The sequence below is a fragment of the Limanda limanda genome, chromosome 6, assembly GCF_963576545.1.
Source record: "Limanda limanda chromosome 6, fLimLim1.1, whole genome shotgun sequence".
NCBI classification, from domain to species: Eukaryota; Metazoa; Chordata; class Actinopteri; order Pleuronectiformes; family Pleuronectidae; genus Limanda; species Limanda limanda.
In genome coordinates, this window is record NC_083641.1 from 17,910,079 (window position 1) to 18,044,416 (window position 134,338).

The 134,338-nt window shown below is 43.4% G+C and overlaps 6 protein-coding genes across 7 annotated transcripts; 2 read left to right on the plus strand and 4 right to left on the minus strand.

Moving 5' to 3' along the window:
* Positions 1–4,284: 4,284 nt before the first annotated feature.
* strn4 (striatin, calmodulin binding protein 4) lies at positions 4,285–17,590 on the minus strand. The gene is made up of 18 exons (XM_061073246.1): positions 17,151–17,590; positions 10,384–10,487; positions 10,167–10,243; positions 9,977–10,055; positions 9,651–9,836; positions 8,839–9,016; positions 8,587–8,741; positions 7,960–8,063; positions 7,578–7,696; positions 7,297–7,472; positions 7,128–7,175; positions 6,906–7,027; positions 6,646–6,813; positions 6,413–6,553; positions 5,890–5,988; positions 5,691–5,777; positions 5,031–5,240; positions 4,285–4,907 (listed from the first exon to the last, which is right to left on the minus strand). The coding sequence occupies exons 1-17, from the start codon at positions 17,445–17,447 to the stop codon at positions 5,071–5,073; spliced, it is 2,310 nt and encodes a 769-aa protein (XP_060929229.1). The 5' UTR covers positions 17,448–17,590; the 3' UTR covers positions 4,285–4,907; positions 5,031–5,070.
* Positions 17,591–18,850: 1,260 nt separating this feature from the next.
* On the plus strand, positions 18,851–22,007 carry fkrp (fukutin related protein). Of its 2 annotated transcripts, XM_061073366.1 has the most exons (3): positions 18,851–18,918; positions 19,047–19,194; positions 19,846–22,007. In XM_061073366.1, the coding sequence occupies exon 3, from the start codon at positions 19,962–19,964 to the stop codon at positions 21,558–21,560; it is 1,599 nt and encodes a 532-aa protein (XP_060929349.1). In that variant the 5' UTR covers positions 18,851–18,918; positions 19,047–19,194; positions 19,846–19,961; the 3' UTR covers positions 21,561–22,007. The 2 variants fall into 2 exon arrangements, with proteins under 2 accessions (XP_060929349.1, XP_060929348.1); XM_061073365.1 differs by having other exon boundaries at positions 18,869–19,194.
* A 1,866-nt stretch (positions 22,008–23,873) lies between these two features.
* Positions 23,874–33,909, minus strand: slc1a5 (solute carrier family 1 member 5). The gene is made up of 8 exons (XM_061073614.1): positions 33,240–33,909; positions 28,290–28,332; positions 28,096–28,164; positions 27,841–28,007; positions 27,440–27,673; positions 27,020–27,214; positions 26,684–26,818; positions 23,874–26,322 (listed from the first exon to the last, which is right to left on the minus strand). The coding sequence occupies exons 1-8, from the start codon at positions 33,761–33,763 to the stop codon at positions 26,091–26,093; spliced, it is 1,599 nt and encodes a 532-aa protein (XP_060929597.1). The 5' UTR covers positions 33,764–33,909; the 3' UTR covers positions 23,874–26,090.
* A 17,480-nt stretch (positions 33,910–51,389) lies between these two features.
* On the minus strand, positions 51,390–64,818 carry egln2 (egl-9 family hypoxia-inducible factor 2). Its single transcript, XM_061073224.1, has 6 exons — positions 64,487–64,818; positions 62,569–63,990; positions 54,106–54,225; positions 53,613–53,749; positions 52,050–52,117; positions 51,390–51,941 (listed from the first exon to the last, which is right to left on the minus strand). The coding sequence occupies exons 2-6, from the start codon at positions 63,796–63,798 to the stop codon at positions 51,889–51,891; spliced, it is 1,608 nt and encodes a 535-aa protein (XP_060929207.1). The 5' UTR covers positions 63,799–63,990; positions 64,487–64,818; the 3' UTR covers positions 51,390–51,888.
* Positions 64,819–72,007: 7,189 nt separating this feature from the next.
* Positions 72,008–75,055, plus strand: tmem160 (transmembrane protein 160). The gene is made up of 4 exons (XM_061073121.1): positions 72,008–72,360; positions 72,750–72,774; positions 74,023–74,115; positions 74,679–75,055. Exons 1-4 carry the CDS (start codon positions 72,130–72,132, stop codon positions 75,005–75,007), a joined length of 678 nt encoding a protein of 225 aa, XP_060929104.1. The 5' UTR covers positions 72,008–72,129; the 3' UTR covers positions 75,008–75,055.
* Positions 75,056–82,385: 7,330 nt separating this feature from the next.
* Positions 82,386–115,231, minus strand: npas1 (neuronal PAS domain protein 1). The gene is made up of 11 exons (XM_061073616.1): positions 115,137–115,231; positions 113,451–113,689; positions 100,632–100,699; positions 98,837–98,926; positions 88,931–89,105; positions 88,212–88,324; positions 86,759–86,955; positions 86,534–86,640; positions 85,165–85,312; positions 83,615–83,727; positions 82,386–83,467 (listed from the first exon to the last, which is right to left on the minus strand). The coding sequence occupies exons 1-11, from the start codon at positions 115,229–115,231 to the stop codon at positions 82,386–82,388; spliced, it is 2,427 nt and encodes an 808-aa protein (XP_060929599.1).
* Positions 115,232–134,338: the final 19,107 nt, after the last annotated feature.

Consider the following 134,338-nt stretch of genomic DNA (forward strand, 5'->3'; position numbering starts at 1 on the left):
CAAAACTTTTTGTTGTGCTCTTCCCCCGCCGGCTAAGTTACAAAATGGCCTCCTTAAACAGGAAATTGTGAGAAAGGAGGAGAGCGAGAGAACCTGCACTCCTTTTTTTTTTTTCTTCTTCTTTACGAGTCTTGCCCTGTTTCAGTTTCAGCCCCAGTTCAGTGTTTTCTGTGAAAAAGCCCAGAGAGAGAGAGGGGAGGGGGGAGAGAGAGCGCTGTGTGAGGGTACCTCCCTCTCCCCCTCCCTCCCGCCTTCTCATCGACACAGCCAAGGAGGAAGTGAGATGACTGACAGGGCCTGGAGCCAACAGGAGCTCAGATCCCGCCTCCCTGTGACTCCCTTCACTCCCAAACTTCCCCCTCCTCCCTTTCCTCCTTTTCCTCTCGCTCTCTCTTCCTTGCCATGGGGTTACTGGTCTTGTTTGCCTCCTCCCAGAGAAGAGGCCAGCTCAGATCCTCTTACTGTGCCGGAGGCGGGCAGCTCCATAGCAGCTCCACACTTAGTTTCACGTTGCAGATGATATCCCTCACCTCACCCTCCACTTCCAAACATGACAGAGAACCTGTGGAAGCCTTCAGTTGTCATAAAAACTCAAAAGGTGTTTAGTTTGTCCAGTCTGGGCTTCTGTAAAAAACATGGTGGCCTTTGTAGAGAGAACCAGCTTCTGGTGTAAATATAAAGTATTTAAATGTAAAGGGCTCAGTCAAGGGTAAAGAAAACAACAAGTTTTCCAAAACATATGAAACACACTTGCGAAAAAATCACTAGGAGTATTTTATAATCAAGTTCTGCCAATAGATCCCTTTCACCTAAATCTTACACTGAACCTTTAAAAGACACTTAGAATGTTGTCTGTCTCATCTCATCGGTCAAACTGTTCCACTGTTTCTTGATCTGGGAATAACCAGAAAAGGCTCGTCGACAGATTTGAGAAAACATAAGGAACAGTAAGGATTATGACTCCACCACTGATCTAATTTTCTAATATTGACACTTACCAACCACTAGAAGTTCCTCCTCTTCGGCTTATTCTCTTCCTGGCACTATTTTATTGTGATTCTCTGTGATGCAATCTTAAGATTTTCGATTCATTAAACCAAATTCACTTCAGGCAGCAGTAGTTATGTGAAAAGAGTTCTTACTTTCCACCACAAGAGGGAACTGTTTGGTATAGTTTCATACAGTGGAGATGTAGTGATGGGGCTACTGTTGTGATTTAAATAGATTTGATCTAATATTGCAAAAAAAAACATTGCCACAGGTAACATATGTGGTTTGATGACATAAAAATGCTCCATTAATGACGAAAAACATCAACATTAAGAGACAAGATGTACAACATTAAAACACACACACGTGGATCACAAAATTCTTTATGTATCGAAGCTAAAATATCAAATATTCTTTTGAGTAACTCAACCTGTCCTTTGAAGAAGACCATTGGATTTAGCTAAAAGCCCCTGAAAAATATAGCAAGTAGACTTGTAGACAATGTGACCATAGTTATGTCTTCTGGTTTTGAAGGGGTGAATGTGCAGTGTTGTGAATCTGAATTCCCCTGCCGGGACAATAAACTAACCAACTAACTAAGGAGTTGCATTATGGGAAGTCTAGGTATAGACTAAATGTGTTTTTAAGAAACTAAGACGGCTTTCAGGCTGTGGTCTTAACACATTTACTTTTTGTGAGAGGATAAACTCTTGAGTTGAACGCATCACCAGCCGAGGGGTAGGACGACCGTACTGGTGGGTTATGTAAGTTAGTTCCTAATGTTTTATTTGGATGGCTGACGCAGGCCCTAAAGACATGAGCCCAACAGGAGAAACACAAAGGTCTTTGTGTATTTCATTAGTCTAATGTGAGAAGTGAATCCTGCAAGCTTCTGGTTGTATATGCAGGCTTTTTGAACCCAGAGGAAAGAAAGACACAGAACTCATAAGTCACTGTACAAAAATCTTCATTTTTTTTGTTTTGTTTTTCTTCCTTAATGACATACAACAAGGGACCCGTAAACAAAAAGAGAAAATTCATTTGATACAAGCTAGAATGCAGTTCAAAAATATATAGTAAAACAAAATTAATAAAACCTTGTAGTTAGAGGAAATAGTTTGAATACAGCTTAATATGATGTACAAAATATCACACAGTGATAAATTGCTATTTAAAAAAATAAAAACACAAAGAAATGAGAGTCCTTTACCTTGGCCTCTGACTGGTAACAGATTTTTTTTTTGTACTTATTTTCTTGTTTTTTTTTCGAGTTTTTAATTGTTTTGCTTTTTTACAAGTTATACATTGCCATTATCAATCACAAGCAAGTTCTATGCCTAGCCAGGAAGAATGGTTCACTTATGATACTACAGTATTCTTACATCTTAATAATCATATTCATAACCAAAGAAAAGAAACGCAAGAAAGAAAGAAAACAAGGAAATGATGGACATTTACAGCACATGATGGCATCTTTAGTCATCACTCTCCACCTCTGCTTTGATTTCTTTTTCCTTTTTTTTTTCTGATGTGTCAAACTGATTTGTCTTGATTCTACGAGAGGGGACACAGCAGCTCATCAGCAACTCTCAGTATCAAAACACTGAGTCACAGCAGCTTCCACGCTTCTTGTCAAATCTCCAGATTAAATTAGAGATACCTCCACAACATTATCTCTGCACCCTGTCTGTGTCGATAGCAACAGCATCCACCATTAGATGTAGTGCCACATGGAGCCAAGCAGGAAATGAACGGGATGAGAGGACGTTACGATGCACAGCAGCTGAACAATAACGTAGCTGCACCTGCGTCTTCTCTTTGACAGAAAGTGGAAATAAACATCAACCACCCTGTTCTGAAACAGCAACCTCAACTCTACATGCTAGAGTCCCCCAGTGATCCCAAGGGTTTCCCCTCTAGGCTACATTGAATTGAACGCTTAGGATCTGACGTCAGACCCCCAGTGTGACCCTGTTATCTTGAGGAGGAGGAGGAGGAGGAGGAGGGTTTCCGCTTTGACGACCGCTTTAACACCAGATTTTATCAGTCCTCTTGAGGTAACAGATTAACACGACCAGTCAAAGTAATGTAAAGTCAGTTCAGGCCTTAAAGGGGAAACTGTTACACAAGTCAAACAAACATGTGTCCTTCAGTTGTCAGAACAATTGCAGGACAAAGAGACAGATAGATGTGAATGTTCTCCAAATTCTTTTTTTTTTCCTGTCTTTGAGTGGTTGAATTGAAAGAGGACTTTCATCTTTTCTTTTCCCTCCAGTCTTTCTATTTTTTTGGAGCCACTTCTCCCAGCGTGCCTCGTCAGAAAAAGAGCTACTTTACGCCTTCGGCTCTCTGGGCAACGTGCTACTGTGCAACTGATGCACGTCAAACTAGAGGAGGGAACCACAACACCGGACCAGTGGCCGAGCTTTCTTCCTTCTGAAAAAAGCCTGAATAAATACACGTCTACATGCCGACAAACTGGCACAAAACGTCACCATGAAATAAAATTAAAATTAAAAAAAAGACGAAATGAACAGCTCTCACCTGAGGAAACCGTTTCAGTTCACATGGTCCTCGCTGTGATATAAGAATCAGCAGCTCTGTACACTCCTCAGGCCTGAGCCCATCAATCCACATTAGTCCCGCCCCTCTAACCTTTACAGTGACCGTTGGTTCTGAAATGTGACGGCAGTTAGTGAAGTGATGAAAGAGTCTATAGCCCGATGAGTGAGAAACGCTGTCTCTCTTTTTCCACACACGCACAAAAACAGGTCCCTGATTCTGACTCGAGACTGACGAGGTCTTTCGTAGCACCGAGATTTAACTAGTGCACGCACGAGCACACACAAGCAAGCACACACACACACACACACACACACACACTCTTCTGTACAGTAAAAAGCTCTGAACGACACAATCTGCGTCTTTTGTCGCGAGCATACAAACCGCTCTCACACCCCTGCAGATTACAGACTTGAACTTTGCCCTCATGATGTTGAATCTGTAGAAATGGGCCATGATTGTGTAAATATGTACATTTAGTTTGTACATTAGAGTTACATTCTGTCCCTCACTCTCTCTCTCTCTCACACACACACACACACACACACAATTAGAGGCAGAATCATGGGGACACGTTTATACTCAGACATACAATGTGACTTGGTGTCTTGGCGATAAGGTTTAAATTAAAGCTATCTGTTCAACCCTGGTTAGTGACTGTCTAGTGCCTCCTCGGATCACACACACACCACTAAGTTAAACATTCTCCAACCCCAAATAAAAAACCACACACACAAACACACACACTTCTCCTGGAGTCTTTGGAATGTATTACATTGGATTCCCAGTGCAGACGTTAGTTGGATGTTTTCTGCCAACATTGGGAACAGTCACTTTTTTTAAACCAAGCCTGCGAACAGATTGTGTGTTAGACTAAACCAACATTTCAGCAAAAAAAAAAGAAGTTTGAAATGAAATGCAACGTTGCATTCGTGCGTTGTGTAGTGTTGTGCAATGCAGGTGTGTTCCTCTGTGATTCTCTATGAAATGTATCAGCAGTTCAAGCACACAGACCCACGCTCACACACTCACACACACAGTGCTTTGCAATAACCACTGGCAAACTGCAAAACAAAAGAAAGAAGAGCTTAATACTGTAGTGTAGAAAAGTGTCACTCCAGACGGGATTATTTGAAAACGGAGCAGTTAAAGTTATAAAAAAGAAGTGTGATTAGTATTACAAGAAGTCACTGAGGCATCAGAGGACAGTGAGGAATCGGGGGGAGGTGGCGTCCTGTGTCAGTGACCCAGCCGGTGGGGGGGCAGGACAAGTGTGCGTGCGTGCGTGTGTAAGCAGGTGAATTTTGTCCACTGTAGTCTTCAGTCTGGTTTGGCCCCGTTGTAGTTGTAGGACTCTGAAAGGCAGAAAAAAACATGTAAATCAAGTTAAACTGACAAACGGTCACAAAAACAAGATATTTAGTGAAACATTTATGAGTTAGTGATTTAGAGTAGAGAGATCCAACAAGAGAGAACACCTTTTTTTTTTGAATACCTCTGCCAATGACGGCAGTGCTGTCAGACAAAGATCTTGGCAAGTGCATCCGCGCCGGCGCTGGCGATGAACGGCTGGGAAGAGTGGAAGGCCACGTCGTGAATGGCCTCGTCGTGCTTCTTCCTGTGGGCGGTGATCTCCTGCACGCACGTCCTGTTGTCCAGCATCCACAGGCGCACCGAGCAGTCGTGGCCTGCAGGGGGCGGAGAGAGGGAGGAAGCAAAGACAGAAACAAAGTTATGGAGGGGCAAAGATCACTGCTGAGTACAATGGAAAGGAATCCTTTATATTGTTTTTCAAAATAGACCTTATGCACAGCTTATTGTACATTGTGTTAAACTGCAACTTTAGCGAAGACTGTGCAGAAAGCTTAAATAAAAGAGTTTAAGGGTTTATTTGTATTATTATGGATTAAATAACCTTGTACCAAAAGACAATTTATATTAAAACTATTTATGTTTTGAAACAGATATAATTTGTGAATTCCTGAAAAAGAATTCCCACAACAAAGTTTTGACACTAAAATGTCTCTGGGTAGTATAATATTATATGAAAACAGAATTTCTTTACTGCTGTTTACAACACAGTGGGAAAAACATATAATTGACAGTATTTTTCATAATGTTGTAAACTGTGTACTCACTGCCAGAGATGAGGTAAGTGCCTTTAGGGTCCGTAGTGAGACAGGTGACGGCATCCAGGTGAGCCACCATCGAGTGGACAACTTTACCTGTGCAAACACACAAAGTCATTATTTAGATGGATTCACATCCCAGAATAAAACAAGTCTACAAGGGAATGGAACAGACGACTAGTAGAAATCAAACAGCTCCTGCACAGACCTGACTTATTGTCTAGGAAGCGGATGGTTCGGTTCTCGTGTGCGGTGATGGAGACGGGCTCAGACGGGTGACTGACCACTCGGTTGATCAGTTTGCTGCCTGCAGAAGACAAAACAACCACACTTTAATCAAATTTCTGTTAATCGTATTCAGTCAATTCATTATTATTTTGCCATCAGAGCCCCCACATTTTAGAATTGGCTCCCCAATGACCTCAGACAGACAAGTTCTCAGCTTCTTTTAAATCTCTTCTTAAATCTTCTCTTTCTTATAAAACGCTTTAACAGATGATTGACATCGACACTTGTTTACATCAACTAATCTTAATCATTAATTTATATGATTTCATTTCAATGTTCAATATTATTTGCTCAGGCTCCATTGTTTTATTCCCGTAGTCTCTTCCCACTTTGAGACAATGTTAAGAAAAGCGCTATTTGAGTAAAGTTCATTATCATTTGCTTAACTTGTCTCATTCTGTTAAGTCGACTGATACAAACAAGTTATTGTGTTCAGAACCTACCATCCTTGGTCTGTGTCTCTAGAGAGGAGATGCTCTGCTCCGTGTTGAGGTCGTAGAGCATCGTCTCCCCACCGTCGAATGATGCCACCACCTGGTTGGGGTCAGTAACCACGAAGGCCACTGAGGTTGGTGTTCCGTGCTCTGGAAGAAAACAGCAGAAAATAAAATGTTTGTTTCATGGACACAATACGAAAGGTCAAACATGAATCCACACACTGAGCACAGATGTCTACCTCTTTCCTTGTTGAAGACAGACAGGCAGGGAGTCGAGTTCTGAGGGTCCCAGATGCGAATGGTGCCATCGGCCGAGCAGGAGGCAAGACGATGGAGAGCCGCTGAGTAGGTCAGACCCCACACGCTGTCTTCATGACCGGCTAACACACTGCTCTCGATGCCAGGATCTGGATGCACAAATAATAATAAAAAAAACATTATTAATAGGGATGTTATCGTTACTTGATGGTTGCAATATATTCAGTTTGCAATGACTGACCATAGTTATCATAAGGATCCACATTGAGGTCGGGCATCTTCCAACACCTGACGGTTCCATCCAGACCTCCGCTGTAGCAGGATTCCCCATCCTCACCCATGGTCAGTGACAAAACTGCTCCACTGCAAAAACGAGCAAGGCATCAGTCATTACATTGCATCTGTGTGTGTCGGTGATAGGTTCGAGCACAGGTGTGAGTCTGTGTTTGTGTCTGGGACTCACCTGTGCGCTCTGAATGTATAGATGGGTTCAACATCTAAAGCCGCGTTTCTGCGGAGGGACACAGAATCTTATTAAATGTGCTTCTCAGTTTTATTCACTTTTACATTTGTGCATCCTACTATTAAATTCCTCATTCTCCACTTTCCCTGTGGTTCTTTGGGGTTCTTACTTTTTAGAGTGCATGGCCTTGTTGAGGTTCCACAGTTTTAGTGTTCCGTCCTCGGAGGCAGTGAGCAGCACCGCCTGGCTGGGGTGAAAGGTCAAAGCGCGGATGGCGTCAAAGTGGCTGCGTAGTGTGAACCGAGGGTTCCATGTCTTCTTGAACTCCTCTCTGTTGTCCTGCATCTGAATCGTAAAAAAAAAAAAAAAAAACAATCATTAACAATTCTGATTGTGCATATGTAGTCTCGATTCAATGTGTGGCTTGACCAGAATAACTTGTATAATTACATCCATGGAGAGATCGTTGTCATTGGCAACAGTGAGATCAGCCAGTTCACCAAGGTTCATGTCTCCTCCCCCGACAGCATCCATGATGAAAACGTCAGAGGAAAAACCCAGGGCGCCACCTGGAGGTTGGAGGTGGAAAAGCATAAAACACCACAGCATCTTGACAAGGTGTCAGGACCCCGTAAATTCAAGAGTCTATCTAACTGCTGCTTTACTCCCATACTATGTACCAAAGGCAATATTTTTAAAGTTTCTCTTTAAGTAAAAGAGAAACTTTATGTGTAAGCTACTCTCATGCATTGTAGGACACAGGTGAGACTGAGGGAGAATACTTGGGTGATGGACTGTAATTTGCTATGTGACATATTTGGGGAAGTCTTACCTTCTCCAGGGCGAGCCTGTCCCGATACAGAGGGGGGCGGGGTGGGTTTAGGGGGGAAGTCCGACATCATGCCTTGTAACTTGTTCCTGCGGTTCTCTGAACCCGGCAAGAGGAGAGAGACACAAAACATCCAGTCATGCAGAGAGGCGGAGGAAGAGTGGAGAGGCCGACAGATGAGACACAGACGAATGTAGACGGAGGACAGAAGATAGACTTCATTCTTTAAATACATGACACACAAATAAAATTGTACAGCTTCTTTTCTTTCTAAAGGGTTGAAATCAATACAGGTTCAGGGCTACGGCGTAAATATGACTCAGAAAAATGAAATGCTGACGTGTAAAAATAGAAGGCAGCATGCGTGGCAACCTGTGAAATGACCCGACAGGAAATACATCTAGAGACAGAGATGACAGCTACACAGCCAAACAGGACAGAGAGACAGGTGGTTGGGAAAAGAAGCTGGTTTTATTGACAAGAAGAGATGCCAGGACACAATGAGAAGTAAAAGATAAAAAGGTGAGCAAAAGGGGGGGAGGGAGGGGAGGGCAGGGAAGACAAATACACCGGTGGCAGTGATTCTGGCAGTGCTGGTGCTGATGGTGTCGCTATGGCAACAGCATACCTAACTCCCGTCCGTCCCCCGAGATCCGGGCCTCGCCCGCCCCCTCCCCCTCCTCCCCCGAGCCCAGGAAGTCGAACTCTCCGAGGGCGTCTTCCGAGTCGTCTTCGTCCTCCTCGTCCTCCGGGTCCAGGTCTGTGGTCATGGGCTCTGTACTCATCTGGACACGGGAACAGAGCAGAGGGCGTGGTTTAGTGCACGATAAGACTTGAATGTGGTTTCAAGTTCCACTGAATCGTGTTTCTCCGTGGTCTTACCTTTACACGTGACTTTTTGTTTTTGCGCGGTCCATCGATGCAGTCAGTGGCCATGCCTTGGAAGTCGTCTTCCTCGTCGCTGTCGTCTTCGTCATCATCCTCGCAGCCATGCAGGAAGGGGATCTTATCCAGCACCGAGCCACCCAGATGTTCCTGAGAGGTTTCCTTGCCCGCATTCCTACAAAACAGGTCATGTTAGCTTGAATAAATAAAAAGATTATTTAAAACATTAGCTGAAGGTTGGATGATCTCAGGCTGCATACAAACTATTACATTTACATTTTACAAGTATTTTGGTTCTGCATCAGTGTCCCAGTGTAAACAGGAAGCAGATTATCTACTCTGCATATGGTTGCTTGGTTACAGAAAATACTTCGAACGAGAAATGGTGAAAAGTAAGACAAGGTATTTCTTTTTTTGGACCAACTACAAGGTGAAACAGTTACTGACAGTTGATTTCACTCCTGATAGTCAAGTAGTGACCAATCAGGAAGCCAATGCAGGCGACTGTCACTGTTCCCGCCCATCCAAACCAAACACAGCCCCGCAGTTTTCAAAATAAAACAGGGCCAGCAGTTTAAAAAAAAACAAAAAAACTGCAAAAGCACCGGTGATGCAGTATTGTGTGGGTTCTACCTCCTCAATTCAAGATGATAAGTTGAACATATTTAAAAATCATGTCTGTGAATAGATCATCCGAAATGCCGAAAGTCTATGGAATCATTATTTGCCCACAGAAAGCTGCATCTGCATTCATATTTTAATAATGACAATAAATCGGACATCGGAGCAGTAGCATCAGAGAGTCTAACCTCTTGATTTGTTCCTCGATCTGCCTGACCAGCAACGACTCCCCACTTGTCCGGGGCTCAGGCTCAGCGCAGGTTTCAATGGCCGGGGGTCCGTTAGCCTCTGGGCTGCTTCGCCCGAGCAGGGAGCGCACACGCTTAGACCGCATGTCCAGGATAGTGTCTGAATAACCCACCTCCTCAAGGTATCTACATTCACAGGAAAAAGAAGACCACATAAATAAACGTATTAATCGCTCTAGTCTAGATCAGAAAATGTAAAAGCCATGATTGAACACATAAGCATCATGGCACTGAGGTAAAAGGAGAGGGTGACGGAGAGGTCTTACTTGCGTAGTAGCTGACGTCCCTCCTTCCAGGACATCTGATTGCCTGGCTCAGCGTCTGACTCAGCCGGCCCATTGGGAACTAAAGAAAATAGATAAAGTAGTGATGCAACAGCAGGGCATGAGCAGAACAAGCAAAATATGGTATAACATTTCTAAATAGCAGCTTATAAAATTCTTTGGTAAAACATACGCTGGTCTGCTTCTGTCTCTGGTTTCTTCTCTCCTGGACTCTGGTCATTTCCTGTCTTCAGCTTCTGGTGCTTTGCCCTGCAAGCCCACAAAAGACCACAGGAGGGCGGCATTATAAGCAAATACTAGAAAGAAGTCTATCACTGAACAATTAAGATGGTTGAGTAGATAATAGATGTAAGGAGACACTAGGGAGAGTTTCCTGATATTTGACGTACCTTTCTTGTTTTAGGGCATACTCTAACATTTTGATCCGCCTCACCAGGTCTTGCTTCATGTTCTCCTGCCCTTTCCTCTCACCCTGTAGGAATGCCACCTGAGCCTGAAACACACAGACCATAGGATGATGAGGAAAACTTCAAAAAATAAAATAAAAATAAATAAAGCACACAACCAAACACATACACAAGTGGCAAATCAATTGAAATTGATGTTGTGACTTAGACACAAGCTCAATTAAAGGTAAAAAGTAAACACTAAAGCATGTGATATTATAAGAGATCACAAGGAAAGACTGTGAGCTTGAAGGAAAAACATTTTTTTGACGTGACCAAGCACAGCAACCGTGACTTCTGAGAACCCAGCAGAGTAAATAGAGGGTTGTGGAGCAGTGCTCTTATTTTTAACTTCTCCAAACCAAGGCATCTGCAGGAGAGGAAAAACAAGACAGGCACCGGCCAAATCCAAATGCCCTTTTTCTAAAGACATATCCTTCCTCTGTCTGCTTCCGCTCTCCCTTTCACATCCGTATCCTTCCTCACTGATAACTGGTACCTTGAGGAAATAGATGTTCACGGCCCACTCTAGTCATTTGTCGAACAATTAAAAGTAGTTTCTTTTTACCAGACGATGCCTAAAAAAACGGGAACTGTCGAGTAAAACTTTGATTCAAAAGCTCTTTCAGCCAACTCAAGACAGATCAATCATTTGTGTTAAACCCACCTACATAATAGACATGGATACAGAAATAGATACATGTAAAAATGCATAAATAAATAAAGGTAGACATACATAAATGAAGAAATACTGTATGTTCATGAATACATTCATCAATAAATGTAGAAATACAGAAATAGCCCTTCAATGCATTGTATTTATTATTTCATTTATTTATGTATTGAATTATTTATTTCTGCTTTTATTCCTTTATACACGTGTCATTTTTCCCCTTCATACATGCCCTCTGTTGGTTGGAGGACAATTCTGCCCCAGGAAAAGAATCCCAGTTTGAAAAGGGCTAAAAAATACCTGACTCAATTTCTTCTCCCAGGATTTGCATGCAGCTGATAGCGAGCACAACAGTTTTGTATTTGCACTATCTCTCTCCTCCCTCTGTGCCGAGGGCGGCGGGAGCACTAACGCTGCTTGTTTTACAGTCCATTTCTCCCGTGCACGCCCCCTGTCCGAGTCCACGAGGCTGCTCCCGCACACACACACAGTTCTGTTAAACTAGAACGGTCTAAAAACACTATCTCATGGGGCAAGCACTCGGTCTACTTGAAAGGGCAGTCAATCATCCAGGAAACGTGTATGTGTACACACACACATGCAGACTCATACACTCACACATTCTCATGTAATCAGCTAGTAGAGCAGGGGGAGCTCAGGATAATCTGCCGAGCAAACCTGACTACTGCTGCTGCTGCTGAGTAATCCTGATTAATGCAATGTGATTTTATATGCTAATCTGAGAATTTTGGAGATAATCGTCAACCCCAGCATGTCAACACCGCAGACATGATCTAAGAGGCTGTGGAATACATGTAACTTTACGTGGTTTATACTTGGCCTAACGTGAGAGGACCAGCTCAGTGCTTGTAAAAGGATCCAAGGCCATCACAATGGGTAAAAAAAAATGAACGGTGTCCGTAGTGCAACGACAGCACAGACTGAGAGGGAATGTTTTCATTCAACGAGCACGACACAAAATACAAATATATCTGCTCAGCCTTGTGTGAACTGCCATGGAATAATATACAGTATCGTTTGCTGTGGTTATGTGGTTCATGAAAGCAGCTGGCACAGGGTTCACTGCAGCAGCAGCAGCGAGTGAGCAAAGTATGTCCAGCTACACACAAGTAGTAACAGTGTAGTGTGTTGTATTTGAATATTTCACAGAAGCACAAAAGGCTTGTTCCCAGTTGACATAATACAACATAAATACTGTTGTGTGCGCTGTGTATAGTTAAAGTGCAGGAGGTTCAGTTATCTGAAGAGGGCATGTGAATTATACCCTGGGTACAATAAAAGATTAAAAAGTTCAAGCTCACATTAAATAAATTGAATTTGTTTCTTCTTTCAAGCTTGTCCTAACATGCAGATGTATGGCTGCTCAGTTGTTCACCTTGTAAACAGTTCTTATGGGTCTAATCCTTCCTGAGGTGAACGCAGATTCCGTTGCGTAGCTTCAAAACCAACAAACAAACTTAATTCGGAACTAAATCCTTTGAATCAGCAGTTCGTCATTTGCACCTCTAAATGGAATGTGTGGCTGTCACCCTTAACTGGCAGCCGGTGAGTTTGTACACCTACTCACATAGAGACGAGTTACGACCTGCACACACACACACACACACACACACACACACACACACACACACACACACACACACACACACACACACACACACACACACACACACACACACACACACACACACACACACACACACACACACACACACACACACACACACACACACACACACACACACACACACACACACACACACACACACACACACACACACACACACACACACACACACACACACACACACAACCATCCCGCCCTTGTGTTCCAGACAGTGTCATGTTGTGTGTTCCTAGAAGGACAGGTTCCCACTCGTGCCCTAAACCTAGAATCACTGACGCTGCTTTGTTGGCCAAGATAGAGACGAGGGTTGCATGTAAACACACACAAAATAAATATAATCACATGACAACGCACAGTGTAAGAGCAGCTTTTTACTGACACCTACAGGTAGCCAGGACAGGAGGGATGAATGTGTCAAAGGTTTACTGTTGTTTGTGATTCTTTATCTATTACATCCCACTCATTATATGGCTTTGACCTTGTTTTACTTGCCCTTCCTTTCTACTTTCTATTTCTCTTTCAGAGGTTCAGTGGGCAGGGAGAGCGGATGACTTTACAATAGCAAACGTTGGCCGTCTAAAGGACGAATACAGCTTCGGGTGTCAAGGTGGGTAAAACAGCAACTGTTCATCAGTCTAATGCCGGTAATTAAGTAGAAGTCACCTCAGCTTTCATTTGCCTTGTTATTCCGTCCTTTGCCTGGTTCACACTGGGACCTGCTTGTTTTCACTGTGTGTGTTTGATCCGGGCCAACAGAAACAGGACAAGAACGATTCACCGGTTATTAAAGGTGTTGCGAGGGAACCTGTCCTGCCATCCGATCTCTCCGTCCTGTGGGTGGGTTTCGCTCCATGTGACTTACTCCAGCTGATCTTTTCAGAGTTTGACACGGCCTGAGAAATGTAGCCTATCCTGTCAGTTGCTGCTGAACAGGGTCAAGGGCAGCTTTCCTCCTCCACTGGCCACCCTCCATCTTCTCATCCCTTCATCCCCATGAGAAAATCCCAGAGCCAACAAGTAGAGCAAGGAACTTTTCTGGGACAGCGAGCTTTGATGGAGTCTGTTAAAGTCGGTAGAGTTTGACTGTGTGTGTGTGTGTGTGTGTGTGTGTGTGTGTGTGTGTGTGTGTGTGTGTGTGTGTGTGTGTGTGTGTGAGAGAGAAAGTGTGTGTGTGTAGTATTTAACTTGAGAATGACCTCCTAAAAGGTTGGGCTTGCTGCCCATGTTTGGCCTGTAATTTGTTTTATAATCAGTGAGATGCAAAAAAGACTCCAAGTCATACAATTTGTTTCAAACCATGAGATTTCCTTAATTTCAGTGAATGCAACAAATCAGAGAAAATTATATATACAGAAATAAGAATTATAAATATGAATCTATAAACATAGAACAGGAGTGCTACAAGTCTTTAGGCGCTGGAGGCATGTAATAGTACATATGGATGTCATATCTGTGTCATGACAGCGCAGTTATTAATTAGAGATGTTTACCCAGGGGCCCCTGGGCAACATCACCAGGAAGTGATGTCATCTGGGTCACCGGTAAACTTTTGACTCACAACCACTGTCACGGTTAATACAATTAAATCCCTGGAAATGAGAAAACTGCAGGGAGTGGCAAGTAAAGGTCTGCACTCTCTTTGTAGAATAAGTGCAGGTTTGTACGATTGCCTATTAAATTATAATGAAGATCATTATAACAAGCTAATAACTACAGGCAGAGCTGTGCGGTGTCTGAAGGACGGAGGGACAGGGCCGCTGCCACCTGTCTCCTGTGCTGCCGTCCCACGGTCAGGCCGGGACGTCCCACCTGGCCCGGAGCTGGAGGGGCCTTAATTCCAATCCTGTCACTGGAGACACAGCACCACAGGTGGCCTATTACACCAAAAACACACTGGCAGACAGCACATGTGTTCCAGTCTCACAGACATTCACACTGCCACACACACTCATAAGTGGATAGTGTTGATGTCTGTTAAACTGCGACGATGGTTTTGCAGCTGCTGAAATGCTTCTGCGTTCAGCTTCCTTGTTTGTTGTAGAAAGGCCCTCGAAGCATAAAATGTGATGCAAAGGCCACACATGACCCGACTATACTGTGAACACATGCACAGTGTGTTGCTCACTGTACAGTGAATGACCAGGGGGTTTGCTAACTGGCATGTGGAGAGCCCTGCAAACAGCCTGGCAACAAAAGCCACGTGCTTTGTGGCCTGTGGGTGTTCAAAATGTAAGCTAGGTCAATTTGTCAGCCTGGAACTCCAGCGAGCTGCTCTTCCTCTCAGCACACAGGACGCGGCGCTAATTGTCCCCGTGAAACCAGAGCATGAGAAGCAAAGGCACACACACACGTGAAGAAAGTTTCAAAACAAGCACTAATGGCGTGTGGGATACGACGGTGGCCTGCTTCTGACTTCTATTCCCTCACTCTCATCCCGCATGCGCCTATAAAAGCAGAGAGCACAGCCGGTTTGTTATTGTTCATCCATATTTTATCAAGCTCCTATTTATAACTACATAGGTTTGAGTCGGGGCGAAGCGAGGAGCAGAGTGACAGCGGAGAGGCGCGATGGTATTCCCGTGTGTGTGGTTTCATCAGTCCCACAGATTCCAGAATATACTTCAAGCAAACCGAGGTTAGAGGATGAAAAAGAGCACGTACGAGTGAAGGTGTGAAAAGGTGAAGTGTTCCTCATCCAAAATGCAGAGTGAAAACATCCCTGTACGTGCGCTTACCGAACCTTTCTTTAAGCCTGGAACAATTTGATGAGTAAGCACAATCTTGCTCAGCCTCACACAGATGCACACATGCATGTAGGGCAGCTGCACAGTACCACCGCTGTTTCCTGCTGCCGGAATAACTGGAGCCATTAGAGGAGTCATGCCTGGCTCGTCGGCATTTTCTATAGCATTGACCCACACATTCACATGGGGGTGTTTTGGTGCTATTTCACAGATTAAAGCTGACGACCTTTACCAACACAAGCCCACATCTCCCCCCCGAAAGGATTAGCTGCAGATAGGATGGTTCTTAATCTCAGTCCAAAAAGTATGAATGATGGTGAGGAATCGCACAGCGTTACATAGATATCAGTCACGTTCAAACACCACAACGCTGATTCATCCGCCCGTGTGTTGATTTCCTTCCGATGCCCGCAGCTGTACCATCACACTCCTTTAGAGCAAGGAACTATCCATTATGATTACGCCTCAGAGACGTTCACCGGGAAGGATTTCGCTGTAAAATGGGATTTAGTCCAGAAAGTGCAAGCTGTCCGCCCGTGTTCAAAGGTCACCCTGAGCACCGTCTCTTACCAGGTCACTGTGTCTCTTTTTTTGTGACTACTCTTCAATCTATCCCTTCCTTTTACAGCAGCCAGTGCTTCCTCCTCAAGCAAGGCCACCACTTTGACAGCTCTCTATGGCTGCCACTGTCAGATGCCGAGATTGTTACAGGGACCTCAGAGCTGTTTATCTTCCAACCACAACATCCCGGCCACAGATCACTTGATGTGTGAATGTGTGTTGTTAAAAAAAACGTGATTTCTGTCTATTTACAAACCATGTTCCCATTCCAATGCCCTAATAAAGACTTTCTTGAATGGAGTCTGGTGCAGGGAAGTGTTTGGTGTATACCTGCACAGATACAGGGAAGGCACACCTACTGACTTATCACCTTTCCTTCTTATTGCTTATCAGCACTTGCTTCCTTCTGCTGTCTGACAATAACCTACGTTGCATCCTAGTTTTGTGGTTTAATCTTTGTTGTTGATATATAATTGATTATATGGAGATTATATGGAAATCCAGAGGCCAAATTGCATGGATCATGTTTCCTGAAAAAACGTGATTTCTGTCTATTTACAAACCATGTTTCCATTCAAATGCCTCAAATAAAGACTTTCTTGAATGGAGTCTGGTGTTGTGGTGTATACCTGCACAGATACAGTGAAGCCACACCTACTGACTTATCACCTTTCCTTCTTATTGCTTATCAGCACTTGCTTCCTTACACTGGCTGACAATTACCTACGTTGCATCTTAGATTTGTGGTTTAATCTTTGTTGGTGAAATATAATTGATTATAATGGAAATCCAGAGGCCAAATTGCATGGATCATGCTTCCTGGAAATAGTTTATTTTGTTCTGATTTAAGCTTCCTGCTGGATGTTTGGGTCGTGATCAGCCTGAGCTCTTTAGATGAACTGTCTGGTAACGATGGGTCCTGCACGGTGGGATCAGATGTTAGCCTGTTAGCATGTTGTCATCCAGGCTGTGGGGGGGCATGTGTACAGTCACAAAGCGACCCTGCAGCAGCCCCTGGGACCCCCACGGGCCTTCATTCACCGGTAATGCGGGAAAAACAGGCTGAATAATGGGACACATTTACCCTGAGTTCGTCCCTCTCCGCCTCCCAGCGGTATTTCTCGGCCTGGAAGCGTCCCCACTCGTACTGGATGAAGTGCAGGATCCCGGGAAGCGTCATGCCCGAGTCCCCGTCCTGCAGCTCCCGAGCCTGGGACGACCCGGACATGGCTGCTGCCGCCGCCGCCATCGCCCCCGCCCCCGGTGCTGAGCTCCCCGGGCCCGGTGCTGCTTTGGGCCCGTTCGGGTTGCGCCCCGCTCCGCCGCCGCTGCCGCCGCCGGAGTTCGGGTTTGCTCCTCCGCCGGATCTGTCCGCCTCCATTTTGACCGACCACCCTCTCTCCAGGATCAGGAGGCGGAAACGGGCCGAGTAGGAACGAGAATAATAAAAACACAACCACTAGCCCGCAGCCGTCTCGTCCCCCTGGTGCACTTCACGACCACGGAGCTCCTTTCTTCCTCCTCACACGCACGGAGCTAAATTACTATTCACTTAGAGAAACACTACACTTCCCTTACCCACACCTTCACAATAAATCGCCACACCACACTGCACGGTTGTCAAATCACGACCCGTTTAATAACAAATGTAGAGCGTTTTATATAAATTATAACATGGAAAAACTATTTTTTAAAACGAAGCAAATAAATACATATCGTTCAAAACAAGTGTTGAGATTTTGGGTGCGAGTCTTATTTTGTAAATCCCGGATTAGCTTCCTCCTCCCTGTGTTCGCTGTTGGGAATGTCCGGCGTCCCTGACAAATAAGGAGCCGTGTGTCCCAGTACACAACTATGTGCCGCCAGAGGAGCTTACTTCCTGCCATTTAGTGAGCAGTCATGTTTGAAGGACAGTGAAGGCTGCTGAAATTACTCCCAACTTCGTTTCCGGTTTGAGTTTATATCAATAACAAGTCCACAACACATTTTGTAAGGCATGGCTGTCCGCCTGAAATTGTTTGTATCAAATATATAATCAATCCGACTTAAAACTAATATATCAAATTCAAACTTAATTTGTGATATTAACATTATTACTTCATAAAGTAAAAAACTTTTTCAATCCAATCCAAGCACACACATTCCTCTGTTGATGGATTTATCTCGCAAAAACATCTTCATCATGATTTTCCAAAGCCGGAAACATTTGCATTTTGGTATGCAGAAGAAAAATTATTAACCCAAGCTAGAAAATCAATCTTTTCTTAGAATATTAATCTTTTATCTCTGTCTTTTTTAACCAGCTGGCAATGAAGGACTAGGTGCAAAAATCTAGGCATACACATATATTTGTATAATAAAACATTATGTAGTGTATAATTAATTAATCTACAGATGCCGATTGTAAATGTACAGCATTAGGTACCATTGCACTGTGCTCTGACGTGAAACCACAAGTGGAGATATTTATAAATGGTTAAAAATAAATGAAGCCAGGATTCATCTCATCTTTTTTCTGTATGTCGGCTACAATTGTAATTTTATTATTATGACAAATTTCTGCTCCTTTTTAAATATGGTTTTGAATTCAATTGTATTTATTCAATTTTATTTTATTTTTTTAACAGGAACAGGTGCTCTACTTGAGCCAAAGTTAGGATAGATTTAATCTGAGCAGGTGTTACACACTGAAAACAGAATGTGACAATATTTTATTTTATTTTGTAGTCAGTGGGGCTTTTATTCTGTAGGGGTAGAACCAGAAGTCTTCCTCTCGCTGCTCCTGTCTCTCTCACACATCATGGCCGGATCGCAGAGTCGGTTTCATGGCTGATCCAGTGTCAACTTACACTGTAATGAAATGTTGTTGAAGCGATCGAACTGTGGCTGTTTTACCTGTAAAATGCTGCAGAGTCGATTTCAACCACGACCTCAGATATGATCCAACAATGCAGGTTAACATCTGTGTGTGTTGCTGCAGCTCCAGCCTGGTTCTGCTCCTCTGCCACCACAGCTGACGGACATGGACCGACAGGAACCTTGCAGGTGAACGGACATCAGGTTATGAATCATGGTGAATGGAGGATTTGATCGTAATGCAAAGGATGAACAGAGACATTGATAATAAGGTGAGTTGTTGTCATTCTACCAGCTGTCTCCGTTCATTGGTGCAGCCAGTCATGTTTTATTTATAAAATGAACCCATGTATGGAGTTATTGTTGTTTTCACTTTTACATTTAACTGATTATGACAAGATATCAGAGTAGTTTTAAATGCCCTGTTTGCTTGCACAAACATGCATACTGTCGTGCAAGTACATACCTACATATATACATGCAAATATAAAAACATACTTCATTTGCACATACATGCATACTGTTGTGCAAGTACATACCTACATATATACATGCAAATATAAAAACATACTTCATTTGCACATACATGCATACTGTCGTGCAAGTACATACCTACATATATACATGCAAGTATAAAAACATACTTCATTTGCACATACATGCATACTGTCTTGCAAGTACATACCTACATATATACATGCAAATATAAAAACATACTTCATTTGCACATAGTTCAAGTACATATGTAAAAACATACATATACATACCTATACTTCACTTGCAAATACCTGTATACTGTCATGCAAATACATCATAAACCTACATATACTTTACTGGCATATACATCAATACTGTCATGCAAATACTTTCATATGCATGCACACAATCGCTACAAAATATTAATTGTCTTGTGTCGTTCCCAGGTTGTCGTCGACTCTCATCACTCCACTATGAGACTAATGGAGACTTAAGCTCGACGCTGGAGTTCTCTAATCAAATTTTGCTCCTGAGGGAAACTGGAAGGTAAACGCTGTTTGCCATGCGTATCAGTTTCTGCCAGGGCCTGTTATCTGGCGCCATCCTTCTCAACCTCCTCATCCTCTACTATGTGTCCCGGGCCCAGCAGCAAATGATGGAGAAGAGGAAGGAACTGGGTAGGGGTACCAGGAGGGCCGCCCTGCCGGCCTCTGGTCTTGGGGGGGGCCTAGGGTTACTTGCAGGAGCTGGAGGTGAGCCCGGAGTGGCCGGGGGAGAGGGACACAACCGTGCCTCACGTGTGACTGTTCTTCTGCGGGAGTTTGAAAACTTTGAAAATTACGTTGGGGATGTGGCCAATTCCTTCCTCCGCCAGAGACCTGAGCTTCCTTTCCTGGCTGTGGCGGACACGCCTCCGTACCCCCCCCTGGTGCTCTCAGAGGGGGCTCGGCTTCTCGTGCTCTCCCCCAGCCCAGACCAGCCTCCCCAGGCTCACAGGCCGGAGTTCCACGTCCAGACCGAGTTCGTCCTGCTGGTGCCTGACGGCGTGGAGCTGGAGCAGCCTCGGGCTATAGAGAGGCTGATCAGGGAGCTGGAGGGTGAGGGGGGGGGGCCCGTGAGGCTGGTGGCTGCACCGGTGCTGTCTCGATCTGCCGTGCAGTGTCTCCACCTGCGGGTGAACCTCAGAGAGTGGACAGCTACCTACTCCCCAGCGGCGTCTGGTAGCAGTGGGAGTGTGTGCACGGCTTTACAAGGAGATGCAGTCGTCCTCATCCGCACTGAGGATCTCTTCAACCTCTCCGTCCCTCTGGGGCGACCCCTCTTCTCCTCCCTCTTCGTTCAGACTGCCTTGAGGGGCTGGAAGGTCAAGCTGCTGGAGAGCCCCTGTTTCTCCGCAGGCCACCGGCCCCTCTTCAACTCCGCTCACAACCAGTGGAAGGCCGATACTCGACTGAAGGAGGCCACTGGGAAGCTCATGAGGAGCTTTGGTCTCAAGCGCCTCCTGCTGTCCGACGGGAAGGAGCAGTGGCACGGCTGCAGCAAAGAGACGCCTCGCTGCTTTGGCACCGTGCAGGAGGACACTCCCGACTACCTGTATCTGGATCGATGGACTCCTCCCTGCTGCCTGCGAGCGCTCAGGGAAACCACCAAGTATGTCATCAATATCCTGGAGAGCTCGGGGGTGCGCTACTGGCTGGAGGGGGGGACTCTGCTGGGCGCCATTCGCCATCAAGACATCATCCCGTGGGATTACGACGTGGACCTGGGCATTTACCTGGAGGACGTGCCCAACTGCGATCACTTAAAGAACCTGGACTCGGGCTCTCTCGTGGATGCTAACGGCTACGTGTGGGAGCGGGCGGTGGAGGGGGACTTCTACAGGGTCCAGTACAGCGAGGCCAACCACCTGCACGTCGACCTGTGGCCGTTCTATCCGCGCAACGGCGTCATGACAAAGGACACGTGGACAGAGCACAAACAAGACGTTGAGTTCCCAGAGCACTTCCTGCAGCCGCTGATCCCCATGACCTTTGCCGGCGTCACTGCCTACGGCCCCAACAACCACCGGGCCTTCCTGGAGCTGAAGTTCGGAGAGGGGGTGATCGAGAACCCCCAGTACCCCAACCCTTCCAAAAAGAGGCTGGACAGAAGCAAATTATGAGAGACTAAATATGTGGTACTGTATTTGTTTGTTACAACACTTGAAAAACAACATCATTTGTTTTTTTTTAAACAGCCTGAAAGATGATACCTGGAAACTCATGTGGTGCCTCAATGACTGACTGACAACTGTATCGACTGGAAACTGTATAATCACAAGTCTGGTCAGATTCTCTCGCTATTATCTAGAACCCGACCGATATGAACTTCTCACGGACATATCAGTATCATTGTTATGTTTGTCGAAAAGATACAATACAGACAATATGAGCATTTACATGGGCAATTGTTTATTTTGATTATTTCACTTTATATATTTTGGGTTATTTGTTTGTGTTTATTATTTATTTATAATAAAGTTCATGGTTAAACTGTATAATTTATTTTTATCGCAAGGGGTCAATAACGGCACAGAAATCATTGCCAATTTTTTGTTTTATATATATATATATATAAAATATAAAACATTATTGAACATCATTATTGGACATTTTATACTTCTACTACTAATGGTCGGGCTCTTCTATTATCAGTAAGTACATGTTAGGTCTATCGTTGGATTGTCTTTCATTCGTTGTGAGTGGCCAGTTTGTTGAGGGCATGAACATTTGAATACTGAACTTGAATACATCATTCTCAAGGGCATTGACATCAGTTCTATAAAGAGAAACCTACATAGTGCACTAAATCTGGACAGGTTGCACAGTTAGATATAAACACGACTGCTGTAAAGATTTTAATATATGACGTTATCTCCAGCAGGATTTAAGGTATTTAAGGAACTTCGCTCTGAAAGGTGTTTTATACGTTTCTTTACTGTGTTGCATTGTTTTGCACTGATTCATTCTATCTTCAGTTTGGCTCTGTTAATGAATGATTGTTATGTGTATGCGATGTCGGGACCGGACAACTATAGTGCGGTGAGTAAGTTAACCTGTGGTGAAATTTAAACACACCCATACATCCTGTTATCGTTGGCATATGGGGCGGATGACATGTTGCCCCATTCGACGACTGAATTTGTAAATCAGTGTTGAAACTTTGCTCAGTTATGTGTAACTACTGAGCATGTATAATGTATTGACTGAAGTGGAATTTTAATTCATGGAAATATTAAAATAAATAATTTAAAAAGAGATACAACCACCGGCTCCTGCAGGTTTCACACGATTCCTGTTGTGTTGTTACATGTGTGAGTTGAATCAAGTTGTCACTTCATTTCATGAACTGGTCAAATAAAGGCATCTGAACTGTCACATTTACTTTACTCGGATTTGTTTTGAAGACCATTGGAAAATATGAAAAGATTGCAACAGCTCCTGCAAATCTTTTTGACCACTAGGTGGCACACCATGCCTGAATGTTCTCCTTTGTAACTGCTAAGCTCTCTGCACCACATTGTTTTTCTCCCCACTGTCGACAGCATTGTGGGAGTTCCTCAACCACATGGCAGGAGCCCAGGTGCTGGAGGTTTTTATAACAGGACAAACAGGAATGTCAAGTTACAGCAACTCAGCTCTCTTCTCCGTCACAGACTGATCCCAGCAGTGTGGACTACTTCCCCTGTATCCCAGTCGAGCAAAATCACTGACATTAAGATATCCTTTCACTTGCAGATATCAGATTCCTCAGTGTATAATCAATGGTTAAACAGGATTGTTCATACTGTACATGGCCTGGTAACTTGATCTGTGTCTTTATGACTGAGAGGCCCCAGTATGTGTGGTTATTTTTGGAAGCAGGAACATAAAGGATCTCAGTCATTTTGAATATGTTTCCTCTCTTGCATTCTTCTGCAGAGTGACTTCAGGTATGCAGCCAGTGTAACTTGTGATTTTAATATACAATACTTTACTGTGATGAATTGCACTATAACTAAAAATACAACAAACTAAATTCACAAAGTAGCCAAAGCCCACATATTAGACCAGGAAAGACAATTGTTCCTGAGAATAGTCCAGATACTTCCGGATAGTTGATCATTGATGTGTGACACTAGGAACCTGTTCCTAAGGGCAACATTTTATATTAATGAGTAACATTAAAACACGATTGTAACCAAGAGACAAAACTAACAGCCACATTATCAAAACTAGATTATCACGTACTGGAGCTCACACCTCTGCTAAGGAAAATGGCAGAGGTCTTTTAATGTCATATATAATTCACCATTTCCTGATAAATTTACAAAATTGTAAAAAAAAAAGGCTCCACCTTGAAACATTAAGGAAAGCAATTCATTTTCTTCAGCTTGATCCACTCCTTTAACTGGATGTTCTCCAATTTCAGACAAAGGTGAAAACAAACCCTCATGTAGGTAAAAAAAGGCCTTTATTGTTTTAAAACCTACAGACAGTACATTCAGATTGTAACCTTATTTGAAACATAGCCCTACTGTAACAAAATCATTACCAACTACCACACACAGACACACACAACATGATAGAATCAGACGTCCATAGGGTCAAATATCTCAGAAAGGAATGATAACATCTTCACAACCCTGCACCAACACAGCTATGCTTTGGGGCAATGCTCCACATTTTAGCACTGATGACCAACAAGACTTTAGAAATAATAAGATCTTACTTAGGCTTGTGAGGAACTTACGGATGACCAATTTGGTTAATACCGCCAAACTCGTTCCTCATAAACTTAGCACCTAATATTTAGGACCATCATTCTAAACAGTTAAAGATGATTTGGATGGAAGAGATAAGCTTTTACTAGAGCAATTGTACAGTTTCTTCATTCACCAACACTTGACACTTTCTCCCACTGCCAAACTGCAAAAGTAAAATCCCCACATGGAAGCCACCGTGTGCACACACAGTCTAGACGTTCACCCACAAGTAGAAAATATGACAACAATGAACATAACAAATAAAAAATACCACTAACCAGTTAGACTTGAAGACTAGCAAACAATACAAATTTGAGTTACCATCATGTCAAAAAACTGCCCTCTTTGGAATTTGATGAGAAATAAATATGATTATCAAACAATTAAGAACCTTAAAGCCAAAACATCAACAGGTTGATATCAGGACATGATCACTCTTTCACCTCGAACAAAGTGACAGTCCACTTCAGCCGTTCTGACATCTTTGCATCGGAAGAGTTGTTGCTTTTACACCATGTCGTCACATCTCACTTTTTACTTGTACAAAATGTCATGAGGAGTTGATCGCACAGATTCCGTCAGTGACTCTGTGCGATATTTGGTTCCTTGGGGCGTAAAGATGTAGTTGAAGGACAGTCTCCAATCAAAAGAGTGATCCTGAGATCTAAAGTCACAGATGTTCTTCTGAGGTCAGGGTGCATGTGCGTGTCCATGTGCATTGACAAACTGGTCCTTCATTCATCTCTGGGATGTGACTGAGGTTATTATTTCATTTGGTGTGTGTCGCAGTATAAATATAATCTTAAAAACCGGTTTAGCAAGTGTAGTGCTTTTTTCTTGTACACAACAATTCGCCCGATATAAGCAAAGTCATGATAATAAAATAATAAAAAGCCTTGACCCAAATTCAAACTTTTTAAAAAATAAAATAAAAACATATTTGAGCTTGTCATAAATATCACAGCCATTTTCCTGCAGACTGTAAACTAATGTTCAGTTTGCTTTTGTCAAATCAGATACAAGAGAAATGGTTTAAATAGAGCATTAGTAAAAAATTTCAGGGAAATGGCTTCAATAGTTTATAATAAACTGCACAATGTTTGTTTATATTCTAAAGATACAGTATAATGATAGTTTAAATCATTTAAGCCTTACTGGATATTATCATACACACAGACAGACACACGCACACACTTACACACACAGACACACATGCACACATCGAAGGCTAAGGATTCCAGATAAGTAAATGAAGTGTCTTGCTAATGCAGACTAGGTCCAGCAAACTGTACAGTTGTCCTCATCAAATTTACAGTCAGAATTCTTGAGGATTTACACCAGGAAGTTGATATTAAAAAGGTGAATAGTCATAAATAGAGTAGTGATTAAAAGTAATTTCCTCAATGCAGTAAATAAGATGTGACAAAGCAGCAACAATTAGCCAATAAGTAACTGCATCAATCCAATTGTAACATTCCCTATAATTGTAACAGTAGATCGGACATTAGCTTCTACATCTTTGCAGGGCGTCACTGGTCACATGGTAACGGACTAATAGACTGAATAGAATTCTGACTTTAAAATTGACGAGGACCAACTGAATGCAACATCAGTGTGAGTGAATACAGCAGCCTGACAATGTGCATCAATGTCCCTCAAAGTGAAAACCCAAGTCATTGTTCAGAAAACCGCCTTTGATATTCCCCCTTCGGCACTTCTCAAAAACACGCCTCCACAGAGAAGTGTTGGGGACAGAGAGCTCTTGTTTGCATGTTCATCCTCTCTGTGTGCACTCCTTCCCTCGGGCAGGAAGTACCAAATATAATAAGATAAAAATTGAAAAAACTAAGGTTGCATCTTTCAGGAGTGTTACGTAAGTGAGGGGTTTCTTCGGTGACATCAGCTGGTTTACATGGCTGACTCTTTTTCAGTAGACAGCGGTCGCTTCTCATCATATCCCTCGTTTGGTTTTTCAATGAGCGGCGAGTGCTCGGGTGCGGCGGCCGACGGTTCGCATTCCATCCTGACCTCGCTCAGCTCGTTGCCTTCCTCTCTTTTGGCTGTACGGTCAACAAAGTTCTGCAGGAGACCGGCTCCGAAAGCATCACCTTCCACATTCAGCACCGTGCAGGTTCGGTCCCTGAGGAAGACAAAGCAGATGACAAACTATTTGAATATGATGATAAATATGATACAAAATGCATCACAAAGCAATTCAAACATTGTGTGTCGAAAGACTTCATCAAGGCATTTATGTTTTTAGTTAGCAAGATTACACAAACAGATTTCCATGAAACTCTGGAGAGGGGGTGGGGTATAACCCACGGAGGACCCCACTACATTTTGAAGTGGACACAGCCAGATAGAGGAATTCTCTCTCTGCTTTTAAACGTGGAAAGATACGCCACTTGCTCTCCAAGTGCCCTTCTACTTTGGAGTATGTTACAAATATATGTCCCGCTCTATACCCACATAAAATACAAAAAAGGTTTTGTACTCACACAAGCCAGTCAACAGCCAGGATGAGAGAGATGTCATGGGTTGGCAGGCCCACTGCTTCCAGGATGATAGCTAGGGTCAACACACCCCCGGCAGGTATACCTGCTGCTCCGACACTGGACGCTGTGGCTGTCACACTGAAGGAAGGGAAGACAGGAGGACATTGTAAGATGTTTGCACTGCATTTGCACAATCATTAAGCTGCAAATATATATATATATATATATACAGTATATCTTTATAAAGCATCTATATTTGTATACAATACAGCTGCAAAAGTGGTTGCAATATTTAGTCCTGTTGTGTGACTGTGGGTGTTTCAGTGGTTAAGGACTCACAGGATGGTGATGACTTGGATGAAGTTGAGGGAAACGTTGTTCAGCTGAGCAATGAAAACTGCGGCCACACACTGGAAGAGAGCGGCGCCGTCCATGTTGACCGTGGCTCCGATGGGCAGGATGAAGCGGCTGATGTGCTTGGAGACGCCATTATTTTCCTCTACACACTTCATCATCAGGGGAAGAGTAGCAGAGCTAAAACAAACAAGAAATAGGAAATGTGTAAGTGTGTGAAAGTGTTTTTTTTTAATTACTACAGGGAAAAGAAAGCACAAATACAACCAATCCATTTTTTACAACAGTGAACTTCTTTTCTTCATTGTTTATTTTGTTTATTTAGCTTATCTACACATATTGCTGTTATCAATCAGCCAGCCACCCATGGGTCTGCCTTGAGTAAACAGCTACGAGTTCAGTTACCTGGAGCTCGTTCCAAAGGCTGTGGCCAACGCGGTGAATATCCCCCACAGGAAGGTGTACGGGTTCTTCCTTGTAATGACGAAGTAGATGGCAGGCAGCACAAGTAAGCCATGGATGGAATGTCCCACAATGCAGCAGGCAATATATTTTCCTAGACTGGCAAACAGTGTGCCAACGTCCTCCATCTCGACGATCTTGCCAGCAACGAGGAACATGATACCAATAGGGGCATACCTTAAGAGAGGCAGGAGGATCGGGCAAGAGAGAGGGAGAGGGTAAGAAACAGTACAAACGCTGTCGATTGTAATTCTGGAGCACAGCATAAAGAAAGAGTTTCAAATGTATTTAACATGTATTTTTTCTAATCTCTCCTGATGCAGAAACATGCAGGTCTTCCTCACCACATGATCCAGGAGACGAGCACCATGGTGGCCTCGTTGAAGGAGTTGAAGAACTTGATGAGGATCTCCCCTTCCTCTCCCAGCTTCCTCAAAGCCACGCCAAACACAATGGCAAACACCACCAGACCAAGAATATTCATCCCGTCCTGGTCTGTTCCAAAGGGCACCTGAAGACAGACAGAACATGAGTAACACCGAACAATACAGGGCTTTATTTCCCAAAGTGCATCATATGTGAAAAACTGAGCCATTCACCTTCTCCACTGTGATGTTGGGGTTTCCATCGGTGCCATTCCTTGTAACCAGCTTGTAGCTGGTCGCATACTGGGTGGGAAAGAAAGGGATACAAAGTTAGTTTATTAAAACCAGTCATCTTATCTTAACATTCATTCTTTACAATTTCAAACTGTGATCATGTACAAACTACAGAATCCAGATCGGATACTCACTGATTGAAAGGCGGCAGACACCAGGTTGGAGGGAAAGATGTTTCTGTGGTGAGACAAAATAAAACAATACTTAAGTACACTTTCAATTCCTTTGCATATAGTAGTAAGAAGACATTACACACACCTTTTAAGTCCAAAAAGTTCATAATTGTTTCTGATAAACTCTTAGCTGTTAGCTTTTAAATAAAACAACTATTCATCACACTACTCCTACTATCACATACAGACAGAATCACAAGGTTGATCATGTGGAAATAGCTGAGAGAATTTAACCATTAATCCCCTTTGCCCCCATTTCTGATTGTCTGATTTTCTCTGCTAACGAGTACATGCATACACACACACACACACACACATATGTTGTGGGTACATAGGCCCAGCTGCACATTAAATCTCCTAAGAACTCATGAAACAAAAGTGTTCCTGATACTCAGCTGCCTGTAATGGATTTAGAGTAATAAGGAATTAACTTCACAAGCTCTTTGCAGCCATTCATTTGCTTTCATTGGAACTGTATTGCGTCCGGATTAAACACCATGTGACTGTGACAGGAGAGCATGCGACGGCGTGCCCCCGGATCACAGGCTGGATTCTGGTCATGTGAATTAGCGCCACAAGGAAAAAGAAGGAAAGGGAAGTCAGGCTTTCAAGCTAATGGTGAAGTCCATTTGGATATTCAAACGTGTTTTACGATGTGAATTACACGTTTGTGTCTTTCAATTGACTGGTGCAGTCTGACCGAGAAAATTAACTATTTCATGATTTCATTGATTTAATATAATCATGGGGATTATAATGATTTATGAACAGCTCCATACCTCCATACCAGACCTTCATCCATCACCGTGCATTTCCTTTCCCTCCGAATTCATCCATTAACACTTCCTTGTTATTTATTGCCACCACTTCAGTCCTGGCACAGGTTCAATCTAACAATACATCAATAGGTAGGTGTGTTTCCTTAATGACGGACTGCTGATTGTTTGAGGCCTGCTGCTCTGACGTCTGCCATGCTCTCTTGTTGCGTGTCCCGGAACTGGCAATAAATGAGGGAACGCCTATTGCATGTCTAGGTGGAATAATAAATGTTTGGTTTCCTGCCTGGCAACAAGATTCAACAGGATGGATGAAAATGTTTGTTCTATGTTGAGTTTAAATCCATTAGATGACAAAATACAGTCCACTAAGCTCCCTGCTGCCTCTAAAGGCTCCATTATACTACTACGAATCCGTTACGGACGGACCAACGGACAGATCGGACGGACACTTTTTCATTTTTACTTCTCCGTGTTGAAAACAATTCACCGCCAGAACAGTAGGTGGCGCAACGGAAGACAAGCTTGGAGAAGCCTACTCTGTTTATTTACTTTCTCCCCACTAACACACAGTGTAGGCTACGATGGCAACTAAATAAAATAAAGTGACACCCAGCAGGTCAAAATGCTGATGTAATCGTTTCTTAGCGCAGCGGTTCCCAGATCTTGTTTCCGAACTGTGTTGCTAATCCCACAGCTTGAAACTACACGAAGCTCGAAGCTAGACGGAGCTAGCTAGCTCCCCTCCCAGCTAATTTCAACCCCAGCTTCCACACACAGTCAGCAGGGACTCCCGACACTAGCTACTACCCAGTGTTTGCTTCTTGCTTCTAACCTGACGGTATTGTAGAAACAGTGTCATGATAGAAGTGGAATTAAAGTCGTGACGGCGGGTTTTTGCACTGTTACCACCGCAGTTAGCATGGTGGCTAGCCCGCTAGCGTAACCTGCTAGCGCCGTTTTGAAAGCTTGTTATAACCGTATGTGACCGTGCACACATGCCGTCAGTACTCTAACGAGCCACCGGTAGCTGGACAACTCCGCCGGCTTAACACACACGTCACATTAATCGTAGTTGTGTTTGTGTTTATTGTGAAGCAGGACGTTTAAGGTCCGGAAATGTGAAATCCGGAAATGACGTCGTAGGGAAATGATGTCGTTTGCGGACCAATTACAGCCAAGGGCTGTCCGTGGGGTCTCCGAAATAAAGACGGACAGTTAGACAAAAACGAAAAGCTCTCCGAGGCGCTCAGAGAGGGCGTTCCACGGCGGATAGGGCGGTCTTATCTGTCTGTATCCGAAAAAACGGACAAGTATAAAGGAGCCTTAAGACTTGGGATACGAGCAGGTAGTATGTAAACATTTGCCGAGAAGTATTTGTGTTATACAATTTGCATGGTGGCCGTAAGGGGGGACCTAAAGAATCAGACCCGCATGTAAGTTAGCTGGGTAATGTGATAGCTTTGTCTTTTTCCCACGCTAGATTTGTGTATTTCAGATCAATGGCACAGTAAAGACAACATTGAAAAGTGTCACAGTCATGCCCCCATGGAAACATTCCTGTTGAGTTGCAAGTTTTTGGCTGTTTTACATGTGGTCGAGGTGTGAGTATTGGTTAAAGTTGTATTTGCAGCAAGTTTCCTGTTTGTGTCGTTAAATTGATGAAGAGGTTTTCTCCACTTCTACGTGTTATGTCGGTTTGCAGATGATTTCTATAAGTGTACTGTGTTGAGTTCTCAGGGCCACATGTGCGATTGTATTTAAGGTCACTGCTTTCCTGGAACTCAGGGCAAACATGCATGGTCAATAATTCCACGGGTACCAAGCGCTGACCGATAGCAGTCGCCTGTATATGTCGTCTACTTGGTGTAAAGTGGGAAAACAAACAAGAAGCAGGAGATAAGAAGTGTCAACAAGGATGTGTGGGAGGAGCTCTGCTCAAAAGTCAAAACGTTCTTAAAGAGCGTGTGTATGACAAATAAAACATTAAACAGACTCTGAGTGTGTGTGTGTGTGAGAACAATGACTCAAGCAATTTTTACGCTTTGCTGAACAGCTCTTGGGACAAAGTCCCACTGTGTCTTTTTTGTTCAGAATTAACAGGACACCAACTGAGCGGGCTTGCTCTAATGAGTCGCGCGGGTTTCGCCTGCTGTCCTATTATGATAATGTGTGGTGTGCGACTGTGAGGCGGGGGGGGCACGTGTCCTGCACGAGATAAACATTACTGTCCTGAGCGTGCAGATATAGACATGTAATGGTTATCTAGCGTTCAGGGGCGTCGGTAAACAAAGAGTTTTTTTTAATGCAGGATAAGTCTGTTTATAAGTTAATGTCCACCTTTTGTCTGATTACACTTGTGTGTGTGTGTGTGTGTGTGTGTGTGTTTACTCTGGGCAGTTTTTTTTAAGAAGTGTTTCCAGGGATAGGTCACACTGCCTGAGGAAGAGGAGGGGGAGGAGGAGTAGGGGGTGAGAAATTCCATACTTTATGGTGCAAACTTCCAGTATTTAATGGAAAGCAGAAGCAAGGATTTTAAAATGAATTTTTAAAATAACCAGGCAGAATTGTGCAACGGACACTATGATTCACGATGGCATTGGACGACAGAATCTCGATATTGATCCTGAAGCCAAGTTTAAATCAATCTCAGTGCATGTAGTTGAAGTACTGCCTGTAAAACACATTTTGTTTGAATAAACAACTAAAATAATGTTATATCAGATATTGCACCTTATATCCAATTCTTCTTTTTAAGGCTGATCCAGATAACCTGAGCACGGACTAAACTCAAACCCTACTATTTAAAACAAGGCAGGAACTAAAGACAAACAAAGATTGCCCATCATTCAACCAGTTTTGTGAGATGTTCTTAACAAACCCGGGTGATGATGTGTCAGAGGATTTTGTCAAGTCACTATTTATGTCTCTGACTCAACTTTTCTGTGAACACTGTTGCCTCTTGCAATCTCTCAGAAGATCTCCTCATGAACGCCTCCTCTGTGACATGTTGACTTAAGTGATTTCCAAGAGCAATTAACAAGTTTAAGGCTGACGAGGCCAAACAATCTGATATCCTGACTCCCTACACTAGCAGCATATTAAAGGTTCAACATTATTGAACATTTATGAGGTATATATATTCTGAATAACAGATCTTCCTCAGATTTATGCAAATCTTCTTTCAGTGTTTGTCATTCCCTGCTCATAAAGAAGAGTTTAAAACCACAACATTCACTCAGGAGCAAACACTTTTTAAAATTTGAAATGATAATAATGGGACATTGATCTGAACATATGTATCTTAAAAACCATTTGGTCATTTCGTCCAGCTGTTTTTCAAACTAATAAAAACCCCTCTGAGAATCATAAAGTGCTCCCTCAGAGAACAAGAGCAGCCCTGTGCTCGTTTTGACACAACTCACACACACACTCACACACGTGCTATTGCCACATACCCCATGTGGTTGTGTTGTACAGACAGAATGTGCAGTACAACCACATTATTGACTGGTATTCCCTGGGTCTGTGAGGACCAGTACAAAACAGGATTCCTGGGAAATGCCTGTGACAAATGTCACTCTGACTCGGGAGCTGATGCAACTGTGTGCAGTCATTACAGCACACACACTACACACCGCACACACACACACACACACACAACTAAAAGGTGCATTAAAGCACACGTGGTTCACACTCAAGACTCTCAGACGTCTTCAAACTAAGTTTAGCGACTTTAATAGACTGATTCTATGAATTAAAAGTCATTGATGGACAATCCACACACTAGATGGTGTTGTACTGTACATAAATGTGTAGGATTCTATTACATGGTTTGACGTTTTCGCTTCTTTGGAATTACCGATCAGTATTTTATATCATGACAAAGGTAAAACTGCATAACCAATAACTTATTTTTGATATCTGTATTGTAATGTATGTTTTAAATGTTTGATATCTGTATGTATGTCTTCAATGTGGACCCCACTTAAAGTAGCTCTGTCTTAGGGTAGAGCTAATGGGGATCCTTCTAAATAAACAAATCCACAACTACACGTCGTCAGTGACTCGTCTCGTTGTGTTACCAGGTGAGAGAAGGACAATTGAGGACGTGTCCCTCGCTGTGGTGGCTCACCTGATGAGATCCAGGAAGGAGTCGATCACCTCCTTGGCCGCCGGCACGTCGTCACCCAGGCCCTGGAGCTTCGGCTTCTGCGTGGTCACCGACCCGGGGGAGATGATAAACGCCATGATCACCCCGATGGACGAGGCGATCAGGGTGGTGACGAGGAAGAAGAGCATGGCCCAGCCGCCCAGCTTGCCCAGGGCTTTGGGGTCCAGGCTGGCGGAGCCGGACACCAGGCTGCACACCACCAGCGGGATGATGATCATCTTCAGCAGCCGGATGAGCAGCTCGCCGGGGAAGCCAACGTAGATGACCTGGGTCCGGCTGAGCTCCGCGTTGCGCACACCGAGTCCGATGATGACCCCGATGATGACCCCGGCCACGGTGAGGATGACCAGCAGGTTGGCCATCACGATCCGCTTGACCCTCTGGGCCAGCGGCTCCGGGGGGCTCTTGCCCGGGCTGCTCAGGCCGTTGCTCAGCGGCTCTCCGTTCGATGTCTTCCCGTCCTCCATGTCGATCTTCTCAGCCATTACTCTCGGTCAAAAGTTTCCCTGAATCCACCCAGCAGCACAGACACCCGAGACAGTACACACAGACAGGCTGTCACTTCGGCTGGAGTCACTTTTAATTGACGGAAACAAGCAGAGCCTCCTCTTCCTCCGGGCTGGTAGACGATGCTGCTCCTATTTGGTAGTAGCCGGTCTTTTTCTTTCCCCCGGAGAGGAATCACCGGGCTCCTCCCTGTGACGCATGAGCTGGGGCGGGTCTTAGGTCTTACAGGCGGAGGAGATGACCGACCACATGTTCCTTTACATCATTAAAACACAAAACACCAGGTTTCCCTTTATTCAACCGCATTGAACAGGGCCGTGCTCAGGATTTTTTAGTAGTTTTTCCCTTGCTCTTGTTGTGGGTTAAGGGCAGAGGATGTCACACCATGTTAAAGCCCTATGAGGAAAATTGTGAATTGTGAATATGGGCTGTACAAATCAAATTGATTGATTGATTGATTACAGGAGTCAAGTTAAAAAAGAGCATAATTATTCATTACTACAGTTACTCTATTTAAATATTTATTTAACCAAGTACCCTTACACCCATGAGGAGGATAAATGCTAAATTACAGATCACTACAAAATTATTTATACACACAGAGAAGACGGTCTTGCATTGATTATTCCGACATTGATGCATTTATATGTTTTGTATATACAATAGTCAATGTATGGCGCGCAGGGTATGTGACGAACCATGTCTATGCATTTGAACACCTGCTAAAGAGGGCTTGTCAGGGAAAAGGTAGCCATGCAGAAAATGTGGTGGCTAGACATGATGCTAAAATATCATGGGTATGAATGCGGCCATCTTGGACATTTAGAGCCAAAGTTGCATTCAGGGGATGGAGGAAGCAAGGTCGGGTTGATGCACACGCTCGAGCAATCACAAGCCAGTCTCAGCTGTCAATCAGGATGTTTGGCCTTGTTTTTATATCATCAAATAAGTAATTAAAACCAAACTTTCTGTAAAAACAAACACTTCTTCATCAGTGTGAAAAGAACTACCTACAACAATAGGAACCATAATTACCATAATATTTCTGGATTATATACAAACGATTAACATTGAGGAGGCGGGATTTAGGATCTATACTGCAGCCAACCACCAGGGGGTGATTGAGACGCTTTGGCTTCACTTTTGGGCAGCACTTTCATGTCCTCCATCTTTATATACAGTCTGTGGGTTTGCCTATACAGCTGTGCAGACTGCCACTGGTCTTTGATGCAACCTCCCTCCTCTGCCTGCTTATTTGCTCTCCTCACAAGTACCAGCTCAACAAAGAATACTGTTATTGTTGTAGTTATAACATCAGTGGGGTGATGCGTGTGGAACAACAAGCAAAGCAATAACATTAATCTAACATCTGGGATACTTGGACGATTTTGCATGTGTCATTTCAACTGTGCCTGTGCTTGTAATTACAGTGGAGAGAGAACAGAATGGCGCCAGAGTAAAAGACACAGCATCCTCCTCTGTTCCTTCTGTTCATTCATTCCTAAATTTAAGTACGAGTCAAAGTTTGAGATGAAAACAATCAAAAAAATGGTACAACACAAGGACAGTAAAAACATAATACATCATACAGCAAGTAATACAAATAAAATACAATTATTAATGTAAATTAAATCAAAATAAATATTAAATAAAATATAGGATACATGATAAGATAAATCAAATCCGCTGCGATGAAACGTTGTGGACATGTCGGTGTCCTGGCAACCACCCTGCAGTCTTTGGCAAGGTTTGCATCAAACTGACACAAGAGACAGACTCTTATTGTCTGGGACACTGAGGCCTGCAGTCAGATAGCTTAAATTGTTTTGTTGTAGGGGTCCAAGAAAGCCTGGGGTTAGCTTACACTCAAACAACAATCCAGGCCCCTTTAACACAGGCTCCCACTGGCAGAAATTTGTGGGAAAAGCACCTTTAACACCAAAGAAAGCCCACAGGACTGGAAACCCAGGCTGGTAGAGCGCTGTCCTCTCAGTGCTCAGTTTGTTATCTCAAGCTTGTTCTTTGTTCCCTCGGACTGTGTGAATGATCGGAGGTATCGCTGTGATTCTGTGAAATAGTGCATTACTCTGTGAGAAAGGACAACGTCATTAAAGCACAGGTGTTTCTAGTGTAGGCCCTATTTATGAAAACAAGTGCTGCACACACACAACACACATGCTGTGGAGGTTCTTTTTTTGTGCTGTTTTTTTTAACACATCAAAATGGGACTGGTCCAGTGAGTCCACATTACCAAATATTTGGTTTAAGTTGCAGCAATGGTAGGCCGAATGTGTGTTTCCGCATTGGCCGTTGTTCTTTCAAAACAAATCAACAGTGCAGTTAATTCCAAATTAGGAAAAGCATTTCCCTACACTCAGTCAATCAATGTTAATCACTGTTCATTTAAAGGACAGTGGAATTAGGGCACAAGAAAAGACTTGCTCACACCCCTCAACCCTTTAACAAAGAGCTCTTCTGCTGCCTTGTGTTTGGCGCTGATTAGCTTATGACAGCATGCTAATATACTTAGCTAAGACAATGCACATGGGGAAAACACTGTACCTTCTCTGTTGTAAAGATCAGCATTTGGCATTTGCATTCAGCCCACACTACATACGGTAGAAATACGTGTTTTGAAAACAGGAATCATTTAAACTGATGTAAAAGGTCAAAGTGATTCAAACATGGGTTAAAATGTAGAAAGCTGCACTCGCCCCCCAGTTTCTTTCATTTTTTCAAATGGTGCTCTGGTTTGGTCACAAAAGCCACAGTGTTCACGCTTGGTATCCGGTGAAATGTGTGAGGCCGAGCTAGTGAGTTGTACCTGAGAAAAGGTAACCAGTCCAATAAGGGAAGGTGATAGGTCGGTCATGTGACCTCTCAAACTGGGGCGTGGACCCAAACAACAAAACATTGCTGTCTCGGGTATCGGGATAACAACAGGTGAGGTTCAAGGATAATAAAGAAATAAGGAAGGTAGAGACAGCGAGGAAACACAACTCCCCCGGTTTGTGCCAATTTGGTTACTGTAAAGGGAGGAACATTTGGAAACAATTCTACGAAAAGAGTCGTTTCCACAGAAGAATTAATACTATAAATTGTACATAAATTGCTTAAGTAGATGAAACTTGTCCCGAGTCATCATTTTAAAACAAATGACAGGAAATAAAGGAGGACTCTCTCCCCCACACGTTGGACCTGCCTGAAGTAAGTTTGCTAGAATGCTTATCTTAGCATTATGCTCAAACCATTACTGTGCTTCTATCATGGCTATATACTTAACTGTGCTTGTCATAATATGCTCCATTTGACAGTTTGAGTTTCTTGCCTTTTCCCACATCATTGGTAGATTCAACACTGTAGCTCTGAAGGCACAGGAAGGCCTCTAAACCCTGTCTGATCTTGTCGAGCCTAGTGTGACGAGGAAGGGCCTCACAAAATTATTTACAGATTTACACTGTGTAATCACACTCACATGGCCCTCCAGCTACCACCCTCCTGCGGCTGTCACTGCCAGCCTTTCATAAGCACGCAGGCTTCATGCTTAGACAGACCTCTAATCCCACTGTAAACAATTAAACTACCACAGGCGATACCGTCGTTGTTCTGTCAACATTTTGATGTTGTTCAACTTTGTTATTTTGCAGTAAAGAACTAAAGTATATAGTGATTTCTGGCACTGGAACTTGTATACTGGGATTATTACAATACATTAATCTCAATTATGTCAACTTTCAACACAATAATATAGACTATATAAAAAGTTATTGAACTTTGCATTAGATGTAGCCTGTAATACTTTGTGTTTCAATCTGAGGCTTCTCCCTGTGACCAGACGTTTAAGAATTACTTTATTGCAGTGTTTCTGAACGATGAGTTACACTGCCATTGTCATTAAAACTACAGACATTGAAGACACTAAACTTCACAAATAACCATAACTCCAGATTATTAACACATAGCATATAAAGCTCAAGATTAATACATTTCTACTGATATGTTGTTTTCAGTATTTGTTCATATTTTGAGTGGTTTAGATAATTACACTGGCATAGTTGAGATGTAGTTTAAATGTTTTCATGTTCTATATTAAAGTCAGTGGTTGTTGGGGGAAGTGGCATTTCCGAGTTATGTTTAAAGCTTCCTGTAGCTGTGCATCTTTTTTTCTTCATTGTCTCCACACTCGCACACAGATTCTTTCACACATTTCCCACATTCACGCAGGCACACCTGCATTTGAGTCAATTATCCACACACTGGGGACATCTGCATGAGGAATGCATTTAAGAAAAACTTGTTTAAACTGCACCATGTGTCGGAGAGCCGCTTTAAATGCTCCTCCTTTTTTCCGCCTTCCATGACAACACACTTTTCATTTAACCCTTTGATACACAAAAGTGACTCGGCTCAGTTTATATTTTCAGTATTTCAGGTATTACCCAATAATTACAAATCCTTATTTTAGTTTTTCCTTTGTCAATTTTTAAATAAAAAAATATTTTGCTATCACTACCCTTCTAATGCACAACATAAGTCAAAAATGACTCATTCATTTCCTGTGTTCTTTCATGCAGGTGCGAGTGTTTCTTTGCTCTATTTTTTATATAAATGTATTTGATCATTTAATAGTATTCATTAATATCTTGTTTTTGTGTAATACAAATCATTATTTCCCTTTTTTTCTGTCTTACTTTATGAATTAATGTATATTCTGTATTTCTATTGTATTTCGCACTTTAATACACATGGGTCAGAAATGACCCAAACAGTAGTATTCACTACGGAACACCTGCCATTCATTTCAAACAGCTGCTTTTGCACATCTGATGCATGTAAGTCTTTTTTTACAATCCATTACTAGTGAGAAAGAGAAATATGTGCAACACTGACTAGCTATCAAAGGGTTAAGTTCACGATGAGGGTTTTTCCCTTAGGTCGTGTTTTTTAAGGTTGTGGTTTGTTGTTGTTCATTTAATAAATGTAGGCAGCCAAAGCTGTACGTACGTAGACACAGAGGAGCCAGTCAAATCTACAGTATTGTGTGATTTTAAATTCTTGTTATTTTTTATTTGAATTATTATATCTAAGCAGAATCCTCCTGGTCTTTGAAGCTTTCTTTATTTGATAAAAATAAAAGGAAAGTGGAAATTACACCTCTTTTCCCCGGTCTGTCTTCACCGTCATCGGATCCCCTTGCGCACTCTCTGTCAGTAATAGTTAGAGCTACCTAGAGGTCATTCCGTGTCTGTTTAGTCCAGCCTGGTCAAAACACACGCTGCCACAGGCCTCAGTTTCCATTAACATCCCCTCTGTGCCACTTCCATGTCAGAAGAGGAGAATGCACAATACCATGTGAAATGCAGGCAAGTCATTACCACATTGTGTAAATGTGCTTGTGTCATTGTGTGTGTGCATTCTCGAATGAATGACCTGCATTCGGCTGAGGTCGATCAATAGTATGCAGAGAGGAGAGCAATCCATCGGCTCTTGTATTCCTCATCTGATCCACAGATCCACAGGCCTTCACTGATTTTTTGTTTTCAATCTGTCTTTTAATATCCAGCCAAATCAGGGATTGTGAATTTTTATATTTTTCAGATTTTAGGAAACGACCCAGCTCGGTTATTACTGTCACCTCTCAGATCCCAGGGGGAAATAAGTCCTGGAGAAACATGTATTGTGCTGAAACAAAGAGACAAAGAGCGAGAGCGGTTAAATCAATCCTTACAATTCATCCATCACATTTATCCATCCAGTCAGACCAGTTTTGGGCTTTAATGGTTGAATGTCCATGAACGTCTGAGGCTTGGCATTATTTTGATTCAGACACACATGGTCTTGTCAGCCAGTTACATTCCAGCATTTTGAAACTATTGGACATTTTGCCCAGACATGTCTTGTGATTCGTTTCAGAATTTTAATAAAATGTGTGTGTTGTTCTTTTGTTAGTGGTTTGAAGAGGTTCAAAACTACATTCACTTGACTTAACTGGACTTGTGTTCCTGCACTAAACGAGACATTACATATTACATCACATTTGATATAATTTAGCTGACTTACAATAAGTGCATTCACCCATGAGGGTAGAGAACTCAGCGGAGCACATGTGCAGTAAAACAGGACAGGAAGTAACCAAGTAGTGCATGACCGCATGTTGCGTGTAGATGGGTGGAGCCTCCCACCATGCTCTGAGTCAATGTCGTAGACATAGATGGTAGCACAGACATATATGTTACTCGGCATGTGCTTGAAGTAGTCCAGTTGTTTTTATCATGGTAGGTGTTGTAAAGATTGCATTTTGGCACCATGGGAGAAGTTATGTGCACTTCTGGTCCTCAACCTAATGTGTGCATAAGGAATATGATAGTATCGATGGGAATTATCTTATTGTAAATGGAAATGTGTTATGTAAAATAACTTGTGCTGTGTTAATTTAATGTTTCTTTGAAAGAACAACTTAATATCCCTTGTTGGAACAACTGTAAATTCAACAAAGCTTTGAATGGATGAATGGTAGATTGAAGAAGATAGATAGATAGATAGATAGATAGATAGATAGATAGATAGATAGATAGATAGATAGATAGATAGATAGATAGATAGATAGATAGATAGATAGATAGATAGATAGATAGATAGATAGATAGATAGATAGATAGATAGATAGATAGATAGATAGATAGATAGATAGATAGATAGATAGATAGATAGATAGATAGATAGATAGATAGATAGATAGATAGATAGATAGATAGATAGATAGATAGATAGATAGATAGATAGATAGATAGATAGATAGATAGATAGATAGATAGATAGATAGATAGATAGATAGATAGATAGATAGATAGATAGATAGATAGATAGATAGATAGATAGATAGATAGATAGATAGATAGATAGATAGATAGATAGATAGATAGATAGATAGATAGATAGATAGATAGATATTTTAGCCAAAGTATTTCTAACCATCTGCAAACCGTTCACAGGGGTCTAGATGCATGTAAGTGGCATGTGTTGGTTGGGGGTGGGGGGGTGGAGGGGTTGGGGTTGCAGGCAAACTAAAAACAGACTAGAAAATAGTTGCAGAACACTATCTTCCCTCAGGGCACCTACAGGGAACATTCAGAACTGGGTAGTAAAAACCGGCCTGAGCAAGTGAGAAGTCTGATTTGCTGACATCAACGCGCCCTCCTTAGCACGCCTCCCCCCCGCTTTCCCAGCTCCATAACCCAGAGTTATGTATTAGATGTCACACGATACTGTAAGACATGGAGGGGCACCGAACTCTCACCAGCCCGCCCTCTCCCTGTCTCTTGTTCTCGGCCTCCTACTCTGTGCATGTTCACTGACTCTCTTTGTGTGGTTATGGACTGGGGAAAAAAAACAAGAACTGAAGGGAAAGGACGCGATTGTTTTGTTCTTCAAGTCACTTTTTCTGACTTCTGGTTAAATCTGAAATGTTTAGAGAGTCAGAGAAAAGCTCCAGGCTCTTACAGTAAGATTAGTTGCTCTACGTTGTTCACTTCTCTGAGCCTGTCATCTGAAAACATGCACAGTCACAACCGGCAACACTGACTCAGCATTAAAATACTGGGATATCTCAAAGAAAGTAGGTGCCACTGATTCTCTGTGTTTTGTGTACACAGGCTGCAAAGCACAGGGTGTGTGCACTGTGCAGTTTGCCCATGAATTTTTAAAAGAGGCAACTGAAATGTTTCCTACATGTTGGGATAGAACGACTCTCTGGTTGGAGGAATGCAAGGGCTCAAGAATTCCAGGTTCAGTGAGTGCAATTTTGTCAAATACTGTGGGGGTCTTTTTTTTTCTACAGGCGTGTGTGTGCACTGTGTATAACCTTCCGTGACTGTTTGCATGTGCAGTGTGATTGTGTCGTGTGTACATTCACAGCCGTGTCTAAATAAGACCTGGCCGGTTGCAGCTGGGGCCAGTACAAGGCAGAGTTCACTCAGATGCAGGTGTAAAAGTTTACACAAGAAAGCCTGAAATGTGACCTTCCTGTTTACTGTTCCCCTGACAAAAGGTTACAGCGGCTGTGTTTTGCTGCGGCTGGCGTCCTTCACGCGGCCTTGACACAAGTATTGTTCCAGCTCTCCCCAAACCGGACACAATGAAAGAGAGTTAACGGATCTCGGGTTTGATCGCCCTCGCAGATGAGTCGGTGACCCTCCCCAATGAGGCTGATGTCTAACCTTCCTGAAACAACGGTTGGGCCAATGACAATCAATCATCTAAAATGGGCCAGGTTTCATTCGACGACAGAGCTGTGCCCTATCAAGGTGCTTTTGAAGAGTTTCCATGAACAGTATATTTCCACTGAAAGAACTGTACACTGCTTGCATGGCTGTGATTGGTTGTGGGTTGAGTCCCACTAACAACACCCCCCGTAAAACAAAAATGAGCTGCTATTGCAAGGCATGTAAGTACCAAAAGTTGACCCCTAGGCGTCACTTTTGCACGTAAGTACCCTTTGACCGTCAACTTTTTCTTTGTGCAGGAGAACGTTAATAAACTTCCAATGTTCTCTGCTGCGTTGAAAGTTGATGCAAAGAGCAAGCAGTCCATCCTCTGCCGACGCCTTATGGTTTTCACGCCTCAGTGGACTTTCTTTATAGCACAATCTGTCACAAACCTTAAACGTACAATAAGTAACTTCGCAGTCTCTCAATCAAAACAAAAACAAAAGAAGTAGTTTGAAGATGTGGTGAAGCAGTGTGAGGTCATGGGAGCTGTTTTCTTTACCGCTGTGGCTGAGGAGAATCATAAATCAAATCAAGATCAAATCATGTTCTCGGATGAAAAAATGTATTAAAGCTTCATTCAGAAAAATGTAATGAATAATCCTGACCCATTGTGAGTGATCAAAACAAACAGTGAAAGGAAAAAACTGCTGACTGGCTAAAAGGCTGTCAAGGTGTTTCCCTTCATCACACTTAAGTTTAAAATCAACAGGCTACACTCCACTCTCTCCACAACTAAACAATGGGGGAAAATAATAATAACAATTTGCAAGCTTCCATTGAACAGGGCAGGTAGGTGACCCTGAGATAAAAATGTCACTGCTGCCATGGTGATGATGATGTCACTGCCACCTCATGGGAAATCCACCGGTTGCCATAACAACTACGCATTCCTCGGTTGTGTCGATTGCCTTTCCTAGAAAATCTTTCCATTCTATTCTATTCTGCTGTGTTTCATTGCATGGGGTGATCCAGGTTTTACATAGGATCACCTCTTCTCCTCCTGCCCCTGGATCCAGAATAATTGGAATATTTTTTCATTCTGGTTTCTTCCCTCCATAATCTCTCTAGTTCATCCTCAGATACCTTTCTCATTAACATCACCGCCATCTTAGTCCTGCAGTATTGGAGATGGAAAGCACAGAGACCCACATAAGTGAGCGCTCACTCAGGTTACTATAATTTCCCCATGTCAGCGCTATTAAAGGATTCTGCTCTAAATGAAAAGGCAGTTGGAGGTCGTTTCGCTGACATGCTACACAAACACCAGTTAATGTTTTCCCAGCAATAAAATCAACGCAGGATCTAGCTCAGGCTTGTTTTTACTGGACTTTCACTGTTGCTGAGAGAACGCTGAGGATGTGTAATGAAATACAAATGTCTGGTTCTCTGCTCGGTCTTACTCCAGATTCACCCTATACAATACTCTGTCTCTCTCCCCCTACCTGCCTCTCCTCCCCCCATCTCCCGCTCTGTGCGTGAGTCCACATGGCGGCCTAATCTCCTTACTGTAGCAGGGTAATGCCCATTGTGCCAGAGCTGTAATTCGTGGTAGTAGATTAGATGAAGTTCAGCGCTGTCATGTCAGGCGGATAAACCCCTCCTGCTTCCACTGACACAGTTTTCTTATTGTCACCTAACAAACGTGACCCCACCTGATCTGGGAAGCTGGTGTGAAACTGCTACTCCCCCCCACTGTTCAAGTCTTCAGGTTGAATAGCCACAGTACAGGTACACTCACGGCGTCTATTATCTTTTTTTCTCTGACCCAGTTCCTCACTAATCCTCCTCTTTCGCCCGTCTGGTCCTGGTTTACACAAACAGAGGCCTGGCCTATGAGGAAGCAGGAGGGAACTTATCTCAGCTATGAATCTTTCACTCGGGTAATTAACCCTGCATGTAGACGGTTCATTCAAATAAAATGTCGGATGATTAAAGTCTCCTGGCCAGCAACCCAGGACATGATCTATAACCAAACAATTTTTACTAAAATCTGTAATAAGGAGATGCTGATTGTGATATATTGCACAGTTTGCTCAAAATCATTTTCCAATGAGCACCGACCAAAGGTGTGAAATTCCTGTTGCTGCTGTGGGGATCTCCAAAATCAGAAGAACACGTCATCTTGAAACCAAGAATATATATATATAACCCATATTCGCGAGAATTGATATCTATGAGTGGGTAGAGGGGGAGTGTTCAACTGAGCACACTTCCTCATTTCAATAGCATTACATCAGTTTTAAGTTTTCATTTCATCCTGTTTGGAGGAAATGTTCAAATCTGCCCACAGTGTCCACTATGTCTTTTAAGTTTGATCTTTATTAATCAGATGATAGGAGTTTAGAAGTTTTAACACACAGAGCTTCATTCAGTTAAAACCGTGGGACTGAGACTGTACACCTACTGATATTAGGTTGGCACTATACTGGATACTTTGAAAGCTCACTCCTACATCTCTCTTCTAATGTCTTTTTTATAAACGAGACCTAAAAGAATCTTGCTGAGGGGTCCTACAAAGCCAAATGCCAGCACAGGCCGGGCTCGTGGGGCCCGTCGGGGGACCAAGCAGAGGTCAGACAGAGGGGTCAGACGGTCTAAGCCTCCCCTTGTGTTGGAGATGCCCCTGGGATAGGTGCTCGTCCCACCCAATCCCGTGAGAACAGTCACACTGTGTGGCTCCCCTGGGACACACAGACACACTCAGATCCAAGTATAAAGTCTGCCCAGCCAGCCATCAGTAACTATGTCTGTCATGCCGGCACACACAGGCATGGCCTTTATATACACACAGTGCAGTAAATGTGAATGCAGGTAAAACATCTGCCTGGTCAGATCTCATATGGTTCACTAATATACTCCCATAAAGATACACACACACACACACACACACACACACACACACACACACACACACACACACACACACACACACACACACACACACACACACACACACACACAGGCAAATACAATCTTAGCACATGCAGCTGTGTGTGCTTCTTAAATACATAAGGAGACAGTGTATTGATTTGACTACAAATCTATAGCCCAGCAGGTCAGAAACCTTCTTTTTATTCTGAGACATGCTGGGCAGGAGATCCATCACCATGGCAACCACATGTGTGACCTTGGAATAGAGGACGTGTTAAAGTCACACATATACAGAATTTATTCTGAGCATGCAAACAGAATCCTGCTATTTAGGAAGAGCTAAATCAGAGTTGCAGGTTTATTTATTTATTTCTCAGCAGTGACTTGTTTGTCTCTCTACAGCAGGATGTGATTATGGTTTGGCTGTGGAAGGATGATGAGAGCAAACGAAGGGCATGGGGAACACAGTGTTCCTTTGGTGGAACATTCAGAAAGAAGACAAACAGAATTCCACCATAATTTGCCACTGATATCTTGAAATCTAAATACTTGGATCACAGTGCATGCCAATTGAAGAATATAACCAGACACGTGTCTTGAAAGGCCTTACATTTACAAGTGCCTTGTTTAGTTGGAAGAAAAACTAAGCTCATTTACTTGATTATACACAGCTGTACCATACCGTTGACTCTATTTAACGCAGTAAAATTACAAAAGTATTAAAAAATATATCATGAGTAGCCTACTCCAGCCCAGGAAAACCAGCCATTATACAGAATTCCCCATTACAAAATAATGCCACAGAAGTTGTTAGATTATAATTATTGAGTAAATCCCATTAATATGGCATTTTTTTAAAAATATGGGCCTAATTCGGACTGGTTTGTATTCTGCAGGGCTCCAAAAAGTCTAATCTTAGTTTAATTTATTTGTTGATTATATTTAATGTATTTAATCGCAATCAACAAAGTAATTATTATCCAATGTTAACAGTTAAGAGTTCAATATTGTCCTCTGAATTGTAGTGGAGTACGATTTATAAAATTATAAAGTAGCAGAAATTTAAATTATTGAGAGAAGTACTGATATAATGACATTGATTTGACTTCAGTGATTGTCAATAAATTGGACACATGTCTGCAAGAATTCAAACAATGGATGACTTCTAATTCCTTCCTTTGAAATGTAGAAACAGACTGAACTGCTTGTTCTTGGTCCAAAGCAGATTAGAAATAAACTCATTGAACGGAGACAATTCCACAATCTTACAAAGCCCCATTATTAGAAATCTGGGGGTTTCAGAGGGGCCCGACTACACACATCCAACAAAAAAATCTATATGTGGTCTTTGATTACACACGTTATTCACATGATTCCTTTCAACAGCACAGAGGTCATCCAGGAAAGAAATGAAATGGTTTACATGAACTTTCACTTATGTCCATATGTGAGACCCCAAGGGGGAATGGATGTAATGGAAGACAAGAAAACAGCCAGATGCAGAGGAAGAACAAAGTATAGGTTGATGAAGAGAAAGGTCAGCAATACTCATGTTATAATACATATTTGTAAGTGTGATCAGGTGAATGTCAGCAGCTCCAGACGGACACATGCCAGCCATGATACACCAAGATCATCAAGGCGAAGCTGAAGCCAGACATCAAATTTCCTGAGCGAGGGGCTGCTCTTGTGTGTGTGTGTGTGTGTGTGTGTGTGTGTGTGTGTGTGTGTGTGTGTGTGTGTGTGTGTATGTGTGTGTTTGTGTGTGTGTGTAAGATCACTCAGTACAAAGCAAACTACTCCAAGTCCAAACCTCTACCAAAGCCCAACAGTCCCCTTATGAAACCACATTTAAATTCACTCATCATGATCCATAAATTATCATTTCTGAAATCAAGGAAAATGTAGAAAGGCATCCTATCTTGCTTTCCTATGTTAAAGAAAGTGAAAAAAATCCACATCAAAATGTAGTTCCGCTTGCTTAATAACAGACAAACAGAGGTAACTAAGCACCAGAAACTCTGAGCCCTCTGGATGAACCGAATGTTGCAAAACAAACAGTGGGAGTGACATAATGAGACAGAACAGGAAAGGTGACTCAAATCCTCATTTACCTACAGGATGTTGTGGTACAGAAAATTCAACGAGAGTATATAAATAATGATTTTTTTTTTTTAAATGTGACTTCTGCCTTGATTTTGTGTTAAGCAACAGTTGAAGTTAAAAGAGTTAGAAAATGATTGGAAAGGAATGAAAAAGTGGTGCCTGGCGTCAAATAAGTACAGTTTTCCAGCCTGGAGATTATACATAGTTAAAATTATGAAAATGATGTGTTTTCGAGTGGTTTTCTTCAAATGAAAGTCATTGTCTATATGCCATCAAATTTCGCAGTTGTTGTTTTCGTGTGAGTCAAGCTTCATTTAAATTCCCAGGTCACTGGAGGAAGTGCAGCAGGAGAACAGATCTGTTGTCTCAGCGCACACAACATAAATTTGACATCCACTGCACATCATTGGCATTTTGGTCGCTGCTGTCTTTGCTTTGAGGTTGTGATATATTTGCTATTTCCTCAATAAAGACAAAAATGTGCACTCATCATCCAGATCGGTCACACATAAAAACACTCACACAGCTCACACAGACAGAAAAACAAAAGGATTCCACTTATTAATCTCACTTTCAGAGAAAACTGTCGTGCCTGTGTTTTGTTTGGTACACGTTCACCATGTGTTTCTGTACTGCAACATGTCTTCTTGTCTGAACGCAACATTGCATCAGGAATTCAAGGAGGAGTCGTACTTTAATTTGCATTACAGATTTGCATATCTTTTTTGTTTTGCACTGCAGATTTGCTTCACTGTGACGTGAGTGTGACAATAAAAGGCTGTAAAAATACTACACCGATATTGGGTGTGTTTCCATTATTGTTGTTGTGATGACGAGTCAACACAACAACCTCTTCACATGCTCTTAACATAATAGTAACACATCCAATAACGGTGTGTTTCCATTATGTTAAGAGCACATGTTGTTGTGTTGACTTGTCATCACACATGCTGGACGAGCTTTCAGGTGTGTTGGCTTGTGGGTGTTCCACGTCTCATTCATACCTGAGTCTGATGACGCAGTTACAATACAGGGACTTGTGTTCCTTATTAGGACAAACAGGTGAATATGTTGAATGTTCAGGGTCAGGAAAGTAGCAGTTATGGTAAAGGCTAAAGTCAGTTGACAAGAAATTAATGTAAAGTCAATGTGGTGTCCTCTGAAAGCATGGAAACACAACTTAGTGTTTGTGTGTGTGTGTGTGTGTGTGTGTGTTTGTGTGTTTGTGTGTGTGTGTGTGTGTGTGTGTGTGTGTGTGTGTGTGTGTGTGTGTGTGTGTGTGTCTGTCTGTCTGTCTGTCTGTCTGTCTATTTGAGAGAGAAATTATTCTTTCCATATTCCACGCTGACCTCTGGTGGTTAGACAGGACATTACAAGTGGAATTAGCCCTTGACTGATATGACAGAAACCAACCACAGGATGGAGGGAGAAGACAGGAGCAGACAGGTGTTTGCCATGTTACTGCCTGGACCTCTGCTGCCACAGGGACAAGAGTGGATCTAATATCTATCAAACACCAACCAGTCACAAACAGAACCTAATGGAGAGCTCCTGGAGTTCAATCAAACACATGCACCAGACACAAGGCTCTGATTCTCACTCTGCAGCAAAACCACAAGCAGAGGCTTCTCATCATAGTCTCCCTTGTTATTCATGGAGAGTCTGAATCACTGGAACAACACAAGCCACTTTCAGACGTTATGTACAGTTTCCAAATCGGTCAAGACAAGCACCAGGGTCAAATGCTTGGTGGGAGTCGTCTTTATGGACGTACTTTTTTGATTGGACAGCTTATTATTATCGTTTTTATAATTATTGTTTTTAATGAGTATTACTACATTAGTCTTATGTTAGGTCAAATTTGGCTGCTGTTTGAAAGGGGTGACTGAAATTTCAAGGAGCCACCAGAGTTTCTGCAGACTTTCTTCACCTAAGCCCCCTGTATAAAGTCTGCTGAAAGTCCGGAAGAGCCAATGTAAGCCGGTGGAAGGGAAGATGATGTTTCTTACACCCGACAAATGCAAAAATTACAAACTGCAAAGAAAATCCAGACCCAATTCTCAGATGATCCTCCGCAGGACATGTGACTGAAATTGGCTAAATAACTCTTATTCCTACGTAGTCACCGTAGGAAAAGGCCATATGCCATATATAAATAAACAGTCAGACTTGGTTCCTATGTGGCGTATAACTGAGGTTCATTGTTGCTCCCCCACAAAGAGGTGAACATTTTGTCTGAGTTTGTTTATTTGTATGTTCACAGGATTATACAAAAACTACTCAACCAATTATCATGAAATTATGTGGAGCCATGGGGCATGTCCCTTCAAAGAAGCCATTTAATGTTGGTGTGGATCAGTGGTTCCAGATATCTTCTTTTTTTCACTTTCTTTCAGTTTTTACATTTTTTTATTCCTTTCTCAGAGAATAAATAATGGATTCTTATGAGAAAAAAGCTGTCATATTTAGGGGGGCTGATATTTATAACTGCAATTTAAATGTGTTTTCATAAGGGGACTGATGTTCTCATGTCCGCTCAGATCTCCCCCCAGTAATGAGTCACACTCTGTGTACAAAAACATTCAGCTTTAATTAAATACTCCAAATCAAAAAAGAATATGCAAACAATTTCCATTTGTTCTCATTGTTTTAGTTCTATTGCATTTGAATGACCTTATTATCCACAGCATAAAAGGCGTTAATCAACATTTAAGTTATATATATTGTTTTCTATCATTCACACATTGCAAACAATAAAGTGCTTTTTTTGTTTTTAAAGATAACCTCCTCTTTAACCAATCAAACATACACTGAGTCAATACCTGCGACCCTCTTCAAGACAGTGGACTTCGTCACATACATGTGCAAGGTCACGTTTATACACAAATACTCAATCCCACACATGTGCAGGAAACTGTTTCAACCCTGCAGTAATCATACATGCTTAACTCTGTGCTTTAGAAGTGTAAGGTTGATTGAGGTTGTCATTCTGATAAGTACTGTTTAGTAGAATGTTGTCATGTTTGTTCCTTTTTTTAAAAATTACCTGTTGTTAACCATCCTTTCTGGGTTTTGACTGGTTATACACACAGTCTCCATCATGTTAAGAGCTGGAGAGAGCCAAGCTAAATCTCCGTACAGGCATGTTCACAGACACAAGCCTACAGACACTCATCAAACCCTGTTTTGACCCCTGTCGGTGGGCAGTTCACCTCTTGTCTCGAGTGTGAGACGTGTGTTTCAGGCAAACAGGAAGCGCTACACACCAAGGATGTAGAAAAGCTTTGGCTACATCCATATTACTACATTTTCTTCAATTTAAAACAAACCCGGTCTGCAAGAGCGTTTTGGCTCCGTATCGCTTTTCATGCTCGTCGATCATAACAAGTGCATCACATGACCAGTCGCGTATATTGAGCATGAATCTGTGCTGCAGATTGCACGATTAATAGCTCATCTCTTACATGTTAAGCATCACTATAAAATGCAGAATTTAGCTGTTAGCAAAGATAACAGGGGTCAGCTACGCTCGTAATTGATTATCCATATTGCGTTCTCCACATGAGGCTAATGCAGATTGTTTTAATCAGTGAAGGCAATGTCGTGACCAGAAATACCCAATCAGCAGGCGGCTGTGAGTGTCTACGCCATAATTACCAAACATCCCCATGCCCGCCTGTCCAGACAAAAACGCAGAACTGGAGTTTTCAAACTAAAACGGGGCCAGCAGAGTTTCCGGACGTTTTGTTTTAGCAGCTCGAAGTAAAAAATAGTATTGTGGATGTTTCCTTTGTGTAGATAAGGTTCAGTCTTAAAGTTGTTGCCACCACTGAATCTCTCATGCTTTATTCTCAGGGTTTCAGTGGCACATTTTGAGGCTGATGCAAAAGTTTTTTGTCTATTGTCAAACAGATGTTGTAATAAAGTCCTGAAACCAATCATGGAATATAATTGCTGTGCTATACAGAGTACAATCTAAGTGTAAAGTTATACTCATGCTGATTATAAAACTGTGAGTACGTCCCTGAAATGTTCGGGATTCGTGCTTGAGCTAGGACTGACATCATGGTGGCGCTCATGAGAATGATTTGATGCTTTGTGGGTGACTTCCTTCTCTCTGTCTTCACACTGACCACACACACACACACACACACACACACACACACACACACACACACACACACACACACACACACACACACACACACACACACACACACACACACACACACACACACACACACACACACACACACACACACACACACACACACACACACACACACACACACACACACACACACACACACACACACACACACACACACACAGTCCCAAATCATGAGACAAGGGGACCAAATCACAGTAAGGGAGAAACAAGTCTTTCACATACAACTTCATAGATTACGACTTCTTTCACCCCCTGTTCTCTGATGGATCATTTATGCATCTTGTGTTTGAATTGAAACTGACACTAGAGCAGAGTAAAACATAAAAAGTCACATAGCTGATAACAGAACAGGCAAAACCCCGACGAAATGCAATCAAGGAGTCCTTTTTTTCAGTTTCTTGTCTTCATGGATGATTCAGTGAGGCTGAGCCAGTTATGACGATGCGTCATTCACCTTTACCACGATCCAATCCAGTGCGTTGTGCTCTGTATCTGCCGTAACTTTGATCAGCAGCAGGCCAATCAAATGGCAGGAAAACATGGATCTGAGAGCTGAAGTTGTTCAGAGTGGCCTGGAGCTGCAGAGTCGACTGACAGTTTAGCAGCGTCTCCCTTTTACCATCACAACGTCCATCAGCGGTTTTGGAAGGCACATAACGTTTCAGAGTGCTCTCCACCAAACAGATGTCTATGTCCTGTTGTTTTGAGTGACAGGCACTTGAACACCTTTCTGTCCCGTTGCTATGGATACAAGCAATAAACAAAGAGCTTATCAGTCACATTCAATAAGAAGTTGTAGCAAGTATAAGAGTGAAATGGAAGTAAAACTATGACTGTGAAGAAGCTTACCTAATAAGTATTTCTCTTTTGCCTCTGCTCTCTCTTTGGCATCAAAGTACCAGACTGTGATGGCATAGCTGTAACACACAAGAGGAGGGATGGAAACAAGATTAAGAGTTAGCATCTTTTGTGGATTCATGATATAATTCTTGACTGGAAGTTTTTTTGTTTTGCTGTGTAAGATAATGTAAGGGTTTCAGTTTAGTTTCCCTTGCAGTTTTTAGACTAATTGCTCTGATCATTAAAGGAAATATATTGTGGTTTTTCAGATTTCCCATTTCCGCTTGTGTATTACAGGTTATTTATATGTAAAAGTTAAAAAACATTGTTCCAGAAAATCCTAAAAGCCTCGTCAGTAGCTTGGCTGATACTTCCTAATGATTGTGATGTATTGTGACATCACAATATCCCACATTGGCCTAATGCGAGCATAGTGGCTAGACCGACATTTATTACACATGCTGGAAGCGCTTGACCAATCATAACAGAGTGGGCCAGCAGGCCAATCAGTGCAGACTGGACTTTATCAGTAGGTCAGAGTCTTAAAGAGAGGGGAGCTAAAATCCAGTGTTTCAGACAGAGGCTGAAAAGAGGAGGTACATTCAAATTATGATCCTGAATATGAGCATAATATGTCTCCTTTAAAATTGAGATCCACAGATATTTCTGTAGAGAAATGGTTCTGCTGTTGAGCCGAATAAGGACCAGGCATTTTTCTAATGACTTGTCTGTTTGAGAAAATGTGTCCATCTTTGTTATTCTGCTAAACTAATGTTAAAATGATCTGTAAATTTAAATAAGAGTTATCAGGAAATAACATCTATCCCAAACAAACTGATCATTATATCCCCTCTATATATTCCAGGAGGGAAAGAAAATAAATGCAATCATAGTAATTACATTTTACATGTATATACAGTATATGGCTGTTGGATTTTTATAAATGTAGAAAATGTAAACCTAAATAGAGATTATGGACAAAATATCTAAAGCACATTATTTTTAAAGCAACATGTCAGACAACAGTTTAAAAAAAACATGTCTTGTCGTTGAGCGAACAGCAAACTGTCTGGGACAGTAAATCTCTCAGGCAGCAGACAGTTAATTCCTGCAGTCTCTCGTCTCTCCTGTGGGGCTGTGTTGTTTATTCCTGTCTCTGTGCCTCTTCAGCACGAGTCGTGCAATCGAACCTTCCTCCCCTCTCCCTCCCAACATCCCCCGCAGGAAACACATACTTCCTGCCTGCAGCCCCACCTCGCCCCCCAGCAGTCAGGACGGGAGGGGAGAGGAGATGCCGGAGCGAAAGGACATGCGTCCTCAACGGACTGCTAAGGTTTGTAATGTAACTGATGGTACGTTCCCAAGTACTTATAACAGTCTGTTAATGTGAAGAGCAGGTTTATCACAGAGAAATTATATACAAGTGGAGATCCTTGTTTCTCTACAATACGACAGTCAAAATCAATTCTAATTCTACCTCCTTTTAACCGGTTTAATTTAGAAGAATGCCAGAGTGTGTGCTTGTCTATCTGGTTGTGTTGCAGTGTCCTGATGTATAGACAGGTTACTAACCGAGTGGCGTAGGCCGGCTTGACTTCATGCGGGTTCCTGCGGTCGGACCAGAAGATGAGCAGTCGGTCAAACAGAGGTTCGATGTTGGCGACCACATTTTTACCTTCAGGGTAGATCTGCAACAACCCTCCTTGTTTCTACAAAGGCAAATACACACAAAACACACAACAGGGTCAGCAATACGGAATTGTTTTGTTCTTCCCCGGGGATGAGAATGTGTATTTTATTTTAATTTTTCTTGTGCCACTGAAGATTTTAATCGATTTGCTCATGTATAATTTAACCAAATGGCTTTAAGATTCTCTGAGCTATTAGTTGCACTGAAAAGAATATAAAGTGATATAATTTCAGATGCACATTTAAACCTATGATGTCCTCAGGTGTTTTAAGCCTGCAATGATCCACATTTATAAAAATATTAATAAATAATATAAATAATTATCATATGTATAAATATAAATGTAAATTAAACTGATATTGATAATAAACTTACCTTCACATCCCAGTTCTTGTTAAGATAGTAGATACATGTGATGCAGCGACCGTCACCGTTAGGATTGTCAACATGGCGGACATACCCTGCCCCGTTACCCGGGTAACATGCAACCATGGCCTAAAAACAGAAGAAATGGGAACATTAATTGTGCATTTGAGAAATTCTGACCATTCAAATACATTTCATAGAGCACAACAAAAGCTGTTTTGACCACAAGAATTAAGTTATTAATCATCTTTACCGGAGGACTCTGATGAGAAAGCAAAGTGCGAGCAATGAGCAGTAAAGAGCTACAGGTGACCAATCAGAAATTAGAACGATATGGCTAAATATTACACTAAGATTAAATAATGTCTCGTCAGTCAATATTGATAATTTTCCCTATGATGTCACATTATCATTCCTTTCTGAGCGAAGGTTGTGGTTTTAGCCTCTAAATCTTTATGAGCAGATAATGACAATCGTTCAAAACCTTTTACAAATCTGAGGGAGATCAATGATTTGTTATATCTCCTCACTGTGTTGACATAATGCATAAGCAATGTATTGATGAAAATATAGATTGCACAAATTATTTATATTGTTGTATTGCCCAACCCTAATTAGAATCTCAGTCAGCACAAGGAAGATACAAGATTTAATTTCTGTAACTGTCTGGTTTACATTTCTTCTTTCATCAAACCATCTCTTGCCATTTTGCTTCCCCACTACTCCACAGCAGACTCTTTCCCCAGGTAAACTTCTCGTCTACTCAGCATCACATTCCATAATGTGATTTGTGACACACACACACCAGAGGAAGCAGCAGAGAAATACGTCAGCGTTCAACTCCGGCTACGTAACGATCTGCAGATATCGTCCTGTATCCATGTTCAAACATGGGCCTGGCGCTGGTATTTCCCCTGCTTGACGTCTGCGTGCTGGAGGCTGAGATGTGGGAGTGTGTGTGAGTCTGAACCACAGGAACATGCTGGTGTTCCAGGCTCAGAGCAAGAAAGGTGGACAGCTGATTCCTTCACAGACTGACATCAGCCTGAGAGAGATGGGAGGATACTGTCCCTGTCTTGACTTATATTGTTCTGCTTGGGAAGTAAAGGTTACAGCATCAGACCTGAGAGCATCACTTCAGCTCAGCTCTGGGACACTAACTCATCACTAACAGGTTCTGCTCTGCTGCGCTATCGATTTAACTCGTCTCAAACCATCATTTAAGCTCTGGTACGACACTGTGAGAGTCTGAACCCCCCCGAGGACAGCAAAGAGCGCTCCTCACACAGATTTCGGAGACAAACGCTCCTGTCCCTGTGTTGTTTGTGGAATAAAAGTGACCGGTCAGTTTTGTTTGGCTGCATTCAGAGGTTGCACTGCACCTCCTCCCCCTCCTCCTCCTCCTCTCCTCCCTCCTCATTCACAGTCAGGCAAGTTTGGTCAGATAGCTTGTGACTCTGCTCAGTCGCCATTGTCGGCTCTCATTATTGACCAACGCTTGCAGTCAGAGCTCGTTAACCTCGGGACCTTTTTCTGCTCTGGGCTTCAGCTGAAAACCAGACGTGTTGTGTCATAATGAACATTTCAGCACACACAGAGAAAAATGGAGAGAAATATGTGTACGTGCATAATGATCATTAGAAACGTCTATATAATCTATATGATTTGATTTCTAGTGATTAGAGGTTGTCATTTTCTGTAGAAGTTGTATCTTGTGCAAGCACCCAGGAACACACATAATAACCATGTGCATGTGTACAATTCCATAGTTGTAACTGAAAAGAAAAGCAGCAGTGCTCAACACAAAGCAAAGAAGGCGACAGTGAGCTAAGAAAGTCGAATGTTAATAAGCTATTTCAGAATCTTTCAAAATGGGGGTACCTTCTGTTCACCTTGTAGAATGAGCGCCACTTATTGAAATAAGGAAGCTTAACCCTCCTGCAGCCGCAGGATCAGTTTGAATCTGGTTCTTTGCTGCCTGTCATCACTCTCTGTCAAATGTTCACACTTACAATGTCCGATCAATAAAAGCTAAAACGCCCAAAGAATATCTTAATAAGAAAAACATTCTCTCAGGAATTGGCTTTGCAAATGTCTTACGAGGTTGGCAATGCACCCAACACGTTTTTTTTACCCCTCACAGATGCATACAATGCATTTTGATTGAATTTGAATTCAAAATGACAAAGACCAATAATGCAAAATATATCTCAGTACACTGGAGACAGACGTGGAGTGGTGGACACTTCATTATTTGACTCTGAGACACTGCGAATGAATGAACGAGATGAATCTTTGTTTAAGTTGAAATAAAATGTTGGATGTGTACATGGTAGAGAAAAAAAAAGAGATTGATTTTATCCTCACATTTAAAGATGAGATTATTTTGTTTAAATATTTTGGTTCATGTGTTCTGTTCATATTCAAGGAGGAGTTTTCCCAGCAAGTAGATTTTTTTGTACAGACTGTAAACGGCAAATGCAATTTCAGACAGTTGATATGTTCTGTGCCACACAGCTCAACCCTAGCTTGCAGCATAAACACACACACACACACACACACACACACACACACACACACACACACACACACACACACACACACACACACACACACACACACACACACACACACACACACACACACACACACACACACACACACACACAAAATGTCTCTGTCAAAGCTTACACAAGACAGACATATAATTTAGGACAATTATGAGATTTGTTCTAAATCAGAAATATCATTTCATAAACACCCACACAGTTTCACTCCCCTTCACACACACAGAAACAGAGCGTGACACAGCACGTCTTGAATCCTATCTGCCATGTCTGTCGTTTCAGCTCTTCTCCCTCCTTCATCTCTGCTGAGATCTTTGCCCACAGTACGTTCAAGTCTAATTGGCACCGACCTCCTGTCTGCCAGGCACCGGAATTAACGGCCTAATGGCAGCGCCGGGGCAGATACCCGCACTGTCAAGGTGATGGCCCTGGAGCGCAGAACAAAAAACAAACGCCAATGCTGCACACATCTTCTGATAAGAGGGATGATGGTGAAGAAAAGAGAGTGGGTTGATAAGGCTGAACAAATACAGGCACTGGAAGGAGTGAGAAGGAGCATAGGAGAGTGTGCGGGAAGGAGCAGGGGTTAGAACAGAGATGAGGATGTTCCTGGTGAACTGTAATGATGGAAGACAGATAGAAAAAACGGTGGAAACTTGAAACCTATAAGGAAACGGGTTAATAGCTCTTACAAAGTCATATTGGCATGGCAATCATACAAACGACTGATACAGAGATTTAAGTTGAAGCAGACATAAGGTCTTTGAGAGCTATAGCCCCTTTAAAGGTATAATGATGGTTATTTTTTTCTGAAACACTTTTATCTTGCTTGTTGAAATCGTCTCCGTATCCAGAAAGCCATAATAGCCAAAAAATAATTGTATTGGTTGTATTCATTCAAACTGTCGCCTGCTCTTGCTAGCTTGTCCAGGATTACCAATCCTAGATTGAGGTCACTAAATCATATATTATAGCTTTAACTAGAATGGCAATTTCCCCCTGCAGAGGCCCAGCAGTCCCCTTAAATCAACCAGCACAAAACTTCACAAACTCATATATATCAGTTCCTTAAATTAAAATGTCCCCTTTAAGATCCATGAACATTTATTTCGAAATCCATGCCCTATGTTGCAATGTTCAAGAAAAAAGATATTCTGGATCCACCCCCATATCTGGATCAGACCCTGGATATGACTAACACCCAATCTTTCCATCAAGTTTTGTGTAAATCCATCCAGTAGTTTTTCTGTAATCCTTATAAACAAAAGCACTGTGATCAAAATGCATCAGGAGGAACAGAGGATGCCCCTAAACAGAACGTCTGTGGGAAGCAGAGGCATTTACGAGTCAGTTAAATGTGCAGCTTAAGGGCTTCAATAAGAAAAGACTTTAAGAGTTCAAAGATTTCAGAAGTCATCAATATGACCCGAATAAGACAACGAGACAAAACAGTATTTTCCTCAGGCGACAACTAAAAGTCTCATAATGAAATACCACAGCCCTGAGAGATCCTGGTTTATTGTAAACTTGCAAAGTCAGTGAGGCAAAGACCTTCTCTCAGGATGATTCAGCACAACAGGCGTTTACCATCTCTGGGGTTGAAAGCAGCTGAGTCACTTATTGTGTCATCTTTTTTCCACAGCTGATTAGTCATAAGCGACCTGGACGACAGGGTGTGACCAAACTAAAGATCAGCGATTATTAAGCAAGGGTGATAAAGGTCTCGATGATTGAAACTGAATTATGAAGAAAACGCATCGTCACTCCTAGCGTGCATCTGTGCCGACCTTCCTGGTTTGTCAGTGGCCAAACATTCAGCTAGATTCTGCTTCTGTGTGTGTCTGTGTGTGTGACATTCTGAAGTCAAAACCAATACGCCCATTTAAATATTTGCTGGTAATTCCACTGACTAATATAAAACAATATAATATATGGCAGTAATTTCTTATGCGCACATAAAAAAAGTTGGAAAATGTTCTCAGCTCTACCAATGACTCTCATTATGCATGAGTCATCACTGTACGTTAGGCGTTGGTTGTGTGCTCTCTAACATGTTTCCAAAACGAGATTAATGAAATCATCCATTTAGATTAATAGAAAATCTGTATATCCTATATAGATGTACATTAAAGCTTTATATGGGCGTCAATGTCACATAAAAGTGGAAATAAAAATAACACCAAAAGGAAGAGGAGGGGACAAAGACCATGCAGTATATTATACTAACCCTAACCAACCCCGGCAGCTTGGAGAGAATTCAACAAATAAGACACAAATCATGTCATTATATCAACTGGGAAGCAAATATCAACCAGTGATGATTATATGACAGTTTGCATTTTTAAACACTGGGTCTGTTTTACCCTCAACTAAATTAGTACCACAAGGCTACATTTATCTGTCCATCTATCCTGCGCCTCCAGACGAGCTAGCTCCTAGCTCTTCTGCTGTGCTGTATGTGTGTGTGTGTGTGTGTGTGTGTGTGTGTGTGTGTGTGTGTGTTACTATGTGACTTCTGACTCCTGCCTGCGTGGTGGCACTGCCGAGCTCTATGTGGGCCATGTGAGGACACGCCGCTGCAGCAGACATCCTCGCTATGACGAAGCTCCTGCTGCAGCGGCCCTCCTCTCGCTCTTGCTCAACGCCGTCCTCCCACTCCTCGCTCCCTGTCCCCCACCCTCACCTCCTCCTCCACCTCCTCCTTCATGCATCTTATTCCCATCTATGCACAAATACAAGACTTTTCCAACCACCACCTTGCACCGTGTTAACGCTGTTATCATTTCCAGGAAGCAGAACCTTGCTGCCGCTGCAGCCGACTAACAGGAGTTAGAGTCTGGTGGTGAAGCAGTATTTTTGGGTATTGCCTGCCCCTCTCTTTCTCTCTCCATCTCTTTTATACACAATGCGCAGCCCCGTGTTACCAAGGTAACGGCAGGAAAATATTTTGTCCAAGTAGCAAACAAGGGGATTGATAAGACAAAGAAGAAAGGGAGTGAAGTAAGGGATAGGATGGAAAGGAGAAGGAGATTAGATTAAGTGGTATGAAGGGAAATTATGTAACGAAGAAATGAGGTTCAGGGATAATTTTCATTAGACAAAGAGTGGGACGGAAAAGACGCAGTGACCTTCCAGCACACTCCATCGCCGTATCTATCACTCCGCCCGTCTCCTGCACTCCTCCACACGAGAACCCAGCCAGAACATTTTGTACCTTGTAACAGTGAACTTTTTGTAATGTACCAGGGGCAAATCAACTGATCTGGTAGGTAGATAATTGCTGTGTGGTCTTTTAACCTTTTTACCAGGTAATCACACAGTTACTCACCGGCGCCCTGCCAAATAATGAGTGAATGAATAACCGTATCGGCAATTAAACACAACATTGTATCCCGGAGACTAAAACTTTCTATAAAACCAGGACAAACTCATCTTATTATAAAACTGTCAATCACTATTCCCATGCACTTGTCTTGACTGTTTTTAGACCTCATAAGCACCTCTCCAAGTGAAATAACTATAATATGCTTATAATCCACTAAGGCCCCGTCACTCTATGAAACCACATTTAAATTCACTACATCTACAGTTTTATTTAATTTTGCACCAAATGATTTATATATATAATACTAGATTTATTTATGCCTTACAGCTACTCATTATTCTGGGAGAAATCAAGGAAAATGCTGAAAAATATCTTGCAATGTTAAACAAAGTGAAAATTAATTACTGGTTCTGTCTCCTGATCCGCAACCAAATTCAACGGGTTCTTCTTTCGGTCAGGCCCCACCCCCCCTCCACTTAATTCCATGGAGCTCTGTTGAGTGTTTTTTGCGTAACCCGTTTAACTGTAAAACAAACATATGACAGAAACTTGCATCAACACATTTTATATTTAGTTCATCATGATAAACATCATAGCAGCAATAAATCTTTTTTGTCCTCCGGAAAACTTCAGTGGGCAAACGGTTCTACAAACACTCTGTCTAAATGAAAAGTTAGACAGACTTTCCCGGATACTTTCATTTGGGCAGAGCTCCGGCTGCAGCACGACTGTGACATGACAGCAGCACAGTCAGCCCACGTTCATAGCGAAGGCTGCTTATGTGCAGCAGACACCACCGGCCTAAAGCTTATGTAAATGTGTAGACGTGCGGAGAGGGCAAGGTGCTACGTGTGACTTTACACAGACGGGGTGAACAAGGCCGTTGAGACATTACATTAGGAGGAGAGGGGGGGTAATAACTGTGGATGGTTTAATCAATCATTGAACACACAACCTACACATGATCGGAAATAGTTTCAGAGAAATTCAATACATCTGTTAATGAAGGTGTTCTCATTAAATATGAATAAGGGCCGCTCTTCTTTAAAAATAATGGACACATATTTACTCTTCAGCCTCATTAACAGATCCACAGAGCGCTGAGGTAAACCTTGGCTCAAAACAACGTTCACACCATCTACCACTTTTTAAAAGCTTTACTCCAAGCCACACCAATCTGCACCTTCTGGATCTATGCTACTTTAAATCTCGCCTGAACAAGGGGTCTGTGGACACACTGAGGACATGTTGGGTAACTGTCTAGCCGGCCATGTAATGGTTAACTCGTGGCTGATAGGGAGACAGGCCATGAAAGTAGCGTAGATCCCGAAAAACTAAATTGTACTTAAAAAAAATACAGAGCCACTCACACACGGAAAGACACTGAGCGACAGGTAGAAGGCTTTTTAAATTCTGTATCCGTGTGTTGTTTGCCAATTTTCCTCCTAACTGGTTCTTCATGTTACAGGGGAAAGTGGGAGGTGGTACAAAAAGATTCAGGATGGAGATTAAACCAGACTGTGTTACCGGGAGGGGTAAGGTGGGGGTGTCTATGTCCTGGACACAAGGTCCACAACTGTTCCCAGGACAGAGGAAACAAAATTCCTGCCAGGTCATCTGCAGACTTCAACAAAAAGGGATTCAAATGGTTTATTCCCTTTAGAGTTTAGAGTGGAGTCTTAACTGGTGTCCAGTGTATGAAACAACCTCCGTACACACAACCTTCATTAAGGGTTAGGGTTAGAAGAAAGCTGTGGTCCAAGAAATAAATGGCCGGGGCAGGTGCTTATGAATGCGGGGACGTACTGCATAATTTAGCCGCAAACTTGTAAATAGACCTAGCAATGCCAACGAAAACAGTATATCATTTTTGTTTCTGGCACATCCTCATTACACAGGCACGAATTAAACTGGGACATCATCGTTTCCCAAAATGTGAAAAGCTGCACTTTAGAGGGCAAATCTCAGTTTGAGAGACTTAAAACGGACGTGAGGGTCAAACGCAGAGGAAAAAGTGTGATTTTGCAAAATATCCACATAAATGCGGACAGAGTCGGAGGTATGTGCTGGTGTGTACATGTGGCTCACATGGCATGGGTTACGAATTAAAGGAAACAAACAAACAAAAACAAACAAGTGCTGTGTGTGTGTGTAAAGGTCAAAGCAGTGGTGGAGAAATTCTGAGTTATATTGATGACAGGGGGAGATACGGACCCAATGTTTTGCTTTTTTCCCTCCTGGGTACAAGTGGTATGAAGGCACAGAGGCAGATCTACATCCGGACCCAGAGCCTGGTGAGAGGGAAGGATCTTCCCACAGCCTCCCTCATGTGCCAGAAACACAGCAGAGCTCATCCCGACATCCTACCTGACGCTCTGCTCACTCTCCCACTGTGGTACAAGTGTATGTGTGTGTGTGTGTGAGTTTGTGTATTTGCCTGCTTGTTGACATTAGAAAGGCAAAGCGGGAGCAGACCAGATAATGACACAACGGGCCACATGCTGAATATTCGATGATGTCGTCAGCCTGACACCGCCTCACCCCCTATCCCCCATGTCCCCACCCTGGGCCTGCTCTCACCTTGGTGCGTCCATTGATGACACAGTCGCCCAGCTGTCCGTTGGCGGCGCTGTACATGACGGCCTCGTCGATGTGAGCCATCAGCGCCGTGATGCTCCTGCAGCCGGGCTCGTGTCCCTCCACCCAGGCGATCTGGTCGCCCCGGATGTTCCCTGAGGGGATGCTCCTCTGGCTCACCAGCTGCCCGCCGCTAAATTTCCCGCTGTGGTTCAGGACGTCCACTTCCTCCAGGACCCTGTCGCCCAGCTGAAGGCCCAGGAAGTTGTCCTTCACACAGATGCCGTAGGACTTCATGCAGGGGACGATGTACTGCTGGGCGATGCGCTCGGCTGACCAGCCGGCCCCCGTGGGAGGTGGGGGGGTCGGGATGCAGTTGGCCTCCCCGGATGAGGTCTGGCTGGGTGGCGAGCCCGAGGAGGCCACCTGGAGTCCATTGTGCTGGTTAGTGTGAAGGGCAGGATGGGTGAAGGGAGACTGGGGGGGGACACAGTGCACACGACTGACAGTCATTGGGTTGCATTGGGAACTGTTGCTGCAGTTGAAGGTGGCTGGGAGTGGGGGGACTGCCCGTCCCACCCTGGGGTCCTCTGCAGATCTGTGGGCCACGCTGCCCTCTGCCAACCACCTCCTCTTTATGTCCAAGTCTCTGGGGCCAAATGCAGGACTCACAGAGCCCCCTGACCCCGGTGACCCCAGTGACCCCACCACCAGCCCATTCACAGTGTCTCCACCCCTCCGTTTCTGCGGTGGCACCTGTCTGACTCTCAGGTCACAGTTCATCCTCTTCATCGCTAACGCGTTCTCCCCCAGGTGGGCTCTGCTGGTGAAGGGGTAACCCAGGTCACCAGTTCCACCCGCAACCCGGTTCATCTGTGGCGGGTAGCGGCTCGGCGTGTGGGCGTGCACGCCTGCGTGGCTGCCCTCCACGGTGGCGGAGGGAGACACCACCCCGGCGCTGTAGAGCGGCACGCCGGTCTTGCACTGCTTGGTCGGCGCGGTGATCCCAGGTGAGTCGGTCTGAGAGGCCAGACCAGCGAGGAGCTCCGCGGCGGTGGGGCTCCCGGCCGCCGGCAAGCAGAAGCCCATGTCCGGGTGCTGGTGGTGGTGCTGGTGCTGGTGGTCCTGGTCCTGGTGGTGGTGCTGCTGGTGCTGCAGATGCTGCGGGACTGAGGCTGCTGATCCGCGGGAGGAGCTCGGGTTTAAAAGGTCCGTGTGTCCCCAGCTCTCCATTTCATCTCGTCATGAGCTGGGTGCGCACGTAGCTCACGTCCTCTCCTCATGTTGTGGCTGAGCAGCGGAGCCACACCGCGGGGGGGAGAAGTTTCATGTCCGAGTCCCGACCCCTCGTGGTCCCCACCGAGTCTCACTCACACCTCTGGAGCAGCTGGATTGTTTCCAAACATCTGGAGGCTGTAGTGAGATCTGCGGAGAGTGAGATGAATCACTTCAGTTCCAAATATAACACAGTAAAACGCCTCTGATGTATGTAAATACAAATACTAAAAACAGATTACAAGTATGAAGGATAAAAAATACCCATATGATATTAAATAAGAGTATTTAATTCAGTCATTTTCAAATTGCAATATTTATTTCGTATTCAAAGCTGATTTTTTAATAATTACGAAAACGAAAGAAAAACTTACTTTTGCTGTATATTTAAACCCACTAATATTAATAGTACAATCATAAAGATTCCTACTTTAAACATACGATTACAGTAACACATTGAAATACTTCTGCTGCATATTGATCACCAACTTAGCAGCTCGGCTCCTTCCTTCCACAACAAGTGATAATGAAATCACACAAAATTATGAATTCAGTTCAAATGCACATTGCAGAATCCGCAGGAAATTGATTTACGTCCCAATAATAAACAATAATCCAGGGGAGATTCCCCAGCTCCGGTTCTTACCTACGAGCGGCTGCAGCGCTGCAAACCCTCCGCGAGCCTACGTGACAGGCTGAGAGTACGCATGCTATTTCCGGGATTGCCCGTACGTGCGTGCGTGTGTGCGTGTGTGTGCGTGGTGTGGTGCGTCCCTTCCAGGTTCCTTGTCGGTTATATATATGATATAGAGGAGGAGGAGGAGGAGGAGGAGGAGGACACCGGGACGCAGGGAGGGAGAGAGACCCCCCGGAGCTACGCGAGGACCCGAGACCACCACACCGCTCTCCCCGGTGTGTCACTGAGAGAGACACGCCGGTTTGTGTCTGTGCTCCTCTCTCCACCTCCTCCTCTCTCTCTTTCTCTTCGCTCCTCCTTCTCCTGTCTCTCTTTCTCTCTCCACTCCCTCCTGTCATTTACAAGCAAACAAGCCACGTGATCACTTCTACTACACACACACTCATAATGGCCCAGCATCAGATTTATTTTCTGGTTTGGATGAAATTGCTTTTCGTGTTTTGGTGCAAAATAGGGTTAGGGTTAGGGTTGTAATGAATAATTGAATATTCGATTTTTCGTCATTAAGAATCCATTCGAATAAAAATCCATGCCTCAGCAAATAATCGATTAATTGTTCAATAACGTTATGACTATTCGAACATGAAAACTCCTGTAAAGTCCCATCCCTAGTGCATAACAAACATATTAAAGGTTTTAACCATAAAATAACCTGTGGTAGCCTTCAGTTGTCATAAGAACTCAAAAGGTGTTTAGTTTGTCCAGTTTGGGCTACTGTAAAAAACATGGCTGCCTCCGTAGAGAGGTAGAAACCCCAATTTGTACAATTTTGATAACACACACAAGTGAAATCATCACTTATATTAAGTATATTCTGACAATAGATCCCTTTCACCTTAATCTTACACACTGGACCTTTAAGTCGAATAAACCAGGGGGGGGAGATAAAGTAAATTGAGAAGCAAGTACTAGAAAGATAAAGACAGGAATCGAAAGTGAAGAGCCAAACAATAAAATGAAAAAAAAGTCAAATATGTGCGATATATTACAGATTGTGCAGAAGATGAGCAAGGAATGGAAGTATTCGATGGTTCGGAGGAGAAAAAGCATCATCATACACGTAGAAGACACCGACGAAGATGAGAAGGGAGTTTGTGGTGATAAGTGTCGTCACTGGTGTGTGTGTGTTGTCAAGAAAGTCGTGATTCGGAGTTAGGATGTTACTTCCTGCTCCGTCTGCTGCTCCACCTCTCGCCTGAGTGTCTGTTGTGAACGCGTCTGTGCTAAAGCAAACTCCGGGTAAAGTCTTGTGTCTATTTCATGCGTCGGCTAAGTTGTTTTTACCTGAATTTAAAAATAAAATGTAATCTTTATTGAACTTTATCCATTTGTATTGAACATGTTGTTTGTATAGTTTTAAGGCATTTATATCAGTGTATTGATGTGTGTACGTTTTGATGTGTCTGTTGCCGAAACCCATGATGTCAGACATATTCCAGCCGGGACACTAATCATTACTTACACTCGACTCATCATTGTCCACATGTATGTTTGGGTAGCAGGAGGAAGTGAGGCAATGTGCTGTGATAAGGCCAGACCAGGGGTTAGGGTGTTGGATTAGCACCTCACCCACAGGGATTAGGCACAGAGAGAATTGACACAAGGTCTGCACGCCACGTCCTTCCGTCCCTTCATTGCAGCCCTGTCACAGCCTATAGGTGGCGCTCTGGAGCACTGGGGGCTCTCACATATGTGAGCAGGTATGCATCTAAGTGGGCTATATCTGTAAGTGAGGATACAATGGCATTTTAATAAAACAACTCATTGAGCCTTGGCTTATGTTGTCACCCACAGTGAGGGTTTAGCTGCACAGTACAAACAGCTTAATTAGACAGTTTATATATAGTTTGACATTTTGAACAATATGTTATGTTTTGAGCTAGGAGGAGCAGGCCTTTTTATTTGAGTCACAAAACCGTGGAACAGTTGTATCTATTGGGATCAGACAGATCTTTGAATGTTGGAAATTTTCAACTGTTTTCAGAAGCATGCTTGATGGGGAGGAGGGTAAACCAGAAGGGCCTGGGACGCAGCTGAAGAGAAGATGGGGTTAACAGACCCATCAGGATTTGGATCGATCGTGTCTGGTCCCATGCTTGTCGGGTCATTGACCTCGGTCGTGCAAAGACCACTTCACAGTCAGAGATCCAGACTTTATTTAACCATTGAAGGTTGCATCTGTGGAGGTGAAGCGATCATCTTTTGGTCAAGATTCTGAGTCTGTGTTTACTGCATAGGAGAACGTAACAGTCACACAGGGAATGTTTCATTAAGTTTTTTTTCATTTCATCATCATGATCAAGGGTAGATTGTTTTTTTATTTAACAAATCAAAAAAAAGATATCCAAAAAGAGATATCAAATAAAAAAAAGATGTCAAATTGAAATGGGGTGGTAAAATAAAGCATCCACATCTAAACAGAAAAGAAAATGAAACTAAAAAGCTCTTTTAAAGTTAAATGAGACCGATTGGTGATAAAATCACACAGGAAACTACTAATGATTCATCACTAACTGTCACGCTATATCAGTCATTTATATTAAAAGTAAATTCTGGTTGGTGGGTGAGCACAGGAAATAGGAACTAATGTTTATAGACCTGCACAAAGAATAATATATTGTTTGGCAAATGGGGAACTTGTACGTGAAATGATTAATCTGTCATGTTTCACTTAATCATCTCAGTGCATGAGGACGACAGTGAACGCCCATGAAGGCTGGAGTCACCATGCAGTTTTATCAAAGGTCATTTTATTACCGTTTTATTTGGAGTTAATCTCAGACCAGGATGTTCAGCGCCCACGCTATGTTTTATTGTTGCTGACAGAGATGTGACAGCTTTTTATTGATGTTTTGGAAAAGCAGGACGTGACCAGGAAGTTTGGTTTGACTCTGATACAGCTTTTCCTCCACAGTTGGCCTGAGGTTGATCCCTGCTCAGGCGCAGCGTGCTTATAGAAGCAAAGGAAAATCTTGCCTCTCAATATTTTCTCAATGAGCTCATTTTCAAGTCATGCAGCAGCTTACATGGCGGGTAAAGCTGACCAGACATAACACGATCTCCTCCGAGGGCCTGCCACTGCATAGCAACCAGAGCAGTCAGATACTACATCTTAAGAATGATCCCATTGTTTTCAGCCGGGGAGAGACGAAAGATGATTCATTATTTGGCTTTGATTGTGGTGGAGAATAAGAGCCGAGTTCCCGCACTGCCTGAGGGGGTGTGAGAACCGTAGATATTAAGTGTTTGGCACAGAAACTTGACGCTGACTTGTTTACTGCAGACGTAAGTGGTGATATGACACACACACATACAATCACACACACATACGCATTAGCCATCAGCTTGTGACTCCAACAATGTCATCCACACAACAGCAGTGGTCAGAGATAAACAAGTGGCCTCCAAATTAATCTGGGCTCCCCTGTACCAGGAGTTCAGAAGGAAAACTACAGCATAACTAAAAGGAAGAAGAAGCTTGAAAACACACAGAGACACACACACACACACACACACACACCTGCCACATTGAATAACCCCGACAGCTTCCCATCCTGTCTCCTGTAGTTTTGGTACATTGTGGTGTGTCCCCTCAAAATAACTTACAATGCACATTTTACATAATGACGTGTGAGAGAATTACATACCTGTGTGTATATATATAATCGTATATATATAAAAAAGTTATATACATTTTTTTGTTCTATATTGGTATTCTTGTGAGTTTGTTCAATGCAGTGCAGCAGTGTTTGAATACAGTAGCTTCTCTCTGTTTATTAATGTCGGTAAATCATTTGTCCGCTGAGCAGTTGACACTCGTATCCAACACTTGTTTGTCCCAGGGACTGAAAAACAATGTAGGCTTTGCCAAGGTCAGTGCTCTCAACGCAGCTGGCTGGAATCCCCCAGACTGTGCAACATGGACCAGTGCAGCCCTGCACGTATACACATCTCCTCCTCCTCCTCCTCCTCCTCCTCCTCCTCCTCCTCCTCCTTCCCTCTATCTCTCTCTCCCTCCCTCTCTCTCTATCACGCACCCTCATTTCTGTTGACAGCGCAGGAGTCAAGCAGAGTGAAAAACAAAGAGTCGACAGATAGTTGAGGCCAATATGTAGAAACTTGATTATTTTAGTCTTTTTCTGGCCAATTGAAAACATTCATGTTCCTGTTTTTTTTCATGAAATTGTTATAATCATCCAAAATGCACATTCACATCATGTTTCAGAAATAGCACATTAGAAATTCATGGTTTTTTTAAAATGTTTTACTGGCAGAGGGAAATACCCAGTGGAGCTGGATGCGTGACAGCACACATGATGAAGGTCACGCCAGTCAGATGACATCTTAAAAAGAAATAGACAGCAGTGCCTCGGTGTCATGGATAATTTGTTTTTCTGTCATATAAGAAGAATCGAGGATAATGCGGAGCAAGAGAGGTAAAGGTGAGACTCCTTATGTCGAAACAGTTTCCATCAAAACTGCATCATAGTGCCTCTCTTTCAAAAATAAGACAGATTGATAGATGGATGTTCTTTATTGATCCCAATTTGTGAAATTATTGTGTCACAGCAGCATTTCAAGGGCATTGCCCAAAGAGCAAAGAACAAAAGGCTAAATACAAATGAGACAAGCGTTCAAAGCTGCATTAGTGCCTTGAACATGAATTAAATTAATTAATATTAATATAATATGTGCAACCAAAAAAAAGTCCTTAGACCCATCATTCACTCTGGGACAATGTTAGAGAGGAAGGACAAAGAGGGTTCGTCAAGTGAACCTGAGGAAATGAAGGCAAAGGGAAAAGAAAGTGAAAGACAGTAATAAGGGCCAAAGAAGTGGAACTTCAGGGGAATTTGGGAATCAACCTTGCCACTAGCTTTACTTAAAATAGCTCAGTTATAAAGAGGATTTTTCTTTGTGCAGTTAAACAACGCCAAACCTGTTCTGTCTACACTGCGCTTTTCTAAAGTGCCCGTGGAGTTCAGTGAGTCTGTGAAACAGTCGTCATTCTGTGCATGTGGTTCCGTCGGTGTCTGTGACGTCTCAGTCTGCTTCTCTGTCACTGTGCTTTTCAGTTGAGTTCACTGACATGACAAAGACCCCTCTAATGGAAAAGTACAGTCTGAGAGTCTGCTTATCCTTTGGCATCGCTACAGTCGGGACGCTGACCAACTCGCCAGATTCACATTTTGACATAAGCCACCTGTGACTTTCACTGTGGTTAACACACTGAACAACGTCTGTAGTTATATGTAAATACATGTTTTTACTTTATCATCAGCTTTAGACACATATATAAACACTTCCCCCGGGTGTATAAATATGCAGAGTAACCTGCTTATGTTTACGATCAACTACCACATGTTCACTCTTCCACACAGGTCCACAGACGCCTTCACGCCGTCAGAAAGTAGTTGGTCAGTTGGTAGAGAAAAATATAGGTGGTTCGGTGTGATATGGTGAAGTAGGTATGGTGTTATAGTATAGTGTAGTTTAGTGTGGTTTAGTGTAGTATAGTGTGGTTTAGTGTAGTATGGTATAGTACTATGGTGTAGTGTGATAGTAAGTATAGTAAAGAACAGAATAGTTTTACAAAAGTATACATTCAATAATATGATAATAATGTCTGTATCATTGAATGTGAAGTATCCATTTCAGGAATAATAATGTTGCACCAGATAAATATCACAGAGAATTATTTAGTGTTAAGCTGGATGACGTCTGTATGTGTAAGCTCGTGCACGTGCGTGTGTTTGTTTGTGTGTATAGAAACATCAGTCTCCTATTGTGTTGGGGACAGTAGCGTGAGAGCGACCAGAGGGTCAGCTGTGCATCACATCAAAGATTTGGCCGCCTGTAAAAGACCCCACTGTCAAAACACACACCCACACACCCACACACAAACACACACACACGCATGGACGCTCACACGCACACACACACACGCTCCGATCTGAGACCCATTGCAGCTTTCTATACTCCTCACATTAAACAATCAGGTATGAGGGGCGTCGTCTTCCTGGGTCCCAGCGGGCTGGAGAAGACAAAAGACCCCCAGGAAGAGGACGTTCACTCATCTTCACACAGGACACATGGGAGCATAGATCTATCTGCCTCATATACACACACACACATACCCACATCGGTCCATTGGGTCTGTACACAGAGTTTTATATAGTATCAGTGTGTGTCAGATAATTTCACAACATAGCTTCCCACACTGCTGGTTGTCCCTCAAACTTCCTCTGATAATATCATCCACACTTGTGACACTGTCACAGTAGATTCAGCATCTGCATGGTCCTTCACCACAGAACTACAGTCACGCTTATGCCTCCTTTAAGTGTATTTAATTTGTTTATTTTACGTCTTATGCGTCATATTCATACACATTTACACACAGTTCAGGATGGCATATATTGTATCCATGAAAACTTTGAAATTGTCTCATTGACTGTTATAAATGTTGATTTGAACAACATGACTCTGCCGCGGACGAGTTTCAGGGATTATTAAAAAAACATATATATTTATATATATATATATACATGTATGTTATCATCATGTTTGACATAAACCTCCAACAATAAAGAGAATAAGACTGACAGATGAATGAAATCAATAAACTGGTGTGTATCTGCATTAAAATGATGATTCCTTCGCTGTAGATATGATTATGCTGACGAGGGGGGGAAGCGTGTTCCAACCTGCTGGATTGTGGCAGGTAGGATGTGTCATGTGTTATATATGTGTATAGCCTTTGCATAGGTGTGTCTGTCTGTACAGGCTACTATATATAAAAATAGCTGAATACATGCTTTGTACTTAAATGAGCCTTTTACGGGAACTTGCATGCAACACTACGTATCTCTTTTCTTATTATTTTATTTTAGGATAATATCATTAATCTGTGCACTAAGGCTCAAATTTGACCTTGCATATTGTTCAAAGATATGATTAGGTCCTAAAGCAAATCAATCAAATCACCTCTAAACTATACCTATATTTATGTAGAAGAAATATTATGATGCTTGAAATGTTTTTTATACCAAGGTTGACAAAAGTAGTGGAATAAATAGTATATAAATATAAAATAACTACCAAGACCAATTTATTGTCCGTTTTTCTTTATATCTTTTCTTATCTAGGTTCATTTTTTTTTTAAACATGCACCTTGCTGTGCTCTGTTTTGGACGCTTTAAAATTGTATACAAAATAAATAAATATGAACGAGTCATAAATCATTGTTATCGTCTGGCGCCATCATGAGGTGTATATATGTAACTGCAGGTTTTTTAAAGTTGATTTGCTGAGGAAATGTCAGTGAATGAAACTGATCACGTAAAAAAAAAAAAAAAAAAAAAAAAAACATATAAATCTGCTTTAGTTGAAATTATTTCAATTAAACAGATTATTACCCTGCGTCTGTGCGTTGGCTGTCGGTCGCATGGTGGCGCTGTTGTGATCGTGCCCGTCTTGTCAGAACAGCGCTACTTCCGGGTTGTCGTTGACGGGTCAGAGGTCGCAGCACATTGTTGTGTTCCTGCTCCGGATCCTGCGTGTAGCTGTGACCGGTCCGAGCCGGTGATGTGATGGCTTCCCTGGGCTTGTTCCTGAGGAGGCAGCTGCCCCCGGCCCTGGCTCACTACGCCCGGGCGGTGAAGCTCCGGCCCCGGCCTCCCTGCGCCGGGGCCCCGCTGCTGCGGAGGCTGCACGGCCCGGGCCGGCTGCGGACCCCGGAGAAGGGACCGTGGGGGGGGAAGAGCCGGGGGCCCGAGCTGCAGCAGTACCCGCTCACAGACCTCGATAAGGCCGACGCTTTGGTAGGTTCGGCCTGAGACTGGGTTCTAAACAAACTGAAGTCAAAGCTGCTTTTACTTTCGTTTCCCCCCAAAGGAAATGCAAACTAATAATGACTAATATTGATTATATTTGTTGTTGTAGCACTTTTCAAAAGCACCGCTACAAAGTGTTTCAGACAGCAAACATTACAATAAGGTTTAAAATCAAAGTCAGTAAAAGATTTACAAAAAACAATGTCATTCAAAAGTAATGGTGAAGAGAAAGGATAACATAAACAGAATAGTGAGTAAAACTATTCACGTAAAAGCTATGTTTATATCGTATAAATCCCATTTTATGGTTTTTAATATCTGTGAGAAGGTAAACACATGAGATAGATGTTTCTAGCAATTGTGTTTTATTGTTGCAGATGCTGAGAAAGTCCCATGAAACAGGTAACTAACATCTCACCCACTTGTTTTACAGTTTAGAACTTTATTAATCACAGTTTGTTTCTGACTCTCTCCCTCTGTTTACTGAACGTGATGTCATCTACACACAGTGGTGGAAGAAGCTCTCCGTTCATTTGCCCGAGTAAAATTAACGCTACCAAGAGTAAAAGTCCTTCATTAACTCAAAACACTTGACCTGAAACGCTTCAGATTCTCCGTGAATTTCATATTTTCACTCCCTCAAGATCCCGACTCAAGTTGTCTCACATCAACATCTGTATTAGTTTGTTCTGCAGCCTTGAGGAGCTCCTTCACTTCCTTCGTGCATGGCCCCGTGGAACTAAAGTGCTCTTAAACATAAAGTGTTTCAGTGTGCATACTGACATTGATAAAGTTTATACATTTGGAAACTTGTCCTGAAGGAACTGAGTTTCCTGTTCGGGGTCAGGGGTCAACAGCGTTGGAGCCAAATTCAATCGAATTTAAGTAAATGAAAAGATTCTTCAAAAGTAAAAAACAACACGAAAAAGGAACATTAAAATGCCTCCTCTCTTCTCCTGTGGTGTCATCCAAGTTTCCCTAAGCTCCGACATTCAAATTTGACTCCAAACAAGGCAATAAAGCCTTAATGTCCTCTGTGATTGAAGCGTGAACACGGCTCCAAAAGAGGAAATCAGAATGAATGAGGTTTGGGTGAATTATCCCTCTAAATGTTATCAGGAACTAGTAAACATCAAAATCAGAAATTGAATCAGGGCGCATTAATAGTCAACGGATAATGAACCTTGGACAATAAACTGAGACAAAGTTACTGGGCCATGGTCCTAAACTTGGGTAATTGGGCAGAATACACCCAGACCTTATATAACCCTCCTCTTCAGAACTCCTCCCATTTTCACAGACAGGTAAACCCCTCCTCCATCCCCGACCCTCACAGAATAGACCTTGATTCTGCATCAGACATTTTTGATTATAGACTGTATTTGTGTAGAGCTTTTTAAATTTTACACCCTAAACCACATTCATTCATGCACTGCTTTTAAACATGCACAATTTGCAGTGTCATGACGCCTCAGTATGCAGACTGGAGAGGCCGGGGATTAGGGCCTGGTCTGAGATCAGTTATGTCTGTAAAGAGTCTGTTGTCATATGCACGTAAACAGTTTGACTGATTCTGGTTCTCTGTACCTGTTTCTTTTCAGGCTGTAACTCTGAGTGGCTGCTTATTTATGGCTTTGAATGTTTTTGCAGGATTCCTGTCGTGGTTCAGGAACGGTCTGCTAGCCACGGGGATCGGAGTCATCGCGTTCGTCCAGAGCGAAGTGGGACGAGAAGCCGGCTACGGTACAAACCTCAACACACACACACGCAGTTTAGTGTACAAGTCCAGTAGAGCTGTAGCAGGATCAACACAAGCTCTGTGGCAGTGCAACAATAAAGAGTAGCTCATAATGCAAGTTTAATAACAAAGGGGACGGTACATTCTTAAAGGTGAATTATAGAAACAATTTATTAAACTGCAACTGCTTTTAAAAATCAATGGATAAGCAGGAACTATCTAAAATCTAAATGTGTCAATACCTCATTTCTGTTTGTCTGATCTGCAAGAGATTGTATTTGCTGAATCATCAGCAGGTTTAAAAAAAAAAAAGCTGAAAGAACAACATTCCAGCCTTGGTATGAAATTTAGTCATGACCTCAGTATAAATCATGTCAGAATAAAAGCAAGCTGAGCTATTTAACCAACACATATTCCCACAGCTGTAATGATTACGAGGTTTAAATTACTTTTCCAGACCAGAAAATATTCCACATATTTTTTTTACTTTGGTGAATCAACCTGTTTTCCATCTCAGATTTCATTATTGTCCCTCTACAACAAACCACATGAGTCTTCCTCTCCACAGCCTTCTTCATCCTGGGGGGGGTGTGCGTGTCGTTCGGCGGCGCCTCTTACCTCGGCAGCCTCTTCGTCCTGCGGAGGATGATGCAGCTCTCTGTGCCGGCGCTGCTGCTCCAGGGGGCCTCGGTGAGCAGCGTCGCCCTCTTCTGGCTGTGCGCGGTATCTCTCTACATCGGCCGCCTTGAGGTGGAGATCATCCACGATGATGATGAGGAGGGGGGGGCGGGAGAGGAGGAGGACGAGTGCCGCGAGTGCCGCGACAGGCGGGAACACCGGGGCTACAGAGGCTCCCACAGCGGTGAGGACAGTGACAGCAGGGGGCCGGCCAAGTAGACAACTGCCAGGGATGGAGAGTGTGTGTGTGTGTGTGTGTGTGTGTGTGTGTGTGTGCGTGTGTGTGTGTGTGTGCGTGTGCAGGCTGGGTGTGAGTTTATAGATACTGTACAAACCTGCTGTTCCTTGTTATACAGATGTATCCTGATCATTTCTTATCACACATGTTCAAAGCATATCTGTCTGAAAATTGTAATTCATCCCAAATATGTAACATCTTCACATTGACGAGAACGTTGCAGAGACTCTTTGTGAACATTGTGTTTGTTCAGGTTTACTTTTCCAGGTGCTTTATGCCACATTTCTCTTCTCAGACAACTGTTGCTCAGGTCGTGTCTGTCTTACTTTGTTCTGTGACTGATTTACTGCAGTTTGCATAAAAGACGTGAAATAAAATACGCTGGATTTGAAAAGCTGTGTGTGGGTGCCAGGAAAATATTTTAGGTATTTTTTCCTGTTATAAATCAAGGAAGGCTTGGAGTTTATTTTTAGAGGTTGAAATGACCCTGTGAAGTAATTTTTTTATTATTTGTAAGGACAACAGCACTTTTGTCGTTTTTTAATTATCATAACACAAAATTTAGACTTGGGGTATATTTTTTACATCTTTGCCTGTGGTCATATATTTTGTTTGGTATTGGTATTTTACATGTTCAGTACCTAAATGTAAAAAACATTTTACCCTTTGGAGTGAACATCACATGACCTGGTGATCGCTGTAATGGCTTTTTTTTTCATAATTTAAAGAACAGTTGAAGGCATGGATAAGTTAAGTAATTGCTTGGTGTGTGGGAATGGGGTTTGCCATAGTTAACTTTTGTGTGTGTGTGCACCACTTTCAATGCACGCTACTGTATATACTGTAATAAAGCCAGATTGGATCTGTGCTGACACAGATAAATAAACTTTTGTGTGTATTTGTGATGTTTTTGGAATCATAATTAAAGAAAAGATAAATCTAAGTGTTGAGAATGGCTCGCACACATAAATCGGTCCCTTTAAGTTCAATGAGACCACAACATTTCACACATTCATAGGTCACTCCCCTAAATGTGTATGATTTGTGTTTATAGTGAACTATGAATTATTCTCTGAAAAACTAAAGAAAGTGCAAACACATTTCTAGATTCTGCAATTGTATCCAGATCCACTCCAAAGTTTAATGTCTTCTTTCTTGGTCCATATCTCACCCTTATAAGTTTCATGTAGGTTTGCGTTATCCTGCTAACTAACACACAAAACCTACTTGAGGTATTTTAACGGTTTGCCTGAATTTCACAACACTTTGAGGAAGTACTTTTCTCATCTCATTAAGTTGGGACCTAACCTGCTGAGATCATTAGTCAAATCTCACCTAAATCCGGATTAGCATCAGGTGGCTGCTGGTTAATGTGTGCCCTTGTCCCACCAACACTGATTCAAAACTCTAAATCATTCAGTTTTGAATCTGTTGCTTACAGATGAAACATCCAATATTTTCATAAAACATATTTTCCCCAAGATTTAACTTTTGCCATTTTAAAAACATACATTGTGAACCTCCTTTTTCTTTTCAGTATTTGTGATGTTTTTGGAATCATAATTAAAGAAAGAATGAGACTACAACATTTCACACATTCATAGGTCACTCCACTAAATGTGCATGATTTGTGATTATGATGAACTATGAATTATTCCCTGAAAAACTAAAGAAATTGCAAACACATTTCTAGATTCCGCAATAGTATCCAGATCCACTCCAAAGTTTAATGTCTTCTCTCTTGGTCCATATCTCATCCTTATAAGTTTCATGGAAATGTGTTCAGTAGTTTTTGTGTTATCCTGCAAGCTAACACACAAAAGCTCCTTGAGGTATTTTAACGGTTTGCCTGAATTACACAACACTTTGAGGAAGAACTTTTCACATCTCAGTAAATTGGGACCTAACCTGCTGAGATCATTAGTCAAATCTCACCTAAATCCGGATAAGCAGCAGGTGGCTGCTGGTCAGTTGTGGCCCCCAGATGGTTAATGTGGCCCCTTGTCCCACTAACACTAAGTCAAAACTTTAAATCATTCAGTTTTGAATCTGTTGCTTACAGATGAAGCATCCAAATTTTCATCAAACATATTTATCCCAAGGTTTAACTGTTGCCATTTAAAAATGTATCGTACATTGTACAATCATACATTGTGAACCTCCTTTTTCTTTTCAGGTTTAGATCACATTGCGTCTGCATTAACTTATTAAACACACATAACATGTATCAATGAATCAATCAAAATTTATTTTTATAGCCCATATTCACAAATCACATTTCGTCTCACAGGGCTTTAACATTGTGAGACCTCCTCTGTCCTTAACCCTCAGCAAGAGTAAGGAAAAACTACTAAAAACCCTTTTAACAGGTAAAAATACATGGAAACCTCAGAGAGAGCCACAAGTTGACGGCCTCCAGCTTGATGAATCTGATCAATTCCTCGAAACAGGCCCAGAGGACTCGACCCCTGTGTCTCAGGGGCCGGGGCGGAGGAGATTCACTTTGACACTCTTTCATGGAATGTAAGGGCATCACAAAAATGTTCAGCTTCAGCAAATTATCAGCACGAGCGGAGACCTCTACCTGTGCCCGACACCTCGTAAGAAGTTCTGCTATTTTCATCTTTTATGCAAACACGGTCCAACACCATGTAGCCGTGCTGTCAGAGTCTCGGCTGCAGCGCGAGTCAGAGGAGCAACAAACTGTCCACACACACACGCTGCACATGCATAATTTTTATAATGAGCTGCTGATCTGCGAGCGTGTATGAATATATGAGCTGAGCCGAGCAGCATGTGGTTGTTGTGTACGTGTGTGTGTGGGGAAGGGATGGTGGGGGGGCTCTGTCTGTGATAACTATCTCTGACTGGGTTAGGGCGAAGGTCTGTGATATCTCCCAGCCATCGACACACCGTGTTGCTGTTGAGACTCACCTTAGAGTCACCCTCTCTTCCTCTCTCCTTCGCCCTCTCCTCCTCCTCCTCCTCCTCCTCCTCCTCCTCCTCCTCCTCCTCCTCCTCCTCCACCTCCTCCCTCTACCTCTCCTCTCCCTGATTCACGGGGCGTCTCGGTGCAGTTGTGTTTTTCACATGCAGGGTGTGTCTGGACGGCTGCTGCAGTGTGACCAGCACCCCACCTCCCCCTCTCCACCTCCTCCACCTCCTCCTCTCTCCATGGATCCTCTTCTACCCTTTTCTGCCCTCGCCTCCTCTCGTGTTCTGGACTCCTCCTCACGTTCGCCTCTCCACCCACCCCACTCCCCCTTTCCCCTCCTCCGTGGCTGCATTTGACTGCACAGGTCTGCTTGGCATGCAGGAGGCTCCTGAGGCCTGGCGCGTCTAAAGGGCAGGGCGCCCAGAGGCAGGAGACGCACCCTCACTGACAAACACCATCTACCCCCAGACCCCCGAGCACAGCGGCTGCTGAAATCACAACACCAGACACAGCAGCTCCCGAGTCCAGGGCTGCAGCCTCATACATCTCTCCCCGAAGAAAAACCCTCCGCCTCCACACCCAACACGCCCCGGCCCTGAGAGTCGGAGCTGTAACCTCTGCTCATTTGGCTCATCTGCTCTCAGGTGTTAAATGCCATGTGTACGGATCAAAGCATCTGCATTTCAAGTGTGGATTGGCCTTCTCCTGGCCGAGAGGAGCGAAGGGGGGATTGTTGGGAAATAAAGACAAAGAGGAAACTAGTGGAGATGGAGAGAGGAGGACTGGGAGAGCTGTTGAGGTTTGGAGTGAAGCCCCGTGCCAGGTGTGTCTGCCTCCATCCCTCACTCGAATATTCCGACCTGTATTTTTTTACTCTTTCAAATGCATTTACATGTGCTGAGGTATTTCCCCCGGGAGCGCGACTCCAATTCAGGGGGTAAGATAAGCCATCAAAGTCAGTGACAGAGAGGGCGAGTGGGTGACTCACTGACAGGCTGAGGAGGAGACAGTCAGGAGAGCTGCCATGACTTGTGGGCACACACACACACACACACACACACACACACACACTCAAACTGACACAAGCAGTGCAAAATCATTTCAACTGTACAAGCAGCACCTTTTCTCTTGCTCTGTGCCGACAGCACGAGGACACGGAGAAGCAACCCGAGGTGGTTCTGCAGCTCAGTTCCCATCACATCAGCGCACACAGCTCATACAGTGCATACGCTTTTGCACGTACAATGGCATTTTCTCCCCAACAACTGCTCTTGTTTAGTATGCGCTTCCTTTGGTCTTGAGGAGGAATGATCCTCACTCTAATGAACTAGGGCCTGCCACTTGAATGTAAAACAGGATTTAACCCGTCTTCAATGTCAGAGCCCCTCCCTGGGGCTGCTTCAGACAACACACTCGCAAATTCATGGGGATACACACACGGGCAAACCACCAATGTACACACACACACACACACACACAGGGGTGCACACGCCTGCATATAGTTTTTCATAAGTGAGACACTCTCCATGCACTCTGTGTGCTCTCTGTGCCTCTGTGTTCATTTCAGACCAATTTATGGCGACGTCTTTGTTGAATCCGACACACTCAGAAGACGGCCCGCTGCACGTCCATTCATAGTGTGTCTGTGTGTGTCTGTGTGTGTCAGTGTGTGTGTTATGATGTGTAGCATCTTCCAGTCATTTCTCTCTGTGTGTAAGGAAAAGTGAAAAAATGTATAGGAATGTCTGTTAAATACCTGAAATACAACTTTAGGTTTATATGAAGTATCGATCAAATATTTAAACATTCTTAAATCTATTCATGTAATTTATACTTCATACATATATGAAGTATTGTTCAAATATTAACAGATACTTCATTCAACCTGAAATAAAACTTTAGGTAAATATGAAGTACTGACTAAATATTAGCAAATACTTCGTATATACCCTAAATTTAACTTTAACTTCAGGTGTGTATAAAGTATTGATTAAATATGAACCAATACTTTACATATACCTGAAATATAACCTTAGATATAGAGGAAGTATTCATTAAATAACAAACATATTTACCTGAAATATAACTCCAAGTATATGAAGTATTACTTCAGTTTAAAAAAAAATACACCATAGATACCTGAAATATAAGTCCAGGTATATATGAAGTATTGATCAAATATGAAAAAATCTAGTCTATATGAAACATATATGTATGTATAAACAAAATAACTAAATAAATCATTTTAATGAATGTGCTGCAAAAGAAGCAATAAAGAAACAACACAGTCTCGAGTTGTGCTCCTCTACTGGAATATTTTATTGTTATCATCTGTATCACTGTTTCTTCTTTTTACATGTGTTCATTTTATTGGATGAGTGTGTAGAGTATTCACAAAGATGGGAGGATAACATTAGATTCACAGTGATGGGCAAGGGGTTAGCTATTTAATCAAATCAAAAAAAAAAGATAAAAACACGCTTGTACAAGCAAACGCACTCGCACACACTCATACGCACACATGATACCATCAAACACCCGAGTACATACGTGCGCTCACACATGTGTATGTGACAGCTCCAGTACGGGTGTGTAGTGCACATTGGATCTGACCAATTAGAAATGTGTTTTTTCTTTCTTTTTTTCGGTCCGAACGTCTGAACCATCAGATCAGAACTAGATCCCAGTCTGAAGAAAAACAGATGATAATAATTCAGGTGTATTTTGATCAATTATAAGGACTTTATTCAAAGTGCTAGAGAAGAATGTGACCTTTCTTTCTGAGTCTTTACATCATGAACTTTTATCATCATCACAAATGTGACTATCCTCACATTTCTTAAATAATATGTGTGCTGTAATTTGGGAGAAATAGTCACATTTTCAAATGTTAAATATTGCATTTTGGAATTACAATAATTGGAGTGTATTACACAACAACTAAATGGACTCACTTCAGTTCAGTTGGGAGATTCTATTTTTTTCATATAAAGTGTTTATATGTTTAGTCCTGAGATAAATTCCAATCACTCAGTGTGAAACAGAAATTTCTTTTTATTCCCACTTTGTAATTTAAAACTTTATTTCCATTTGACTGAATTGTACTGAATTCAATACTGAAACATTTCTGTATATTTTTATTGACCTCAGATGGTCGTCTTTTAATGACCACATGTGGTCTCAGTTTTTTTTTTTTTAATGGACATTAGTGACCTCTGTTGCATTGTTTTCTGTTTTAACAGCAAGTGTTAAGTGATGAAGTGCTTCGAGTTCAACACCAGAACAAATCCCAGTAAGTGCTCAGAGAAACACAGGAGGTTCGAATGATAACAAAACACTTTTGTCCTCCTCCTAAAAAACACATTTTTTTAGAAATAGCTTTTTTAGAGAATAATAACAATAATAAAAAAAACATATGATATTGTGCATCCAATAAAACTATGTTATTCTGTCTGTCTAGACACATTTTTCACACCATTCTTCCATCGGTTTTATCTGCTTCAAAAATCAATGATAACAAAACATAAAAAAGAAGAATATGGCTTTCATACACAAACACAATCGTATCATCAAGTGGAATATACTATAATTAATACTCAGTTAAACAAATTAACTTCCTATAATCAAAACACAGAAATAGCATCCAGTCTGCATTGCATCTTCTTCCTTTATATATAATGGAATGTCTGGGACTACATTAGTCATATTTTTGTCCCAACAGTGTGCTTTAAGTATGGCTGACTGATGAATACTTGGATTTTCTTTTCATTATTATTATTATTATTATTATTATTTCGAATCTCAATACAAAAAAACCTTCATTTATTTTATGGGACAACCCAACAATTACATTCTCACCTGGATCTCAGCGTAAGAGGTGATTTGTATGATACTGCAATAATAAAAATTTATATTCAAAATTCCCTTTTGTTCCTACAGACGCGTGTCCGTCTCCTTCTACCGTCTTCTTGTTAATCGGGTTAATGGTGGTGACCGCGAGGTGGGTGTGAGCTGAGGGTCTTTATGGTTTTGTCTCTATGTACAATATGGCTTCTCTGAGTGGAAGAGACACAGGAAATCAACACAGTCGTGGAGAGAAAGACACAGAGCAGAGTTCATTATCGTCGGAGGGAGGGAACGTCTGGAGGGACGAGCGGTCAGAAGTTTCCACGGCCCGTTTTCTTTGAGAATCACTGTCACTCGTCCACATCAGGCCGACATGGATTCCCCACGGCGGAGACTTGTCACACACTTCAGATCGCAGTTATTCGACTCATCGTCCAATTAGTAACGTCCTCAGAGGCGTAATGTCCTGCCACTCCCGTCCGTCCTGCCCTTTCCAATGTCTCTCTTTCTGTTCTGTCACCCGCTCCATCCTTCATTTTTCATCTCCTCCTCTCGCCTCCTCTTCCCCTCTGACTCCCTCAGTCCTCCTCCGAGCCCGCGGCCCCCCTCAGTGCGTTCATACAGAAGGGCAGGCCGGAGGAGAAGGGGCTGTCGGATGGGGAGAACCCGCTGAAGGGGGGCAGCCCGGCCAGCCGCTGCAGGTGGGGGAAGAAGGCCGGCGGGGGGGGTCCCTTGTGGTGGTCCGAGCGGAGCTGCAGGCCGTCGCTGTGTCCCGCGCCGTGGTGGTGGGAGGGGGGCAGCTCGGGCGGAGCGTAGCGGATGGTGCTGGGGGCGTAGAGGCTCTGCGGACCCTGAGGGCCGAGGGCCAGCGGGTGGAAGAGGACCCGGCCTGCAGCGCCCCCTGCAGCCAGTCTCTGCAGCAGCTCAAAGTCAGGACCGCCGCCCGGGCAGCCGTTGCCTCGGGTGACGGTGCCCGACATGCCCCTGTCCTCCCGGGGCAGGGGGGAGGACACGGACATGGGGGGGGACAGGGCCGGGGAGGGCGGAGTGAACAAACCTTTGGGGGGGGCTTCGCTGCTGGAGGAGGAGTCGGGGATCGGGGTGGTGGGGCTGTCGCCGTTGAGGCTGCTGGAGGGCGTGTGTGCGTGTGAGGGCTGGTGCTGGCCGGGGTGGGAGGTGGAGGTTTGAGTGTGAGACCCCCAGCGCCCCCCCCCGGGGAGGGAGTCGTGCTCTGTCTTGATGCCGGAGCCGCTCAGAGACGACGGGGTCACCACACTCTTCAGCTGCTGGATCACCGCCCGGCCGTTGTGCGCCCGCCCTCCTCTCTCCCCTCGGCTCGGGGTGTCCCCCCCCCTGCTCGGTTTGCCTCCCCCGCCGTCTTCCTGTTTCAGCCGGTCACTGTCCCCCCCCTGCTCCCACTCCGTCTCCTCCTCTTCCTCCCCCTCGCTGTCACTCGCCAGGTCGGAGGAGGCCGACACGCTCTCCTCCACATGGCGGAGCTCCTCCAGTCTGCGGCGGGTTTCGGGCGGAGCGCCCTCGGGCTCGGACCTCAGGAGGCGCTTCCTCCTGTCCTCTGATTGGACGGCGGCGGCGCTGAACTTCTCCCTCCCTTTAGTGTCGGGGTCACTCTTCCCTGCTGGGCCCTTTACTGCCTGGGAACCTGAAGGAGGAGGGAGGAGAGGTTTATGATAAGGAGCCACAGAGGCAGGTGTTTCTGTGTGTTAGTGGGCATCATGGGACGGGACTAGTGTGTGTGTCTGTGTGTGTGTGTGTGTGTGTGTGTCTGTGTGTGTGTGTAGCGTCCTACCTCGGGCCTGAGGGGAGCTGTCGGCGGGAGAGGAGCTGACTCGAAGTCTCTCCGCTCGTAAGCCCTCCGGAAGCTGCAGCAGATCCAGGGGAGTGTCGGGCAACTCGGTCCGGCTGTGGAGAGAGAGGGACGGATGGAGAGATGAGAAAATGGAAAGAGAGGGAGGGAGGGACGGAGGAAACACAGTTTACACAAAATGCTCATCTGCCACTTACCGAGCTGATTTCCGTGGATACTTAGAGATGCAAACAACATATAATCAGACTAATAACAACCTCCGAGAGCCCAACCGCCTCACACCCTTCTAACCTCGACCCAACACACACCCAGTTGTACAGACACGTACAGTACACAAGCACCGACACATGCAAACACACACACACACAGGCAGACCCCGCCCTTCAAGACACACGGAAACACACACTCTGTGCCCCACTCAGCAGCCCACCTATACACAGTTAAGCCCAGACAAGGAGGAGGCTGCTGGAGAAGTTAATGAGCTCTTGTAATTACAGCACTAATTAACTAAAACACCATTCAGCCTCAGAATTCTGACAAATCCATTTGTTGTAATTATATAGCTTCAGTCCAATTAGCATTGAAATGCAGCCTCCTCCTCTTGTTTTTGTCTGAACGCTCCGGCGCTGTGCACACATTTGGTTATGCTCCGCGTTTGTGTGCGAGTGTGTGTGTGTGTGAGTATATTTGCATCAGGGTGTCAGTGAATAGTGTGTGTGTGTGTGTGTGTGTGTGTGTGTGTGTGTGTGTGTGTGTGTGTGTGTGTGTGTGTGTGTGTGTGTGTGTGTGTGTGTGTGTGTGTGTGTGTGTGTGTGTGTGTGTGTGTGTGTGTGCAAGAGGGAAATAAGGGAAAAGCGTTTTTTTCCTGAGGTTACCTGCAGTTGTTTTGTGTGTTAAATAAATAAAACCTTCACCAACAGTAAAACTACATGAAGACCTTAAGGATAATTTAAACTTAAGCAAATTAAAGAAATAAGTCAAATTCTCACAAAATGATACAGCGTGAAAGTTTATTAATATGTCATAATGTTGAATTACTTTTAAATTCTAGGTATTTGCCATGTATTGGTCGTGATGATAATTGGAAAAATTGGAAAAATTGGAAAAATTGTCAGCAATAACATAATGTTAGATTCACTGCCGAGTCTATATTTAGGGCAGAAATATATTAAAGAAAAATGTAAGAATTCACTCAAATGAATTTAAAATCTATAAAACATAAACCTTGAAGAGGACGAACCCTTTTTCAATAAACTTTTAGCTGTCCTCAGTATTTATATAAAAATTTAACACGAGTATTAACTTTAATAGGGCCTGGTAATGTGCTGCTTTGATGTCACTAGTTTGTATTAAGTATCCTCATCAGTTTCCTCACATGTCGGCGGGCGTGAAACTTCCAGTAATCCTTCTGCATTTCATCATGCAGCGCTTCAAAGCCTCTCTGTTCTCAGTGTGGTGCCGGCTCATATGAACCAGGAACATGTTGGCGGTCGGGGGGGAACAGACTGTGGCTCTGCCGCCGTCGCACTGACCTCAGGACATAGTTGACCCAGATGACGTTGCGTTCGTGGGGGGCTTTGTGGTTGATGGAGACGGTGGCGTTGGACTGGATCCACAGGTAACCCCCCCTCCTCTGGAGCCAGCGGTAGTAGCCAGTCACCACCTGGCCTTTCCTCAGCACTGGGAGGAGGAGGAGGAGAGAAAATAAGCCCATTATTGGTTTGGAAGTTCTGAGTGGAGGCAGCAGAGGGCGCCTATCCAAACAGGAATGAATGACAGGCTTTCAGGGCCCCCAGTTTCAGACCATGTTTGAAATCAATCAATCAATCAAATTTTATTTGTATAGCCCCCATAGTTTTTGCGTTATCCTGCTAACTAACACACAAATCCTACTTGAGGTATTTAAACAGTTTGCCTGAATTACACATCACTTTGAGGAAATACTTTTCTCATCTCAGTAAATTGGGACCTCACCTGCTGAGATCATTAGTCAAATCTCACCCAAATCCGGATAAGCAGCAGGTGGTTGCTGGTCAGTTGTGGCCCCCAGATGGTTAATGTGTCCCCTTGTCCCACCAACACTGAGCCAAAACTTTAAATCATTCAGTTTTGAATCTGTTGCTTACAGATGAAACATCCAATATTTTCATAAAACATATTTTCCCCAAGATTTAACTGTTGCCATTTAAAAAACATACATTGTGAACCTCCTTTTTCTTTTCAGGTTTAGATCACATTGCGTCTGCCTTAACTTATTAAACACACATTACATGTATCAATCAATCAATCAAATTTTATTTTTATATCCCATATTCACAAATCACAATTCGTCTCATAGGGCTTTAACATGGTGTGAAATCCTCTGTCCTTAACCCTCAGCAAGAGTTAGGAAAAACTACTAAAAAAACACCTTTTATTAACAGGGTAAAATTACGTAGAAACCTCAGAGAGAGCCACATGTGAGGGATCCCTCTACCAGGACGGACAGAAGTGCAATAGATGTCAAGTGTAGGAAAAAATCTAGAAATTAGTAGATAAAGCATTAAGTACTCAAAAGGCACTTCTGGCAAGAATGAGTGTTATAATATGGGAAATATATTTAAGTGTGTATTTACAGACGTCAGTATTTATGATTGAAAATCAACAATTACTATATATTATATCACCTCAATATTAACAGCTATGTACCACTTCAGATTGTCCAAAACATTTCCTTGTTCTTTCATTCTCATATTCATACAGACGACATTGGTCTTAAATATATAACAGGCTATCTACATTTAATTGTAAAATACAATATTATAAAGTTAGAGGGGAAAGTAGCATTGAAGTCAGCAAGTGAAGAAATGAGGGAGGTGGGGATCAGTTTTATAAAATCAAGTATGTCTGGATGTAACTCACAGTCTTCATGGCTCTGCCGGAGGTTTTCCAGGTCTTCTACGTGGATGAAGTGATAACAGGTGTGTCCCACCACCTCTGCTGGGGTCAGGTCCATGTACTCAGAGATCCTGGGAGGAGAAGCCACAGCGATGAAACACAGATGAGTCGACTGAGCAGAGGCAGACAAGTCTTCTAAAATCACCACCTGACATTTCCTCCGATACTATACGTAGCCAAAACCCTCACCTGTTCTCACAGTACGTGACCTGTAGGTCCATGTTCACTCGGAAGACGAACATTTGGCTCTCCATGCGGACCTCGTTGAGCGTGGAGGGGGGGAGCGTGTGCGCCAGGGCCACCAGACCCAGCGGACGCCGCACCTGGCGCACGGAGCCCGGGATGAGGGCGGGGCGGCAGCGGATTCGTCCGGTCACGTGGATCACCTGACAGATAGCAGACAGCAGAATGTAATGAGACACCAGGTCATTTATGCAGGATGAAATCAGAAACATGGTGGTTCATGCGTTGTGGTACGGTTACACAACTCAGGATGAAGAAATATAACACTCAGCAGTAGGGTTGCAAAGGGGCGGATAGTTTCCGGTAAATTTCCGGAAACTTTCCGGAAACTTTCCATGGGAAGTTTAGCTCGGGAATTTGGGGAATTTTGAAAAAAAATTTACGCAAATTAAACGCTGAGCAATAAAAACGTCATTCAAAACTCTATTTTAAAGATGTATGGAATGCAGCACACACTGCACGTTATATTTCAACCCTCCACTGTGCATTCTTCCATCAGATGCACAGATAACTCCCAGCATCCTTCACTCTACAGCAGGGCTATAGAGGCCTGCTGTAGTGTGCAGGACTAGTCAGGTAAGTTTCAATGATATTACTGGGGAAAACATATTATCATGCTGATTGAGGATTGTTCATCTGTTCATCTAGCCTATTTCCATTCATTTATCCATCAATTGCTAAATATGTTTACAGACGATTTCAATTGTTTGGCTAAATATTTATATCTCTGGCATTGCATTAGTGTTTTTTTACAAACTTTTTTCTCATCTTATTCTACTCACTTAATCTCATGTGTGGAGACATTTCACTCCATCCAATGTAGAAGGAAAGGCTGTGTACATTTGCAAATACTGTGCAAAGACCTATGTTAAGAATGACACAACGATGCAGAAGCATATAGTCAAGTGCCCAGTTTCCTCAGGGCTCAAATCAGCCTATGACAAAACAAAATGTTTATATTTATGTCTGTTTATGACAAGGTTAATACAGTTAGTATAAATTACCCACAACATTTCCAGTTTATTCCCGTTAACTGCCGTATATTCCCGTTTATTCCCGTTAATTCCCATGGAAAGTTTCCAACTTTGAATATTCCCGGAATTTTGCAACCCTATACATTTCATATAAATGTAAATGCAATGTCATATTCCGGAGCTAAAGAATGCAGCAGCACTGGTGTTAGAGCAGCGAGTGCAGTGAACTGTCTGGTATGTGCAGCGCTCCAGAGTGAAATAAGGTCACCGCCATAAAACACACTGAAACGACCACCTTGACAATCCTGGCGGCGCTAGACAAAGTGACAAGGCTTGTTATTTTACCAGCTGGGAAACAAGAGGGTGAATGCTGCAAAATGCACAATGCAAGGTGTATTTTCACATGATGATGATGATTTACGTACCTTGTATCCAGAAGACTTGACATGCAGGCCTCTCTTGGTGAGCGTGGACTTCATGCGTATGAAGTAGCCGCGCTCGGTGGGTTCGTCTGCAGGAGAGTGAGGACTCGACGGAGCTGCTGGAGATTAGAGAAGAGGTCAAACAGACATATGCATCCGGCAAAATTTGAAATTCAGTTATTTCTATTTTGATTGTGTAGTTTCTTTGTATTAATGCAGACTGAGAACAGTGAGTGAAATGTAAATAGGACTATTTTCCCATCCGTGCAAGGTTAGATAAGTTGTGTGCTGCCCATCAGGGTCCGACATCTCACTAATGAGGGAGAATGTGTGCCATCCACAGATGGCTTGAGGATTCACTGAGGAGTCTCTTCTACATGTACGTTAAAAATAAAAACATGAATCGGTGAATTACTTTAATAGGTCAGTGATGTATGCAAGACGTATGTTTATAAAAGGCAGTGGCATGGCCACCCTGTACCTTGCACATGTTTAAATTAAAAACATGAATATATGAACCTGTTTAATATTTGAATAGCTTAGTATTGAATGCACAATATCAGGGTAGCTATGTTTCTACATGGCACTAGGCCCAGTTTAATATAAAACACAATCTTATACAATATATTTAGAAGGGGGTCCATCTCTCCACCAGTTTGGGGGTTCTGGGCCTGAAAAACGTTGAAGACCCCTGCTCTAGATATTGACAGTGTAATCTGTACCGGGCTCGGGGGTCCCGGCCAGCGAGGAGGCGGAGGCGGAGCTGGAGGCGCTCTCGGGGGCCGTGTGGCAGCCGGCCTCCGCCCTCAGGTGCGGCCGGATTCCCAGTCGCTCCGCCATCTCCACGTGGTCCGCCGGGTGGATGTAGTCAAACACGCTGCTGCCGGTCAGCTCCACCTGGAGAGAGACACGAGCACTAATCAAAAACAGGAGCTTAGAGCACAAATACCTACACATGAGCGAGTGCACACACACAGACACACACACACACACAGAACAAAAATCAATAGACGTTATGACAGGAAAATGAAAGCGCTGCTCTGGGTTACAACTCAACAAGGAGTGTGGAGGTTGTAAGACATTCCAACACACACACACGTACGCGCACACACACACACACGTACGCACACACACACACACACGTACGCACACGCAAATACATTTAAGTCCAGTCTCAGAGGGGCGAGTGACTACAGTATAACACAAATAAAACCTGGGGAGATAAAAATCAATTGTATTTGCTGATTAAAAACAGGTGAACTCCAAGTATCTCCAAAGGTCACATTACTATTCTTCCTCCTTATTCCCCGTGTCCCACCCTGCTCCTTCATTCAGTCGCAGTCTATCCCAGCAGCGCTACAGCTCTATATGATCCTATCATCATAATGCATCATAGTCGCATCTCTAATCATTTAAAGGTTATAATGGCGCTGCTCTTGCATGGCATCCATAAAAGCAGCACAATCGGAGCAGGTGTGATTCCATCTGAAGCTGTATAAATGAGCGTGTGTGTGAGGGATAGAAAGAGAGAGAAGGAGGGGTGAGAGAGAGAGAGCATGCATGCTTACACACATGTATGCAGCTTCTATTACATCTGCGAGTGTGTGCGACTGTGCATGCGTGTGCCAATACCATTCCATCTGATAAAGCCGTGGCTGCAGCAGCCTCACACCCTTGTCTGTAGGACACAGCCATTTATTACCGGATTAGAGCCATTTACTGCAGGCTTTATGGGAGCTTCAGCAGGCCCTCAAGGACATCACAGCCGGGGGAGATGAAGCCGGCGAAGGTGGGAGCGGAGGAATGAGCGCCGTGCAACATGAGTCACAGAGAGGAGGGCAAAGATGGAGGAAACCCCACCGGGCGAGGGAGAATAAGAGAGGGTTCTTAGTGCCAGACACACACTGGGCTTAATCTCACGGGGGATGCCCTGTATTTTGGAAAATGTTGCCACCTGTAATAAAGACGTTTTAAAATACTCGATCTGATCGGCTCCATATGGCGTCATTTTCCCACATACTGACAAAATGTGTAGCCACCGAACTTTGGAAACAGGAGAGAACAGCCATTTGTTTTATCCATGGACCTATTCTGATGTTTATTTGGGTATTTTCATAAACCAGAATACATGTTTCAAAGATATGTTTGTCATTTTTACCTTGATTTGGATGAGACTGGATGAGATTTGTAGATACTGTAGTAATATAATGTACATCTTATCCACTGCACAACACAGTGTTTGAACGTTTCAAAGGCTGAATCAATTCCAATACTGAACATAAAGAGCACATGACATGTTTGATCAAAGAGAGTAAAATAAAAACTACATTTTAAAATTTCTGCTTAAAATGCATACTTAGACCTTTTTTAGTTTTAGTATATTTATGCTTTTTTCCCCATCACATAATAAGTTGATAAAGAACTGTCGGCAAACTCAAAATTGCGCACCCAGCTGTTATGCAGTAACATTTTTGTGGTCACCAAGTGACTCTAAGACCAACAGTTAATCTCTTTTGGCTCAGTTTTTGGTCTCTACCAACTCCAGAGGTAAATATCAAGGGTTTTAATACATAAATGCTGAAAACTAAATGTGTCTGTCTGGAGTAAGGAGCCGAGCAGGAAGAGGTTTGTCACTGAAAACACTCTTCTGAGGTGGAGGGTGACACTGTGTGAGCTGTAAGAGGGAAGAGAAACAGGAACGTTTCCGGCTGGACAGTTAAACAGCGCTTTGAAACTTGCTCTAAAGGGAAGTTGTGGATTCAAGTGATGGTTTTAATCTGCGCCTCTGCTCGTCTCAGCCACCCCCCCCCCCCTCGAAAATAAGACCTTCTGAATAGATAAAGGTTTTATAAATGAGAAAGAATTCTCTGTAGGTTCATCACTTTGAGCGACATACGCAATGTTATCCTCACATTATCATATATTTCTAATAAAAAAGTGATAATATCCACATTAAGTTGTATGAAGTAGCTTTAACATGTTTTGCAGTGATTGACCAAAGATGTCATCATCAACTGAAATATATGGTGTCAGGAAAAAGGACAAAATTAGATCTAAAATACTCTGACAAAATCAGCAATTTCTTTTTTATTCTATAAAACATCCATTGGGCCATAAAGTCTAAAGCCCTTAAAAAAGAAACGCAGAGACAGAGCTACGTGTGAAAAACATCTGAATTTACAGGGAGGTGTTATTTTCTTATCACTCTTCCCTTTGAATGTAATGACTACGTTTTGGATTCATTTTGATTCTGACGTTAAAACTAATGTTTAAATATTAAGAGGTTTAATTTCGGCATTAAGAGGCTGGATATTTGACAAGTAAATGGACTGCGTTTGGTTTCTAAAATCTTACACTGATGATTACACTGAGACATCTCTGTCAGCTTCCATCTATGCTTAAGGTGTCTGTATTTCATAAATAGCAATCTCCCAGCCGAGGGAATTCTTGTCCTTTTTTTTAAACAAGGACTAAAATTTACCTCCGCTCAGAACACTGGACCGGCCGTGTGAAAGAGACACAATCCCCCCGGCCCGTGTGGTATTGGAAAACAAGGTAGAGAGACAAACAGGTCCTTATGGGCTTTACTGGGCTTAAGACCTATCCGAATAATATCACTCCATCACTGGCAGGAGGGAGGGATTGAAAAAAGATCAGACAGAAATGAGAAGATGAGAAAGAGAAGGAGCGATTGAGAGGATGAGTCAGGCTCAGACATAAAACAGGTAGAGAATGTGGCGCGAAGGGGAGACGTGAGGAGAGACCCAGATCATTCAAATCTCTGAGTGTGTGTGAGTGTCTGTGTGTGTGTGTCTGTGTGTGTGTGTGTGTGTGTGCGCACCTCTGCTTCTCTGTGTATGTGACTAGACTGTCTGTTTTTGTGTCTCCGTGTGTCATTGTTTGTGTGAGTAGTTGTCTGTCTGTGCAACCTGTGTGCGTGTGAGTGTGTGCGCAGGCAGACATACACGTACATGTATGTATGTCGGTGTGGTGGGGTTTGGGGTGGGGTGTGGCGGCGGGTGGGGGGGGCAGTGAGCAGGGGGGAAGGAGAGACATGATATAAATAATAGCAGGGGGCTTTAATATGTATGAGGCATCCGGGCAGTGGTCCACAACACACTCTCAGCCCTCAGCCCTCACTGACTGATGGGAGAGGAGAGAGGGAGGCAGGGGGAGGAGGAGGAGGGGGAGGAGGAGGAGGGGTGGCGGGGGCTGCATACTAACCATTCCCAGATCAATTCTCTCCTCCCTCAATCCGCCATCCTTCCTCCCTTCTCTTTACCCCATTTATCCCTTTCCTTTCTCCTCCCGGCCCCCTTGTGCTTTCAATCCTCACTCCTTTTCCATCTCTCCTCCCCTCTCCCGATTCGTCATCTTTCTTTTTCTCTGCCTTTGTCTCCCCCCCCCCCCTTCCACTCCTCCCTCCATCCATCTATCCCCGTGCTTCTGGTCCGGAGGAGACCCGGTGAGAAGAGGAACGATACCTGCCGGCGCCGGGGGAGTGGGGGGGGGGCGGCGGCGGGCTCTGCCCTTGGTCAAGGTGCCTGACCTGGGCTAAGTCGGCTAAGCACCCCCCCCCCCGTCTGGGGAGCAGCCCAGGGTGTAAGCCGGGGGCAGAGGGGTCAGACGGCAGGGGGGGGGGTCCACAGGGGCGACGTGTCCTCTAAACAAACCACCAGTTACACTTTTCCGACTCGGAACATCATTTGTTTGTCTGTCCTCTCTCTCTCCCCCCGGGCCCGCCCCCTCGCTCGCCCACAAAGCATACACAAGTGTTTTTGTCCTCCTCTCCTCTCCGTCCCACCTTTTCCTTTCTCTCTCTCCTTATGTGTTTTTCTTTCCTCATCATTTGTTTCCATCAACACACTGTTCACTCCATCTCGTCTCTCCTCTCACTCTCTCTCTCTCTCTCTCTCTCTCTCTCTCTCTCTCTCTCTCTCTCTCTCTCTCTCTCTCTCTCTCTCTCTCTGCCCTTTCTGGCCGCCTCTCATCATAAACTTCCTCCGCCCCCCCCCCCCACTCTCATCTTTTCCGGGAAGGTAAACGTGTCTTTGTGTGTTCGAGGTTTTGAAACGTAATCTTTGATCATAAATAATTTCATTAGAATGCTGATGGCTCAGCTCCTGTTTGAGGAGATGTGATGGGTTAGGCCATCTGCTCAGCTGATAAGAACAGCTCTGTTTTATTAGCATCTCTCCACCGAAGCCTCAGCTGCCGTGTTTACCTCGGCAATCCCACGGCGCATTTCATTCCTACTGCACATTGAAACTCTATTTACACACTCGCTCCTCTTTACCACTGTCTCTCTTTTCTCTCCGGTATTTTCTCGCCCCCTCCCGTAATTGTCTGTCTGGTTCTCTTTACTTCTCCCTGTGCCGCCCTTTTTGTTTCGTCTTCCAGCTTCTAACAACTCCGTCTTCCTCTTTTGGCTGTTTGTCTTTTCAATATTTTGAACTCGTGTTTATTTGATCGCTATTTGTGTGCGGGCGTTTTCAATGTGTCTTTGAAAAGTGACACAAGACTCTTGTCCTTATCTTACATACATATTAAGTCCATGTCAGTTCATAGAGTAACACCTACAAATTCACATGCCTGTACATCATTGGCTGCTGTATTGAATCCTCCTCTCAATATTAACTGTAATGTCAAATAGGGTTGCACAATTCCGGGAATATTCAAAGTTCGAAACTTTCCATGGGAATTAACAGGAATATACAGGAATATACGGGAATATATGGGAATATACAGGAATTAACGGGAATAAACTGGAAATGTTGTAGGTAATTTATACTAACTGTATTTACCTTGTCATATACAGACATAAATATAAACATTTTGTTTTGTCATAGGCTGATTTGAGTCCTGAGGAAACTTTGGGCACTTGACTATATGCTTCTGCATTGTTGTGTCATTCTTAACATAGGTCTTTGCACAGTATTTGCAAATGTACACAGCCTTTCCTTCTACATTGGATGGGGTGAAATGTCTCCACACATGAGATGCACGTGGCATTGTTCTGTAGAATAAGATGAGAAAAAAGTTTGTAAAAAACACTAATGCAATGCCAGAGATATAAATAGTTAGCCAAACAATTGGAATCGTCTGTAAACATATTTTATAATTGATGGAAATTTACCGGAAACTTTCCGCCCCTTTGCAACCCTACATAAGATCCATGTCAGTTCATGGCGCAACACCTACAAATCCACATGCCCATACATCATTGGCTGCTGTATTGAATCCTCCTCTCCATATTATCTCTAATGTCAAATATAATTCTGCACCTTTATCCCGGCAAATAGTTGCTGCAGATATGACTGTGATCAGGCCGCACTGACTGTTTGTGTTCCCTATGCCGAAGTGCAGAACCTAACACCCCCTGACCCCCCCCCTGCTTGTGACCTCAAGTGGTTGAATGAATGCACCTTACTGCAGTGATGCGGAAGGTGCACTCCAGGACCATGTGACATCCCTGTTGGGTTGCTGTTGCTGGCTTGAAACCTTTTGACCAAAGAGGACAAACGTACTTTGCTTCCCTGAGTTAAGTTGCGTTTGTTTTGCAACGTGCAGACATGAGACAAATTAAAGGTGTAACCAACTTAGAGTGGATTAGATAAGGTGTTGGGAAACCTCACGCCACTAGAGCAGCGTCGGTGAGTCCTAGCATTGATTCATCAAGTCTCTGAAACGCTACCCGAGGGATAAACAATATTCCAACTGCAGATATTCCCTCATATGATGTTTTGATGATGGCGGCGAAGACTGACTACTGTCTAACATGTTATTCAATTTGGCTGAAATCTTGTGACTGCAAATGCTGTAGGAATGTGATTAACACCATTTTTTAATTTTCAATTGTCAAGAGCTGTCATCCTGTTTCTCCAACATTTCCTTTCAATTGTTATTGTCATCTAAAAAGAGCTGCTTATAATGATTGCTGCTCATAATTTTTGTGATTGAAAAAGTGTAAAATTTGAGCGCACAGTAGCATCAAGTAATGAGACGCAATTGATGCAATCAAAGTCATTCAAATCATCATAATATCTCATGTAGAACTAGTACCATCCACGATCAAAATGTAAAGTATCTATGGTGACTCCTGATCGAAATCTATTATTCCATGCAAAAAGGTATTCTGAAGTTCAACTACAAATATAATGAGGCCTCAGGAGTTGAACAATTAAAGTTCACAAGTTGGTTCTTGTCTTCACAGGACGTCTGTGTCACGTCCTGGAAACAAACCACCTCCTTGTTGCCAGGAGGGATCCCTCTGACACGGCTCGGCGAGAAAGCACTGCCCATATTACAGTGAATACACACAGTACATTAGAGTCGTTTCATAGTAAAAAGATTAACTTTAGAAGATAACCACTGGGTCTGCTCTTCATTAAAAGGTATTTTTACTCTAAACGAGTTGTGTATTTTGCTCCCCATCTCCTCCAGCAGGGGTGGGGGACCTATTTGTCCTTGGGACTGTGTACTCTACGAGATAATTCATGTACATACAAAAAAACAACAACTCATAATTAAAAAAAATCTCATGACAGCAATTATTTTTTCCGCAAGAAAGGTCTAACGAAGTCCTTCAGGGTGGTCGCTTCTGGCTGTGTGCCTGTCAGGTCAGGCTGGAGGAAATGAGAAGCAACGAGCATCATAGCACCTTTCAGGAAGAGAAAGCAGCTGCAGAATGTCACATTTAAAGTCAGCGGGCCTGGTTCTGCAAGGGATGGGAGTGATGAAATCTCGAGCATCAGTACAACTGGAGCCAAACAGCTACAGAGAGTGACTCATAAGAACAAATTCTGTTGGTTACGTTAAAGCTCTTCAGTGGAGCTTTCACCAGACCACATTCTGACTGACACGACGTGAGGCAGGCAAGTTTTGCGGTGAGCTCATATAACCAAAAATTTAAAAGCTGCAAAGCTGCAAAAAGCAGACAGATTAAAATTGTTCCTAAATGTCAAATTCTCTCAAAGAGCCGTCACCGAGCAGATAAATATGCAACAAGATATAAAAAAAACACGGATTCACACTGCAAGATATCTCCAGCTTTTCTCTCTGGAGTGTGATCAAACAATAAACATAGGAAAAGCCACCTAAACAGACATGTATGTGCCTGGACTCACTGCAGAGTGGGATGTGAGGCAGGAATGTGTCTTTGCAAATCATGTTTAACTCGAGCAAAAGTGAGGATTTGTCATTATCATCATCACCGTGAGAGGAGATCAGACATCAGACATCTCGTCAAACTAGGGGTGCAACGATTAGTCGACGTCGTCGACAAAAATCGATGACCAAAATAGTCGCCGACGAATTTACTAGTCGATGAATCGTTGGTGACGTCATAGCGCGTGTTTCTCGTGCCGCGCAGCGGAACTAAACAGCGTTTTACCGGAGGTGCTGATGGAGTGAGCCATCTCGCTCCCTTCCTATCTCTGAAAGTCGTGCATGTGCAATAGCGACGAAACATGGACCGCGTCGGCGTCCGCTGCCGCGCGCAGTCGCGCACCAGGAAGTAAAAAGTTCCGGAGAACTTCACTCTTAACAGCCCGAGAAAAACTACCTTCAGTATCTGCACAGCGGACCTGCTCTGCATGGAAGCATGACACACGCATGTGAGGGGGAGGAGTCACGTGTGACTTCGTAACAGAGACGATGCAGACTCGCCTCTGTCACGTGTTATATATACACGTATATACCTTTATATATACAGTCTATGGTATATACCTGCGCGCAGGATTCTAGCATCCATTACAACAATACGGTTTAACTTTTTTTTAACGAGTTTAAAAGCGTTATGTTATCCTATTGCCTGACAAACGTCTTGTTTTAATCAAAATGATTTAGTCTGAAGAAGACTGTAGTTTCGTTTGTTGATGTTTTTATTTATGTTATTTTCCCTGTCCTTTCTGTTAACACGAAAAATGGATACTTGAATTTTAATTTATTTTTAGTACCAGCACTTGGCCTGTTCTTGGTTCACAGTAAAAAGGGAAACTTAAATTTAAATTAATATTTTTTATTAGCACTTTGCCTGTCCTTGGTTTTAAATGGACAAAAACTTGATTTTTCTTTGCTTTTGTGTCAACAGTACCCTTATATGAAACAAAGTTTATTAAAAGACATTTTTGTTAATGAAGTATCGATCTTTATTGTCTTTATTTTCAGTCATCACATGCCTTGAACAACCTCAAGCTAAATTTAAAAGCTGCTTGCTAAATAATAGCAATTGAGAATTTGTGTCATTCATAATCCGATTAGTCGATTAATCCTTTCAATAATCGGTGACTAATCGACTATCAGAATAGTCGTTAGTTGCAGCCCTACGTCAAACAGCAGCAACTGCAGACTTTGAATGAAAGACGTTAGTAATACAGTAATTTAACTGTACGGTGGAGGGAATGTTTTAAAGACTGTTCATAAAGATTATCCCTAGATTAACTACTGAACAGATTACTATCACACTTGGTGGAAGGATGCATTATGGGTCAGGGAAGAAACCATTAAATGATGGGGCTGATTCAGATTTCCCACCTCCCACTTTCTTTAACATTGTGAGATCGGAAGTTGTTTGGCAATTCCGCTCGTTTCCAAAGAAATAATTCATGGATCTTGATGAGAAAAAAGAGGCATATTGGGGCGAGTGGGTGAATTTTGGTGCAAAATAGGTAATCGCTCTCTAAAACGAGTTTAGGGCGAGGGATAGGAAAAAGGTTTCCTTCCACTTTCTTACAGTGCGGTCATGTCAGGGACGAGCTACGAGAAACAAACTAGAAAAAAAGCAATATTAACATTATCACTTCATATGCAACACGTACGAGGGAATGTTTACAGCAACCATCTGCTTTTATAATGTACATATGGCACGAGCATATTATACTCAGGGATTCAAGTGTTAACACTTAGCCTTTGAAGCTGCCACGAGTCGACCCCCAATTACAGCAAACGTGCGTGTTAAAAAACACTAAATTAGTTGTGTTATTGTAGCACTAACTTCTCTCTCTCATGCTGTACCGATTCTTCTTACTTGGAAACATCTCTCTCTTATCACACCTCTCCTCCTTTCCTCCCCCTCTCTTTCTCTCCCCGGCTGTCTCTATCTATCTTCCCATCCCCCTTGGTGTTTTTCCCCCTCCCTACAATCAATGTGGCTTTTAAGATGCCTATCGATTTGTTCCCCCAGACAGGCCCAGTGCGCTGGGGCGACACTTTGATTGCTGGACCAGTAATTACTGTTATTATTTATGCATCTGGGCAAAATGGCAGGACTTAACATTCACAGTACAAGAGGCCACAGGCAATCAACAGAGGTGAGCACCTGGAGAGCGAGCGAGGGCGGCGGAGAGAGGCAGAGAGAGAGCGGCATCGGCCCCGGGAGAGTTGCACTCCAGAGATGAGCGCGAAGAGTGCAGTCAAAGATATTCACACACACAAACGCACACACACACACACACGCACACACACGCACGCACACTCATGGGACGGGATATGAAAGCGTAAGCAGCAGATAGGCATAGGTGTGCAGATGCACTTGTATACAAAGGATTATTTTAGTGTGTGTGTGTACATGTGTGTGTGTGTGTGTGTGTGTGTGAGTGTGTTGTGTGTGTGTGATGAGGCTGTCTTACCTGTGAGAGTCCCAGGTAGATAGAAACTGTCTCTGAGATGTAGAGGAACCGTCCCTCCTGACTGACCACGAACACAAAGCCATCCAGAGACTGTGCACATGAAAAGAAACACACGCACATCACAACCATCGACAAACACACACACACAAACACACAGACACACACACATGCATACACATAAAGGCAAACAGAAACAAGACAGACAAATTAGAGCAATTAGTGTGTATCGAACAAATTACAATGAGCTGGATAACAAACAACCTGTCCCCCCTCTGCCTCTCAATTCAAAAACATGCACACACACACACAAACATACACACACTCACACACACACACAACCAGACATTTCGACACACACATACACAAACATACATGAGTAAATAGAGCTTATAGGCCAGAGCTGTTTCAACCAATGGGAATAAACTCAGTCAAAGCTTCGGCCTGCATCCTCGCACACACACACACACACACACACACACACACACACACACACACACTCATGCTTGTAAACACACTCCCAGACACCAGTACAGACCCAGACAGAACAGGAGTCATCACAGTCTGCAGTGACTCTAATGAGAAGTGAAAGGTATACAGCCAGCCCATTAGAGAGGACTGCTTCAGAGAATAATATTAATCGTCATAACAAGCGTCCTGGAGTGAGCCGACACAGACTCTCTCACTCACACAGACGTACACACAGACCGGTGTCACCTCGCTCTAGAAGAGTGATTGCTATTTTGGCGGCCCGGCGCTTAAAGTGGCAGCGGTAATTTATGCAACTGACACATCCAGTATGCAAATGTGTGGCCTGGGTGCGGGGCGCCGTGTGTCGTGGCGAAGGGAAACCAGCCGCCTGAATGTCGGAGAACTAAAGTGCAATTATCAGGCTATTACGGCGGGAGGACGGCTGGGAGGGGAAGAATCATACCGTTTTTCTGGAGCGTTAATTTGATTTCTATCAGCGCCGTTCCCTGAGCCTGCCCACCTCCTTTAAAACGCCGGAGGAGAGCCGACGTATGTAGCGTTTCTTTGTTTTACCACAAACCCCTCTCACGTCGGAATTCTCAGCCGCTATTCCCTGTCTCCTTTCCGTTTCCTACTTAATCCCTCCAACTTTTTTCTTTATCCCTCTCTCCTCTGGCTGCTCCCCCCCCCCTCTCTCCCTCAGCCTGCTCCTGGTCTAAAGTACAATCTGCAGAGTTACCTTCTTCACACTTCCTCTCAGTCTTTGTCTCTACATCCCGCATTTCGTCATCCCTGCAGCCCTCCTGCCCCAGAATCCCCCCTCAGGCTCCATTCATCTGTCAGTGCAAAAGGGGGGGGGGCATTCTTTGGCAGCCGACAATATCGTCCGAGCATCTGAGCTCTATATGATGTGTGTGTGTGTGTGTGTGTGTGTTTGTGTGTGTGTGTGTGTGTCCGTGTTTGGAGTTTGACTGAAGTATAAGTCTCAGATTGAGGGTGTGAAGCTGATGAAATCTCACTCAGAACTCGACAAAATGTGACACAACACTGTCACTGAAAAAATACTTGATCCAACCGAATTGTGATAAAATCTGACAGGCAAAAGTTTCCATACTTTGACCTTTCACATAAACAGAAGTGTTTCTACGTCTCAAGCTACATAAATCTTTTCAAAACTCACTAGACAATCTGATAAATGCAGATGTTTCCTCACAAACCCACAAAAATGAATCAATTAGGTGAAAATACATAATATGAAGCCCCAGTAGTGACGTGGTGTCAGTGTAACTGTTAGAAAGGAGGAGTGGTGTGGATGCTGAGGTCTCACCTGCAGGAGATGTGCCCCGAGGTGCTGCTCGAACATGTCAGTCGCCAGAGAGAGAGCCGATCGTCGGACTGAGGAGACACAGGAGAGAAACACACTTCAGACATTAAATGATGATATTTCATTTAAAAACCGTATTTAACAGAAAACATTCTGACTTTTAATATCAGGAAATGTAAAGGTGTTAATATTGGTTCCTTTCTGACGTCCCACTGAGTTGGAAAAGTGGAATTCAGCCATCATTCATTTTATTTTTTACATATTTTTCCTGTTTCCTTAGCATTTTTCAGACATGCACTGAGGTCCAGACATTTTCATGAAATTCCGCAGAGGGCCTGTGTGCGTGAAAGCAAATGTCCGAGTCAGTCTCTCCGTGACATTTTTTGGAACTTTCTGTGCAAGTCACCAAGTAAGTATGACCAGAGGATATCAATGACAGATGCAAAAATGAAAAAAAAACAGAAAAATAATACAAATATCTCAAGATGAAAAACAGGTTTCATATAAGAAAAAGATGAGGATGTCAACTTGGAAAAAAGACAATGAGATTTCAGAGCTTTTAGCGATAAGGCCAGACCCCGGTGTTAAAGTGCTGCAAACAAAAACATGTGATTTCCACAGCAGATTGTATCTGTTATGTCCTGCTTCCTTCAGGCTCCGCCCACACGCCACCGCTCGCCTGAATTATCCTGTTGGGCTGAGCCCGTCTGATCCGGACAATTATCTGCTGCGTTCTTCATTTACGAAAGACAAACTTTCATGGACTTCACGTCTGAAAACAGCTCTACTGTGACAAGTCAAACTATCTTCCATCATGTTCCAAATGTGAGACATTTAAAAATTCTGATTTTAATAGCAACTTCAGGTAGTATCTGTCAAAGTAGCAGAGTTTGCTGAAGCCACTTATTCCCCCTCACTGTTAGACGGATCTGTGAGGGATTTTTCCTTAGTTACAAACTAAAATGTAAAAACAGCTTTGCCCTGGTTCAAATCCCCTCTGTGAATTGTCCTGCTTGTTGTTCTCCACCTCTCTCTCTCCTCTGATTGTCGGCCATCTGTCGATTGTCACATAGCACAAAATGCAGAAGCACAAAATGCCACAAGAAATATGTGTTCGACTCGTTTGTATCCTTTCATTTATATCGGTATAGAATAAAGTAAGAAAAATCACAGGATGGAAATTCATGTGTTCTGTATCTTTGTAAACTTAAAGGTTTATAAAGTTCACATGAGGTGAACAAGCTCCAAAAAGCTGCGTACTGTAACTTTTTGGACATTTACAGTGACCTGCAGGGATATAAAGTTACATCAATAAACTTTGACGTCAACAAAACTTTGTAAGATTATCCATTATTCATATGATCTGTAAATAAGACTTGTAGGGGTTTTAAATAATGCTGCGTCTCTGTGACGTCATTAAATCTGAACTTTCACCGAAACGTGAAAGTTGAACCAATCGTTGTCTGATAAACAGAAGAATCGACCGAAGCGGTTGTGTCTCTAAAACAACTGAGCATAAGGACGGGTGCCATGTGACACACACCACTCAAAACTGATGCCATACACGCAAACAAACACACACACACACACACACACACTGATGGTGTCTGCATCGCCACTCCTAATGCATCCCAAACACAAGCTATCAGAGCTGCTTCAGTGCCAAAGTGGTGCTGTTTACCAAGGCAATTACAATCCAAATAGAGTTGGAGGTGGTTAGAGGAGAGGGGGGGTGGGGGGGGGGGGGTGGTTGAAGATAGGTACGAGAGGAGCAGAGAGGGTACGGCTGGGGAAAATGAGAAAACACTAAGGAAGGCGAGAGTGATCACTTTCTCCGAAGCACGCCGGGCTGCAGCGACGTGGAAGATTAATTTAGCAATCAGCCGTATTTACTGTTTTATGTCAGAAAGAGTCGGTGACGGCTCGCGTGTGTGCACCTGCGAGTGTGTGATTGGAAAAGTGTGCGCCATATGTGAGCACTAATCTCACTCCACCAGGACTGCTGCTGAGTACAATGTCCCCGCTCCGGCAGAGACAAACTCTGTGTACGTGTGTGTGTGGGTGTGTGTATACGGAGTGTGTGCGTGTGTGGTTGCACGTGAATATATGAATGTGTACGTGTGTGTGTGTGAGTCTGCGCGTGTGACTGAGAGGATCCTCGGACATCTCTCAGTGTGTGTGTGTGTTGCTGCAAGGCTGAGGGAAATCAATACACGTTATGACAGGAAAATGAAAGCGCTGCTCTGGGTTACAACTGAACACAGAGGGAGGGTCGGAACACACACACATGCAAACACACACACACACACGCACACACACACACACACTGTCCAGCTGCCTGCCTGTGATGTGGGTTTGGTGAATATAAGAGGGAGGCATTCCATTAGAGCAAAACACACACACACCGGCACATACACGCACACACGCACCACGCACGCACGCACGCACACACACACACACACACACACACACACACACGCACACACACACGCAAGCACGCACGCACTTTAGGAATACACACAGCAATGAATTCTCATGTACAGACTACACAGCTGCAACATGCCCCACGATTAAACAACACAAATACCCACACTCACACACACTCTCTCTCTCTCTCCCTCTCTCACACACACACACACACAAACGCAAACACACAAACACACATAAATACAGAGTTGCCGGACAAAGCCACAGTGGCATTGTGGGATTGGGGTCCCCCTGTGTGACAGAGTGTGAATATAAATAAGGCAAGTCCATTCAGGGCTCTGAAAGGGGGTCTGGTGCTGGGACCCTTCAGCCTGGCCAGCCTCTGCCTGGAGGGGGATGGGGAGCCCCTCTCACTGCCTGCCTGCCTGTCAGGGTCCCCCCCCCGGGCCGGGATGGAGCCGCATCACTGGGGAGTCGGGAGGAAGCAACCCCCATCAGGAGACCAGATGAGAATGAATGGAAGTAAACACACATCCACACGCGCACACACACCTACAAAACTGATGTCATTTTGGGACTGCTGCGAGAGCGAAAAGCAATACATGGAAGGAGAGTGTGTGTGTGTGTGTGTGTGTGTGTGTGTGTGTGTGTGTGTGTGTGTGTGTGTGTGTGTGTGTGTGTGTCCTGGGTTCCGTGCTGCAGATCCCTGGAGGTGTGAAGGTGATGGTGGGTGATCAGTAGTGCTGAGTAGTGTCAGCGGGGCGAAGGATGTGACATGAGGCCAGGAGGGCTGACGGATGAGACTGCGTGCACACACACACACACAGACACACACACACAAATACTCTCACACACGCACACACAGACACACACACACACACACACACACACACACACTCACAAGCACAAATACACAGAGGACCATTTATTAAAGACTGCCAGGGTACAATAGGGCGGCCAGGAAACCAAAACACTTGCGTTTGTGTGTGTGTGTGTGTGTGTGTGTGTGTGTGGTGTGTGTGTGTGTGTGTGTGTGTGTGTGTGTGTGTGTGTGTGTGTGTGTGTGTGTGTGTGTGTGTGTGTGTGTGTGTGTGTGTGTGTGTGTGTGTGTGTGTGTGTGTGTGTGTGTGTGTGTGTGTGTGTGTGTGTGTGTGTGTGTGTGTGTGTGTGTGTGTGTGGGCACACATGCACAAACGTGTGCACATGTGAAGAAAGAGAGTCTCACAGCGGTGTTGGTATCTCACCCCGAGAACAAAGATCCTTCTGTGGTGGTGGTTTGAACCCCGACTTTTATGTGTGTGTTTTTGTGTGTGAGTTTGTTGACGTTGCCTGATTTTGTTTTTATATTCAAATATTTTTACTTCTGTAGAAAATGACCCAATTATAAATTAATTTAATGAGTGAAAATAAATCATTGATGGTTTAACAACAAGGTCAGTCAGGAGCAGAAACGTTAGTATTAATACGATCTACCAGAAGTTGACGAACTGACAGCGTAGACCGATTATCTAAATGTCTTCGGACTTCAAACAGCATTGGTATTAATCCCTCATATGACTGAATAAAAAAATTGCATTCTTAATTGTTTTGAGTTTTAGTCCTTATTCCTGTGCAAAAGCATAATTGTAAGTTAAGTGCTGCGATTCCATCAATCTCAACAGAAAAGGTCAGATGTAAAGTATCTGTGTTGAAATGCTCATTAAAAAAAGCCAAATTTATGAATATTATATAATACTGCTTTCGCTCATGTTTGCCCATTGTCAGTTTCCCACTTTGCAGATATATTGACAAACGTCTTTGCACAATAACACAACCAACTGTTGATCAGTGTAATGGCGTGACACTGGCGAAACAAGCGTTTGAGAGTCTTTCTGCTGCCCTGCATACATATGCTGTTCTGCACACATGTATGATACAAACCAAGCCCTTTCATAAAAACATTGCTCCATAGCACTACTAGAGGTGGAAAACTCCACTGGGTACCTTTGGGGTAAATTGTAAAACAGAGGACATTGGAGATCTTGCTCAGCAGCAGCACATTATAGCCTCTCATGGTTTATTCAATCAACAATAGCGGAACATATTTTTCCCAAAACGTTCGTAAATACACAGTTAGTACCTTCATCCATTAGAAACTAAAGTACTGAGATATACAGTCCGGATCTGGATAGGCACAGATTTTTTGTTCTTCAGGTTCTGCTCATCGCCACATTCAATTTGAAACAAAATAATGGCTCATGCATGAAAGTTTAAGTTGTAATTTGAGTAGGTTTGCATCATTATAGAAAGACCCGTGAGAGAAATAGCCCTTGTAACACAAGAAGCAATAAGTTCAGGTGTGAACACATGGCTGCTAAATGCTGCTTGGACACCTGAGTGTTAGTTCACTCACAGTGTTACATGTGAATATAGCGTTTCTACATGTGTGTGTGTCCAAATATGTATGATCTGTAGTGTACATATTATTTGTTAGTTGGACAAATGTAGCAGTACTGGAGACTGTGGTAAAACAGGATTATTATCAATGTTTAACCTGAACATAAAGTGGATTGACTAGTCTGAATAAACCATTGATTGTTTAAAACCCGTCTGAATTTCTGATGACTTATTCCATGTTCCAAAATCTTCACTGAGTACAGGATCATAGAAGCAGTGGAGAAAACCACTTAATAATGGTTGATGTGAATATGTATTCACCCTTTGTACTGTTTAGTCCTTGCACATGCACATGCACATGCATGTGCTGTGCACAGACCCAGACTCAGACCTGTGTGTGCACACGAGTACTTGGATTGCTCCTTTCTGTCACACTCTCATTTCATTAGCTTCCCATGAGTTTGCTGCTGTGAGGTTTAATTTCATTGAGGGAATAGGAGACAGAATGGGACGGGGCGCGATCGGACACGTTAATTAGAGTCTGACTCGCAGGTCAATTCCCCGGGTTTCCCCTGCACTCCACCAGAAGAAAAGATAGAAATTTCATTTGAATGATTTTCATTATACCTCTGTCTAATACATAATTTAGTCCCACTTAAGTCCCTGAGTAATGGCCGCACATACATGAACACACACCCGAATATTCCCCAACCTTCATGCAGACACACACACACACTCACACCATCTTCGTTTCCTCCCCCACAGTGTCAACCTTTTTAACCAGGTTAAGACGTTGCCATGGGAACCAAACAGATAACAGACAAAGTGAACCCCTCTCTCTCTCTCTCAGGTCCCCCCCCGTCTCTATTGCTGTGTCTCAATTTGCATACGTCCATCCTCACACGTGGCCTTTTGAGTGTATATGTAAGTGCGTTGACACCTGGATGGTGCAGTGGAAATCGGTCAAAAATCGAGACAACGGACGCCTCTCAACCTCAACAGCCGCCATCTTTGACTTTGTAGCGAAATGGGAGGGACCACCACCCTGGGGTAATCTCCACAGCACAAAAAAGAAGGGGCACACACAAGAAATCAAAATAAACATGTTGAAGTCACGTGAGGAAAGCAGGCAGCAGGTGTTTTGGCGAGCAACAACCGAGGTGACATGTTGCGATCGCCGTTTTCGGTGAAGGCGTACCGGCTGTGATTCGGTGTGTACGGACAGAAGAGACTCAGCACTTCTCTCTCTCTCTTCTTATCCATCGAGTTAGGCTCCGTCGTCATAGTTTCAGGACAACTGCGCATCACCTGCCAACTTGTTTACTACCATCCACATGTGACGTCTCAGCTGTTCCACAGTCATAGAGAGAGAGAGAGAGAGAGAGTGACCCTAATCGCGGCGTCCTTCTTTGGCGCAATTATCTTCTCGCGCTGACATCCATCCATCCCTCCCCCCTTTCCTTCCATCGCTCCTCCATCTCCCTCTGTCTCCCCTGCATCGCTCCCTCACTCCTTTTGCGGTCGAACATAATTTGAGTGCAATTAACTTCCCTTAAAAGCCCGGGCCGCTTTAAACGCTGTGAATTAAAGGGGAGGCAGACGCAGGGAGAGCGCGAGGGAGGTGGCAATGAAAGAAAGAAGAAGAAGAAGAGAGAGAGTGAGAGAGAGCGAGTGAAGGCAGAAGGAAAGTCAATGTCAGTGCTGTGGAGGAGAGAGGTGTGTTTGACCTCACTAACACAGACAGTAAAACACTTCAGCTGGCCCTGTTGCTGGCACTGACTTGTCATTGTACTGTACCTTATAAAAGACTGAAGGGTCTCCAGCTGCTCCACTGCACCTGCTACCGGCTCAGTCGCTCCACATTGGTGGAGAGAGAACTCACACAACCAAAAACTATTTTGTTTTGATGGAAATTTTCTTTCCTAATTTTCTTCCATAATAAAAAAGAAACAGCTTCATTTAAAATTTCCATAACTGTAGAAATGTGAAGTTTACACGGTGGATAAAATGACAACTTGAGCCTGTTTATATCCAGTTTGATAACAATACACTCACACAGTTAGGCAGTGTATAAGTATGCTGTATTATTGATTATAATTGACTTGAGTATATATAAAGGTAAACAAAAAATGTCCCTCTCTGTATATACAGTATCTTGCCTCAAATAGAAGCAGTCAGATGATTACACAGGTTTTAAAGAACAATTTGCCAGAGGCTAGACATTTGATGGATGACTTGTCTCCTCTTCCTCTCAATATCCACTATAGTTCTGCACACTAGTGATCAGGGATGGAGCCACTTTATCAAAGACTTGACGGTACACCTGCTCCACCAATCGTGAGACGGTCTCAGCTGTCAATCATGACATCTCAACCCGTAACTAAAACCCAACTCACTTGAAAAAAAATCCTTGTTTTAAGAGCTAAAGGACAGGAACCTCTTTAAGATTATTGTATTTGATGTGTACTCTGACTTTGTCCATGTCCCATCCATTACTATGGAGGAGCCTTTTATGACTGCAGTCATCCACCAGTTGACAATTGAGATGCTCTGGCTTTTTGGGAGGAGCCGCCATGTTGTCCACCTTTATATTTAGTCATCATCAGTTCACCATGACATCACTGTTGGGTGTGGTCACCCAGAGCAACAGAGCATAGATGAATAACGACATTCTCCTGAAGTTTTCCAGAGGGTCTGTTTGTTACTCCTGACATTGTTCAGGACATTTTTACCAACATTGCACTCACTTACTCCAAGTTGTCGTTTAGTAAATCTTGCTAAACTGTGTTTCCTAACTTGTCAGACCACTTAAAGCAAAGTAGGGTGTTTTTCTCAAATGTCAGTGATTAATGTGGCAAGTACAATCTTCTCACAACCCGTAGAAGCAATAGCCAAAGATCCAAAATTACGGATTTTGTCAAAATATAACAGACTGGGAGTGAATAGATAAAACAAAACTGTCCCTCAAAGCTAAATTCACTCAATATAGAGAGATTTTGAAATATAAATCATTTCAAACAAAAGAGTTCAGTCCCTGAATGCACCGTGCAAACAGGCACACACCAAATGGGAATGACCATCGTGGGTCATTTTACTTTTCCTTCTTTCAGTCCTTCCTTTTCGTCCTTCCATAATCTGTCTCGCTCTCCCTCTCTCTCTCTCTCCTCCTACTTCTTCCCCCACTCTCCTGCTTTCTCAATCTCTCTCTCTCTCTTTCTCTCTGTGAAGGTCATGCAATTGATTTTCCTCTGTCTATTCATTTTTCAAGACTGGCTTTGAAACGTGGGAAGCAGACAAAAGCCACACCGGCCCCTCTACTACGCTCCATCCCTCTCCTCCGCCCTCCACCTTCCTTCCCCTCTCTCCGCTCGTCCAAAAAAGCCCTCGGACCAGAGGGAGTGTGGAGGAATGCAACCTCCCCCCACCCTCCTCCATCCACGCTCCTCTCCTTCCTCCCCTCTTTTTCTTCCTTTATTCCTTCTACATTAGTCCCTTCCCCTCCTCTCCATCCTCCTCTCCCTTTCAGCTGGATCTCTGACCACATTCCACTAACGGAATTAAAGTCATGCATCACACTTAAAACCCTGCCAATGCATTGTGGGTAGACTTGTTCAAACTGATGTCCAAATTAGCATCGCATTTTCAGCCTCGGCCCCGCTGCGACTGTGTGACCTGCTTGTAAAAATCTCCAAACATTTAATAAAATACGCACACGTCAGATCCCAACCTCGCCCGGGAAACGCCGTAGATAATTCAGACTGTGACAGCGTCCACACCTGGCGCGTGCTGCGATTCATTGTGTTCGTCTAATGCCTCACAATTTCCCCGTGACCTTCGCTGCAGCAGAGTTCTATATATTTACAGTTATGGTCCACAGTGCTTCTCATTTTAGCGTGAGCAGCGTAGCTCGCATTCGTCTTTTCAGCAACACTTCCAGTTCATTCACAGGACAGCAGCGTAGCTACTTCTCTGCCGAACAGGTATTTTCCATCAAGGCCGCGTAAAAGCCCGGAACACCGAAGCAAAACAATTCACCATGTGCAGAACGCAGTCAAGGCCGCGGCCGTGTGCGAGCACGCTGCTGCATGTGAGCACGCTGCTGCATGTACAGCAAATCACTCAGACTCTCAGATTGTCCGGCACTGCACGAGGGAAACATCGCTGTTTCCTGCGGAGCAACAAGAGTGTGTGACATTGAACAATGAAAACTGTCGAGTATCAGAAAGTAGAACTGGCAGCTTAATGAGATCCAGTTTCTCACATCACTCATGTACAGTGTGTACTTGTATAGTATTATTATTACTATTGTTATTAACAGTGTCACTTTTATAAACTGGTGCTGGTATTATTAATACAATCATTACATCTATAAAAAATATATTTGATGGCAAAACTCTGACTGACTCCTGCAGGATCCAGATCTGACACATATCTACTATAAATATTATTGTAATTGATATTATAAACAATAATATTATTACTATTGTTTATTGTCAATATTACGATTATCATTACTGGTGCTGCTATCATTAATAACATCATTACATCTATAAGTATACTTCTTATTTTTTTTTTCAGAAAAACCACCAGTCTGGCTTAAATATAATAGTTCCTCTCTCTCTGCTCTCCCCCTTTCCACCCACCTCTCCTCTCTCGCTCCTCTCACACCAGCCAGTCAAGGGAGAGACCCATACCAAAGTTGTGCACAACCAATGGTCACTAACCAAAGAATATCTACCATCATGCATTGCACTCAGGGCCGAGAGACGAGAGGCGACAGAGCAGCAGGAACAGCCCGACCTGTCGCACAAATGTAAATACAGCACAAAAAAGTTTATTTCTACATTTAAAAAGAGGACGAAAGCATTTCTTTCTTTTGCTGGTGAGCTCACTAGTCGTCTACATAGAAGTCACTATATAGTGAAGTAAGGGTTAGTGAATGAGTGAGTGATTTCAGACACAGCCCAGTTCTGCTCGAGGTAAAGAGTCTTTTTCTCTCCACAGTCACCAAAGTGTTTGATGGTTGTGGGAACTGTTGGGTTACTCTATAATATTGTTAGATCTCTACCTTACCATGTAAAGTGCGTTGAGATTAAACAAATTTAATTAAATTTGATAGAAAAATAATAATGGCTGAATTCCTCTAGCTCTAAATATCTTCAGACTCTTTCTGTTCAGCGCAGCATCTCCATTTCTGAAATTGTGGCACCGCTCTCAACAACAATCCCCACAAACGTCAGTATGTTTGAACTTTCTCTGGAATAACTACATTTTGGCCCTTCACCAGTATGAATACACTTATGCCCAAAAGCTGCTTCCATTAATATTCAGCACAGAACTGGGAGACGACTTCAATGTAGCCTTCTTTGATCATAACTTTGCTCATTTCAGACTAATTTAGGGCCGAATTTGTAGATGGAATCTTGTGTTAAGACACTTTTAAACACCAATGCATGAAAAAGCTTGGTATAAAAAATAAAAAAAGTTCCATTCCTAAAAGTAATAATTAATTCTTCATGATGACTAATGATAGATTAGGGAAAACAATGGTCAGAATAGCACCAGATGAGGTGTAAATATTCTTAGAGTCACACAAACAAATAAAATTGACATTTTCCATAATTGAAAACCAAATCCACGTTTTCATTAGAGAATGTCTGGTAAACACCTCCACCACACTGGCTTCCTCAGTGGTTGTTATTTCAAGGCCCAGTAGATGTTGTTACCTCCATCAATGAGGCTGAGTTTTAATCCGTCAGTTTGATTGTTCGTTTATTCATCAGCACGATTATTCAAAAACTACAGAGCTGGTTTCCATGAGACTTGGCTGAAGGATGGGGCACGGGTCAAGAAGAAGGCATTAAACTTTGGTGCAGATCCAGACAAAGTTAACTTTCTTAAATTATATTTTTACAATGTTAGAAAGGCAGTTTTTTCTTTACATTTCCACCAATTTGAAAAGGGAATCAGAATTATTAAAAGGGCCTGATATCTATGAGTGTGTGTGTATGTGTGTGTGTGTGTGTACAATTTGGCGTAGTTATGTGCTCTACTGAGTGAAATTGTAGTTATTCAGCTGTTTTTATAATAGATGAGAATATTTAAACTGACTGAGTGTGTAAAATAAGCGGAGTATCCCTTTAAGGATTTTAAGATAAATATTGTTTTGATGTCAGTGCTTAAACATCAGTTCAGCATCGACACTCAGCTCAACTTACACAATTAAAGTCATTGTATCTTATCAGGAATAAGCAGTGAATATTGTATCAAAGCAAATCACACACGTTACACACAAACATGCTTTTTACATTCGCTTACACTCAAATTAGACAACATCAGCCATGAAAACACACACACACACACACACACACACACACACACACACACACACACACACACACACACACACACACACACACACACACACACACACACACACACACACACACACACACACACACACACACACACACACACACACACACACACCTCTAATGGTACTGTAGCTGCATCGTTTCCCCTCAGTAATAGTAGCAATTAGACAGGCTGTATAATTACACTGTCCTCGTTATATAGTTAATTTCTGTAATTACAAATCGCACCAATAGTTTACTCCCTCTTTGTGTATCATCTCTCACACTAACACACACACACACACACACACACACCAACACACACACACACACACACACACACACACACCAACACACACACACACACACACACACACACACACACACACACACACACACACACACACAGAAACAAACAAGGCCTATGGAAAAATCTTTGTATGACTCTATGCACATGTATGTTTACAGGTTTGTGCGGCACGCTCACATACACAGCAGCAGTAATTGCGGTTACTAATAGAGGACCAGATAATTGTCCCGGTCTGAACTGAATGTTTTGTGGCGTGGGGCGTCTCTGTGGGCGGGAGTAAGTGGGCAGATCAGACTGCTGAGGATTGCTTTTGACTGAAAGAGAGATGCGAGTTGAAACGCGGTTTGTGTCCATTGGCAACACACATCAGCAGATTTATCTCTGCTGTGTAATTTTCTTATAGGCCCGAGCTGCAGGAATCATCAGCGGAGAAATGATCCATCACAGCCATGTTTAATTTAAGTCTGCATACTTGCACGCTCCAGTTGTTTGTTTTATTTCAGCTGTTCACAAATTCAAACTCAGTCAACTACTTTCTTGACAACTCGATGAAAGGTTTAAACGATTAAAAATCCGTCCGACCCGGATTGGAGCCAAGAGTTTTTTTAAATAATAAGCTTGTGAGTCTCATTCAACCTAAGAACAGTTTGACCAGACAGCAGCTAAAGGCCCAAAATGTTTCCATTATTGGGATTGTCATGTAAATGTAATTTAAATAAATGCTGTTTGCAGACCTCTCCATGTTGCCAGGAAGGACAAAGTGAAGAGAAAATGGACTATGATTCTTTCCATGGGGTAAAATCAATCAAATGTAAGTATATTAAAGTAAAGTAAACTGCACTCAATCCATAGTATAAATGAGGAGTGTTAACCCCTCAGTTTACCTAAATCCTTAGACAAAGTACATAGGACATGACCCCAGTGTCCTCAGAAGTATCAACGCCATCGTGTCCAACCAACTGTGTTGAGAGATGTTGCAGAACAAATTATAGATGTTACTTAAGTCCACATAAGTCAAAGGAAAGATGTTATTAGATGCTAATTCTCCAGGATGGTGCTGACTGACACAAAGAGGAATCCACACAAGCTGACGATGTTTCAACTCGAGGGAGAATGTTGCATGATCGCAATTCTTTTTACATGCTTCATAAACATCTTCATAAAGAGACGGTTTCTGTAGTGATGCTGATGCTGAGCTGAACCCAGAAACACAGACACACTCCCACAGACGTGGTTGGTGCATCTACAGCCAATAGATTTGCGCTTTGGGAGATTACGCAATCATAGTTGGTTCCAATTTGTGCACAAAAAAAAAAATTTTGTTCTTTCTTGTGAAGATGTTTCCCTTCACCTCACCTTTGCTGCAGTTGCTGCCACCCTCCATTAGAGGAATCCAGGGTGGGTCCCCCTGGCTGGCAAAGGTGCGCATGTGCAGGTAGCTGATGGTCAGCCGGATGACCGAGGCTTTGTCCAGCTGGCTGGTGATGGCGCCGGGCAGAGGCAACATCTTAGCCAGCTCGAAGAACTCGAAGTTCTCCTTCCCCCGCCGTGACCGCGCCGCATTGCGAGACTTCTCCTTGCGCAGGTTCTGCAGACTGTGGGTGGGAGGTGGGGTGTAGTAACGGTGGACAGGACAAGGGGGGAGAGTGGCATGAAAGGGGAAAGATAGAAATAAAAATGGAAGAAATATATAAATGTGGGGAGGAGAAGAATGAACAAAGGGGCAGAGAAAATAGTCTGAATCAGCTCTGTGTGTTTGGATGGAAGACACTGGTAAGGGGAGGTCAGGTAATGGCCACTTACTGACCACCTGTTGTTTGATTTATGCTTTATATAAACGACCTGGTCATCAATCTAGAAAACTCATTTCATAAACACATATGATTGTAATAGGCTGCTGCAACTCAAGTGAAACAATCTCCATTCTAACCCATCTCTTGCAGATTGACCTGGTAATTACAGACAAACGCCCTCCTTCTATCTGGCAGAACAGAGTCCTAATAATGCCATTTGCTCTAAAATCTATATGTGAATTTACACAGACACACACAATCTCTCACTTTCCCTCTCTCCAACCCCCTTGTCCCCCCCCCCCCCTCTCCCTCCCGCTCTCTCTCATCTGGTCCTGGGCTAGTGAGCTGAAGCCATGATTGAGGGATCAATAGGAGAGGGAGGGCCAGAGTGACAGAGGGGGGCCGGGGCTCAGGTAGCCTGTCTCTCTGATTGGGTATTGACTCTCCTCAATGAGGCCTGAGTGGTGGAATTATGTTGTCACAGCCACTTCACAAATTGTGTCGGTGCCGCGCCGGGATAAAGTGTGTGTGTGTGTGTGTGCATGTGTACGTGAGTGAGAATCAGAGCTGGAGGAGAAAGAACTGGCCTCTCTCCCTCAAGCCTGTGTTGTTGATTTTCATCCTAAGAAAGACCACATGTAGTGTGTGTGTGTCTGTGCGTGTGTGTGTTTGAGAGTGCAAAAGTAAGAAAACAGAGAAAAGCACTGCACAGCGTGTTTACGTGTTTATATCTTAATCAGCTACACAGCCACGATCCCACTGCTGTTCTCTAATAAGGGAAACAGTGAGTGTTTTCTGGGTTTGTGTGTGTGTGTGTGTGCGTGTCTATATGTGTGCGAATATGTGTTGCGGTCTCACAACACTGCCAGCCTCTGTAACATCTCATTATTATACTGCCTCGACCCCGGCCACCGAGAACAATCAATACACACATTGATTCTGCTTAGTTTTTATATCCGCCTGTAAATGACCGGCCATTAATAATTCCAGCCAAATTTAGTTAATCTCCCAGTAAAAGGGGGGGGGGGGATTGGCAGGTGAGCAACAAAACAGGTTGCATGTAGCGCCTCCTGCATTGTGTCTCATCGATGGGAAATCCTTCTCCAGGCTGTCAGTGTGTGTGCACGTCTGTGAAGACGTGGATTTCACCTTGCAGCGATTAATTCATAGGCATGCATGAAGGCTTAAACAGTATCAACCTGTGCGTTGATGCGTGTGTGTGTGTGTGTGTGTGTGTGCCACGTCTCACCAGGGCAAGGTGGGGGGCTTGGCCAGCAGTCCTTGTAGAAAATCCCACTCCACGCTCACACACTTCCCTTCGCTGACGAACGGCATGGTCGCCATCCTTCTCCCAATCACGTGCCGGCGCTGCCGTTAACGAAGGCTCTGATTGGCCGAGGATGTGACAGACTCAGACCTGGAGACCCCACGACGGGAAGCAGAGGAAGAGGAGAGAGAGAAAAAAGAGTTGTTATGCGACATGCTTCAGCGAGACTTTAATTAGCAAACATCACAATTTATTTATCAATCAGCTTCTATTCTACACTCAATTCCAAAATAATGAATAGGTCTAGAGTGAGCATGAAGAGTTTCTTTAAATAAAGTTAAACTATAAAGGGAATCAATAGATACGCCACGATCCAACAGTCCCCCTGCGAAACCACATTGACATTCACTAGATCCAGACTTCACTCATAGATATCAATTCCCCGAATCAAGATTCATGAATTTTTCTGAGAAATCAATGAAAATGTCAAAAAAATGCCAACTTTAAAGAAAAGAAAATCCCGATCCACACCCAAAATCTCGAGTCATGTCTCTCCCCTCCATAAAATTTCATGGAAATATGTTTTTGCTTAATCCTGCTAAATGGTTACTGTAAAATAGATCATCAAAAACACATCTTATAATTTCTTACTTCATCAAGAAAGAAAGGAAAAAAATAAGAAAGACAGAAACACGGAAAAATAAGAAAGACAAAGAATGATGAAGTTGATAGAAAGTGATTAGCGACTGTATCTCTGCTCATAAAGTTCAGTGAATGATCTCAGAGTTAAAGACATGAGACAAAACACTGAGCGTCCTCTGAACTCGTCATCGTCTCTAAGGATGAGACACATCATGTCGTCCACCTCCTGCTCGCCTCGATCACCTCCCTCCTGAAGAGGAAGTTGCCAATATTCCTCCCGCTCCTCACCCGATTCCCGCCCTCCTCCTCTTCCTCCTCCCCTCTGTGCTGTGTTGACATTTAAAGGCCTAGCGTGGCCCCGAGCACCACGGTGTCATGCCCTTGGGCCTGAGATGCCCTCTCTCCCTCTCTCCTACTGCTGCTCGCTCTCTAACTGTCTCTCTCTTTGGCCCGGCTGGGTCAGCACAATCAAGTCAGTGGAGCTTTGCCGAGCGGCCAGTAGAAATGGATAATGTCTCCAGCTTGAGCATGGTTATGCTGACCTTGGCTCAGAGGGGTCGGCAGAGGCTGGGCAGGATTGGCAGATATCGTTTCGCAAATCCAAGGCTAAAACAGCTAAATCATTAATTGAATGAAACATTCAGCAACGTTATGGCATGAAAACGTCTTGGATCAGTTTCAAGAGGCAGCAGAGTCAATGAGGGATTCAACAAAAAGAGAACAGTTGTTGAAAGGTTAGAACAGGTCATTCGCGTAGCTTTAGTTTGATTCTGGATCAGGCAGAAATAAGGAAGCAAAAAGCAAATCAAAAAATTATGTTTTTTGTTGAGGAGATAGTGAGATTGATCAGGGGACACAAAGTATGTGGATATACATTTAATATATATAATACTATCTTCTTCAACCAGGCAGAACTATAGACTGTTTATAAAGATGGACGACGTGTCTCCACTTCCTTCCACTCTCCAGCAATGAAGCTGGATACAAACGCTGCCATCTTGTGCATTTGAAACCAGAGTTTACGCAGTTGTGATCGAGGATAGAGTATCAGAGGAGTGATGTCATGTTAATACACTCGCTCGACCAATCAGGAGGCAGTCGCAGCTGTCAATCATGACGTTTCATCCCGTTTTTATAGCATCAAATAACTAGCTAAACTAAAATTACTAGAAAAAATTAGCGTTTTCCAGTCGGGATGAAAACGACCTAAAAATTACAGAAAACTAAAAAAAAAATTGACGTGTACTTTGACATTTGTTTCCTCCGTGTCCCATCCACTAAGATGGAGGAGGCAGGACTTATGAGCTATTCTGCAGCGAGTCACCATCTTTACATAGAGACTTTGTGCAGAGCTCAAAGAGTCTTCACCCTGAGCTCTAGCAGCTCTGAATTTGCACAATGACAATGCTAACATGCTAATATGAAGCGGGTATTAAGTTAACTGTGTTCACCAATATATTTATCCAAAGTCTTAATCACAATGAACATTACCTTGATGAGGATGCCTACAAGCTAATGCTAACGTTTTTTGGAAAACACATTAGTGCGGGAGTAATTGCAGCTCGATTAATTAGAGTTTCTAGCACATGATTGATCGTTAGAGTAATTATCTGGCTGCATTATCAATTGTTGCTGTTGTTTATTACACGGGATTCAGAGAATTAAAGAAAAATAATCAACCTACTTATTTGCTATACCGGGTTCATTTGCCAGCCCCATTTTTCACCTTTCCTCAGGACACTTAGAAACAATAAAAACAATGGCAGCTACACACTGGTTTGGTTTGGTTATCGCTATGTTTCGGGCTAAATGTAGCATCACTTCACCACATTCACACACGCTGCTTCACCCAATGTTACTTGAACCGCAGCGTTCTTCTCAGGTATTTGACGGAATCGCTGATTTGGACTTTATCGCCACCTACTGGCCCGGCAGACCTGTTTGAGCCTGTGTAGGCATTTCTGTGTTCTAGTCTGCACAACGATATTTTGTAAAACCAAAGATACGTGGATCTGGTGAAAATATCCGTTAAAAAATATTCCCAGTAGTGAAGAGAAGGCCTTACATTGACAGAATATTTGGTCCTATATGGAAACCGAGATCTGTTCCCGTCAGCCTGACAGCTTCCTCTCAGAGACTCTGGTGAAGAGGAGCCGGGGTCGAGCACCGAGCAGAGCACCTCTGTCTAACAGCTTCACCTCTGTCACCTCTCCTCCCTCACCTGGATAAATGCACTACATGCCAAATGAGACTGTGCACGAGAGGACACAGCGATCAAAAGGAGACACAAATTTTCACACAAACGCACACGCCCGCCTCTTTCTCCTCCATCTCATATCTGTATGTTTATCTCTTAATTGACCCTATCTGCGCTTATCTAATCTCCCCCTCCCATCTTTCCGTCTCCACCTATCTCTCCATCTCTCTCTCTGCGTCTCCCTCTATCTGGACAGACACCGGGGCGTAATGGACAGGGGCCTCCACAGTAATTATTCAATCAGCCTCATAACCTTGTCGCAGGTTGGAGCGGCCCATTAATGCACTCACCCAAATGGACCCCGCCACTTTGACTGCTAATGCTCGGGCTAGCTAGCAGCACAACAGGCTGAATGTCAGAGGTGTCACGAGCCGAGTCGACTCGTGATGAATGGAAAAGGAAAGAGCGACTTCTGAGAGCGCGGAGGGTAAGAACACGCCCACGGCCGTAGAGATCAACCTGCATCAAGTGTGACCGCAGGTGCCGGCGATGTGTTGCTGCAGTGCTACATATTCATAAGTGTGGCGTAGTTGTGTGTACACGAGTGTGTGTGTGTGTTTGGGACCCGGACCCTATAGAGCCGTGCTCTCCTGGCACGGTCTCAACATCAGCTCGGAGGAGGGCGCTGCGGCGAGCGCTCCCAGCCGCTGTTTGCCGTGCGCTGCTCTCTGGCTGCTCGCTTGGCTCCCGCTCTGTTTATTTTCAGCAGGGACATTTAATTAGGGCCTCCAGCTGTCAGAGGTTCGTTAGCGTGCCCCTCCTCTCCCCGAGCCACCCCTCCCCTCGGGGAGTCCGGGGCATCAGGCAAATGAACACATTTAAGTCAAAGAGCACGCAGAGAGACAATAGCCCCCGCTGCCATGCCACCACCTCCCCTAGGTAGAGACATGGTTGTTTTATGCCTCATCTCCCCAGCCCCCAGGGCCCAATACGGAGCCTGGCCAAGACTGTGAATGTGGAGGTGGAGTCAGAGGAGCCCTCACGGCCCACCGGAGACAACGTGCACGCTGCGATCGTGCAGAGGTGAAGAGCAGGACGGAGCCTGGCGATGCACAGTTTACAAGAGAAAGAGAACAGCTCCAGGTCTGAGGGTTTTTATGATTCTTTTGATGTCCTCTAAAGGACTGCAAATCTGACAGCGATATATGAGCCTGCATGGAGAAAAAACCCTTTCCCAGGTTTCTGTCCTGTGCATTTGATAAAGTCAAGAAATAACAAGGCAGTTTTCTTGCTCTGACATTTTAGGGGGTATCCTGGTCGCCAGGGTATAAATACGAATAAACTCTGATCGTATCGTCTCTGAAGTTTACAACATGCAAGCTGCAATTTGTAACACAGCGTTTCCCCAGCATTTACATGAACATGCACTAGCCCCATATGACGTACGTTAACAATTTGAGATATTTGCAACGTTTCCATATTTAAAGTTCGAGGGAGGAAAAACATGCCCACAAACTACTATGAGTTCAGCATCAGTTGGTAATTTCCAGGGTTTACTGGGAGGACTGGTTTTACTTAATAAACCCTTGTTAGTGACAGTTTACAGAGGTCTCTCCCTCTCTCTCCCTCATCCATCTTTAACCATCACCTACCAGAGGTAAAAGTGAAGCACAGGTTCGACAGCGATGTAAGATATTCCTGTGAATAATATTTGATCTAACGGAAGAACAGAGACAGTTCAATATCATGGAAGATGTAGAAAACACGGTCGGTAATAACATGGACAGAATACTTGATGTAGCTAGTTTTCTATCTCGCCTTTCATGTTGTTGAGTAGTTGTAAATGAGCGTCTGGAGCATCCAGGGAGATGAAGTTTGGTATTCTGGTTGGAGGGCTGAAATCTACTTATCATGCATTACGGCCCGGGTTGGACCTCAGGATTTGGAAGTCAAAAGACTTTTTAATGTACAATTTTTCAGCCGCTGATCAATCGACAGCTGCTGGACATGAAGATCTCTCTGCCTCCTCTCGCTCAGTATTCCACAGTCTGACTCGCTCGGCATTCTGCTTCCGTATCAGAGCGCCGGCTGCGGTTGACCTTGACGACTCTGGATCATTCCCAACCCAAGGTTCTCTCCAACTCTCAAGGGCCTCGGCGTCAGCCCCCGCCCTCGTCCATGCCTCTCCCATCATCCTCAGCACCCCCCTCATCTCTCCTAACCCCCTCTTCGCTCCACCCTGGCCCCTGCCTGGGTCATTAATTATCTAATGGAATCAATACAGTGTAAGATTGGACCAGAGTGACCCCACCCGCCCCCAGGTATCTCCGTGATGATGAGGAGGATGAGGAGGGTTTGGAGACAGTGTAAAGGAATGATGATAACAGCGTGTTTGAGAGATCCAGCAGCGAGCAGTCAGCGCGGACCGTCCCTAAACTGGAGGAATACAGAATAAAGAGATCGGCGATAAATAAATTATTAGAGAGGGGGAGAGGGGGGTTGACAGAGACCGGATGGGGGATGGAGAGAGCATAAGTAGAGGCGGAGGGAGGCAAATCAGACAGTAAGAGAGAGGGAGAGAGGGAGTGAGGGAGAAAAATGATGGACGGATAAAGACGTGGTTGGAAAAAAAAAAAGGGAGAGAAAGAGATTTGCTAATGTTCACCCTAGGTAATCAATATCTTTGTCCTCCTCTTTTATTACAGAGAGCTTTGGTGAGCACGCTTTGATGTCCACTCCTCACGGGCGTGAAGCTACGCAGGATCCAATCCATGCCTGTCATAATTATCATCTGCCTCGGCCGGAATACATCCACAAAAGAAACGCTCCACTTCACCGGCGCTGTTTTTATTATGAAGTTGAAAGAGCGATTTCACAGAGCCTCGTATATTTACAGTGTTTACGAGTTGAATTATCTATTTTTCTGAGAATTGGTGTCAAGTGATTTTTCTGAAACAGTTTTTTTCTTACGTCTTGCTCGGTATTAAAAGTGAATAAAAAAGGTAATAACTTGTAGATGGATGCGGACTTTATTGCAAAAGATGGCATTTTCTGTGAAGAGCTTAACGCACTAACCTAATTTATCGTGACTTCATCTTGATTTTTATTGAAGAGACAGAATAAACTTAATGATATAAACAGAATTGTAATATAAAAAATATACAAATTACACAATTTTAATGATTTCACTTTTTACTATTACCATTTAAAATAACCTAACCATGTATCAAAACTAGTGAAGTACATTCTGGGTGGAGTTTTAATGGTTTGGGCATTCTATGAAAAAATCTACAGGGTGATAGTTTATTTCCACTTCAATAAGAATTGATTCAAATATTTCATCAGAGGAAAATATAAAGTATAACTACAAGTGCAACGCATCCCGAAAGTATTGATCAATCCAAATAGCAAAAATAAGAAGTTAACTGTCCCTGACCCTTATATCTCTGCTTAAAAGAATAAAATAGGCCAAGACCAAATAATAGCTGCAATCTATTCTGAGGTTAAACACCTCGACCTCTTTGTAAGGCGAGGCTTAAGGTGGAAAGTAGGACTTACAGGAACGTCGATGAAAAAGAAGGAAACTCTTATTTCGAGCACAACAGGAATGCTAATGTGCTTACGTGTCAGCAGAATACTGGTAATAGTCATATAAATTGTATTTCTTATTTAGTTTTTCCAAAATGAGTGAAAGTTATTGGTGAAGAGACAGACAAAGGTAGAACGGAGACAGAAAGTTCGGTCCTCCGCCTGCGGAAGAGTCAGCTAAGTGGATGCAGCTCTCTGTATAAGGCTGAAGACAGTAAATCCACTCCTGCAGGCAGAGACCACATCAGCACTGACCTCCAAATAACCACAGGCCAAAAGAACAGCACACAGGGTCACACACTCCCTCCAACACACACTCACACACACACACAAGTCTGTGCACAGGATGCCAGGACTTGAAAGCACACTCTGGTTCCAGACCCCAGCGCAGAGACGTCCACATGTTAATACAGACACATCAATTAGCATGGTGCACATGTCAGAGTTCAGAGCCGAGTCAAACTCTTGATAAAAGTTGCAAAAGTTGTGTAGGTGTCTCTCAGACCACTGGGGGAAACCAGGATACTCGCTGGCCTCATACTGTATTCACACACACACAAAGGGCCTGGAGTTTATTCTTTGTTTGAATTGTATTATTATTATTATTATTATTATTAGTTCTGCTTTACGTCACAGCAGAAACCAGAGAAGAGAAGAGCCGTGGTAAAGTGAGTGTGAGGGAGATTTGCAGAAAGTGGCTATATATATATATATTGAGTGCACGTCACTGAGAAACTCCTTGTTGTGTTGGAGTGAGTGACTGTGTGTGTGTGCGTGTGCATGCACAGGCTGGCGGATCCCTTCAGGCCGGTGTGTGAATGACAGCGGGGGGTTATGTAAGGAGCCACAGCGGGGCCGGAGTGGACAGTCCGACCGGAGATCAGGTCAGCAGAGTGTGACACTAAACACATCTCCCTGACACCACGCTGACACCCTCTGTCACAGACCCACACACTGTCTGTCAGCGCTCCTCACACTCACACACGCGCGTGCACGGCCAGAGCAAGGAGTGTGTGAGCGGCTGTCTGTCAACAGCAGACACTGACCACCTTAGTGTGTGTGTGTGTGTCTAAAAGAGCAACAGAGAGAGACAAAAATATCAAGAGAGGAAGAGGAAGGGAAGGAGAGGTCTGCGTCCACCTGAGAACTTGAGGAAGTGACTGCTGCTGTCGACCAACCAGGATCAAATCATACATTTAAATGAGTCACGGAACTTTTCCTTTCTGTCATGTTTGGCGACCTTAGTGAGACTGAATTTAAGACGTTTACTTAATAAGTGATCACTACTTAAGCACTAAAGAATTTAGCAATCACACAAACGAGCACATAGAGACGCTCAGGAGATCCAACTACCCTTAATAACACTTCCTTCCTCCGCCTTCGTGTTGTGTGCAGCCTTTGGACGTGAAGCTTTCTTGCCAATTTTTTTTTCACTTTTGTAAAAAAAAAAAAAAGAAAAAAAGATCAGGGTCTGTCACACAGTTGCTGTTCGTGTTGGCATGAGCCGCAGCTCCTTAAATCCACACGGAGGAACCTGCGTCTGGGTCTAATAAAAAAGGCCTGAAGGCAGGTCACGACCAAAGCATCCTGCACATGCGAGAAGTGAAACGGATGGAGAGGGCTTATTGGCTCAGAGGGCCGGGGTATAAACTGTACCATGGACATGCGATGACACGGTCTGACCCCGTGTCCTGTCAGCGTTTCTGTGCAGACTTATGAAATACCCCCAAAAATCTCTGGTTACTTAAAAACTGCCCAGTTCAGAATGTGAGTCTATACAGTAACTCTTTATTATGGTAACGTTGTGACGCCTCGCCCTGACACCTGAAAGAGAGATGCCGTGCTGCAGGTAGTTACTTGGATTGAATTTATCTGAAACACCTGCTTTCGGAGCAGGTGTGTGTGCAAATGATGCTGTTGGTGGTGCAAGGAAACACGGCGCAGTTTATAGCAAACATAGATTTCGGAGTGACGTTCAGGGAGCGCGTGCAAAGTAAACACTCGACACAAACATCTGCACATGGACAGACGCAGATGTGCAAGCAGGAAATCATAGAAAAACACACTTAATACATTTTCTCTTCGACATCGACACACATGCTCGCATATTTTTTCCATTGAGGGGGAAAATCTGTCGCCCTATTCTAACCGTTTGACTTTTAGTTCAAAACCTGAAAAATGATGACAAAACAAAACGTGCGGACACTGAAATCCTTATGTGACGGTTTGATGTTGTTATTGACGTTGGAGCAGCAGCGAACACAGTCACAGTCATTCTGCCAGTGTGGACCACCTGCTGCAAGCCCCCTGAAGCCAGAGAACGCTACTAAGCCAGTAAACTGTGACCAATTCCTCCTCTGCAGGTGGAGACGGACACGCAGCCGCTCACTCTCTGCGCCTCTATATGCACAACTCCAACACGCACACACACACACACACATACACACACACTATAGGATTTATCAGGAAGTGGAGGTCCATTAATAGTCCGGTCCTTCAGCACAGAACATACACGTTTATAATTATTTGTCTTATCTGAAAAAGCAAAGACTGGAGTGTTTCTCAGTGTTTTGTCGGTTTAACTAAACGGATGAAATGCTCAAAGAACTTGTGTAAAAAGCGATAATGATGCCTTCAGGGGAGAACAAACATTCAGTCTAATTATCCGATCAGATGAAACACGTCGATATTCACTGATAGCAAAGCTTTAATCTACACTTCTATGTAGAGGTAAACACGTCAATTTGTGTATTTGTCTGGAATTAAATGTAGATTTAATCTTTCTGTCAAACAGTGATTAAGCGACCAAATCTAAAATACACCTCTTCATTCTTAATTACATTCTGTGATTTATCTTTTAAGGAAAAATCTGATTTGACTTTTATATTACTGGTAATTTAACAGTTGCAAATTTAATAAATATGGAACATTACTGTTTCTGTCCTGATTGAGACAAAGCGAAAAGTTCACACCACACCCTGATATTCTATCTCAGGTAAAGTCATTCATTATTAGATTAGATTTTTACAAAATAAATAAAACTTAGTGATTCCATCTCCATCATGATTTGCAAAATGATAAGTGAAGCAACAGATTAAAAATTAAGATCAGTGCTAATCTGACAGCAGAAATCTGACTTCAGGTGTCTGTGAGGAAATGAAAAGAGACTGGCAAAGTGTGTTTACACTCATGCATGCGTGTGTGTGTGTGTGTGTGTCTGTGTGTGTGTGTGTGTGTGTGTGTGTGTGTGTGTGTGTGTGTGTGTGTGTGTGTGCTGACCGTAACTTGTCAGATTATCCACTCACCTGACGGACATTTCCAGCGTTCAGTCTGCTGCTGTTGATCTGATCCACTTTGTCTCTCTCTTCTTCTTCTCCTCCTCCTCCTCCTCCTCTCCGGTGCCCCGTCTCTGCCCTGGCAGTGTCCCCCCTCCACCACCAACACCACCACCTCCTCCTACTCCACCAGCACCTCAGGCTTAAACACAGCAAACAGACACGGTGTGTGTGTGAGCCGGGGGGGCTGGGACAGGGGCAGCGTCAATCCCCTCACTTTCACAAAAGCCGTGGCCGCGCTGCCGGACACATCATGTCCTCCCGTAGCCAGAGTGTGTGTGTCTGAAGGAGAGAGAGAGACAGTGAGTGTCCGTGTGTGTGTGTGTGTGTGTTTGTTTGTGTGTGTGTGTGTGTGTGTGTGTGTGTGTGAGTGGTGCTGGATGATGTAGCTCTCCTTGGCTCTCAGACTCACTTCACTAACACTCTGCTCCGCTGCCTCTTGGAGATGGACTCGGATTAGGACACAGCCAGTGTGAGAATCTCTTTCTCGCTCTCTCTCTCTCCCTCTCTCACTCCATCTCCCTTTCTCTCTCTCTCGCTCCCTCTCTCTCCAGCCGACATGCTCCCTCCCACCCTTCCTCTCTCCCGCTCACTCATTCACTCTCCTCGCTGAGCTTCTTTCTTTTCATTTCCTCTTGGGAAAGCCGTGCACACCAGTTGTCTCTGCCTTCAGCTGCTCCCTCTCTCTCTCTCTCTCTCTCTCCCTCCCTCTCTCTCTCAGTCACTAGTAAATATAAAAGGCATGCTTGTACAGCCCCTCGCCTCAGTCTCTCTCCGGCTCTCCCTCCCTAACTCGCTGCGTCTCATGCTTTCGTTTACCCCCACCTCTCGGTGCCCCCCTCACTTTCTTTCTCACTGTCAAAGCTGCCTTTCAAATGCTGATTAGCAGCCGGAGCGAGCGAGCGAGAGAGAGAGAGAGAGAGAGAGAGAGAGAGAGAGAGAGAGAGAGAGAGAGAGAGAGAGAGAGAGAGAGAGAGAGAGAGAGAGAGAGAGAGAGAGAGAGAGAGCGGAGGAGAGCGAGCGAGAGAGGGAGGATGACTGAAACAAGTGAGAGATTCCATCACATCCCAACGTAAACTGTGACTCCTGTCCCCCCCCCCTCACACACACACACTTGTTTTTGTCACTTGGGAGGACACAGCATTGACTTATACGAATTCCTGCAGCCTAACCCGCAACTGAAAAAAACAACTCACGTTTAACATTGTGGAGAACATATTTCTCATAATTAAATTACATAAAAATAACAATTTCAATAACAATTGTTATTTTCCTTCCTCGTTTTCAGTTTTTGTTTCCCAAATCATTTAAATGACAGTTTTCTGATCTGTTCAAGGTTCAGAGTTCAATGACTTTACTAATTTTAAACCTACACCTGCTTCCACTATTGATAAGATGACTGATTGATTGACTGTCCAGGTTTAGGAACAATTGCTACACTTGCATAAGGAGAAAATGTCTCAACTATTGTCCTTAAATGGAGAGAAAAAGTAGCGTCTTATTCCAACATGTGTAAAAGTACAGAAGTCTAAAGAGCAAAGTAAAGTTAAGCCAAAGATCTCATTATATAGAAAATATGATTAGAATACTATTAATAGCAGAGGAAGAGCAAATTGTAACTAGAGCCCAACGGATTTTCTGATATAAATTGGCCGATACGAACCTTTCACAGACATATGGATATCGATATATGCCCAATATAAAAAATTTGATCCTACAAAATAAACACAATTGTTGTGGAGTTCAGTTTATTATGATGCATGTGGATGTGCTGATGATAGACAGTTTTTTGAGTCGAATATTGGTAACAATACATATTACACAAGCTAAATCCCTTTCCTCTGTAATGTAGTGGAGTAATTATATGAAACAGCATGATGCCAGATTGCTCGAGCTTACTGTCCGACTGGCAGAGTCCCCTTCTCTCAAAACCACCAAAGATGGTTTAATTCCCACTGTAAGTCAATCAGCTCAGATCTTCAGATGCTTCTGGGAAACGGGGCCAGGATGTTGTTCAAGGAATTTCTCTACAAAACAACCCTCTGCCTTTTCATAACATATCTCTACCGTTGAGTCATCCTGTGATATTAATGTCAATAAGGCCTGACTGGTCTTTCAAGTGTAACTTCACCATTAAGTTTTGGCCGGCGTGGGAATTCAAAAAGTGCCTGGGAGGCGGAGCTAAGACACAGACACCCCACCCCTCCACATACATACACAACATACTTGCTAAAGCTCAGTTATCTATGTTTTCTAGTTATAAGCGACGGCTCCAGTGGCAGTACACACACTTGTTGACAGTAATCTTACATGAAGTAATCCGGAGTTTAATGACGCCCCAGACCACGGCGGTCCCGAGTCTGAGGAGCGGCGTGGTCCCTCATCCTCGAGCCGTTTATACATTTGGTAATAAATGTGATTTTAAAACCAGAATTAATTTATATTACCCGAAAACGGCTTTATAATTAGTTTACAACTCAAAAACACAATTTAGTTTGCAGCGTCACTGATCATACGAAGAAAAACTTGTTTAAACTGAACTTATGGGTTAAATTTTGATAGTGAGATGATTATTTTCGAGGGTCTACCTTTTCTTTAGAATTACTTAGTGTTGATGGAAGCCTCTATTAAATTAATGGTCTGCAACATTTAACGGTCCGCAGCCTTCCACTGAAATAGTCCATAAAGTTGCATAAAATAAAAACCCGAGTACAAGTACCTCAACATAATACCAGTCCTTATACGTTTTTATATTCCACTGTATGAACTGTGTGCACAACCTTTAGAGTCAACATGTGCTCAGACCCACAGCCACATAAACACACAGAAAAACAACATATATACGATCACACACACACACGCACACACATGCAAGCGAATACGTGAACAAATAATCACACTCAGACTCACTGAAGTACTCTCTCTCTCTCTCTCTCCCTCCCTCTCCCTCTCTCCCTCCCTCCTCTCCTCTGTTCGTTCCCCTTGCCCTCAAACACTACTCAGAATATTGATACATCACTCCCTCCTCCTTTTTCTCTCTCTCTCTCTCCGCCTCTCCCCCCCTCTCTCTCTCCCTCCATCACTCACTTTCTCTACTGAATACTGATAGGCTGTCTACTCCGTGGTCTGAGTTTCAAATCTCTTTCTCTCTCTCTCTCCCTCACGCTTCCCTCCGTCGCTGCACCCGCTACGGCAGGAGGAGAAAAAAAAAAACAGCAACATAAAGGGGGAAACAGCAGAAGTTAATGCACTGAGGTAGACATAAATTCACTTAAGTACCATTTCAGATTATGTCAAGCTAAAAATGGGCTTAACATTGTGGAGAAGAGGGGGAAGGGGGGGGTGACAGAGGGAGAAAAGTGCCGCTTTTGGTCGGCGGAAACTGGCCGAGCGGCTCGCAGCACCGTGATGAACAGGCAGCCGGCAACAAAGGGGGAAAGACGTGTGAAAAGTTCAGGCAAATGAAGACGCATTCAGTGTTTTTCTTTTTTTTTCCTCCTCCCGGGTCTGACTCCCACCCTCCCGTCTCATTGTTGGGCATGTCGGCTGTGGCGCGGCCGAGGGGGAGAAGAAGGGAGTGAATGAGGTCGTCAAAGAGTCCCAGCGAGCCCCCTCCACTTCACACACACACACACACACGCACACACACACACACACACACACACGCACACACACACGCACACACTCAAGAGCTTGAAACAACTGAGAGCAGGAGACGGTGACAATAAGAGAAACAGAAAATGTCCTGCTTTTCTCAATCGGATGGGAAGGTGGAAGGACCTTTCAGGGTATTTGTGTGTTTAAGTGTGTGTAAGTGTAAGTGTGTGTCTGCATGGGTAACAGAGTTTGTGTGCGTGTGTGTGAGTGTGTAGTGTGTCTCGTCTCTTTGGAGGAGGCTTTCTGTCTGCATTAGAAGTGCAGCGCGTCTGAGACACTGGGAGAGGGAGTATGTGATTTTGTCCTCCAAGTCTTCCCCAGGCGTCCTTGAAGAAGACTTGCAGGGAATATCTGACTGCGAGTGTGTGTGTGTGTGTGTGTGTGTGTGTGTGTGTGTGTGTGTGTGTGTGTGTGTGTGTGTGTGTGTGTGTGTGTGTGTGTGTGTGTGTGTGTGTGTGTGTGTGTGTGTGTGTGTGTGTGTGTGTGTGTGTGAGAGCGCTCGCAGGCGTGGTTTAGAACCGGAGGCTTGCCTTGCGGAGCAGTATTACAGGTGTTCCCTTCACAACCCAGGGTGCTCTTCGAAGTCACACAAAACCACAACCTGAGGCTGATGGAGAATTAACGTGATGAAAATGATAAGTAATTGAATCAAGTGGGTTATTAATAAAAAAAAAATCATTAGTCAGTGCTGATGTGTGTTTGCGATGCGTGTGCATCAGCACATGCGTGTGGAAGGGCGTGTGACGGCGGCTGCAGGCAGCGAGACGGTCACACCCACGTCTGACCTTGTTTCCCTGCCTGTCTACAGATGCTATTGGTTGAGGTCGGTTCAGTGTATCGACAGAAATCTGCCTTCTCACGATCCAGTGAAAGAAGACATGTTTAAAAACTTTAACATATTTAGAGTGGAAATAATATATTAAAACTTCCTCAATTGAAAGGAAAGGTTCTGAAAAAAATTTCAAAGTTTTTTCCTTATCATTAAGATTGTTTTACTCCTTTATATCCCCCTGACTACTTCAATCCAGATCTAATGCCAGCTTGTTTGCTGATCAAGTATTTTATATGGTCTTATTTATGTTCAGCTGTAAACACTAAGTGTAAATTGAGTGTTTGATATAAACTATATTATATCTCTCGCTGGTATGAACTGGAGAAAAAGGATAAAGTAAGAGGAATAGAACACATTTGTCTGATGTGTAAATACTGTGTAATCTTTATCTTCAGCTTTGAGATGTTTTCTTGGCTTGTTACTGGATTTCTTCAGGGGTCACAGGTCACTGCTGTTTACTCAAACACACAAAAGCTGAGGTCACCAAACAATACAGGGGACAGCTCGAGTCAGCTTCAGGTTTAAGACTGATCAGATTTATAACCACAGACTTTCTGTGAAACCTGGCTGACTCCTTCACAGCTAAAACACACTGCGAGTGTGCGGTGAATGAAAATGAAGCCGCTCTGCTGAAATGCTTCCAAAAATAAACCAGACGATATCAGACACATGCACATATTTATATTTGATCCACACATACTGTGTCTGAATCTATGGATCACACAAAGAATAGCCATAGTGTCAGTGACATAGAGTTCATTCAGCCTGAAACTGCTGTTTAAATATGATAAATAGAGATAAGATGGTAAAAAGGTAACACTTGATAAGAATTTGTGCGGTGTTGTTTAGTGTTTTATGAGTCTAGTCTGGGATTTATTTGATTCAGAACAAGACTGAGTCACTTGACCAGAATGAATAAGATTGGACTGTGGCATTGTGGGTCAGAATTGGATGTAAGGGAGAGAAGTGCAATCCAAAGTAACTAAGTTTTGCTCTTAGTCCAACAGGACTAGGATAGACTCTTAATGGACGTTGGGAACTTTTTGTTTCAGACTGCTCAGTTCAGTCAGAGTGTGAAAGGTGACCCGGGTCTAGACCAGCGGATCCAAACTTACTCTGACTAAAGGGGGCGGGTCTCAGTCTGGATCAAACCAGTTCAGCCTGTTTGCACTGTGAACAGTTTATTGGATACGACAATTGAAGGGTTGAGACAGCATATAACCAATAGAAGAGTAAAAAGAAGCGGAAGCGGCTCACAGGTCTTTGCCTTTAACAATATAAAGTTTTAATGATGAGGATGTTCTTTTGTATCATTACCATAATTATATTGGAGTGGCAATGAAATTAACAAAGTGATCCGGTTCATTCATTTTTTTCTATGCAAACTGGAAAACTTTTTATCATGCACTTTATTCTGAAATATTGGCAACCGGTCATTGTTTATTTCTCTCCAAAGGGCATGTGATGAATTTCATCTCCGGTGTATTTACACACTATAGTTTCATTTCATTTTCAACTGAAATAAATTTACCAGTTAACTTTGCTGTTCATTGTATTCTCTGTGCAGAAACACAGGGATTTCCAAAGCATCAGTTTAATCCACAACGTAAAAATCTATCGAGATCTGCGAGATCGGCCGATGTTCTCGTCTCACTGACGCTACGAGAAGTACAAACTGGACATCTGTGTTTTATAACTCCACCCATGCAGCCGCCGGCAGAGCCAGACAGATCAAGTCCATCCTGAACGCACCTATTGCTTCAGCTGGAACTGGACTCGGAGCTTAAAGTGAGAACAAACAGCTAAAAAAATCCATAAATCAGAAGGAGGAGAACCTCAGTCCAAATTTCTCCAAAAACAGTTTTTGTTTTAGAGAATATATTGAAAGATATCTTTGCAACGCTGAATTTTTTTTTTCTGATTTCCTTTTCAGTTGAGACGTAACACTGCTACACAGACTCAGCCGCTGTCAGCCTCATATTTAAGACTATACAAATCTAGCATAGCACAACACAACATTTTCGTCACCTTCCCCTCCAGCGACTCTCCGCCATGATAAGTATGAATGGCTGTTTAAAGATAACTGCCACAGAGGAGATAATATTCCAAATCTATCAGACAATAATTCTTTACGGCCATGCTACCATTAAAGAGCCATTCCGCCTATTGTTGCGTGTGCTCCTCCATATTTCATTGAGATGCATATCTGCCTTTCCCCCTGTCTGCCTGCTCCGCTATTCTCTATTCAACACTGACCCATTGCTCCCTGCCATACAATCCCTCACCTTTCTGGGCTTAAAAGTAATTACCACTTTAATTTGCTGTCCGCTTTTGTGCATGCCTGAGTGTATGTGTAACTGACTGGGTTGTGTGTGTGTGTGTGTGTGTGTGTGTGTGTGTGTGTGTGTGTGTGTGTGTGTGTGTGTGTGTGTGTGTGTGTGCGTGTGTGTGTGTGACGTGGAGGGGGGGCAGGGGTTCATGTGTGCATACAGGAGGCAATGGAGTGAATGTGTTCATATAAATGTGATTAAAACTGAAACAGTCAATAAATGATTAGTTTTGAATGAGCTGAAAATTAACAGGCATGTTAGCTGTCATTGATCAACCGAAGGTAAAACTAACTTTTCCTTTTAGCGTCTTTGCTGCTTTAGTTTTTCGCAAACATTGCAGAGAAGAATTTTATCTGGAGGGAAAAACCAGTGGACTAGCTTACTGGCTAATAGGATTGGGAATTGGCAAAAATGTGACAATTCAATAGTATTGCGATTCTGCGATATATTGCGATATTGCAAGTATTGCGATTAGATTCTGCGATATATTGCGATTCATGTCCCCCATATTATTCAAAGGCATTGCAAAAAATTAGGAAAATAAGACTGCTCAACTCACTTCAAATGTCACATTTAATTCTGTGAACAACATTGTCTTCTACACATTAACTGAAGTGCAAAAACTAAGAAAGGGTAGTGCAAAAACTTTGTCCTTGAATATTCAGGACACAGGACCTTTGTAATTATTTTCTGAATAGGAGACCTCTCACATGAACGCTGAGCTCCCAGCACATAACTTACAATTATTTAAATACAATACAGTAACATCAAGCAGACATAATAGAGTAACATAAACCTGATAATAATCATATAAATAAGAGTAACCTAGAGCTTAAAATAAACAAATGTGTACTACTAGAGTCCAGTCCAGTTGGCTGCAAGGTCATGAACCAAAATGTTAAATTCATTTGGGAAAATTGGCATTTTTGTTCAGAAAAAGGAGTTGGTCAACATGCTCAGATGTTAAAGTGCTCCTCTGGGCCGTTACTATATCTCCTGCAGTGGAGAACATCCTTTCCGCAGACACACTATGTATCTTTTAAACTCTGAAACTCTCCTCGTCATGATTTGCCAGCCAGGGGCTGTTACATATATAATTGTAAATAAAGTATTAAAAAAACAAAATTTAAAAAAAATAAAAAAATATTGCTATACTTTGTGCTACAGTATCGATTTAATCGCGGGCGCAAAATATCGCGATACTGAACAGAATCGATTTTTTTCCCCCACCACTACTGGCTAACAGTGTGTTGTTCCTTCATCATGCGTTACACACGGAGACGGACAAGCAGGTGTGACAGTTAAAAGGCAACAAAGATCAAACCTTTTGGATAATGTAAATACACAAGTCAACAAAATATGTAACATATATATTTACATTTTAATGAAGAATTGTAACATTTCTTATCTTATTATAATTCAAAGAACATGAATACAAATTGACTGAATTAAAAGATTTAGTGTTTTCATGTTGTGTGTGACCATTAATGTTACATGCATGTTTGTGAATGCTGCATCAGCGTTCGGTCTCTGGAGTACAGGCACATCAAATATGTATTCAAAGGCATGTGTGTATGTAAATGTTCTTTGTGCGTTTTGTTTATGCACTTTCAGAAATTGTGTGCATGCTATTTGTGCGCAGCTAAAAGTGGAAGTGAATGTGTGTTTTTGTAGTTTTTTAAATGTGTATGCGTGTGTGTTTATGGTTTTCCTCCCATTGGCCCAATTACTCCAGAACCAAACTCCCTCTTCTTCCCTCTGCTCCCCCCCTAAAATCCCTTACCCCTCTCACCTCAGGGTCCCAGCGGTGGACCCCCCTAACACCCCAACCTTCCACCCCCCCGCCTTGCATCCCTGCATCGCCAGATTGTCCATTACAATACACCTGACCCCCCCACGAGGAGCTCCACCACCTCCACCTCCTCTCGTCCCTGCAAGTTCCGCGTAGATCTTCGCCGAGTCGTCCCCCCACTTTGTCCGTCTCCTCCCGTCATCTTGTCTTTCTCCTCCTTCATTTACCCCTTAAACTCCTCCTTTTGCCCCCCCCCCCCGTCCTCCCACATCTCTCCCCCCCCTCTTCATCGCTCCATTCTCCCCCCCTCTGCCCTCCCCAGTCCCAGGTGAGCTGACGACACAAGGAGAGCAGAAACACTTGGCGAATATTAATGGTTTGATCTGAATATTAATAAACCATGCATCTTAATGATCTTTAAAAAAAAAAAACACACACATGCACACAAAGAGCCACAGCCAAGCTCTATATACAGCCAGGCTACGCGTGCACACACACACAGACACACACACAAAGAGAAAGGCCTATATGCACGCACAGACACACACACTAAGAGGAAGGCCTATATGCACGCACACACACGCACAAGCACACGCACACACACACTAAGAGAAAGGCCTATATGCACACACACACACGCACAAACACACTAAGAGAAAGGCCTATATGCACGCGCACGCACGCACGCACGCACGCACACACACACACACACACACACACACACACACACACACACACACACACACACACACACACACACACACACACACACACACACACACACACACACACACACACACACACACACACA

Bases quoted from the DNA above. Each gene is read 5' to 3' on its own strand.
- strn4 (XM_061073246.1), bottom strand. From the start codon at position 17,447: ATGGAGGCGGACAGATCCGGCGGAGGAGCAAACCCGAACTCCGGCGGC. The intron at 7,176-7,296 runs GTAAGAACCCCA...GTCCCTCCGCAG, and splicing joins AAGGCCATGCACTCTAAAAA to AAACGCGGCTTTAGATGTTG. The intron at 6,814-6,905 runs GTCAGTCATTGC...TTGTGCATCCAG, and splicing joins GGATCCTTATGATAACTATG to ATCCTGGCATCGAGAGCAGT.
- fkrp (XM_061073366.1), top strand. From the start codon at position 19,962: ATGCGTATCAGTTTCTGCCAGGGCCTGTTATCTGGCGCCATCCTTCTC.
- slc1a5 (XM_061073614.1), bottom strand. From the start codon at position 33,763: ATGGCTGAGAAGATCGACATGGAGGACGGGAAGACATCGAACGGAGAG. The intron at 27,215-27,439 runs GTAACTGAACTC...TGTTTGTTTTAG, and splicing joins GCCTTTGGAACGAGCTCCAG to CTCTGCTACTCTTCCCCTGA. The intron at 26,819-27,019 runs GTGAGTCCTTAA...CCCTTCCTTCAG, and splicing joins ATCCAAGTCATCACCATCCT to TGTGACAGCCACAGCGTCCA.
- egln2 (XM_061073224.1), bottom strand. From the start codon at position 63,798: ATGGAGAGCTGGGGACACACGGACCTTTTAAACCCGAGCTCCTCCCGC. The intron at 54,226-62,568 runs GTGAGAGCAGGC...TTCTGTTTTTAG, and splicing joins TCATCAATGGACGCACCAAG to GCCATGGTTGCATGTTACCC. The intron at 52,118-53,612 runs GTTAGTAACCTG...TGTGTGTTACAG, and splicing joins AAGCCGGCCTACGCCACTCG to CTATGCCATCACAGTCTGGT.
- tmem160 (XM_061073121.1), top strand. From the start codon at position 72,130: ATGGCTTCCCTGGGCTTGTTCCTGAGGAGGCAGCTGCCCCCGGCCCTG. The intron at 72,361-72,749 runs GTAGGTTCGGCC...TTATTGTTGCAG, and splicing joins TCGATAAGGCCGACGCTTTG to ATGCTGAGAAAGTCCCATGA. The intron at 74,116-74,678 runs GTACAAACCTCA...TCCTCTCCACAG, and splicing joins GGGACGAGAAGCCGGCTACG to CCTTCTTCATCCTGGGGGGG.
- npas1 (XM_061073616.1), bottom strand. From the start codon at position 115,231: ATGGCGACCATGCCGTTCGTCAGCGAAGGGAAGTGTGTGAGCGTGGAG. The intron at 89,106-98,836 runs GTAAGACAGCCT...GTCTCTCTCCAG, and splicing joins TCTACCTGGGACTCTCACAG to GTGGAGCTGACCGGCAGCAG. The intron at 83,728-85,164 runs GTCAGTGCGACG...CTCTCTCCACAG, and splicing joins TGGGTCAACTATGTCCTGAG to CCGGACCGAGTTGCCCGACA.